General features: G+C 45.4%; 7 protein-coding genes across 15 annotated transcripts in view; 2 read left to right on the plus strand and 5 right to left on the minus strand.

Moving 5' to 3' along the window:
- Positions 1 to 4,905: 4,905 nt before the first annotated feature.
- Positions 4,906 to 20,316, minus strand: LOC121568905 (3 beta-hydroxysteroid dehydrogenase type 7). Of its 2 annotated transcripts, none has more exons than XM_045210797.1 (7): positions 20,048 to 20,316; positions 15,380 to 15,638; positions 11,702 to 11,857; positions 9,859 to 9,967; positions 7,804 to 7,903; positions 7,136 to 7,298; positions 4,906 to 6,966 (listed from the first exon to the last, which is right to left on the minus strand). In XM_045210797.1, exons 2-7 carry the CDS (start codon positions 15,537 to 15,539, stop codon positions 6,554 to 6,556), a joined length of 1,101 nt encoding a protein of 366 aa, XP_045066732.1. In that variant the 5' UTR covers positions 15,540 to 15,638; positions 20,048 to 20,316; the 3' UTR covers positions 4,906 to 6,553. The 2 variants fall into 2 exon arrangements, with proteins under 2 accessions (XP_045066732.1, XP_041735311.2); XM_041879377.2 differs by lacking the exon at positions 20,048 to 20,316 and adding an exon at positions 15,723 to 15,868.
- Positions 20,317 to 23,483: 3,167 nt separating this feature from the next.
- LOC121568624 (histone-lysine N-methyltransferase SETD1A) lies at positions 23,484 to 39,912 on the minus strand. Its single transcript, XM_045211141.1, is given in 23 exon segments — positions 23,484 to 26,104; positions 26,321 to 26,458; positions 26,648 to 26,767; positions 27,025 to 27,135; positions 29,194 to 29,375; positions 29,760 to 30,111; positions 30,512 to 31,842; positions 31,948 to 32,003; positions 32,171 to 32,360; positions 32,490 to 32,520; positions 32,832 to 32,992; positions 33,103 to 33,184; positions 33,397 to 33,570; positions 34,637 to 35,071; positions 35,074 to 35,577; positions 35,714 to 36,373; positions 36,422 to 37,418; positions 37,588 to 37,844; positions 38,011 to 38,135; positions 38,327 to 38,597; positions 38,707 to 38,805; positions 38,896 to 39,040; positions 39,250 to 39,912. Coding segments are annotated over 23 exon segments (6,684 nt in total). The 5' UTR covers positions 39,339 to 39,912; the 3' UTR covers positions 23,484 to 25,930.
- A 523-nt stretch (positions 39,913 to 40,435) lies between these two features.
- LOC121568904 (histone-lysine N-methyltransferase SETD1A-like) lies at positions 40,436 to 43,551 on the plus strand. Of its 5 annotated transcripts, none has more exons than XM_045210623.1 (4): positions 40,436 to 40,678; positions 40,830 to 40,965; positions 43,027 to 43,125; positions 43,233 to 43,551. In XM_045210623.1, exons 2-4 carry the CDS (start codon positions 40,837 to 40,839, stop codon positions 43,326 to 43,328), a joined length of 324 nt encoding a protein of 107 aa, XP_045066558.1. In that variant the 5' UTR covers positions 40,436 to 40,678; positions 40,830 to 40,836; the 3' UTR covers positions 43,329 to 43,551. The 5 variants fall into 5 exon arrangements, 2 of the variants coding, with proteins under 2 accessions (XP_045066558.1, XP_045066559.1); XM_045210624.1 differs by having other exon boundaries at positions 40,436 to 40,616; XR_006001305.2 differs by lacking the exon at positions 40,830 to 40,965.
- A 340-nt stretch (positions 43,552 to 43,891) lies between these two features.
- Positions 43,892 to 48,445, minus strand: LOC121568903 (PAT complex subunit CCDC47). 2 transcript variants are annotated; one of them, XM_045210621.1, is made up of 12 exons: positions 48,338 to 48,445; positions 47,080 to 47,381; positions 46,861 to 46,953; positions 46,384 to 46,680; positions 46,232 to 46,297; positions 45,991 to 46,092; positions 45,749 to 45,859; positions 45,477 to 45,562; positions 45,250 to 45,308; positions 45,019 to 45,128; positions 44,700 to 44,867; positions 43,892 to 44,564 (listed from the first exon to the last, which is right to left on the minus strand). In XM_045210621.1, exons 2-12 carry the CDS (start codon positions 47,371 to 47,373, stop codon positions 44,484 to 44,486), a joined length of 1,467 nt encoding a protein of 488 aa, XP_045066556.1. In that variant the 5' UTR covers positions 47,374 to 47,381; positions 48,338 to 48,445; the 3' UTR covers positions 43,892 to 44,483. The 2 variants fall into 2 exon arrangements, with proteins under 2 accessions (XP_045066556.1, XP_045066557.1); XM_045210622.1 differs by lacking the exon at positions 48,338 to 48,445 and adding an exon at positions 47,665 to 47,685.
- A 2,622-nt stretch (positions 48,446 to 51,067) lies between these two features.
- LOC121568902 (DDB1- and CUL4-associated factor 7) lies at positions 51,068 to 61,377 on the plus strand. Of its 2 annotated transcripts, none has more exons than XM_045210625.1 (8): positions 51,068 to 51,869; positions 52,174 to 52,332; positions 55,676 to 55,787; positions 56,694 to 56,812; positions 59,231 to 59,440; positions 59,551 to 59,668; positions 59,769 to 59,965; positions 60,153 to 61,377. In XM_045210625.1, the coding sequence occupies exons 1-7, from the start codon at positions 51,732 to 51,734 to the stop codon at positions 59,939 to 59,941; spliced, it is 1,029 nt and encodes a 342-aa protein (XP_045066560.1). In that variant the 5' UTR covers positions 51,068 to 51,731; the 3' UTR covers positions 59,942 to 59,965; positions 60,153 to 61,377. The 2 variants fall into 2 exon arrangements, with proteins under 2 accessions (XP_045066560.1, XP_045066561.1); XM_045210626.1 differs by having other exon boundaries at positions 59,769 to 59,962; positions 60,150 to 61,377.
- A 5,933-nt stretch (positions 61,378 to 67,310) lies between these two features.
- On the minus strand, positions 67,311 to 119,825 carry LOC121568901 (potassium voltage-gated channel subfamily H member 6). Of its 2 annotated transcripts, XM_041879373.2 has the most exons (17): positions 119,280 to 119,825; positions 116,956 to 117,186; positions 104,182 to 104,334; positions 103,877 to 103,980; positions 103,320 to 103,659; positions 103,162 to 103,212; positions 102,141 to 102,355; positions 73,838 to 74,263; positions 73,249 to 73,666; positions 72,917 to 73,116; positions 72,235 to 72,487; positions 70,990 to 71,183; positions 70,534 to 70,621; positions 70,124 to 70,408; positions 69,806 to 69,995; positions 68,933 to 69,140; positions 67,311 to 68,733 (listed from the first exon to the last, which is right to left on the minus strand). In XM_041879373.2, the coding sequence occupies exons 1-17, from the start codon at positions 119,353 to 119,355 to the stop codon at positions 68,446 to 68,448; spliced, it is 3,720 nt and encodes a 1,239-aa protein (XP_041735307.2). In that variant the 5' UTR covers positions 119,356 to 119,825; the 3' UTR covers positions 67,311 to 68,445. The 2 variants fall into 2 exon arrangements, with proteins under 2 accessions (XP_041735307.2, XP_045066733.1); XM_045210798.1 differs by lacking the exon at positions 103,162 to 103,212.
- A 9,271-nt stretch (positions 119,826 to 129,096) lies between these two features.
- The window catches only part of LOC121568900 (glial fibrillary acidic protein), a 10,695-nt gene continuing 158 nt past the window's right edge, over positions 129,097 to 139,633 (minus strand). The window contains exons 1-9 of the mRNA XM_041879372.2: positions 139,250 to 139,633; positions 132,718 to 132,778; positions 132,485 to 132,580; positions 132,182 to 132,343; positions 131,880 to 132,005; positions 131,494 to 131,714; positions 131,200 to 131,243; positions 130,937 to 131,022; positions 129,097 to 130,708 (exon numbers count right to left, since the gene is read on the minus strand). The exon at positions 139,250 to 139,633 is cut by the window's right edge and continues 158 nt beyond it. Coding sequence (XP_041735306.2) covers positions 130,658 to 130,708; positions 130,937 to 131,022; positions 131,200 to 131,243; positions 131,494 to 131,714; positions 131,880 to 132,005; positions 132,182 to 132,343; positions 132,485 to 132,580; positions 132,718 to 132,778; positions 139,250 to 139,633 — 1,231 coding nt within the window. The 3' untranslated portion in view covers positions 129,097 to 130,657. The remainder of the gene's footprint in view (positions 130,709 to 130,936; positions 131,023 to 131,199; positions 131,244 to 131,493; positions 131,715 to 131,879; positions 132,006 to 132,181; positions 132,344 to 132,484; positions 132,581 to 132,717; positions 132,779 to 139,249) is intronic.

Consider the following 139,633-nt stretch of genomic DNA (forward strand, 5'->3'; position numbering starts at 1 on the left):
TTTGGGGCTGTTTTTCTGCAAAGGGACCAGGACGACTGATCCGTGTAAAGGAAAGAATGAATGGGACCATGTATCGTGAGATTTTGAGTGAAAATCTCCTTCCATCAGCAAGGGCATTGAAGATGAAACGTGGCTGGGTCTTTCAGCATGACAATGATCCCAAACACACTGCCCGGGCAACGAAGGAGTGGCTTCGTAAGAAGCATTTCAAGGTCCTGGAGTGGCCTAGCCAGTCTCCAGATCTCAACCCCATAGAAAATCTTTGGAGGGAGTTGAAAGTCCGTGTTGCCCAGCGACAGCCCCAAAACATCACTGCTCTAGAGGAGATCTGCATGGAGGAATGGGCCAAAATACCAGCAACAGTGTATGAAAACCTTGTGAAGACTTACAGAAAACGTTTGACCTGTGTCATTGCCAACAAAGGGTATATAACAAAGTATTGAGAAACTTTTGTTATTGACCAAATACTTATTTTCCACCATAATTTTGGGTTTTCTTATTTTCGGTTCACACCTAGTGGGTGTCAAAAGGGGGAATCCTAAATTTCCCTGAAATGTCTTATTTTGGGTTCACACCCAGTGGGTGTGAAAAGGGGGATTGTGGGAAATTATTCTCTTATATTTTAGATTTGCTGTTAGCTTAATAAGAAAGCATTAATGATTAAACATAATAGGTTTGTACTGTACTGATATAGACTGTTTAATATAACAAGCTGTGATTAATGTGGGGAACTGTTAGGGGGTAGGATGAGATAAGACTTGTGTCTCACATACACACACACACTGCCTCTTTGTTAAACCGCTCAAGGACCAACTGTGTTTGGGATTGCTGACTCGAGACAAGTTGTGGAGATAACAACTAATGCCTGGCAACAGTGAAGCGCCAAGGGTCTGGGACCAGCCTGTGCGCCAACGATAGGCTGAGTAAGTCTAAACCACGCTCAGACTCTACTCTGATAGGCCAGCAGGGAGCGGGAACCATCTCTGTCAGAGTATTTAAAAAAGAACTTAGAACAATGGCTCAGTTCTCTGACTGCCCTGCATGGTTTTTCAGTGGACCCGTATATATACGAACGTCATATTTACCATTGAAGTGTTTTGCATTCATTAAAATACTAGTCTATTTTAGAAGACGTGTATTGACCTCTTTTTGTTCCTATACCAGATTTGAATTGACGCAACTTAACAATTGGTGACCACCGATGTGATCTGGTAGAGGGACTTCGCTGGGTATTGCCCGGCCCATTGGACATCTCTGTCATTGGACGGTGTGTTTCACAAAGTGTCCGGACTACTAAAAACAGGTAAGCAGACACCTATTGTTATATAACTAAAGTTCTGCACATTGGCTTTATCCAAATTAATTTTGTGAAACACCTGTCTGATGTAAGTGAACTAAATTATGAATTATTATACAAATTATTATGAGTAGATAAGCACCATATTGTGACATGCAAACCTGTGGTGAATGTGATGTTAAACCTTGGTACCATAGAGTATTGTTCCACCGACACGTACCAGAGGGCTAGGTATGGCTAGGATCGGGGAAAATACTGAAATCCCCAGGCTAGGACCACCAGGGGTGGGAACTGTGGGATATAGGGAATCATTGGTCTAAAAGTGTTGCGCTATTGACACGTATCAGAAGGCTAGATACGGCTAGGATCATAGGGACACTTACATTTTAGTCGACTCCAGGCTAGGATCACCAGTGGTGAGAACTGGAGGCGTAGGGAATTATTGGTTAAAGGTGTTACGCTACTGACACGTATCAGAAGGCTAGATACGGCTAGGATCAGAGGGACACTTACAATTTTAGATAGTGTTGCACTACTGACACGTACCAGAGGGCTAGGTACGGCTAGGATCAGAGGGACACTTTAGAGCAGGGTTCTTCAATTCCGGTCCCTGAGGGCCGAAACACTTCTGTTTTTTATTTCTACCTGGTAGTTAATTGCACTCACCTGGTGTCCCAGGTCTGAATTAGCCCCTGATTAGAAGGAGAGGATGAAAAACAGAGGTGTTTCGGCCCTCCAGGACCGGAATTGAAGAACCCTGCTTTAGAGTATAGGGTGTTGTATGCATGAGAGTGCGACTGATCCCAGTGTAATAAAAGAGTGAATGCGGGTTATTAAAATTAATAAACCTGTATACCTTGATAGAAAACTGTGGTCCTCTGTAGCTCAGCTGGTAGAGCACGGTGCTTGTAGCGCCAAGGTAGTGGGTTCGATTCCCGGGACCACCCGTAAACAAAAATGTATGCACGCATGACTGTAAGTCGCTTTGGATAAAAGCGTCTGCTAAATGGCATATTATTATTATAACTAATTAGGAGTTAAAGAAGTCTGTGGTTGCTTAAACCGTATAACCCTTTAATAATAATTGGGAACATAAAGGTAAAATAATGAATAACTAGTATGACTAAACAAACGTTTGAACTGATATAATTGAACTGTAACGTTTGATGTTTGACATAGCATAATACTGGTTTTAAATAATTATGTTGAAGCAATCATGTGATGGGGTTTGATGGGTGATCGGACCATGACTGGTGTGGTTATGGAAGTAATGTATACAGTGGGGAAAAAAAGTATTTAGTCAGCCACCAATTGTGCAAGTTCTCCCACTTAAAAAGATGAGAGAGGCCTGTAATTTTCATCATAGGTACACGTCAACTATGACAGACAAATTGAGAATTTTTTTTCCAGAAAATCACATTGTAGGATTTTTCATGAATTTATTTGCAAATTATGGTGGAAAATAAGTATTTGGTCACCTACAAACAAGCAAGATTTCTGGCTCTCACAGACCTGTAACTTCTTCTTTAAGAGGCTCCTCTGTCCTCCACTCGTTACCTGTATTAATGGCACCTGTTTGAACTTGTTATCAGTATAAAAGACACCTGTCCACAACCTCAAACAGTCACACTCCAAACTCCACTATGGCCAAGACCAAAGAGCTGTCAAAGGACACCAGAAACAAAATTGTGGACCTGCACCAGGCTGGGAAGACTGAATCTGCAATAGGTAAGCAGCTTGGTTTGAAGAAATCAACTGTGGGAGCAATTATTAGGAAATGGAAGACATACAAGACCACTGATAATCTCCCTCGATCTGGGGCTCCACGCAAGATCTGTTTTTCTGCAAAGGGACCAGGACGACTGATCCGTGTAAAGGAAAGAATGAATGGGGCCATGTATCGTGAGATTTTGAGTGAAAATCTCCTTCCATCAGCAAGGGCATTGAAGATGAAACGTGGCTGGGTCTTTCAGCATGACAATGATCCCAAACACACTGCCCGGGCAACGAAGGAGTGGCTTCGTAAGAAGCATTTCAAGGTCCTGGAGTGGCCTAGCCAGTCTCCAGATCTCAACCCCATAGAAAATCTTTGGAGGGAGTTGAAAGTCCGTGTTGCCCAGCGACAGCCCCAAAACATCACTGCTCTAGAGGAGATCTGCATGGAGGAATGGGCCAAAATACCAGCAACAGTGTATGAAAACCTTGTGAAGACTTACAGAAAACGTTTGACCTGTGTCATTGCCAACAAAGGGTATATAACAAAGTATTGAGAAACTTTTGTTATTGACCAAATACTTATTTTCCACCATAATTTTGGTTTTTTCTTATTTTGGGTTCACACCTAGTGGGTGTCAAAAGGGGGAATCCTAAATTTCCCTGAAATGTCTTATTTTGGGTTCACACCCAGTGGGTGTGAAAAGGGGGATTGTGGGAAATTATTCTCTTATATTTTAGATTTGCTGTTAGCTTAATAAGAAAGCATTAATGATTAAACATAATAGGTTTGTACTGTACTGATATAGACTGTTTAATATAACAAGCTGTGATTAATGTGGGGAACTGTTAGGGGGTAGGATGAGATAAGACTTGTGTCTCACATACACACACACACTGCCTCTTTGTTAAACCGCTCAAGGACCAACTGTGTTTGGGATTGCTGACTCGAGACAAGTTGTGGAGATAACAACTAATGCCTGGCAACAGTGAAGCGCCAAGGGTCTGGGACCAGCCTGTGCGCCAACGATAGGCTGAGTAAGTCTAAACCACGCTCAGACTCTACTCTGATAGGCCAGCAGGGAGCGGGAACCATCTCTGTCAGAGTATTTAAAAAAGAACTTAGAACAATGGCTCAGTTCTCTGACTGCCCTGCATGGTTTTTCAGTGGACCCGTATATATATACGAACGTCATATTTACCATTGAAGTGTTTTTCATTAATTAAAATACTAGTCTATTTTAGAAGACGTGTATTGACCTCTTTTTGTTCCTATACCAGATTTGAATTGACGCAACTTAACACCATAGACTGATTTCCTTACATGAACTGTTACTCAGTAAAATCGTTGACATTTTTGCATATTTCGTTTATATTTTTGTTCAGTATAGTATAGTCTGTTTGTAACTCCACTGATTACTTGTAGCTGTATAGTCCATTTGTTTGTGTTGTTGGTCTTGGCTAGCAAGCTAGCACTCACTCAAGTGGCTGCTAGCACCGTCATGAAAAGGGGCATGAGGGAATCCCTACAATATTACGTTTTTCTAAGTAGAGAGAACGCTTGGGAGCAGGCAATGTTGAAAAGTAATCTTTAGACGTTGTACCTTTTCTTAAATGTAGTTTTGTAATTTACTAAAACAAGCAGACAACAAAAAAATTGCGTTTGTTTTCCCCACAGGCGGGCAGGGGCGCTACGTTCTAATACCGACAAGGACGATGTAAAGGACGTGTAATGAATGTGTTGTTAACATGTGTTCCATATGTTTCTCGATTTAGTTTCTCTTGCAGTTTCCAAGGTCACCATGTGTTTCTGGATCTAGGCCGTTTTCAGGAAAGACCTTGTGTTGTGTCTTTGACAGTATCATATTTACCTTTAAAAAAAAAAAACATTTGAATGAATTAAAATACTTGTATTTGGAATTAAACAAATAAATACATAATACATATTCAATACAATATTCAATACAGAAAGAGTATTGTTTCCAAGTCCCGGGAGGCTGCAGAGGGGATGATGGCTCATAATAATGGCTGGAATGGCATTGAACACATGGAAACCATGTGTTTGATACCATTCCACCAATTCCGCTCCAGTCCTTACCACGAGCCCATCTTCCCCTTTGTTCCAAGTATGTCTATTGTTTTCTTAAAGGGGACTGAACTTCCTGATTGAGTCCTGGTTTCAATTCTCCTCATTAGGAAATGCAACTGGGTGTCTCGTGTATGTTCGAACGTGGGAAGCATTTGTACTTTCACGCTGCCAAAACTGTACACTGTTACAGTCACTCAACCGTTTAGATAACTGAAACAGTCTAACAAGGTCTTGTGTCTAGAAGAATCCTAGACTAGCTAGCAAGCTAGCCAACTTATTTCGCCAATTTGCATCAGCCGGCTGGTGTGCCACCGGGGCAAAATTGGTTTGACTTTGGATAGCCTATATCTGGGGCTAGTTAGGGACCGTCAATAAATTACACATGGTAAATGGGACAATATTTTCATGTTACACATCTTTTATAGTTGTCTCATGAAATGCTTTCAATATTTGTATATTCATTTCTTCAATTTATAGTTGGAGACATAGGCCACTTTCTACCAGAGAAGTTGTTTATTGCCTTCAGTTGCTCTTTAAGTTATGCTACTTCTCAAAATGAGAATATCATCAATAGGTATGGAATATATAATTAACCTTTTCTCTGTCTAAAAATCTAATTGCACTGGCAAATGTTTTTTAAATGAATTTTAAATTGTTTTTTAATTGGCAGTGGATTCAGATTATAAAATCACCTTAGTAGTAATGTATTCAAAACTCTACAACCACATAGAACATATTCAGACGTTTATAATTACAACAATATTCTCTGTGTGCATTAATGCATGTTTAATACTTATTTTCTGTACCAGCACTCTTCTCAACAAAAACAGATCAAGTCTATGTAGTGATGATGTTTTATGAAAAATGTATTGCATTTTCATGTATGTATGGCGAAATATGTACAGCAATGTTTTGCACTGTGTATTGCTGAAGATAGACTCAAAATAATTAATGAGCAGCTTTCCCATATCACATACCTTTGCCCTTTTATGACTACAATCACATTATATCTACCCCTTGGATATTGCAATGTCCGATGAAGCACCAAACTATTTATATTGAATGTCCAATGCATAATCTCTTATTAAGGGCTGGGAAGGGTCTCATGTGAATCAGAAGATCATGGGATGGATAAGTGACCCATTTCAGTGTGGAACATGCTTTGTCATCATTTTGCCTGAGGAACTACAGGCTAGCCACAAGTAGTGACAGGTAGGAGGACATAACTCAGCTGGAATAACAACATTTTTGAAGAACAAGTGCAGGAGGTCATGGTTCATGGTTTAAGAGTTCAGGGGTCAAGAGTTCGTTTGCATACATGTAATGATAATACTGCTTATGATGGAGCAAACATAGTGAGAATATAAATCAGAGAAAGTCCTATCATTCCAGGTTATGATGTGTGGTGCATTGGTTCAGCACAGACCAGGTTCCGCCCAGCAGATCAGCCCAGATCAGGATTCCTTGGGGCCTGCGAAGGGAAAGGTGTCCACCCATCTCTGTGTGCGGGCCTTGCACTGGTCCCAGTCATAGAGAGGGCGGTATTGGAAGTGGCGCTGGGCCTTGTCTGAACCCACTGTGAAGGAGGTGCTGGCCACAGCGAGTGTGTAGCGGTTGAGTAATGGTGTGTAGCTGCACACAGGTTTCAGCACCCAGCGGAGCAGGTCATTCAGGCAGGCCACGACCCACAGCACCAACAGCGGCACACGAACCTGGCGGAAGTTGAACCCAGACAGGAACTGCATGTTGAAATCCTCATAACTCTTGTAGGGTGAGTCGTCATAGCAGAAGTAAACCTCCCCTCCAAGCCTTTGGGGGCGCTCTCTCAGGGAGCGAGCAGCCAGCAGATGCATCCAAGCCACGTTGCCTGAACAAAAAATGAGAATTATGCTGAGAACATGCATACCACTAGTTAAGGTGCCATCTTGGTACATAACCAACTGCCCAGTAGAAAATCAGCTAACAAGATGACTCATGATTTCTCTTTAAAGATCTTGTAGGTGTGGCTAGGGATCAGCACGGGTTTCAGGACTCACCTGCATAGACACGACCATGTTCCGTGTCCTGTGGGACGCCTCGAATGATCCAGCCCCCTGTCCTCACACCCATCTGATAGAAGTCCCTCATCAGCTGGTGCTGCTCACCATAGATCCCTGTGGGACGGAGGGAGCATGTGTACAAGCAGGCCCCTCCATTCACCTGGCCAGAGAAAGGAGAGGAATGATGTGGTAACAGAGCATTAGAAACTGATGGGAGTGGACGGGAAAGGAAAACAGTGTTGAAACCCAGAATCCCAAATATGCTCAACATGTCAACAGAAGGGTGGAGTAGACTAACACACGAGGTCACAAGGGAACACTTAATCCGTTTTTTGGCAGAGTAACAGTAAATGTAAGTGGAAAAGAATTCTACCATTTATCAGAACTCAAAAATACAATAGTTATGCACGCTCAAGTTAGTTTTTTTTGTCTTATTTCACATCTTCAAAGTGGTAGGCATGTTGTGTAAATCAAATGATACAAACCCCCAAAAAATCAATTTTAATTCCAGGTTGTAAGGCAGCAAAATAGGAAAAATGCCAAGGGGGGTGAATACTGAATCAGTCTATTAATGATGGTACCATTAAAGGTACCATGAGTTGGTCTGTGTGTGTGTGTGTTATTACCGCATCTTTGTATGAGGTGTGATGTGTTAATACAAGTACCTTATTGCCGTTGGCCTCCAGCACCAGTTTCTCTGCCTTGGCCTTGCTCCTGGGGTAGGGCATTTCATGATAAACATTGTACACTGTGTCTTCATCACCTCTGTGCATGAGAGAGAGAGAGAGACGGGACGGGACGGGACGGGGGGGGGGTTATTATTTTGATGACCTTGGAAGATAATATCACACTCACATGTGGAATGTGGAATGATGCAGTATAATAGCCAGATGGAATTTCAAAGAACAGGGAAAACATTGGCAGTTTTCATGGTGTTGTTTCGACTCATATCCTGTTGTTTCTGTGAATATTTTAGCAAAGCCAGTCATGCCGGCAAAGACTGGCAGACATTGTTCCAGGTACTGTGGGTGCTTTAGGTGATGTGAAAAGCAAGAGAATGCCAAACACATATGCAAACCCACAGAGTGTTTTTGTGTGTGCGCGCATCTGTCTGTCTCTGTCTGCATCTGGAAAATATGTTTCCAACGCGTGACAGCTGGCAGGACGATTTCAGGCTGGTGATCAACTATTTCCCTCATCCCCCCCCCCCTCTCTTTCACTCTAATTCCTTGGTATGACTTGTGTTTTTAACTGCAGCTGAAATGTTATGAAAAAGATACTATGACTACACAAAAACATCAAAGCCTCCCAGCACCTGCCAACCTAAAGCAGGTATAACCAGACAGTGCTTTAATAGACACGTGTTTCTCTAACTCCCTTCCAGTCCACTTATTACTAAGGTGTTGTGTACCTGAGCCTATTACCTAACACAGGGCTCTACCTGTTATTATGATTGAGTTACTGTTGCCACACAGTTTTTCTGACATCGTCACACAGCATTGCAAAGTACATTGGCCTGGCTATGTTCATACCGAACTGGCAATGTGCAGCTTCAATTCAATGGTGCAGATGAATTCTATCCTGTGATGTTCATCATAGCTACTACTGACTGTCATCATCTTCATCACCTACCCACTGATCTTCTTATAGGGACCATATGTGATACATACATTCCTAAACACAGACAGAGGGCAAGTTCAAACATACATACACTGAGTTTACCAAACATTAGGAACACCTTCCTAATATTGAGTTTGCACCCCCTTTTGCCCTCAGAACATCCCCAATTCGTCGGGGCATGGACTCTACAAGGTGTTGAAAGCGTTCCACAGGGATGCTGGCCCATGTTGACTCAAATGCTTCCCACAGTTGTGTCAAGTTGGCTGGATGTCCTTTGGGTGGACCATTCTTGATACACACAGGAAACTGTTGAGCGTGAAAAACCCAGCAGCGTTGCAGTTCTTGACACAAACCGGTGCGCCTGGCACCTTCTACCTTACCCCGTTCAAAGGCACTTAAATCTTTTGTCTTGCCCATTAACCCTCTGAATGGCACACATACACAATCCATGTCTCAATTATCTCAAGGCTTAAAAATCCTTCTTTAACCTGTCTCCTCCCATTCATCTACACTGATTGAAGTAGATTTAACAAGTGACATCAATAAGGGATCATAGCTTTCACCTGGTCAGTCTGTCATGGAAAGAGCAAGTGTTCTTAATGTTTAGTATTCTCAGTGTATAGGATAACATGTCTGCCACATCAGAGAGGCTGGTCCTTTTGTCTGTGTAAGAGAGGGAGGGATGAAGGAAATGTGCCTTGGTGTGGGCTCTGCTTAATGTCCATCTACTAGACCTTAAACAACACTATGACTGGAATGCTCTCTCATTTCTCTCTAATAATAATCTTTCTATTCTCTCTACTCTCTCTATTCCTGTCTCCCATCTTTCCCCTGACCTGTCTATCTACCTCTTTATGTATCTCTCCTCGCAGTACATTTCTCTCGATGGAGAATTAGGGAGGAATAAAGACATATGAGCTCATAGAGAAATCAGAAAATAATATAAACAGTCACATGCCTGATATAATACAGATAAGGGAAATCTCTACCATATGGGCTAGACAAAAGACAGATGGAGGAAAGGTAGCGATTTAGTGGAAAGAGGAAAAAGATGCAGATGAAAGCCTAAGGAGAAACAGTTAAATTAAATAAAACTCTACCTGATAAAGGGGTCTCCTTTTACATTGGGGCCGACCACCTCCATGCTGCTGGTGTAGACCAGATACTGGATACCATTCTCCACACAGGCATTGATCACATTCACAGTTCCTGTTAGAGAGACGGAGAAAGGAAGAGAAAAATATTGAGAAACATTCTAGAGGACAATAACTAGAGATTATCATTGATTTGATTGCAGAAAGAAAGGGCCAGGGTGTGATGCGGTCAACAGGAAGTGCGTGCAGAACATCTGGTCAGAGATGTTGGCAGACGAACTAGCCCTGGATGATAAATGTGTTTTCTCAGAGCTCAACACATAAACGTCCTAGAAGGTTTTGAAACATTACATCTGATATACAGTAATTACACTAACTCATACAAACAGCTATTCCTGTGAGGAAAATGTTAGTTGTTTGTTCCAAGAGACGAAGAGCAGAAATATGGGACAGATGCCCAGATCTGGGACAGTGAGACACACCACACCCACCAGACGGGGAATACATAGAATAACCACAAACAGGAAACAAAGTGTCAGTGTGCTATTTTATTTTTATTTTGTTAGTTTAATAGAAACCAGATGACTTGCAGTGGATCACTGGAAGAGCAGCTGATTCGCTTCAGTAATGTGAGTTTGTAGGTAATTCAGTTGCATGAAAACCACCTGACAGGCTGGCACTAACCTTATCGTGAGATGTAAAACCTTTTGAGATGAGATTGAAGTGGCTGTAAAAGACTCATGACAAGCACACAAACACACAATAACTATAAACAGGCCCTCTCACGGAGACTCTGTTAGATTAATTTGGATTTTAAGAATAATGACTAAAGAATTTCACCCCAAACACAGTATAAATGTTAGAATTATCATGTAGTGTCAACCCACTAACAGAGGGGGCGGTACTAAACATTCAAGGGGGAAGGCGGGAACTGTTTAAGAAAGGTGGGAGGAGCATAGTGTCTTTGTTTGTCAAGGAGTATAAAAACAGGATATTTGTGTTTTTGAGGAGAGCTCTCCATGAATAAATTTACTGATAATTACTTGTGGATTGTGGACCTTGACTCATTGATGATTAAAACCAGAGCTTTACAACCTCTGGTAATGATTCAAGCTTAGGTCGAATTAGAGATAGAAATTCACATGACAGACTCACACACACATTTACCTACTACATACACAAATAAAGTCATTATTTCTCTATGTTTATGTTTGCTCAATATAAAACCATTGTTGTAGTTGACACCCGTTAACAGACTCAAGTGGCACTATTATAGTCAGAATGTTCAGAGGAAAACACCAGGCACTATAGGAAGGGAGAGGCGACAGGCATACAGGAAAAACGTGGGTTATGCCATGAATCACTCAAACTCATAGCCTATAATTCTCTGGGCAGGGTTAACTTTAGGGAACACTATTTCATGGGTTTTGGAACAGAGCTTTATTGAGAGTACTATTTCTCCATAACGGTTGCTGCTGTTGTATTCATTTGCAGTCAAGACAACCCATCCATCCTGTTTGTCTCCTTCTCTCATCAATCATCTCCAAGGCAACCATTTCTCCCTCTTCTTTCCCTTTTCCTTTTTCTCTACATATTTTCCATTCCCTTCTTCATAAATCCTCCTGTGTCTTAAGGCTTCCACACATCGCACTAAGTGTTGGTCTAGTGTTTGTCTGCCCACCGTTCAGCGCGCTGGGTTTTAGGGACCTCCCGCTGCAGACGTCTGACTGACAACATTTTTTTATGCGATTCTACATATAAAATCGGTGCGCACTCAGTACGCAAATTACGTTCAGAAGTGCTAAGTACTCTGGGCCAGTGAACGTTATTGCTGTGTCTGAACCCTTACCTTGAACATTCACAGCCTGGATGACCGTCTCAGGGACTCTGTGCCAGACATCCACCAGGCTGGCCGTGTGGATGACCAGGTCTGCCCCCTTGGACACCTCCAGGACACTGGAGTAATCTGTAATGTCCCCCTGCGTCACCACCACCTTTACCTGCTCTGAGGGTGGAGAGACGGGGGAGAGAGGGAGAATAGATGTTAGGCATAGTGTAAAATAGATTGTTTTCACCGGAATGAGATATCTATAAACTGATCTACATTGCACAATAATACAATTGATCCTAGATTGAGATTGTACAACAAGACATGGACATCATGTACATAATAATAGCCTATTGTAGTTAGAATGTCTAGGTACAGATGTAGTGTTTGGGGAGGGACCAAGCCTTTCTATGCATGTTTCCATGGCTATATGAATTATTCTTTGACTTTGAGTGTTAATTTGTTTCCTCTAAATCGGATCCTACATTGCCTAGCAACCTAACAAGAGCTGGGTCCACTGAGGAACTATTTCTCTCGGTCTCTGTTTCTGGAAAAAGTGTAATCTGATGTTGCTACAAAAGACCCAATCACCCCACCACAATGAAACGTATTTTCATACAAGTTCTTTATGTTTATTGTAATACCGGTAGGTGGGTCACAACAAAATCACGTTCTTCACAAATGTGTCTTTTGAGAGCAATTGTCTGTTTGTTCTGTCTTTCATTCTTGGAATGATAAGATGGAAAAGAAGCTGCCCCTATTCTCAATGTGCTGTTCCTGGCTTGGCTTATCGAGATCATGGCCTTGAAATATATCTGATGACTATGAAGCCAGGATGGGGCTGGAGTCCAAGTAACCACAGGAATGGTCTCGACTCTTAAAAAACACACTCTTGCCCTGAAGTCACACTACAGCAGCTCTCTCTTTTAGCTCTGCCTCAAAGGCTTGGTTGTGTAGCACACACTTCTTTTATGATTTCCATTGAACCAAACTAAAGCTAGGGTTTGTAATTACCCATTACAGCAACTGTAAATGAAGTAATTACAGGAAGTGAACACTTCAGTCAACCTCGTCCTCTGAAGTTCACAAGCCCCTCTCTTACTAGGCTACTGTAACTAAATTAGATTATTATTTATTTTTGTACCTTTATTTAACTAGGAAAGTCAGTTAAGAACAAATTATTATTTACAATGACGGCCTACCCCGGCCAAACCCGGACGACGCTGGGCGAATTGTGTGCCGCCCTATGGGACTCCCAACCACGGCCGGATTGTGATAAAGCCTGGAATCGAACCAGGGGGTCTGTAGTGACGCATCTAGCACTGAGATGCAGTGCCTTAGACTGTTGCGCCACTCGGGAGCCGCAGCGGTTCCCACGCTACGCAACATATACACCAATAACAAAGTTAAATTCATGGTTTGTTTTGTTTATCGTTTTAAAATCACTCATACACCTTCTGTGAAAACATGTCTATGCTTCATATCTAAAAGAGAACCTACAGCATGCAAATACTTTAGAAACATTCCAAGCAAAGGCTCAAAGTTAAGTTGCAAATCTCATTCAATCACAACATCTTGTTGATCTTTTCACTGTTACAGTGAGATTAGAACTAGACTATGAGCTCTGATTACATAAAGTGTACTATAGGTCTCCCCCTGGCTGGGCTATATGAATACTACCAGCCACCAGGCTTTGTGCATGCCTTGGAATAGCCTACGTCCCTCAAACTCAAGTCTGGACCTCAAAGCCAGCTCCACTGCATTTTTTTATTGTTCCCCTCTAATCAGGGACTGATTTAGACCTGGGACACCAGGTGGGTGAAATTATGAATCAGGTAGAGCAGAAAACCAGCAGGCTCCAGACCTTGTAGGGTAAGAGGTGAATACCCCTGGCCTACATAATGAATTGTATACAAAGAATTTGTTCCATTGAATGCAAAAGGAAACTCCTCCTCAGCCCCTACATCCGCTCAACTTGAAAAGCACATTCCCACCAGGGGAAAAATATATATGTTTAGCATTTAAGTGAAAACAAGGTGTTCTAATATTACCTGGATGTAGCCTATGGCAATAGAGGTAAGATACTAACAATGAGAGGTAAAAGCCTAACAATGTAAGCCTATATGAGCGATTTAATTTGTAATCAATGCCATGTATTTAGCTCATCAGTCAAGCCACATCTATGGACTGATATTGTATCAATGAGTTTGGAGGAAGGCTCTGTCTAAACAAACCCCTGACACTCTGTGATGAGCACAACCTTCTCCACATACCGCCCTAACAGTCACCTAACAATCACACAAGGTGACAGGGTGCAGGTGGAGATTCCTGTTATGATGACAGAGTGACATGTCACAGGTTATGGGAAATGACATAGGCCGGCTGCAGTGTTCAAGGACAGGAAATGGAATTAGGAGGGGTGTTGGCCAGCTCTGTGTCCATGACCCCATCATGTTATGACATTGTTCATGCAGGCCAATGCAGTCAAATCAAATGTAGTTATAAAGCCCTTTTTACATCAGCAGATGTCAGGAAGTGCTTATACAGAAATCCAGCCTAAAACCCCAAACAGCAAGCAATGCAGATATAGTTACCTCAGCTGAGTGTATGTGTATTTTACTATCCTAACATTTCCCTTTCAGTGACATCTGCCAACTCTCATCTCTCTGTTACACTATAGCAGGGTTCTTCAATTCCGGTCCTGGAGGGCCGAAACACTTCTGTTTTTTATTTCTACCTGGTAGTTAATTGCACTCACCTGGTGTCCCAGGTCTGAATTAGCCCCTGATTAGAAGGAGAGGATGAAAAACAGAGGTGTTTCGGCCCTCCAGGACCAGAATTGAAGAACCCTGCACTATAGTATGTATATGGCTTTCAGCTCTCCTTCTCAGTCCATCTACCTACTCTCCACCTCTATGGCTCGGTTTCTGTAGTGAAGACTGACAATGGAATAGAAGTTTGTACAAAGTTACTCAATTAAATGTAATTATGCCTGAGAATATGAGTAAGAAAGGTATAAGACAAAAATAAAGGGTGTCAGAAAAGAGTTTGGATGGAATACAGCTGATATCCAGAATATACTTGATTGGGTATGTATGTGGGTAAAGGTTTATGTGATTCTAGTCTAGGTTATTTCCGTTTCAGTCAAGCATTTCAATGTGCTAAGGTAGATAAAGACCCTAACTGTTTCACTGAAGAGTTGACACCCCACCTCTTCTCAGGGCATAAACCCCTGGACATTCAAGATTACAGGTCTTGCCCACTTGAGCCGCTACATGTCTTGCTAGGAGTAGCTTAGCCAAAGAATAATTGTCATCATGAATAAGGATTAAGAGTAGCTGAACTTTCATGTTTAAAACTTTACCAGTCCCACAACTGCAAACCAGTTGAGGTGTATGGCACAGGTGGTTGGTGGCACCTTAATTGGGGAGCAGGGGCTTGTGGTAATGACTGGAGCAGGAGTGAGTGAAATGGTAACAAATACATCAAACATGGTTTCCATGTGTTTGATGCCATTCCATTTGCTCCTTTCTGGCCATTATTATGAGCCGTTGTATCGTCAGCAGCCTCATGTGGTGTATGGTTATCTCAATGAAATATGCATAAAATATTAGACAAGGAAACTACAAACGGGGTTTGAGCATGTCAGTGAACAGCCAGACATTTACAATTTGTTTCAAGCATATATTTTAGCTTTACCTGTGCTGTGGCCATTTAAACTTGAGTCGATGTGTTTGTCAAAAAGTCGAATTTCCGTTACCGCATCCTCTTTCTCCAAAAGGACCTGTAACAGGTGTTGTCCGACGAACCCACAGCCCCCTGTGACTAGATAAACCAGACCCCGTTCTTTAGTCGACATTCTTCACTGTTGCTACTATCACCAATTGATGTTTAGTTGATTAGTTACTGAGTCGTCGTTCTTGTTGATCTTCTACAACCCTCTCCGCGATCCAATGTTCTAAAAGAGGGGAGACAAAAAAATTGTTAGGAGGCAGGGAGAGAGGTGCGTTCAGTTCTCTTAAACATACTTAACGACACATACCCCCAAAACGTTCTTGAACAGACTGAGGTATGTTTGGTAGATGTGGCTTGAAGCAATGACGTTTTTAAAGGGAAGTGGCCATGCTGACAGCGTTCCCCAACTGTTTTTTCAACTGTTCGTTCAGTACAGCACCGTCTCCGTTCAATCGAACGTTCCAGAACGTAAAAACGTATTGAACGCAGCCCTGATCGGTCTGTACACAGCGATCGTAAACTACTCCCCTTCACTGGGTTTATTTGCTGCCCTTCGACTTTGAACAAACACTATCATCAAAGAAAGGCAAATCAACTCGTACGCTAACCATAGATAGGCTATTTGCCACCATGGTTAGATTATAGTTGATTAGTCACATTGCAGGGTACAATTAAATTCTTAAACTCTGAGCTCCAACACTGCAGGTCAAAGGGAACTGAATGAAACAAAATAATTATAATATATACACTACCGGTCAATTGTGGAATTTATTTCCTTATTAATGCGTTTGAGCCAATCAGTTGTGTGGTGGTGGTGGTGGGGGACGAATAAGACTTAGTCAATATTATGGCAAGAACAGCTCAAAAAAGCAAAGAGAAACGACAGTCCATCATTACTTTAAGGTCAGTCAATATGGAAGATTTCAACAACTTTTAAAGCTTCATCAAGTGCAGTCACAAAAACCATCAAGCACTATGATGAAATTGGCTCTCATGAGGACCGCCACAGGAATGGAAGACCCAGAGTTACCTCTGCTGTAGAGGATAAGTTCATTAGAGTTACCAGCCTCAGAAATTGCAACCCAAATAAATGCTTCAGAGTTCAAGTAAAAGACTAATTGCTGCAAAAAAACCACTACTAAAGGACACCAATAAGAAGAAGAGACCTGCTTGGGCCAAGAAACATGAGTAATGGACATTAGACCGGTGGAAATGTGTCCTTTGGTCTGTAGTCCAAATTGGAGATTTTTGGTTCAAACCGCTGTGTCTTTGTGAGACGCGGTGTGGGTGAACGGATGATCTCTGCATGTGTATTTCCCACTGTTAAACATGAAGGAGGTGTTATGGTGTGGGGGTGCTTTGCTGGTGACACTGTCTGTGATTTATTTAGAATTCAAGGCACACTTAACCAGCATGGCTGCCACAGCATTCTGCAGCAATACGCCATCCCATCTAGTTTGGGCTTAGTGGGACTATCATTTGTTTTTCAACAGGACAATGAGCCAACACACCTCCAGGCTGTGTAAGGGCTATTTTACCAAGAAAAAGAGTGATGAGTGCTGCATCAGATGACCTGGCCTCCACAGTCCCCCAACCTCAACCAAATTGAGATGGTTTGGGATGAGTCGGACCGCAGAGTGAAGGAAAAGCAGCCAACAAGTGCTCTGCATATGTGGGAACTCCTTCAAGACTGTTGGAAAAGCATTTAGGTGAAGCTGGTTGAGAGAATGCCAAGAGTGTGCAAAGCTGTCATCAAGGCAAAGGGTAGCTATTTGAATGTCAGTTTGGCTTCAGACCATTCAAATAACTTCCTAAGCAAAACGTCATTTTCAGATAACCGTGTCTGTTTCTGGTCTGCTTGTGTTGATGTCCTGCAGTAACTAGCTTGCTAAATCAGCCCTTTCCTAAGCCATGCATGGAGATGGGGATTTGGACTTGTTGTTTTTACTTAATTCTCTGTACAGGCCAATGATTATGACGGCGATTCTGATCTAACCATAAATTAATATGTTGTGCCACTGGCCCGAGACGATTGAAGTTCAATGTGTAGCCTAGTAGGCTCACGGTAACTAACTAGCTAACTTAGCTGGTTCATTGTTGGCCATGCCAGGCAGTTAGGCTAGCAAGCATTTTAGCTAGGTAACCTATGACAACAAAAACTAAGTGTATGACAGAGCCATAGACCGATTTGCTGACATGAAAGAGAGGAGGATGGCATTGGCGTTCAACTAGTCTACAAGTAGGGTGAGCCAACATGTTTTGTTTTACTTGCGCACATACACACAGAGAAATCAGTACCATGGACAGCCACATGATATTTAGCAACATCGATTGGACTAAATTGTTTTCGGTATCATTAAGTTTGTTTTCAGTGTATTAAACTAAGCATATAAAGATTTGTAGATTTTATTATGTTCAAATGTTTAAGTTGAATTGGTGCTGGAATGGCGGAGGCAGTGCTCCTGTTGTCTAATTATGTGGTTCTAAATCAGTAGTTGTTTATTTAATAAACTGTTGAAAACATTAACTTGCTTGACCATGCTGCAGGTGATAACTGTTTGTTACATGCAATATGTGCTTTGTGGACTTCACACAGATGTTGCTATCCAGTTCTGTGATTAAACAAACAGTATGTGTAGTTGAATTTTTCCGCCACTGTGTAACGTTGTCTTTTTGTTGTCATGGCCTTATTGTATATCACGGTGGCGTATGAACTAATGGCTATAGAGCAAACAACGCAATTATCACAACATAGGTTGTAATATGGCTTTTTTACAGGTTTGGCTTGCTCAATGATTTTACCCACGCACCGCTACTGCCTGTCAGTCTGGGGCAATGAGGGAGACAGCCCCAGTGGTCTGAAAAAGTATTGCTTCCTTTCATTCTTTCTCTCTGACTGGACTGGATTGAATATCATATCAAATGTCAGAGGAGATTATTGTTCTCCTGTTTAAACAATATGGCCATTCATCCAACATCTCTCTGGGTCCATTCTTTGTCCTTGATCCTTCATCCAAATCGCTGTTGCAATAATGGCCTTCTTGAACAGCCCTGTAATAAGTCATGCACACAGCAACCTTTGAATGGACAACATATTGTGCTACAGATATTGTACTAGCATAGGCCTCCATGGAAAGTGACAAACACGGTATTGTACTTCCATTCCTTGCAAATTTCCGGACAGTCACATGATTCACAGACAAGTTACCTATAGTACAGACCGCAAAACATTGTCATTGCCAGGTTAAATGAAAGTATATTACTCACAGCGCTGAATCAGACAGTATTTACTGGTTAAACACCAACAGCCTCATAATACCCGTCCTGAACTTTAAGTTACCATTGATCATCTGCTAAACAGTCTCACTGATTTGGTTGAATGTGGACTATAATTGATTTTGACAATCTAGATCAACTATCAATGAAGATTACAAATTATTATTTTAAAATGCATTTGTCACAAAGTGCCCCCAAAAGAACAGGCCAAGCTTGTATTGTGTCCTAGGTAGGGAGAAACCTCAGAGATTTTGAAGGCCACTAGATGCTTCAAAACAAAGTCAAACAGATACAATTCCAGTAAATAATTTATCCATGGTGTTTGGGTTATGCTCATTCAATTAGGTCTCTCCCATGAGGCTAAATGGATTAATGATAAATATTCAATAAATAATAATTTATCACATTTCCCAGCTGAGCACTACCCACCCTAATTATGGTTTTACAACTTTGACTTCACATAGTTTTGTAAATTATTTTACATTATGCAACTGTAACAGGGTTGGTTATGTTTCCCTTGCCTCTAAAGAAATGTGTATTTAATGTTCAAGCATTCTTATTGGTTGGTTCAACTCTGATGACAATAAGGCGTGTTGTGATTGGCCCCGCTTACAGCTAGGGGGAGATCTGAACGTCAGGTCTTCCCAGTATGAAAATGTGATGCAAGGGGTAGGTCATGTTCTGAATACTGTTTTATATTTTACAATGTGTACAAGGTTGCAGTACGTTACTGATTTATACATGTGTGGGTATATGGTACCTGTTAGGGATTGAGGGGCTTTCTGGGATGTGCTTTGGCATATGATTGCTGTAGATAAGTGTGTTAGCTAGCATACACCGACGTAATGGTCACATGAGCCCACTGCTAACACAGTTGCCTTCATGTTACAGATTTTGCTATCGACAGCTATCAATATCGTTAAGCTCTGCACAACTAACGTGCTGTTTCCCATTTAACAACAGAAATAGATGATGCTCAACTGGGACCACTGGCTGATGTGATTTATTAAGAGAAAACACAACGCAAGGAGAGAGATCTTTACAGACAGACAATCATGTGGAGAAGTATGCATTTTCTGAGCTGGTTTTCAGTAAAAAAATTTAACCTCATGAATTCTGTACTTCTATAACAAGGGTGATTGAACTCATGTTAACCAATATGTACTTATGCAAACCCAGTTCCATATTAGGTCACGTCTTCCTTATTCGTGTTTCCTCCTTCTCTGACACTACATTTTGCAATCCACTTGGCTCCATTTAGAATACACCACGCGTTCTCCATCTATTTCTCTCTCGCTCGCTCTCACACACACAGGAAATATAGTTTTTCAGGTTGAATTTGACTGACAAACGTACCTTCTGTTGTCTCCTCTCTATGCACGAGGGCATTGCCGTTTCCGGCAAGCCTGCAAGTTCCTGTACGCGTTCCACTATGCACACTCACCCTGATGACATACAGTATAGTACCACACAGGATAGGAGAAGACGATATCAAAAAGACTACTATGTATTATACAATCCCTTTTGTAACAGCTACCCAGCTAGTATCAGCCGTCCGTGGTTGACGAACCTATATGGATATGCCGCTTCGGTCTGGTACCTCCCCCCTGAAAGCTAGATTGCAGATAATGACTTAGAAAATGGAAATCTAATATCCCATAACTCTTTGCGACACCCGGGACAGCGCTGGTCCAATTAATTTGTTTATTTTCGAACGCTGCCGCATGGAATGGTTACGTTGTCCTAACCTGTATATTTTCAAACTAGCCTATTTATTTTTTTATTTCACCTTTATTTAACCAGGTAAGCCAGTTGAGAACAGGTTCTCATTTACAACTGCGACCTGGCCAAGATAAAGCAAAGTAGTGCAATAAAAACAACACAGAGTTACATATGGGGTAAAAAAAACAAAGTCAGAAATACAACAGAAAATATATATACAGTGTGTGCAAATGTAGCAAGTTATGGAGGTAAGGCAATAAATAGGCTATAGTGCAGAATAATTACAATAGTATTAACACTGGAATGCTAGATGTGCAAGAGATTATGTGCAAATAGAGATACTGGGGTGCAAAAGAGCAAAATAAATAACAATATAGGGATGAGGTAGTTGGGTGGGCTAATTTCAGATGGGCTGTGTACAGGTGCAGTGATCGGTAAGGTGCTCTGACAACTGATGCTTAAAGTTATTGAGGGAGATAAGAGTCTCCAGCTTCAGAGATTTTTGCAATTCGTTCCAGTCATTGGCAGCAGAGAACTGGAAGGAATGGCGGCCAAATGAGGTGTTGGCTTTGGGAATGACCAGTGAGATATACCTGCTGGAGCGCAGACTACGGGTGGGTGCTGCTATGGTGACCAATGAGCTAAGATAAGGCGGGGATTTGCCTAGCAGTGATTTATAGATGGCCTGGAGCCAGTGGGTTTGACGACGGACATGTAGTGAGGACCAGCCAACAAGAGCGTACAGGTCACAGTGGTGGGTAGTGTATGGGGCTTTGGAGACAAAACGGATGGCACTGTGATAGACTACATCCAATTTGCTGAGTAGAGTGTTGGAGGCTATTTTGTAAATGACATCGCCGAAGTCAAGGATCGGTAGGATAGTCAGTTTTACGAGGGCATGTTTGGCAGCATGAGTGAAGGAGGCTTTGTTGCGAAATAGGAAGCCGATTCTAGATTTAACTTTGGATTGGAGATTCTTTATGTGAGTCTGGAAGTTGAGTTTACAGTCTAACCAGACACCTAGATATTTGTAGTTGTCCACATACTCTAGGTCAGACCCGTCGAGAGTGGTGATTCTAGTCGGGTGGGCGGGTGCTAGCAGCGTTCGATTGAAAAGCATGCATTTAGTTTTACTAGTGTTTAAGAGCAGTTGAAGGCTACTGAAGGATTGTTGTATGGCATTGAAGCTCGTTTGGAGGTTTGTTAACACAGTGTCCAATGAAGGGCCAGATGTATACAAAATGGTGTCGTCTGCGTAGAGGTGGATCTGAGAGTCACCAGCAGCAAGAGCGACATCATTGATATACACGGAGAAAAGTGTCGGCCCAAGAATTGAACCCTGTGGCACCCCCATAGAGACTGCCATAGGTCCAGACAACAGGCCCTCCGATTTGACACACTGAACTCTATCTGAGAAGTAGTTGGTGAACCAGGCGAGGCAGTCATTTGAGAAACCAAGGCTATTTAGTCTGCCAATAAGAATGCGGTGGTTGACAGAGTCGAAAGCCTTGGCCAGGTCGATGAAGATGGCTGCACAGTACTGTCTATTATCAATCGCGGTTATAATATCGTTTAGGACCTTGAGCGTGGCTGAAGTGCACCCGTGACCAGCTCGGAAACCGGATTGCATAGCGGAGAAGGTACGGTGGTATTCGAAATGGTCGATGATCTGTTTGTTAACTTGGCTTTCGAATACTTTCGAAAGGCAGGGCAGGATGGATATAGGTCTGTAGCAGTTTGGATCTAGAGTGTCACCCCCCTTTGAAGAGGGGGATGACCGCGGCAGCTTTCCAATCTCTGGGGATCTCAGACGTTATGAAAGAGAGGTTGAACAGACTAGTAATAGGGGGTTGCGACAATTTCGGCAGCTAGTTTTAGAAAGAAAGGGTCCAGATTGTCTAGCCCAGCTGATTTGTAGGGGTCCAGATTTTGCAGCGCTTTCAAAACATCAGCTGTCTGAATTTGTGTGAAGGAGAAGCGGGGGGGCATGGGCAAGTTGCAGCAGAGGGTGCAGAGTTGGTGGCCGGGTTAGTGGTAGCCAGATGGAAAGCATGGCCAGCTGTAGCAAAATGCTTGTTGAAATTCTCGATTATTGTAGATTTATCGGTGGTGATAGTGTTTCCTAGCCTCAGTGCAGTGGGCAGCTGGGAGGAAGTGCTCTTATTCTCCATGGACTTTACAGTGTCCCAAAACTTTTTGGAGTTAGTGCTACAGGAAGCAAATTTCTGTTTGAAAAAGTTAGCCTTTGCTTTCCTGACTGCTTGTGTATATTGGTTCCTAACTTCCCTGAAAAGTTGCATATCGCGGGGGCTATTTGATGCTAATGCTGTACGCCACAGGATGTTTTTGTGCTGGTCAAGGGCAGTCAAGTCTGAGGAGAACCAGGGGCTATATCGGTTCTTAGTTCTGTATTTTTGAATGGGGCATGTTTATTTAAGATTGAGAGGAAATTACTTTTAAGGAACAACCAGGCATCCTCTACTGACGGAATGAGATCTATATCCATCCAGGATACCTGGGCCAGGTCAATTAGGAAGGCCTCCTCGCTAAAGTGTTTTAGGGAGCGTTTGACAGTGATGAGGGGTGGTTGTTTGACCGCGGACCCGTTACGGACGCAGGCAATAAGGCAGTGATCGCTGAGATCCTGGTTGAAGACAGCTGAGGTGTATTTAGAGGGTGTGTTAGTCGGGATGATATCTATGAGGGTACCCATGTTTACGGATTTAGGGTTGTACCTGGTAGCCTAAAGCCTAAAAGTCTTTTAATATGCACTATTAGACAACCTCTGTGTTCGTAAAACCACTCTGGAGTGCCTGAGTGCGCTCTGGGCGTTCGTAAATTCAGAGTGTTGTCAGATTGTCCGTTTGTATATTCAGAGCGTTTCGATGTCCGGAGCGCGGTTGATCCGAGCGTTCTGACCTCACAACCCATGTCAAGGCCCAAGCTAACTGGCTAAAGTTGGTTAGCTTGCTAGCTAGCTACTTCCAGACTCAAATGAGAGAACCTCACTCTGACCATTTTACTCGCACTAGCAGAGCTGGGTAGGCTATTTTCACATTATCTAGATCGTTGGTGATGCTGGCAACAATTTAATAACGTTTTTTTGCCGACGTTTACTGACACATTCAACGGTTGTTGCGCTTTCGTATAAATTCCTCAATTATTCTACACTCTTGCACACTTGGACGAGAGTGCTCTGAAATCGCAGTAGATAGCCAGAGTGAATTTACCAACACACCCCTATAGACAACCCAGGGGCTAGTAGGGGAAAGTCAGACACTCAACCAAGGCATTACAAAAGAAAACTAAAACAAAGCTTTCACTTTTTTTTAAAAAATATTTTAATGCACCATTAATAAAAGGGTCCAACGCATTAATACAAGAGAAATATTGCAAATAATATTAAAATAAATCAAATTAAAAGGAAAAACTAAAAATAACTGAATGGAAGGTATGTACAGTTTTCCTCATGGGAAGTAGGAAAATAACAACATATTTACAGATTGGAACCAGTGTGTTTCTACGAGAAACAAACACCTCTACAATATGTACATTTGTCTGAACTTTTTTTTCCATATTTTATTTAAAAGTTAGAGGGTTGGTTTGTACTGAAAAGCGCCCGTTGCAACAAGAAATATAGATTACTTTTCTGCTGTGGATGGAACAGAACATGGAGGGGCCTTGTGACATTTAAAACATCGAAATCAAAGATTGAAACTTCGAACAGCGACTGCTTGAGTTGAGCGAGCATGGATAACAATGAAAAACGACCCCCCCCCCTGGTTCTGATTCGCCTACCAAACACAGATTTATCTGAAGGTTCATCTACATATTAGGCCAAGACACACAGATACTCCACAGAGATGGTCTGGGGTGTCGCTCCACGCTAACCCATAATTTCCTATGAGAGAGGGGAATTGATTATAGTGAACATCAACATGCCTAAATATATATTTCTTATTATTCATGTTAAAAATAGTCATAGGCCAATGCATTTAATAAATGCACAAATAAAGGGCTCGTCTAAACTCGAGATAGACTTAACTAGAAACTAGATTTACCATATCTGATCTACACAGATAAGTTTACCCATTAAAACCATTCAGAACACACTCAATGACAAAGTCCAACATACACAGATCTCAACGCTTGTATAGGGGTCAATGGGGCAGAGTTATGTTTGTAAACAGATTTGTCTGTAATGGTTTGCCAAATAATGGAGATTTCATAGAAACAGTTTTCCTGACAGTGTGCCTTGACCATGTCATACAAAAAGCGCAGACAACCTGACATTTGCAGGTTGTTCAAAAGCACAAAACTACAAATTGACAGTGAGAGCACATTCACACAACAGGATTAAAAACATACTCGCTCATGTAAGAATACATTCTCTTAAACACACAGATAAAGAGACACACACGGGTCAGGTCCCTTCTCTGCATCCTAACGTGAGAAGGGACAACATCACGAAGGGGCAAGGGGAACTTAAAAGGAACAAACAAAGCATTCCTAATTGCACTAAACCTGCAGACAAACTCAGCAGCCATCTTAGGCTTTAAAGACAAACTGACTTGACGCCACACAATATTTGATCTACAAATGATTTGTCCTTTTGTAGCATGGTGAAAAACAAATATTTGTAAAAGTCTATGGTCTCTCATCCAAACAAACTGGTGAGAGGGGAGAGTCACGCACCCAGGAGGAGGAGGGGGTGTACTAGAGGATAAAAGGGCTGGTGGGAGCGCTGAGAGGACGGTGGTGGGAACACTGAAGTTCACTTCACTGTAAGACACTTACAGCTCACGCAACTAAATCAGAACAAGAATAGTAATAATAAGAATATGCAATACTATAAAATGACAAAGCTCAAACAATCTTCATTTTTGGAAATCTTGCATAACTGAAGTCCCAATGGATCAGAGTGTGTAACTAAAACTGCGCCGCGACGAGTGCCTTTAAAACCCTGAATATGTTTGTAAATCCTGTGCGTCTGTGTGTGTGGGCAGAGAGGGTTGAGGTTAGTGGGAGCTTCCGGACCACTGCCTATCTGTGCGGGGGCGAACACAAGACACACAAAACCAGTGTTGATAGGTTAGGGAAAAAACCTTCTACGCTTGACCGAACGGGAACAAGTGGCCCTAAGTTACTAAATCCTGCTACAGCGTAGACTAATGCTGCATTTCAGGGGTTTTTGGTACACGAGAGGGGGCATGAATATTAATCACACCCCTGGGAGGGAGGGAGGGAGGGTCTCACAACCCCTAAGATAATAAACCATAACCCCAGGTAAATTAAAGTGTGTGAACAGTGCAAATGTTGCGTGTGTCTCTCTGTTTCCTGGATATGGTCCAGACAACTGTTTGACAGTCTGGAGGAGCAGGTTGGCTGTTGGTGGTGGGTGTGTTGGAACCATGGCTTTGTTCTTGGTTATAGTCGGGGGTTTGTGGAGGGGGGACAGGAGGGACTGAAACGGGGTACTGCCACCCCTCAGTGTGAGTGTGGTCATTACTGTGGTCTCTAGTTGAGCGTCCCACGGCAGTTCTCTGTTCCACACAGACAGGGAATCTTATTTTCCTCTAGAGGGAACTTGTAGTCGTAGGTAATCTCTTCATTCATGCCAATGGCCTGCTTGGAGTAGATCACAATCTTCTTCTGGGATTCTATGGTGATCACCTTTGCGTAGCAGTTAGGCTGGGGAAGGAAGAGGAACGAGACCAGTTATGGGAAATTCAGAGAAAACCAAACTACTTAGAGGATCTTACCAGTCAATGTTACTCTGAGCATTGTGTGTATCAGTCACTAAATATGTATGATGGAAACGTATGTATTTCTATTTAGTCGTCATGTTGCGTCACTCCATTGTTATAACCTGTATAGTTTTGCTTGTGTAGGTGTGGGCTGACTCACAGTGCAGCAGTGGTTGATGAAGCGTGCCAGGTTGCCTAACTTGGTGGCATCGATGATGGTGTCGTGGTCCACTCTGAACAGGTAGCTGCTCCCGATGCCCTGCTGGGCATAACGCTTCTCTCTGTTGTCAGCCACCATCTGGCAAAGAAATGGGCACAAACACAAACAATGATGCCAGCTGAACACCCAGGAAAGACCAACACTGATGTTTGTCATGTGTCTATTGCTAATGCTATGATACCACACTATGGATGAATGAAGTACAGACTACAATATGGCCCTACACACTACATACATACACTACTCAAGCAGTACAATGACCAGTACCTGTCTGATGTTCTGGCCCACATACTCAATGACCATCTCGTCAGCAGCAATGGGTTCCATGGTGAACAGGCCCCATTCATGGATCCTACTGCGGCCAAATCTAAGCTTCTTCTTACGGAACTGAGGAAGGAAGGAAGTAAGAATTAGTGCCATAGTGGTGCAATAATCCTTTAGTTACTCTCTAGACCAGGGTTCTGGATCAAAGTCTCATTATCAACACACTGGCATGGGTTTAAAAGGTCAAGGTCTTCATTACACAGTAGAGACGTAAGTTCTCAACATGAAACCCATGGGAAATGACATGGTGGTTGTAGACCAGCGACAACACAGCAGTTACATAATGTCAGTGGTACACATAGTTCCAGGCTGCTGTGTACCTTGAGCTGGTTGAGTTTGAGCAGGTCAGAGTCCATGACTGCAGGGATGCCTATGGCACTGAGGAGGCGGCGCTGCTCCGACCGTCTCTCTGACAGCAGCCTGTTTGAGCCCTGAGGGGGAGGGCAGAAGGACGGTTACATGGGGTCAGTGACACACACACGGTGACACACACTATCATATGGCCTTGAGCTAAATAATACTGAGCCAGAGGCACTTTGACCTACAGTGAGGGAAAAAAGTATTTGATCCCCTGCTGATTTTATACGTTTGCCCACTGACAAAGACATGATCAGTCTATAATTTTTATGGTAGGTTTATTTGAACAGTGAGAGACAGAATAACAACAACAAAATCCAGAAAAACGCATGTCAAAAATTTTATAAATTGATTTGCATTTTAATGAGGGAAATAAGTATTTGACCCCTCTGCAAAACATGACTTAGTACTTGGTGGCAAAACCCTTGTTGGCAATCACAGAGGTCAGACGTTTCTTGTAGTTGGCCACCAGATTTGCACACATCTCAGGAGGGATTTTGTTCCACTCCTCTTTGCAGATCTTCTCCAAGTCATTAAGGTTTCGAGGCTGACGTTTGGCAACTCGAACCTTCAGCTCCCTCCACAGATTTTCTATGGGATTAAGGTCTGGAGACTGGCTAGGCAACTCCAGGACCTTAATGTGCTTCTTCTTGAGCAATTCCTTTGTTGCCTTGGTCGTGTGTTTTGGGTCATTGTCATGCTGGAATACCCATCCACAACCCATTTTCAATACCCTGGCTGAGGGAAGGAGGTTCTCACCCAAGATTTGACGGTATATGGCCCCATCCATCGTCCCTTTGATGCAGTGAAGTTGTCCTGTCCCCTTAGCAGAAAAACACCCCCAAAGCATAATGTTTCCACCTCCATGTTTGACGGTGGGGATGGTGTTCTTGGGGTCATAGGCAGCATTCCTCCTCCTCCAAACACGGCGAGTTGAGTTGATGCCAAAGAGCTCGATTTTTGTCTCATCTGACCACCACACTTTCACCCAGTTCTCCTCTGAATCATTCAGATGTTCATTGGCAAACTTCAGGCGGCCCTGTATATGTGCTTTCTTGAGCAGGGGGACCTTGCGGGCGCTGCAGGATTTCAGTCCTTCACGGCGTAGTGTGTTACCAATTGTTTTCTTGGTGACTATGGTCCCAGCTGCCTTGAGATCATTGACAAGATCCTCCCGTGTAGTTCTGGGCTGATTCCTCACCATTCTCATGATCATTGCAACTCCACGAGGTGAGATCTTGCATGGAGCCCCAGGACGAGGGAGATTGACAGTTCTTTTGCGTTTCTTCCATTTGCGAATATTCGCACCAACTGTTGTCACCTTCCCACCAAGCTGCTTGGCGATGGTCTTGTAGCCCATTCCAGCCTTGTGTAGGTCTACAATCTTGTCCCTGACATCCTTGGAGAGCTCTTTGGTCTTGGCCATGGTGGAGAGTTTGGAATCTGATTGATTGATTGCTGCTGTGGACAGGTGTCTTTTATACAGGTATTCAAACTGAGATTAGGAGCACTCCCTTTAAGAGTGTGCTCCTAATCTCAGCTCGTTACCTGTATAAAAGACACCTGGGAGCCAGAAATCTTTGATTGAGAGGGGGTCAAATACTTATTTCCCTCATTAAAAATCAAATCAATTTATAACATTTTTGACATGCGTTTTTCTGGATTTTTTTGTTGTTATTCTGTCTCTCACTGTTCAAATAAACCTACCATTAAAATTATAGACTGATCATTTCTTTGTCAGTGGGCAAACATAAAAAATCACCAGGGGATCAAATACTTTTTTCCCCTCACTGTAAATGCCCAATAAAATAGTTCATCTGGGGTTGAGCGAGTTCATTTTCATTGCCACGAGCAGATGCACCAAAGCTGTTGAATACATCTGCATGACAAACTCTGCGGGACTTCCTATAGCATTGTGAAGCATATGCTAAAATAAGAAATACAATACTTGTTTTTATCAAAATGAATCACCAACTTCCCTGTATTCAATGACCAAAGGTTATTAATCTTATTGGAACAAAGGATCTGTGTTCAGAGGTTATGAAAGGCAACAACATGATACCACTGTATGAAAAGCCAGAGACCATATATAGTCTAAAAAGGAAAGAGATGGTAAAGTGAGGTGTGCGTACCGAGGCATCGTAGTCGGCAGCCTCCAGTAGGGCCTGCTCAGGCAGTTCCAGATCCAGGTAGACATCCTTCTCCTTCCTGCTGATGGCGTAGTAGCCCTCGCTCCTGGCACAGCCCGTCGCGTGCTCCCGCAGCTGCCCGTCTGCACTCTTCTTCTTACGCCGCGGGTTGGGGATGTTGGTAAGTGCAGGCCACACGTTAAGGCTAACACCAGTTACTGCTGAACACACCAGTCCATCTAAATACACATTCATCATTACACACCATTTAATCTACTTCCACCACAGGAGGTTGGTGGCACCTTAATTGTGGAGGACGGGCTCGTGGTAACAGCTGGAGCGGAATAAGTGGAATGGTATCTAATATATCAAACACATGGTTTCCATGTGTTTGATGCCATTCCATTTGCGCAGTTCCACATACAGGAAGATTACTTTATAACACAGCTCAACTGTTCATAAGAGGCCTCAACACATGGAAGATCCTAATACACAAACAGGGCTTCTAACCCTCGTTCCAAACCCCCTGCCCTGCCAGTCATCCCAGCAGTGCCAGTAGTAAAGGATATCAGTGTGGTGGACCCAGTGTGTGTCGTTGAGCCAGTCAGTGCTGTGGTCGTCCTGCAGCAGCTTCTCGTAGGTGGTCTTCAGCAGAGTCATGTCCTCCACGTCTAGACCAGAGTTCCAGATGTCGTACAGGATGGTCATCTGCTCAAACTCGCTGCGCTGGTCAAATGTGACGGCCTCCGGGGCTGGGATGGGCTTGGGCCAACGCTGCGACGACGTCAGACCGGCCTCCTGGAGGAAGAGGCGCTCGCTCTTCCTCACATCGTCCCACTCTTCCTCTTCCTCGTCCTCCGTGTTAGACAGCTCACCCGGCTCCAGCTGCTCCACGTCCACATCCTCCTCCAGGTCCACCTCCTGACAGGAACCAGGGAGAGAGGGGAGAGGGGGACAGGAAGGGGAGAGAGTGGGAGAGGGACAGGAACAAGGATAGAGTGGGAGAGGGGGAGATGTCAACACAGGAACTAAGATTATCTTGTAACAGGCACATAGGATGGGACTTTCTGGATTAGTAATTTACTAGTAACATTTTTGTTTTTTACATGACAATTTGACCATTTAACTGTCAAGCTGTGAAACTTTGTACAATTGAGGAAAGACGAAGTTGCTTTGCATGTCATTTTAAGATGACAAAGTTACAGTAAATGTCAGCTGTGGTTGAGCAATAACCTATTTTTACGTGGTTGACGCGCCATACTCAACACTTCTTAGTTGTGACACTTGACACATACACAAACCCAAAAAACATTTCACACACCTCTAGTTTCCTCTTCTTCTGTTTCTTGGTCTGATGTTCCTTCTGTTTTTTCGTTTGCTGCAACTCCAGGTTTTCCTTGTCTTTCCTCCTCCTCTTCTTGTTCTTCCCTTTGCCCATCTCCTCCAATTCGCGCCCCCTCGCTACCATTCCCTTCCTCTTGGCTGATGGGGTGAGAGGTGCCAGCACAGTGGCCTTGGCCGTGTTGCCAGCCTCACACAGCAGCCCCATGCCAGACAGATACTCAGCCTGGTGTCTGTCCCTAGAGGGCAGGGGTTCCCCTATGACCTCCTCAGGTGCCTCCAGCACCCCAGAGATGGCTTGATGGTTTAGGTCTGCAGGGAGGAGCACCCCTGGCTCCTGTTTGGAGACATTCCTCTTTTGGGCGGGGATGAGGTGGAAGGGGGCTTTGGAATAGTTGTGCTCCTGCAGGGCAGACAGGCCCTGTGGGTCCATAACCAGGGGGAGGGCTTTTGGAGAGAGGAGCATCTCCTCCTCCATCTTCTGCTCCTCTGCCTCGTCTGATGTCTCCGTCTCCTCCGAGTCTCCAGCGTCTGGGTCCAGCTTCAGGGCCACATCAGCCAGGACAGACAGGTCAGCCGTGGGGGCCGAGCCCAGCTGTATCAGGCTGGATGCTCCCAGCTGCTCCCTGAGTCTCAGCCTCTGCAGTCTCTCCTCCTCCTCATCCTCCTCTCTGAGGGTGTGGTAGGAGGGGGGAGGGGTGGGGGTCGACAGGCTGACAGTCCTGGGGCGTCCCCTGCCCCGGCCCTTTGTGACGGGGGGCGGGGCCTCCTCGAAGGCCATCTTGACCATGGAGGCGTGGTCCAGGGGGAGGTTCTGCACAGTGCGACACACCCACACTGGAGCAGGGGTGGGGGATTTGGGAGAGGCCCCCCGTTTGTTGGGGGACTTGGTGGGGGTGATTGGGGGGGACACCAGAGGGACAGGGCTCTTTTTGAAGTCTTCAGGGCATACAGGCGAGGGAACAGTGAGAACAGGGGAGGGAGAGAGGGTGTGGCCTTCGCCTGGTTTGGAGGCAAAGGGGAGGAGTGAGAGAGTCTTGGAGGGGGTGGTTCCAGGTGTGGAGACGATGAGGATGGAGTCTGGAAGGTGAGACTTGATGGGGGAGAAGAGAGGAGAGGCAGTGGAGGGAGGTGGGGACAAGGGGACCGTTGGCAGGTGGGGTTTGTAGTCGCTCTCCCCGGTAGAGAACGAGACGGTCTTCCGTCGCTTCTTGAGAGGAGGAACAATGACAATGGGGGAGGAGGGGCGGGGGGCTGGAGGACGAGCGTTTGAGCTGGGTGTTGATGAATCCTTCTTGCTGGCAGCAATTTCTGAGAGATGGGCACATATTTAAATTATAAACCAGGTGAAAAACAATGTTGGCATTTGCCATGGAAATGAACATCCATAACAGAGAAACTAAATGTGTGACTAACCTGCTTTGATCTCCGTGCTGAGCGGTGCCTTTGGAACAGCAGCTGCAGACTTTTCTCTAGAGATCACAACAAGTGGAATGGTCAGTATCAACCCACAGACACATCTGAGCAACAAAGTTGCAATAAAGATACTTCTATAGGAAATATATATCAAGCATTTTGGATACTTATATACAGGTATATGCAAGTATAATCAGAAACAAGAACGCTGTTCAAAACGTACCGGTCATCCTCCTTCTCTGTGTCCAGAACTGTGCTGTCCATCGTAGACTCATCCATGGTGTCCAGTCCACTCCCGGCCTGCTCTCCTTCCTCCTCATCCTCGTCTTCAGAGGAGGATGATGTTGAGGAGGAAGAACTCTCTGTGGATGAGGAGAGGCTCTCATCATCGCTGTCAGCACTCAAGGCCTCATCTGAAGCCAAAGAAATGAGAGATGAAGTGAGAGATGATAAGATGGCATGATGGAAAAGGTAGAGAAGACAGCCTGTGGGGGGCAGCACATTGGCCTCAATTAGGACAACATGAAGAAAGCTAGATTTACCTTCAGACTCCTTGTCACTTTCCTCATCCTCCTACAGAGAGGAACAAAAGAACACAGTTCGTGATAATAAACAACAGTGTCTCAGGTTCAACCCAAGTCAATGTAGCCAAAATACAGCAGAGTATGGAGAGGCACACAGTGAAATGCTGCCATCTAGCCAGCACTATGGGGAAATACAACAACACCACCAGTATGTATGGCTTGCGGAAATCAACTGATTAGAAGAATCATGCATTATTGTTTCTGTAGCCATATATTCCATTTTTGAGATAAGGTCAACTTTATTATGTGGAGAAACATTATTTTCATGCTAAATTATCCCTTGCACATGCAGACACACACCTTATCTGAAGAAGAACCATCAGAAGTCTCCTCTCCTTCACTGTCCAGGTCCCAAGGTTTCCGACTTCTGGTCTTCTTCTTCCTCCGCCTGCTGTCCCTCTCAGCCCTGTGGCCCTCCCCATCTGCCATTCCTACCTCTAGACCCTTCTCATGGTACGAGTCTGGGGGGAGGAGGAGAGAGATGGTGAGCCAACATAGGAAACACAAAGATGGTGGGTGACATCTCCCCAAAGGGATTCCCAAAGGAGGGGGTCATGGATCAGAAGCTCACCTTCGTCATCATCCTCTGGCGGTGTCTTGGGTCTCTTCATCTCTCCTACCTCTGCTAGCTCCTGAGGTTCTTTCCTCTTCACCTGGATACAATACACTCACAGTTAATATCATGGTAAATTATGGTGGAAAAAATCCCTAAGTGAATGGAGTAATGTCTATTCATGAACATTTATTAGTGTAATTTCTATACATGTACAGTACTAATCCATCTATTTCCTATGCACAGTACAAACATGAATGTACATGAGTAACATTTCCCGAGTTCAACTGCTGCCTCTGTGTACTTGTTTACCTTGAATGAGGGTAGTCGTAGCGCCCCTCTCAGTGAGAAGCCTTCCATTCCTCCACTCTTGGCCCAGTCCACCAGAGACATGAGGGGCTCCCGGGGCTTGCTGCTGACCTTGTTCTCCTCCTTCTTGTCCTCGTCCCTCACTGCAGCCACACCCCGAACCATGGTCTGGAACGGCTGGGGAGGGAGGACAGATGTGGATTTACAAAAGCCAACGGGCATCATGGCAAATCAAATCATGGATTTAAAAAAAACAATAACAGGAAAACCATGTATGACTTGAAAAACTTGAATGAAAAATGGAAATCAGAAACCCATTTAAATTGACCAGATGGGTATACTACGATGCAAGCTAGATTTACTCAGCGTTTTCTAAAGCTAGCCAGCTTCAGTTAGCTTCACATTCTAGCTCAGACTTCATCCGTACTACGACAGTGGATATTGCCTGCCGTTAACTCTAACAGGCTTGTAACTGCGCGTGCATGTCGCACGTGGCTAATCGAACGCCAAACTCTTCGAGATAATGCTGAAACATGAATCCATGGGCGAGTAAGTGCCACATTTTCATTTGTCCCAAAATCTAATTGAAAGAAAAGTTATCTTGCAAATTCAGCAGGCTATGGTGTTAATGCTGTCTTTGGTGTGCTTATCATTGCACAAGCACCTTTTTACCCACTCTTATAGATACACAAGTTTTACTGTGCGTCAACTTTCAAATGCATTCTGTCATTACTAAATGGGCGGCAGGTAGCTTAGTGGTTAAGAGCGTTGTGCCAGTAACCGAAAGGTCGCTGGTTCTAATCCCCGAGCCGACTAGGTGAAAAATCTGTCGATGTGCCCTTGATCAAGGCACTTAACCCTAATTGCTCCTGTAAGTCGCTCTGGATAAGAGCGTCTGCTAAATGACTAAAATGTAAATGTATTTTAACATTTATGTTTAACATACAAAAAAACATTTGATTAATAAAATGAAGGGGGTGATGATGCAATCTTTACGAGAGGGAGGGAATGTGATTTATTTGGTCACGGTAGACACTTCATTCAGGATAAATGGAGTTAGCCTGCAGGTTAGTTCTGAAGGATTCGTTGCCATAGAAATTTACCTGGCTAAAGGGTGAGCCACTTTCATGGTTCCAGTTATCCCGAGTTGACCAAAGTTACCTCACTAACTCCTCAAACCAGGTACGTAGTTTAGGGCTCTGTCTGTGCTCATGTGCTTTCTGAACATGTTCCACTCTCTTACCTTTGCTTTGGTCTCCTTGCGCTCCCACCACTCGTCGAAGGTTCCGAAGGCGATGTTCTCCACCATCTTGCGGTTGAGGTCCCTCTGCATGATGCTCTTCATCTCCTGGATGAGGGTGGCCAGCACCAGCTGCACTGTGGCCTCGTGGGGGTTCTCTGTTAGCAGGGGCATTTGGGGGTCCCCCTCCGCCCCGTACTGGGCCTCTCCCTCCACAGGAGGCATAGTCCCATAGGGCGGCGGGGTGTGGTACGTGTAGTGTTCGGGTAAGACATGCGGGGGCCAGCCGGTGTGTGGAGGGGGGATGGCGTGGTGGGGCATCTGAGAGGGGCCAGGGTAGGCGTAGGGCATGTGGGGGGGCATGTAGTGGTGGTCCTGGTCGTAGCCACCCCCCTCTTGGTCCATGTAAGGGTGGTGGGGGTGTGGGGGAGGGGGCATGGAGTGGTAGTAGTCTGAAGGGGGGCGTCACCGGGGGCAGCGGTGCCATTAGAGGAGGACATCCTCAGCTGGTGCAGCCGACTCAGCATCTGGGTCTGCATCTGAAAGGACATGGGGGCTCCGCCACTGTACTGGTTCATCAGCTCCATACTGCTGGCATAGTCATACATGTGTGGGGGCATGGGCGGAGGGTACTCAGGGTGCAGCTCCATGTGGGCCAGCGGTGGGGGGATGCAGGGGGGTGGAGGGGGCTGCAGGGAAAAGCCCGGGGGAGGGAGGTGAGTGGGGTAAGAGGGGATGGGTGGAGCAGGCATGGACGTGCCAAAGTGCTGTGTGGGGTCAGAGGGGGAGGCAGAGGGGTCTGTCTGGGAGGGCAGGGGGGCCTGGGATGAAGACGGGGAAGAGATGGAGGAAGGAGTGGCGTGGTGGGTGGTCACTGCTGTAATGGTGTGTTCCTCATCCTCGTCTGAGATCTCCATGTCCTCCCCAGAGGAATGAGGGGATGACTGCAGGAAGGAAAGAGAGAATTCACGATTTTCCCACACTTTTTCATCAACTGACAATCCCTGCTAACAAAACACCAACGTTTCAATACAATCTGATTCCTACAATATTTCCATTAACAGAGTAAGATGGTCTTACCTGACTCTGTCCGTTGTAGGGGGGTGTGTGTGCCCCTTGTCTGGTCCTTGGATCAATAGACTCAGGTTGGGATGTCTCCTCCTGCAGAGGTCCTGTTCCATGGAGACTAGTATGGTCATCTGTAGTGGGGATGCGGGGAGAGAAGGTGGCGGAGGAGGGGGTAGCTGGTGCAACTACAGTGGGACTCTTCCTCCCCTCTCCCCCTGTTCTCTGCTTCCTCCCTCTGCGGCCGTCTCTATCTCTCTCTCCTTTCCTCCTCTGCTGGCCTCCACCATCTCCTCCTTGTCTCCTCCGCCTGTCTTTCTCCCCATCCTGCTCCCTCTGCTTATTGCTCCTGCCCTCCCCTGCTGCTGCTCCTCCCTCCCCTGCTGCTGCTCCTCCCTCCCCTGCTGCTCCTCCCTCCCCTGCTGCTGCCTTCTCTCTCTGCCTTTCTTCCTTCCTGTCCTCCTCCTCATCTTCATCGGAGGCCAGGAAGGAGAACTTTGCTTTCTGCTCCTTCAAGAGCATCTCAATACGAGAGTCTAAGCTGCTGCTGTGGTAGACAAATGGCAGGCTCTCATTGGTGGAATCTGGCTCCGGGGAGGAGGAGTCTCGCTGGGGGGGTGGGGAGAGGGAGGTGGAGGAGGGGAGATGGTGAGGGAGGGAGGTGGAGGAGGGTGAAGTGGAGGAGGAAGCGATTGAGGAGTGGGGTGGAGAGGAGGGAGGGGTGGAGGGATGCTGAGGAGGGGGAGGTGGGGTGGTGGGCCGGCGTTTGGGCTTGGTCCACGTCTCCTCTCTGACTGGGCTCTCCTGGCCAAAGTCAAGGGCGCTGAGCGTCTCGGCTACAGCCGCCGCTATCACAGAGGCAGGGGGGAGGGGAGGAGGTGGAGGGGGCGGCAGAGGGGTGTGGTGGGATCGGGGGTCCTTGTTGTCAGACCCAGACCCCCTCTCCCCAGAACCAGCACCACTAGACTGGGCACGGTACACTGAGGAGGGCTCCAGGCGGGAGGAGACGTGGGGAGGGGGTTGGTCTTTGGAGGAGGAGGAGTAAGAGGGGTAGGCGGATGGAGGCGGGGACAGGCTGTTGGAGGAGGAGCGGTGGGAGTTGGCGTTGAATCTGGGGTCGGAGCTGTTTGAGTAGTCGCTGTCTCTGTCCCTCTCCCTGCTGTCTCGGTCGTGGCTGCTCCGTCGTCGGCTGCTGCTACTACTGCTGCTGTGATTGTGTGAATGGTGGTTACGGTGTCTGCCGTGTTCTCTGGAGCCCAGGCTGTCCCGTCTGTAGCCCCTCTCCCTCTCAGAGTGATGTGAGTGGTGGGAATACTTGGCCTCCTGGTAAGATGACCTTCTAGAGCCGATTCCACCGGCACCGTACCGCGCTCCTGAGTCTCTGTCCCGCTCTCTGTCCCTGTCTGCCAGAGGGGGCTGCTCGTACTGGGGTGCAGGAGGTGGGGGAGGCATCGCAGGGTGGTGTGCCATGTGCTGTCCAGCCCCTCCAGCGTTAGGGTATGTGGGGTAGAGCGGGGGCTCGTTAGGACGGAACGGGCCGGTGGGGGGGTACGTGGGGCGACACCTTTGGTAGGGGTCTTGCGGAGGTGCATGGGGGTCCTCCGGGTAGCGGGGAGCTTTGTATGCCCCGACTGAGGAGACAGCAGAGGAGGAGGAGGAGGGAAGCGTGTCCTGGGAAGGGTAGCCACTGGTCAATGGGCCAGCACTGTATCCAACTTGTCTAAGAAACAAAAGGAGAAAGATGGTGTATATATAACACAAGTTACCACATTGATTATTACTATCTTAATAAATATTTTTTTTAATACTTTTTTGGAATGACAAACAAACCTTTGGATAAATGATCAACTCTGAGCTATTATGAAGGGTGTTTGTACCCCAATACTGACCTGGCAACAGCGTAGCCCGAGTCCTGTGAGACAGAGCGAGGGGTGTAGGGCGTTCCTCCTCCCTGCGAGGAAGCGGAGGAGCCTGGGGTGTAGGGCCCGCCCATGGAGGAGGGGGTCGTGTCTAGACGCTGCTCACTGAAGCCCGTGTCCACAGAGCAGGGGGTGGTGCTCCCAGGAGTGAGAGCCGGCACCCCTGCAGCCAAGCCCACAGCCAGGCCAGCTATCTCAGAGGACAGTCTCCGCCTGATATCTGACGACTGCACAGAGAGAGAGGAACAGCAAGATGGGAGAATTAGAAAGAGAAAGTCAAAGACATCACACAGTAGAAAATTATGAAAGAGTCTCAAGAATAATGGACCATAAAGGTAAATCCTCCATGAAAATGTCAGTAGGATGGTTGTGATGAGCCCTTGGTGAGTGTACCGTGTCTGGTTGTGTGGGAGCTGGGGGCTGGAACCGCTCTGTCAGGGCCTTGCCTCCTGTGGGTACAGTCTGGGGTGTGTAGGATCCGCTCACTATCAGGTCATAATACTTCTGCCTCTGCTGGCCTGCAGATACACACAAACATACCCATAAGACAAGGATGTTGCTAATATCTTTGCAAAATACTAATGTGACAATGATCATGTCTCCATAAAACATCTCTATGTTTCAATAATAATTGCAATAGAAGTTATTTGTATACAAAATAGATTTTTTATATAAAATCAAATCCCACAGACATAAAGCCATGTCATACCTTTGATGTCCAGCTGAGCGTGAATGATGTTGCCCATGACGGAGGTGTTGTGCAGGTGTTTGACCGTGTCCTTGGCCCCCCTGGTGCTGGTGAAGAGCACGCGGGCCAGGCCCAGGTGCTTACGGGTCTTGGGGTGAAACAATATCTCCATCTCCTCCACCTCTCCAAACTTGGCGCACATCTCGGCCAGGAAGGGTTCCTTGATGTTGTCATTGAGGCGAGCGAAGGTCACCTCCTTGAGGGGAATGGGGCCCACGTAGAACTCATCTAGCTTTGGGAACAAGAGAAGGAAATTAGAGATGGCATGCTACAGAGCAGCGTTTAGAGAGTGAGGCTGGTGTGAGTGTATGATGAGTCAGCAAGTTAGTTAGGGTTCTAACCTTGAACTTAGGCACTGGCAGGGCCATCTCTGTGTGCCTGGACCAGATCCTACGAGGTCGAGGGTCCCGCAAATCTCCCACTGGGGGGAACCCCGAGTCCTGGAGAAATGACAAGTTAAAGTTACAATACAGGACATGTACAACAACCCTACTCCGACATAACAAAAGTAATGTAAAAACAATACCAACCGGCACACTGAAATGTACCCCATCATATCGATATATTTTGTTGTTAACCCTCCGGATGGCTGGGTCTTGGACGAGCTTATAGCTCTTCCATTGCAAACTGAGAGCTCGTTGTGTATCCGGCTCACTGTCTGGATCCATGCTATAACTGGAAGAGTGAAGTGGGAGATGTAACTGAATTAAGTGTTGTCAGTAACGTTACCATCATTTTTTCCGGTCATAACAGGCACAAGTATACATGATGCTAGCTACATAGTCGTATTTGATTAAAAAACATAACCATGTTTTAGCAAACCTTTGATAAAACAGATCACATCAACGTAGCGTCAAACGTCAATTCTTGTCATGCTAACCTACCTCTGGCATACTGTAAACTCGCTCCAGCCTGGTGCTGCTGTCAAAACAATGACAACGTCACACGCTAGATAGTTGTGTTTAGATAGCATTCCACTATTTTCAATCCGCTAGTTATGATTTAGATAACTACGGTAACTTATTGTAACGTTAGATAGGTAGATACTTCGGATCACCTTGACTAACTAGCTATATCTAAACTAGGTTAGCATGTGTAACTAGCGTTAGCTGCTACCGTACTCAGTTCAATTTAACAAGTTAGCTAGCTATTCAAACCCCAACTCGCCGGGCGGCTAGCTAGTTAAGTTTCGTAAATATGATAGTGGTTATTCAAAACATTCTTTCTGTACAACGATCGACCTAAGTTAGCTTGCTAAACGTCCTTCACTCGCCTAACCGAACCCGCCTCTTTCAAACCGATTGCCCGCTTCATCCGAAACTACCAACCCGCCGCTCAAGTGAAGCTAGTAGGCCTAGGACGAACGAGGAAAAACACTGAGTACCAAACTGAAAAGGTAACTCCGTTTTTGCCCGTGGGCACAATAGCTCAGTTATAACGACGTCGATACATTCCCGGTGCTATGTAGTTTCCATACAAAGCGTAATATTTCACGAAATCTTTGTTTATGCCCTAAAACCAAATAATGTTAAACGAGCGGCCATCGCGTAACAAACCTGAAAGCCTCGCCTGCACTCCATCAGTCTTTGCGAATACATCTCGTCATTCGAAGTCAGCACTTTCTTCACAATCCATCCAGATCCACGAAAATCAATGACAAGGGAACAGTCAACTCAGTCAAAATACAATCGTCACCGACTAAAAATATATTAACTATTTTTTTTCCTGTTACATACAGGTAGCTATATGATTTTAAAATCTATTCGAATGTGCCTTCTCTTGTTAATGACTACTTGTGGCGAATCTGCTGATCAATTTATCAGCCGTGGGCTTAGAGATACCCATTCCACATAATATAATTTACAGGATGACACAGAAAATGTAATTATTTAATGTTCCTCATGCCTCCATTTTTGAACTTCTTTACTTAGTTATCTCATGCATACGGAGTACCAAAGAGGTTTCAAAATAACTACTGCGCAAGGAAACGATTAAGTGACAACACTGCCATCATGTGGCCAAACATGGCACCGCGGTGAAACCAGAAACTTACACATGATTACACACGTCACACTTGTTATGTACATAGCCGCGCGAAGTAGGGTTGCTGCAGAACCCCCTGAAAAAAACATATTACTCCTGTGTGAGCGGACAGAAAATACTCCTCAGCAAAACACAACTAGCTAGTGTGTGACGTGACCATTGTTTTGACAGCAGCACCAGGCGGGGGCAAATTTACAGTATGCCAGAGGTAGGCTAGCATGATAAGAACGGACGTTTGAAGCTACATTGATGTGCTCTGTTTTATCAAAGGTTTGCTAAAACATGGTTGTTTTCTTAATCAAATATGAGTATGTAGCTAGCATCATGTATACTTGTGCCTGCTATGACGATATATATATATTTTTTTTACATTACTGACAAAACACTTAATTAAGTTGCATCTCCCACTTCACTCTTACAGTTATAGCATGGATCCAGACAGTGAGCCTGATACACAACGAGCATTCAGTTTGCAATGGAAGAGTTATAAGCTCATCCAAGACCCAGCCATCCGGAGGGTTAACAACAAAATATACATGATACAGTGCATTCAGAAAGTATTCAGAACCCTTTACTTTTTCCACATTTTGTTACGTTACAGACTTATTCTAAAATGGATTAAATTGTTTCCCCCCCTTCAATCTACACACAATACCCCATAATGACAAAGCAAAAACAGGTTTAGAATTTTTTGTTAATGTATTCCAAATAAAAACTGAAATATCAAATTTACATAAGTATTCAGACCCTTTACTCAGTACTTTGTTGAAGCACCTTTGGTAGCGATTACAGTCTGGAGTCTTCTAGGGTATGACGCTACAAGCTTGGCACACCTGTATTTGGGGAGTTTCTCCCATTCTTCTCTGCAGATCCTCTCAAGCTCTGTCAGGTTGGATTGGGAGCTTCGCTGCACAGCTATTTTCAGGTCTCTCCAGAGATGTTCGATTGGGTTCAAGTCCAGGCTCTGGCTGGGCCTCTCAAGGACATTCAGAGACTTGTCCCGAAGCCACTCCTGCGTTGTCTTGGCTGTGTGCTTAGGATCGTTGTCCTGTTGGAAGGTGAACCTTCGCCCCGGCCTGAGGTCCTGAGCACTCAGGAGCAGGTTTTCATCAAGGAGCTCTGTACTTTGCTTCGTTCATATTTCCCTCGATCATGACTAGTTGCCCAGTCCATGCCGCTGAAAAACATCCCCACAGCACTGTAGGGATGGTGCCAGATTTCCTCCAAATGTGACGCTTGGCATTCAGGCCAAATAGTTCAATCTTGGTTTCATCAGACCAGAGAATCTTGTTTCTCATGGTCTGAGAGTCCTTTAGGTGCCTTTTGGAAAACTCCAAGTGGGCTGTCATGTGCCTTTTACTGAGGAGTGGCTTCCGTCTGGCCACTATCATAAAGGCCTGATTGGTGGAGTGCTGCAGAGATGGTTGTCCTTCTAGAACGTTCCCCCATCTCCACAGAGGAACTCTGGAGCTCTGTCAGAGTGACCATCGGGTTCTCGGGACCTCCCTGACCAAGACCCTTCTCCCCCGATTGCTCAGTTTGGCCGGGTGGCTTGCTCTAGGAAGAGTCTTGGTGGTTCCAAACTTTTTCCATTTAAGAATGATGGAGGCCACTGTGTTCTTGGGGACCTTCAATGCTGCAGAGGTTTTTTGGTACCCTTGCCCAGACATGTGCCTCGATACAATCCTGTCTCGGAGTTCTACGGACAATTCCTTGACTTCATGGCTTGGTTTTTGCTCTGACATGTCAACTGTGGGACCTTATATAGACAGGTGTGTGCCTTTCCAAATAATGTCTAATCAATTGCATTTACCACAGGTGGACTCCAATCAAGTTGTAGGAACATCTCAAGGATGATCAATGGAAACAGGATGCACCTGAGCTAAATTTCGAGTCTCATAGCAAAGGGTCTGAATACTTCTAAGGTATGTGATGGACATCTTTATGTTTGTGCTTTTCTAATTACCAATTTCTGGGTTCTATTCATGTGCTTTTCTAATAACCAATATCTGTGTTCATGCAAGTGACTGATTGAACGAATCCTCACTATCAGTATCTGCAATTTGGCAGTACGCCCAGAACCTTGTTTTGAGAAAGGGATATCTCAGTTTCAAGGTCTCAGCTTAGAGAGAAGAAGCCTCGTGAAGTATTGGTCTGTCACATGCATGACCCAGTATTGGTCGGTCACATGAAGGAAGCAAATGTTAATAATTAATTAATTATGAATGATGAATAAGTTAAATCATGCAAATATAACTTGTCTGTATATAAGAGAACTAACGGGACTGCCCCGGGTGGAGCTCCTGATCAACATGTGTACTTGGTGCATTGAGTTGGTTCGAACCTCTCCAGCATGCTGGTAATAAACAATGATTCATTTTAGATTGACTTTGAGTGTCCCTGTGTAGGATTTCCACAACATGTATTTCTGTTTTTATTTTAATTACATTTGCAAACATTTCTTAAAACCTGTTTTCGCTTTGTCATTATTGGGTATTGTGTGTAGATTGATTGATTTCAGTGTGCCGGTTGGTATTGTTTTTACATTACTTTTGTTATGTCGGAGTAGGATTGTTGTACATGTCCTGTATTGTAACTTTTACTTGTCATTTCTCCAGGACTCGGGGTTCCCCCCAGTGGGAGATTTGCGGGACCCTCGACCTCGTAGGATCATGCCCAGGCACACAGAGATGGCCCTGCCAGTGCCTAAGTTCAAGGTTAGAACCCTAACTAACTTGCTGACTCATCACACTCACACCAGCCTCACTCTCTAAAAGCCGCTCTGTAGCATGCCATCTCTAATTTCTGTCTCTTGTTCCCAAAGCTAGATGAGTTCTACGTGGGCCCCATTCCCCTCAAGGAAGTGACCTTCGCTCACCTCAATGACAACATCAAGGAACCCTTCCTGGCCAAGATGTAGTACAGTACATTATCAGTTGGCATCAGATGCTGCCATTCAGCTCTCTGCATTGGTAACATACTGTCCAATGCTGACCATCCTTATCTGGGTGTGATAAATAACTAGCTTTTTTGCTAAAAATAAACAAGAGCGGGCAGGAAGACCTGGAAAATAGTGTTTGTATTACTGCACAGATGTTTTTTTTCAGTGACAAGCGTCCTTAATTAAATTGTCCTCAACATGACTTCCTAGGTGGGCATTTGTTAAACTACAGTACTAGGTCATAAAAATTACCCAATACTTACTCCCCAATAACAATCAACATGCTGGCAGAAACTGTGGTTTCCAAAAAAGGCTACTGTAGAATATAGGAGACAAGGGACTTGACATTTTGAACCCACCAGGACAGTTTAGTTTGAACCCAGCAGCCTAGACAATCTCTCTCTGCCGTAACTCAATCTCCTCCAGCAGCTCCCATAGACTGCAGACTCAATCTTTGGGTGAAATTTAGAGCTAGTCTTACCGTCCCATTGGTCCATTTATAACCACAAGACACAACTCTTCTAAAGAAGACAGAAATTAGAGATTGTTCAATAGCTTCCAGTGCATTTTATTATGTTTGCTTAGAAATTCACCAGAGACAGACATAGCTTGTAAGGACTGTCACTTAGATATAAATTAAAATGGGATACTTTGCATCTCGTCTTGCAGCATCCAGTGTTAACTTAATAACTCATGAAACAAGCCTCACATTCCTTCATGCCTTTTAAAATATGAGCATTTTATTTACCACCGAGAGGTGCACCCCCAAATCCCTGTCGATTGGATTAAAAAGCTCATTGAGCCGACTTGCTTTGAAAAGAGCAATGAAGACCTAGGCAGAAGAAAAAGTCAAAACAGAAAAAAAACTGGCACGGGTCTTCGTGGCGACAGACTTGATATGCAAAACTCCTCTGTCCCTCTCGCTTGTCACTAGCAGCTCACTCACAGCCAAGGAAAACCCCACTGATTGAACAAAGTGTTTCCATGAGAACAGAAACAGCTAAGCTTGACACCCATGGAGATGGGAATCTGTGTGAGCCTGTGAGCCAGAACTGGGCGTTGAAGTGAGAGAGATGGATGGAAGCAGTGGAAACCGTCTGAGCTGTGTGATTGAATCCCTGTAGCTGTCTATCCTCACATGGCTTTGACTTTGATCTGCTTCATCTTCATCTGCTTCTTCTCAATCTTCTTCTGATCACGACGTTGAGCAGCCTCCTGTAAAAGGGGGAAAGACCATAGAGGCAGTTAGAGCAAGAGGTACAAAGAAGGCCAAGATGAACAGTGTGCTGTGTTCCTGTGTGTAGTGTTCCATTGGGTGTTATTCTGCTGGGGTGCTGTGGTGGAGCTGACCTCCAGGCGGCGCTGTCTCTCAGGATCCTCCTCGCTCATGATCCTCTCCTTCTCAGCCCTTTTCTTCTCCTCCCGCCGGGTCTGAGCAGCCTCCTGGCGCTGATTGTGGGTCTGCTTCAGGAAGTTCTCCTCCACACGGGCACGGTTCTTATCTGCCTTCTGTTTTCCCTGGAGGACAGACACAGGGAGAGATAGAGGGTGAGAAAGGAGATGCAGTGATGGATGAAAGGAAGACTGTAGATAAAAGTAAATAAAACATCTGCCAATAGGCCAGATTGAGGGTGTAGTAGGAGTAGTCTAATTATCCTGCCATTCTCACCTCTCTGTTGAGGCGGAGCTTCTTGACCTTGTCGATGCTGTAGATGACCATGTTCATCAGGGGTAGCAGAGTGTCCATGTCTTTAGGAGACGTGTTGCCCATGCCAGGCACTACATGCACAAACACAATAAAATATTTGTTAACATTTAATTCAGTCACTATGTATGAAATATGGCGAATCGGCTGCATGCCAGTGTTGGAAAGCATTTCAAGCGGAGACAATTGGCTCACCATTAAATGTAAACAGCAGCGTCTTCTTGGTCTCAGGCAGCTTTAAGGGCTGTCCATCTCTGAAACACAACAGGGTTGAGAAGGCAGCTTCAGGTAACAGAAACGGCTGTAGATCATTTCATAACAGAGGCTTTAATACAAGACCAGGGATAGGAGTGGAGTAAAGACATTTGTGTGATATAGTTAAGATGTTGTGGAAAAACTGTCTTGCTTGCAGGCGCACTTACTCTTGCACAACTTTTGGACCAGAAAATTGGTCAGAGAAATGGATGGACTCTATCTTGTCAGCATGGTTGGTGATATAATGAACCATCTGAAAGACAAAGACAGTGGAAGGGTGAAGGAAAGAAAAACAAGGGGTCTATCAAATTGTAGCACACCGTACTCAATGTGTCATATTCTCCCACTACAAACAGTGAGAGAACACTCTGCAATAGCCTAGTGACAAAGTCCCCACTGTATTGAGTAGGCCACAATAGAAGTCCCCTCCCCTGCTCACTTTGCTGTCCATCACACCGTCCGTGACCTCACCCATCTCTGTCAGGATGGCCAGGAGCTCAGGAAGGCCGTACTTGGCCCCTGACTTGGGCTTGTCACTGCAGAACTCACTCTGGGGACAGACAGATACACAAACAAAGACGGGTCAATACATACACCCACACAGCCTGAGGCTCATAGATGGTTAATAGTGTCTGGATGGCTGAATGAATGAGAGTATAGTGATGTTGGCCCGCCCCTCACCAAGTCCTGCATCTCCTTCTGCATCCGGGCCATGGCCTTTTTGGTGCCCACAGCAAACACAAACGTATCCATGTCCTCATCATTCAGAGTAACTTTGATTTGCTACAAAGAAAAAGAGACAGAAATATATAACAAGTCAGACAACAGAAAAGGTCTACCTTTAGGAAAGTATTTGTAAGCGCTTAGGTTATTGACAATGTGACTGGTGATGTACATGTATGCAGGCATCATATGTACCCACCACTTGATCACAGACTGGCCTCATCATCCTGGCCAGTACATTCAGCAGGTCCTGCCTCTTCACAAACTGGAACAGACCAGAGAAAACATTGAAACAGCAGCTAGTTCTCACACAAACACTTTCTCTCTCTTACTCACACACACTGTAAATACCTTAAGCTGGATGAGCATGCCCTCACAGCACACTCGACCTGAGCACCACAGGTTGTAGATGTGCTCATTCTCCTGGTTCAGCTTCCCGGTGCTCACTGCATCCTTACTGGTGCCATCGTCACCCACCAGGGCAAAGTTGCTCTCCAGCAGCTCTCTGTGGGAGTTGAACCAGGCTGTGGCCAGACGGCTGTTCTTGTTCTTGCCGATGATGTAGTTCATGATATAGGCCAGCAGGCCCGTCACCATTAGAATTTCCATGTAGTAGCTCTCCCAGCTGTTCTGAAGGTGGGCCGGCACCTGGAAGGGGGAGACGGACAGACTTCATCACCATGACAACCACAACATTAAAGATGTTTCATCTTGGCACTCACATTTAAGAGGGATGTGCTTCTTGATTGTCAGAGTACAGTTTAAGAAATAGGTCTGGAATCAATGGCTTCTTAATGGTCACTGGTCTGGTGTTAACAGTGAACTTACTGTGTGGATGATCAGGGGGTCTTTGAGGGACTGGCTGGGCTTCTCCATGCCATCAAACTCGTCTGGATCGTACTTGCTGTACATGTCTTGATCCTACAGCAATACAAAATGAAATATGGATTAGTTCTGGCACAAACCAAAAATACAGCGCATGGGATAGTGTGCCAACCAAGTTGTCCCTGGTCATATGCAAGCTACCAGGCCACTGCAGCCCCTAACCTGTGTATCGGAGTCCTCAAAGCCGTCCTCCTGTCCGTCTTCCTCCAGCTCCACTGTGGCCTCGTCCTCATCTTCCTCAGCAGGCTGAGCAGGGGGGGCCGCACGGGTTGGAGGGGCCGTCTCTGGCTCGGCCGCAGTGTCCTCACTCACATCCTCAAACTCAGCAAAGTCATTGTCGTCTGCAAAGTCTGCCAGGTCTTCCCCATCGTCAAAGTCATCGTTGTAGCGTCCCCTGGAGACGGGCAGTGCCAGGAGAAGCAGCAGCGCGGGCAGCAGGAGGTACACACTCCTCATGGTTGAAGCTGCGCCAGCACAGGCCGGTAGAGGAGAGGAGGAGGAGACGAGCAGGAGGAAGATAAGGAGGGAAAGGTAAATTCAGGTCAAACCAGGTAGGTTTGAAGGTGACAGAAGGTCAAACCAGCACTAGACAGAATGCCTCAGTCAGTCTCACACAGCTGGTTGTCACACGTTTCCAACAAACATCTGCATTACAGTGAGTTGATTTAGCTACATGCCCAGGATAGTAACTTGTTTGTTTACAACACATAACTACCACTTCATGTCTCAGCAAAACCTGTCTCTTACTTCCACTCCCACTGAAAAGGTCAACATCCAAGAGAGTGGTAGCTAGCTCTGGACACTGTCAAATGGCCTAAATCAAAAATGTGTCAGTCTAAACGCCATAGATTCTGCCCATCAATCTGACTGGACTGTGGTTTTTGGTAATGACCCAGTGACCCTAATCATTCACAAGTCATTCATATTCTAAAAATAGATGGCTCACGTTACTTTCTTTATAGACATCATCATTCTCGACACCGTAGTCCGATTATGTTAGTTAACTACCAGTTTAACAAACCACGGCTACAAATATTTTGCTTAGCATTCAGCTGAGCTAGCTAGCTGTCTTCTGCTAGCCAAATCCACTCTCTGACTCTGGTTAGCTAGCTAGCTTGGAGTGGCTATCTGAAATCATAGAACATTTCAAATGGCTAAGATTACAATGAGCTAGCAAATATGCACCCACAATTGACGATTTCTGGTTAACAAACTAACTAATGTTAACAGTCTAACTAGCTAACTAGATCACTGACTGATTAGCCAACGTGACCCATCCCCCCATCTCTTCCCATTCTAACCGAGCAAGTTCCTGCCACGCTACATCTAATAAGTAGTTGACAACATAACAATAGCCTGATTTATCAAGTTGAATCAAACTAAAACAAAACTTCACATGTAACGTTAAGAGTATGAATACCTATGGAGTGTTAAAATATGTTCCTCTGGAAAACGCTAAGGGCCGTCGTTAGCTTTACTGTTCCCCACAGTCCCGTTGACAGTACTTCTTCTTCAGTGGGGTTTATCGGCGGTTGGCATCCAACGTAATGGTGCATTACCGCCACCTACTGTACTGGAGGGTGGGCCAGAGACAGGGAAAAACGAAATCCTACCTGCCAGCCACGTTGCTCTTAAAAAAGATAACAAAATATTTGAGACTATATCTAATGACGTTCTACTCAATATACTATTTAAACTAATGTCCTGTATCCCCTTCTCCCTCATACTAGATCTCATCCTCTCTCTTTCCCTCTGATACTGCCCACACTGTAGCAATACATGCTCCACTGTCTCTGTTTCCTGACAATAATCACACTTTCCTGTTGGATGCTTTCCTATCACATTTAATGTCTTATTCAACTGGCTGTGTCCCACCCGTAATCTTGTAAAAATAGCCTCCTCTCTTCTGTCCCTTCCTGCCGTCCTCCCCTCCCCGACTTTCCTCTGTACTTGAAATAAATGCCTTCCCTTATTATCTATATTCCACTGCTCCTGCCATCTCTGCACCATCATTGTAAATATCAGTATTTTTGCCTCTGCCTTGCTCATTGAAACTTCAATATCCCCACTACTAAGTGCTTGTTTAGCCTGTTCATCTACTACCTCGTTCCCTTCCACCCCCACATGGGCTGGGACCCAAGTAAATCTTATCTGAATATCCATCTGTTTAATCCTGCCATGGGTTTGTAGCACCTCATAAAGCAGGTCTTGTCTGCTACGTGAGCTAAAGAACTGGAGACTGTCGTAGTAAATATATAATGTTATAGCTTGGTCTGACTAAAATCTTGTGCATGACCCATTTTGTGTTGGGCCTTTGTATTCAATACAATGGACAAAAGAGTCCTATCTTGTCAGCCTTGTCAGCAGGTGGCTAAGGACAACACCCACGCCATAGGTCTCTCAGTTCTTCCAACTCACGAGTTCTTGCTCTGAGGACACACACACACACACACACACACACACACACACACACACACACACACACACACACACACACACACACACACACACACACATCATCACTGATAAAAACACACACACACACACACACACACACACACACACACACATCATCACTGATAACACACACACACACACACACACACACACATCATCACTGTTAAACACACACACACACACACACACACACACACAAAAATCCCCTTCTCTTAGGCTGAACATCTGAAGACAGAGAACCCGACTCAGAGCCAATGCAACAGTGATACTAACCTGGAGGGGACCTCGCCCAACTCATCAGGACCAATCAGAAGATCAGAACTACTAGATTCAACCTACTTCATTTTATTGTATAAAATGTCAGCACACAATGTTTCGGGGCTCTCTCAGATATCTCCCTACGAGATTGACGAACGGGTCCGTGCACGCGATTCCAGATATCTTTACCTCTGAATAAACTGCCTTTATTATACCATATCCACCCTGTCCAAAGTCTCTACTTGGTCTCAGTTCTCCAGTAAACTTGTTTTATCAACAAGACTCATTAACACTGCACATAAATCAGAGCAAATAACTACTCTGTCTTGTTTGACTTCCTCCATCCACTGCAAGGCCAACATGGCCATCAGCTCCGCCGTATATACCCCCGTTGACAGTAGATTCTACCACAGAGTTTCTAAACCCAGAGGCGCAACATCGCAAGATTTCCGGGACCGCTTGCGAAACAGACCAAACAGACCAGGCCGGGGTTTGAGAAGTCAATGAGAGAAGTGAAATATTCTTCCTTGTTGTTAGTTTTCTCGAAATCTAAAGGCACAAACTACATTCTAACCAATGTCTTAAGTGTAATAAACATGTTATTACTCCAACCTCGTGAAAGTGACATACTGACACTTTTTAATTTTCGTAAAAAAAATACTTTATAGCGAAGGAGTCCCTTTTATTTATAAGCACATGCGCAGTTCGGCGCGAGAATACGGTTAGACCCTTTGACGTTTTTCTACGCATGAGCTTAGCTAGCCTACCAACATCGCCTACAAGTGTGATTGTGGGTTTCTATTGGAGAATACGTTTTATGGTGCTTTCAAGACCACTGGGAACACAGAAAAAAACGAGGTCAAATAATGACATCAGTGATCTTCGGGTCGGAAAGTCGGAGCTCTAGAAATATGCCAGAGTTTCAGACTTGGAATTCCGAGTTGAATAACGCTTCAAAACTATTTTGCCCAGATGGTGCTCGTTTTTTTCGAGTTCCCAGTTGTTATGAACGCGGCATTAGCCTTTATTCATACTGTACCACCGACTGTACTGTCTTTGATTCTACCCAGAAATATTTTGTTACCTACGTTTTGTAACCTGGTAGTGAGAGGAAGCACAGTGGCCGGCAGTGGGAGAAGATGGAACGAGATAGATTTTGCCAACATTATGCACATTTTCTCATCGATGAAACATTTGATCTCAATACAGTTTTCTGTTCTTAAAACTATAGTCAGTTATGAACAGAGTGGACTAAGTTTTGTAGACTTTCCGCGTTGTTTAGAAGGAGTGCAAAGGCGAATTTAGGTATTGCACACGCGCATTGCACAGAGTAGGCGTTCCCGAAACGAAACATGCAAATATTTGCCACAACACGCCAATAGGATCTCGCTTGCTTGTGCTTGGCTCTGCCCACTATAACTCATTTGTTCCCGTTGGAAACGACAGGCTGTTGTCTTTCTTGGGTTAGTTATAAAAAATCTTCGGTTACACTGTTAAAATAGTAAAACATTATTTTAGCATATTTTCAGAATGGTGTGGTTGGTATGATGATTTCCACCTTTTAATGGAGTGATTGTAGACTAATCGGGTGCACCACACTACCTTGCTATGAGCTAGCTAGCGTCACACCGCCGACATTTTCTTCGATGAGAGGAGATTCGAGGAGAGTGATCCCCCTACCCCTCTTTGTGGTTACGGCAGTAGTGTTGTTGAAGTCGGAGTCGGGTCAAAGCTAGCAGGGGACCCAATTCGAAAAGCAGGCTCACTCATCCGGATCTTCAAAATCAAACGAATAGCAAATGCAGACTTTAGTGCCTCGAAGCTTAAGCTTCGTTGTCCGACAGAGATAGATATCACGCTGTACAACGCGCTACTAGCTAGCTAGCTAATGACGTTAGCTGGGCAGGTGTAGCATCCATAACTAACGACAGTTAGCTAGCTAGCTGTCGTTTGACAGCCTTTGTCATTTGAACTGTTCAAATCTTCAATTCGGAAAGTCTTTAACGAGCCTTGGGGTATATTTTGTTCCAAGGAAACATTTGTTTATATATATATTTTTTATAGCTAAGGATTTTATATAAGATCTCGTTTATTGAGCTATGTCGCTCCACGGTAAGCGAAAAGAGATCTACAAATACGAAGCGCCATGGACGGTGTATGCAATGAACTGGAGCGTTCGTCCCGACAAGCGCTTTCGCCTGGCCCTTGGAAGTTTCGTTGAAGAATATAACAATAAGGTGAGTGAGAAGATGAACTGTACATTTTTGTTAACGAGTCCTAGTGCAGGACCATAACGAATTAGTTGGGACCACCGTGAATCCCACAATGCTGTGATGTGGGCCACCCAGAACAGATCTTGGGTATGAACAGAACCCAGAACAGATCTTCGCTTCTATGTTGTAAGATCTCACCCACAGAGAATGAACATTACCAAAAAGTGACTAAAAACAGTATGAAGTGTGTTTAAGCTCTGAGTAATTTGTTACTTATTAAATAGTATATCAAGCGGTTTCTGATTTAATGATTGTTGTTTGTCTTCAGGTGCAGATTGTGGGTCTGGAGGAGGAGAGTTCAGAGTTCATCTGCAGGAACACCTTTGACCACCCCTACCCCACCACCAAGATCATGTGGATCCCGGACAGCAAGGGTGTTTATCCAGACCTGCTTGCCACTAGCGGGGACTACCTGCGCATCTGGAGGGTATGCATGCACCCACAGCCTCCTTGATACTAAATCATACGTAAACATCAAATCAAATCAAATTTTATTGGCCACATGCGCCGAATACAACAGGTGCAGACATTACAGTGAAATGCTTACTTACAGACCTTTTTAATAAAAAAGTAAAATAAAACAACAACAAAAAAGTGTTGAGAAAAAAAGAGCAGAAGTAAAATAAAATAACAGTAGGGAGGCTATATATACAGGGGGGTACCGGTGCAGAGTCAATGTGCGGGGGCACCGGCTAGTTGAGGTAGTTGAAGTAATATGTACATGTGGGTAGAGTTAAAGTGACTATGCATAAATAATTAACAGAGTAGCAGCAGCGTAAAAAGATGGGGTGGGGGGGGGGCAGTGCAAATAGTTCGGGTAGCCATGATTAGCTGTTCAGGAGTCTTATGGCTTGAGGGTAGAAGCTGTTGAGAAGTCTTTTGGACCTAGACTTGGCACTCCGGTACCACTTGCCGTGTGGTAGCAGAGAGAACAGTCTATGACTAGGGTGGCTGGAGTCTTTGACAATTTTGAGGGCCTTCCTCTGACACCGCCTGGTATAGAGGTCCTGGATGGCAGGAAGCTTGGCCCCAGTGATGTACTGGGCCGTACACACTACCCTCTGTAGTGCCTTGCGGTCGGAGGCCAAGCAGTTGCCATACCAGGCGGTGATGCAACCAGTCAGGATGCTCTCGATGGTGCAGCTGTATAATTTTTTGAGGATCTGAGGACCCATGCCAAATCTTTTCAGTCTCCTGAGGGGGAATAGGCTTTGTCGTGCCCTCTTCACGACTGTCTTGGTGTGTTTGGACCATGATAGTTCGTTGATGTGGACACCAAGGAACTTGAAGCTCTCAACCTGTTCCACTACAGCCCCGTCGATGAGAATGGGGGCGTGCTCAGGCCTCTTTTTTTCCCTGTAGTCCACAATCATCTCCTTTGTCTTGGTCACGTTGAGGGAGAGGTTGTTGTGTCCTCCCTATAGGCTGTCTCATCGTTGTCGGTGATCAGGCCTACCACTGTTGTGTCGTCGGCAAACTTAATGATGGTGTTGGAGTCGTGCCTGGCCATGCAGTCATGGGTGAACAGGGAGTACAGGAGGGGACTGAGCACGCACCCCTGAGGGGCCCCCGTGTTGAGGATCAGTGTGGCAGATGTGTTGTTACCTACCCTTACCACCTGGGGGTGGCCCGTCAGGATGTCCAGGATCCAGTTGCAGAGGGAGGTGTTTAGTCCCAGGATCCTTAGCTTAGTGATGAGCTTTGAGGGCACTATGGTGTTGAATGCTGAGCTGTAGTCAATGAATAGCATTCTCACGTAGGTGTTCCTCTTGTCCAGGTGGGAAAGGGCAGTGTGGAGTGCAATAGAGATTGCATCATCTGTGGATCTGTTGGGGCGGTATGCAAATTGGAGTGGGTCTAGGGTTTCTGGGATAATGGTGTTGATGTGAGCCATGAGCAGCCTTTCAAAGCACTTCTTGGCTACAGACGTCAGTGCTACGGGTCAGTAGTCATTTAGGCAGGTTATCTTAGTGTCCTTGGGCACGGGGACTATGGTGGTCTGCTTGAAACATGTTGGTATTACAGACTCAGTCAGGGACATGTTGAAAATGTCAGTGAAGACACTTGCCAGTTGGTCAGCACATGCTCGGAGTACACGTCCTGGTAATCCGTCTGGCCCTGCGGCCTTGTGAATGTTGACCTGCTTAAAAGTCTTACTCACATCGGCTACGGAGAGCGTGATCACATAGTCATCCGGAACAGCTGGTGCTCTCATGCATGCTTCAGTGTTGCTTGCCTCGACGCGAGCATAGAAGTGGTTTAGCTCGTCTGGTAGGCTTGTGTCACTGGGAAGCTCGCGGCTGTGCTTCCCTTTGTAGTCTGTAATAGTTTAAGCCCTGCCACATCCGACGAGCGTCAGAGCCGCTGTAGTGCGATTCAATCTTAGTTCTGTATTGACTCTTTGCCTGTTTGATGGTTCGTCGGAGGGCATAGCGGGATTTCTTATAAGCGCCCGGGTTAGAGTCCCGCTCCTTGAAAGCGGAAGCTCTACCCTTTAGCTCAGTGCGGATGTTTCCTGTAATCCATGGCTTCTGGTTGGGGTATGTACGTACGGTCACTGTGGGGACGACATCATCGATGCACTTATTGATGAAGCCAGTGACTGATGTGGTGTACTCCTCAATGCTATCTGAAGAATCCCGGAACATGTTCCAGTCTGTGCTAGCAAAACAGTCCTGTAGCTTAGCATTTGCGTCATCTGACCACTTTTTTATTAACCGAGTCACTGGTGCTTCCTGCTTTAGTTTTTTATTATAAGCAGGAATCAGGAGGATAGAGTTATGGTCAGATTTGCCAAATGGAGGGCAAGGGAGAGCTTTGTATGCATCTCTGTGTGTGGAGTAAAGGTGGTCAAGAGTTTTTTTTTTCCCCCTCTGGTTGCACATTTAACATGCTGGTAGAAATTAGGTAGAACAGATTTAAGTTTCCCTGCATTAAAGTCCCCGGCCACTAGGAGCGCTGCCTCTGGATGAGCGTTTTCCTGTTGACTTATGGCCTTATACAGCTCATTCAGTGCAATCTTAATGCCAGCATTGGTTTGTGGTGGTAAATGGACAGCTATGAAAAATATAGACACAAACTCTCTTGGTAAATAGTGTGGTCTACAGCTTATCATAAGTTACTCTACCTCAGGCGAGCAAAACCTCGAGACTTCCTTAGTATTTGATTTTGTGCACCAGCTGTTGTTTACAAATATACACAGACCGCCACCCCTTGTCTTACCGGAGTCAGCCGTTCTATCCTGCCGATGTAGCGTATTGCCCGCTAGCTGTATGTTATCCATGTCGTCGTTCAGCCACGACTCGGTGAAACATAAGATATTACCGTTTTTAATGTCCCGTTGGTAGGATAACCGTAATCTTAGGTCATCCAATTTATTTTCCAATGATTGAAGATTGGCTAATAGGATTGATGGGAGCGGCAGTTTACTCGCTCGTCGTCGGCTCCTTACAAGGCACCCCGACCTAAGTCCACGATATCTCCGTCTCTTCCTCATGCAAATGACGGGGATTTGGGCCTTGTCTGGTGTCTGTAGGATATCCTTTGCGGCCGCCTCGTTGAAGAAAAATTATTCGTCCAATACGAGGTGATAATAAATGTCATATGTTGGGCGCTGCCTGGCCTGCGCCCTATTCTAACTATTGTATCCCTCCTCCCTCTTGCTGCATCTGGAGTTGCACTCTAGCTCAGTTACTTGCCCAGGGGGGACTCTTCTTTTCTAAGTAGTTGTATAGCATCTCATGCATGGCTTGTTAAATCTTACCCCTTAGGTCAGTGACACAGAGACGCGTCTGGAATGTTTGCTGAATAACAACAAGAACTCTGACTTCTGTGCCCCACTCACCTCGTTTGACTGGAATGAAGTGGATCCTAATCTACTGGGTAAGAGATGGGGCATATGCATATAGTAGAGCTGGGACGATAAACCGAAAATAATCGACACCGACCACTTATCGTGGACATTTTGCTTTTCTTTTCATTACAGTAAATAACCTATAGGGTCCTAGTAGAGAAATGTGAAGTTTCAAATTAAATAAGTTTGCTAATATGGGTGATTGTTAATTCGACAATTGATAGCTACAACATTCAAAGTAGTAGTTTTAAGGGTAAGATAAACAAAATAACTGTGGTGCACATTAATGTTATAAACTTGTCGTTCACGTTATCGTGATCATTTAGTCAATTTATTGTGACATTGATTTTTGTGTTTATCGCCCAGCTCTAGCATATAGCCTATTGGTTTGTCAGAGTAAAACAATTAAATGCAATCTCAAATAGCTGCCTGTCCCTTTTAATAGTCTGCTAAATGACTTAAATGTTAAGCCGGTCATTGGCAAATATTTCAGCAAATAAACGCCTGTTTCAAATAAATGCTGAGTCTAAATGAATTGTTTACAAGGTTACCATGGACACAGCTCTGATATTCCCACAGTCTTCCATTAAAAACGTTTTATTTATTTATTCTGTCATCGTTGCTAGCCATGGCATCAAATTCATGGGGCTAAAGCGTGAAATGGGGGTTATATGATAGGCAGCCTTTGCAAGTCTGATCTGCAATGGATTTGTTATTATAATGTTTATACTGGTAGTATTTTCAACATTTTATTGAGCTGTCTGCATAAAGGAAATAGATGCCTGGGTATAAAATAAGCTTGTCTCTAATAAGCGCCGGCTGTGTTCAGTGATTTAAAGCAAATAAACACCCAGGCTATTAATTGAAGTTTTACTGTATGTCTTGTTTGGTGAGTGTCAGTGTTTTTAATACTGCTTCTGATCTGTCCACTACAGGCACCTCCAGCATTGACACCACCTGTACTATCTGGGGGTTGGAGACTGGCCAGGTGCTGGGCAGAGTCAACCTCGTATCAGGCCATGTCAAGACCCAGCTCATTGCTCATGACAAAGAGGTGTGTGAGGGCTGAGGGGGAATATAAGCCTTGCCTTGAAGTTTAGTTTGCTTGTATGAATGTGCATGTTTGAGACTGTATGAATGAGTAAGTAAAGGCTAGTTGTTGTGAGCAGGGGTTAGAACCGGTTCAAGGAGCAGAACCGAAAACCGAAAAAAATGGGGGGAAATGTAGGAACGTAAACAGACCTGGGAAAGAAAGTGATCTCTAGTGTTCCGTAATAGAATCCTTATTTCCAAATCTTGAGAACCGGTTAATAATGTTATTTTTTGTTCCAAAAATATTCCTAATGTCTAATATTTAATTATGTAATTCAGTGAAGTTATGATTCTTGCAGGATTCTAGTAATAGCCTAATCACATCCCAATTCACATCATGATGTTTAGCGCTTCAAGCCAAGCCCGCTCTCTCCCCACCCATGAAATTGTCTTATCTCGTGGCTGCACTTACAGTGGGGGAAAAAAGTATTTAGTCAGAAACCAATTGTGCAAGTTCTCCCACTTAAAAAGATGAGAGAGGCCTGTAATTTACATCATAGGTACACGTCAACTATGACAGACAAATTGAGAAAAAAAATCCAGAAAATCACATTGTAGGATTTTTAATGAATTTATTTGCAAATTATGGTGGAAAATAAGTATTTGGTCACCTACAAACAAGCAAGATTTCTGGCTCTCTCAGACCTGTAACTTCTTCTTTAAGAGGCTCCTCTGTCCTCCACTCGTTACCTGTATTAATGGCACTTGTTTGAACTTGTTATCAGTATAAAAGACACCTGTCCACAACCTCAAACAGTCACACTCCAAACTCCACTATGGCCAAGACCAAAGAGCTGTCAAAGGACACCAGAAACAAAATTGTAGACCTGCACCAGGCTGGGAAGACTGAATCTGCAATAGGTAAGCAGCTTGGTTTGAAGAAATCAACTGTGGGAGCAATTATTAGGAAATGGAAGACATACAAGACCACTGATAATCTCCCCCGATCTGGGGCTCCACGCAAGATCTCACCCCGTGGGGTCAAATTGATCACAAGAACGGTGAGCAAAAATCCCAGAACCACACGGGGGGACCTAGTGAATGACCTGCAGAGAGCTGGGACCAAAGTAACAAAGCCTACCATCAGTAACACACTACGCCGCCAGGGACTCAAATCCTGCAGTGCAAGACGTGTCCCCCTGCTTAAGCCAGTACATGTCCAGGCCCGTCTGAAGTTTGCTAGAGTGCATTTTGGATGATCCAGAAGAGGATTGGGAGAATGTCATATGGTCAGATGAAACCAAAATATAACTTTTTGGTAAAAACTCAAATCGTCGTGTTTGGAGGACAAAGAATGCTGAGTTGCATCCAAAGAACACCATACCTACTGTGAAGCATGGGGGTGGAAACATCATGCTTTGGGGCTGTTTTTCTGCAAAGGGACCAGGACGACTGATCCGTGTAAAGGAAAGAATGAATGGGGCCATGTATCGTGAGATTTTGAGTGAAAACCTCCTTCCATCAGCAAGGGCATTGAAGATGAAACGTGGCTGGGTCTTTCAGCATGACAATGATCCCAAACACACCGCCCGGGCAACGAAGGAGTGGCTTCGTAAGAAGCATTTCAAGGTCCTGGAGTGGCCTAGCCAGTCTCCAGATCTCAACCCCATAGAAAATCTTTGGAGGGAGTTGAAAGTCCGTGTTGCCCAGCGACAGCCCCAAAACATCACTGCTCTAGAGGAGATCTGCATGGAGGAATGGGCCAAAATACCAGCAACAGTGTGTGAAAACCTTGTGAAGACTTACAGAAAACGTTTGACCTGTGTCATTGCCAACAAAGGGTATATAACAAAGTATTGACAAAACTTTTGTTATTGACCAAATACTTATTTTCCACCATAATTTGCAAATAAATTCATTAAAAATCCTATAATGTGATTTTCTGGATTTTTTTTTCTCATTTTGTCTTTCATAGTTGACGTGTACCTATGATGAAAATTACAGGCCTCTCTCATCTTTTTAAGTGGGAGAACTTGCACAATTGGTGGCTGACTAAATACTTTTTTGCCCCACTGTAAATGACCAATTAAACATGTAAACAACTAGCTTGCGCATACACAGCAAGCTGCTCCATCTGCACTAATAGGTGAAACAAATTAATGAGCTTAATGTAAAAACGTTATTTTACGGCTTAGACATTTTACGAAAAGGAGATATATGAACCATACCTTTTTTGGGGGTTCGAACCAGTTCAGAACTTTATTATGCTAGTCGGACCACTGGAATGGAACAAAATAAATAGGGGTTCTGTTCGGAACGGAACGATTGGAAAATCATTTCCGTTCCAACCCCTGGTCCTGAGGTCATTGAAGTCTGAATGTGTGTCCGTGGGTGTACCAGTTTAATAACTCTGTATGTTGGTGTTGTTCTCTGTATCTAGGTGTATGACATCGCGTTCAGCCGCGCAGGCGGTGGTCGGGACATGTTTGCGTCGGTCGGAGCAGACGGCTCAGTACGCATGTTTGACCTGCGGCACCTGGAGCACAGCACCATTATCTATGAAGACCCCCAGCACCACCCCCTACTGCGCCTCTGCTGGAACAAACAGGACCCCAACTACCTGGCCACCATGGCTATGGACGGCATGGAGGTCAGTCTATTTTACTCTCCTTTCTCATTCCTCTTTCAGTTTGGTATTGTCCATTCCCTCTCCTTATCTCTATTTAATGTGTTGTCTCTCTCCTGTGCTGTGTGCCTCAGGTTGTGATTCTGGACGTGCGTGTTCCCTGCACGCCGGTGGCCCGCCTCAACAACCACCGGGCCTGTGTCAACGGCATCGCCTGGGCTCCCCACTCCTCCTGTCACATCTGCACTGCAGGTAAGGCACAAACAGCTCCTTTACCAGCTCACCTTTCCTCAGTCCTCATTCTCCCTTACGTCAGTGTAATAATAATGTATTGTCTTTCCTCCGTCCTCAGCCGACGACCACCAGGCGCTGATATGGGACATCCAGCAAATGCCCAGGGCCATCGAGGACCCTATTCTGGCCTACACGGCCGAAGGAGAGATCAACAACGTCCAGTGGGCCTCCACCCAGCCTGACTGGATCGCCATCGGCTACAACAACTGCCTGGAGATCCTGCGGGTCTAAAGCCAACCTTCACCTGAGGAGTTGGGCGGCAGGTAGCTTAGTAGTTAAGAGCGTTGTGCCAGTAACCGAAAAGTCGCTGGTTCTAATCCCTGAGCCGACTAGGTGAAAAATCTGTCGATGTGCCCTTGAGCAAGGCACTTAACCCTAATTGCTCCTGTAAGTCGCTCTGGATAAGAGCGTCTGCTAAATGACCAATTATTTATTTATTTTGATGTGGAGGATGAGGACAATGTGTGTATTCGGAACTTGGACTTGTTTTTTTGAGTGGAAGTAAATCTTGCAGGACTGCCTCAACCCACTGCTCTCTCCTGGCTGATTGATGTGCGTATGGGAGACGGTGTGAACTCTTTGACTCTTGGAGTGTCCTTTGTTCCACTCCATAATGTCCTGGTTTACTCTGTTTTTGATATTACTAATCCCTGTGTCAAAAGGAGTATGTTGTCCTCTATTTATTTATCGTTTTGGTAGTCATCAGTGTCTGTACAGCGCCAAAATGCATCAGTGCTTTCAGTAGGTTCAACAATTCTAGATGGTCAATTCATTATGGAGTGCAGTTCCAACTGAACACTGCCTCTTGAGTGTGTTTAACCTGTTGTTTTATCCAGCCAGCTATGAGATTAATATGAAGATGTTTTGGAGTGACATATAACAACATATTTAGGGTCAGGAAAGTGGATTTAAAATGACACTCACTGTCAGAAAATGTAATTTAGGGTAATCTGGGTGTCTTTCTGAACTGGTTTAAATCCAGTTGTAGACTTCTGAATTTGAAACCATAAGGCTAATTTTAAGGCCTAATAATTGTTTTAATGAGACAAGTATTTTAAAAATGGTTTGCTGGTACCAGATCACTTCCATGATTATACTGTGATAATCTGACATGTAGTGAAGTGACTGAAGTGTTATATTGATTCAACACCACAGGAGGTTGGTGCCACCTTAATTGGGGAGGATGGGCTCGTTCTAATGCCTGGAGTGGAATCAGCGGAATGGTATCAAACACATGGTTTCCATGTGTTTGATGCCATTCCATGTGCTCTGTTCCGGCAGCCTCCTGTGTTCAACACAATGAATGTCTCACAGTTCGGATACTTTGCCAGCAGCCCCTTTGGGCAAGACCATAACGTTTTCTTCATTTTGAGTTGAGTTGCTTGGAACAACTGCAGTTCCTATTCAAGAATGTGTGAAACAAATAAGTTTAGCCTAGTACTGAAGGAGAGTGAAACCTTTTTTCCCCCTCTTCTTGTGTCTCACTATCTTTTTATTGTTCTCTGTACTCGAAGGTCAACCCCCTTTTAGCATGTTTGTACAAGGGGAAATGTACATACTTATAAATATATGAACCAAGATATTGATAAGGCAAATCTACATGTAGCTTTTTTCATAAAAGTTTATATTACCAAATTTGCTCTAACTAATAAATATTCCTTCACGTCTTTCGTAGTTGTCAGTGTCATTATTTGCATCACTGAACACACTGATAGGTCAGGATGTCATTATTTATTTAGGTGGCACAATGTCACTAAAATGTGCAGATGGAGCAGGTATGGTTCTCTGTCAGCTCCTAACATTACATTTCTCTGCAGTGTTCTTAAAGGTCCAATACAGCTGTTTTGATCTCAATATTAAATCATTTCTGGGTAACAATTACAGTGAGGGGAAAAAGTATTTGATCCCCTGTTGATTTTGTACGTTTGCCCACTGACAAAGACATGATCCGTCTATAATTTTAATGGTAGGTTTATTTGAACAGTGAGAGACAGAATAACGTCAAAAATGTTATACATTGATTTGCATTTTAATGAGGGAAATAAGTCCCTCTGCAAAACATGACTTACTACTTGGTGGCAAAACCCTTGTTGGCAATCACAGAGGTCAGATGTTTCTTGTAGTTGGCCACCAGGTTTGCACACATCTCAGGAGGGATTTTGTTCCACTCCTCTTTGCAGATCTTCTCCAAGTCATTAAGGTTTCGAGGCAGACGTTTGGCAACTCGAACCTTCAGCTCCCTCCACAGATTTGCTATGGGATTAAGGTCTGGAGACTGGCTAGGCCACTCCAGGACCTTAATGTGCTTCTTCTTGAGCCACTCCTTTGTTGCCTTGGCTGTGTGTTTTGGGTCATTGTCATGCTGGAATACCCATCCACAACCCATTTTCAATACCCTGGCTGAGGGAAGGAGGTTCTCACCCAAGATTTGACGGTACATGGCCCTGTCCATCGTCCCTTTGATGCGGTGAAGTTGTCCTGTCCCCTTAACAGAAAAACACCCCCAAAGCATAATGTTTCCACCTCCATGTTTGACGGTGGGGATGGTGTTCTTGGGGTCATAGGCAGCATTCCTCCTCCTCCAAACACGGCAAGTTGAGTTGATGCCAAAGAGTTCGATTTGTGTCTCATCTGACCACAACACTTTCACCCAGTTCTCCTCTGAATCATTCAGATGTTCATTGGCAAACTTCAGGCGGGCCTGTATATGTGCTTTCTTGAGCAGGGGGACCTTGCGGGCGCTGCAGGATTTCAGTCCTTCACAGCGTAGTGTGTTACCAATTGTTTTCTTGGTGATTATGGTCTCAGCTGCCTTGAGATCATTGACAAGATCCTCCCGTGTAGTTCTGGGCTGATTCCTCACCGTTCTCATGATCATTGCAACTCCACGAGGTGAGATCTTGCATGGAGCCCCAGGCCGAGGGAGATTGACAGTTCTTTTGTGTTTCTTCCATTTGCGAATAATCGCACCAACTGTTGTCACCTTCTCACCAAGCCGCTTGGCGATGGTCTTGTAGCCCATTCCAGCCTTGTGTAGGTCTACAATCTTGTCCCTGACATCCTTGGAGAGCTCTTTGGTCCTGGCCATGGTGGAGAGTTTGGAATCTGATTGATTGATTGCTTCTGTGGACAGGTGTCTTTTATACAGGTATTCAAACTGAGATTAGGAGCACTCCCTTTAAGAGTGTGCTCCTAATCTCAGCTCGTTACCTGTATAAAAGACACCTGGGAGCCAGAAATCTTTCTGACTGAGAGGGGGTCAAATACTTATTTCCCTCATTAAAATGCAAATCAATTTTTAAAAAATTTGACATGTGTTTTTCTGGATTTTGTTGTTGTTATTCTGTCTCTCACTGTTCAAATAAACCTACCATTAAAATTATAGACTGATCATTTCTTTGTCAGTGGGCAAACGTACAAAATCAGCAGGGGATCAAATACTTTTTTCCCTCACTGTAAGTACCTTACTGTGATTGTTTTCAATTAAAATGGTCAAAAAGAAACAAAAATAGCTTCTTAGCAAAGAGCAATTTCTGTCTTGGATGGGAAAACTGAAAACTGTCAGGTTGGCATTTATTGTCATAAATATTGGCCTGGGACAGCTATACAGAGTGGTCACTAGCTCTGACACAACCACAAAGTCATAACATCTGATTTTAAACCTAACCTTAACCACATTGCTAACCCTAATGCCTAACCTTAAATTAAGACCAAAAAGCTAATTTAGTTTTCAGGGATTTGTACGATATAGCCAATTTTGACTTTGCAACTGGCCCATCTAGCAGAAATCGCTCAGTTCTGCCTTCAGTGCAAGATTCATGAGAAATGTCAACCTGCTGAAAACTAGCTGTTATTGGAAGAGAGGTTTGGAACTCTCATATTGGTCTATTAACTAATTTAATGCCTGGTGATGTCGCCAGGCAAACCAAAACTCCATCCCACCAACATTTCTTACACTAAAAGGGCACTATCATAATGTTCACAATTTCAGTATTAGTGGATTCTGCTATTTCAGCCACACCGTTATTGACAGGTGTATAAAATCAAGAACACAGCCATGCAATCTCCATAGACAAACATTGGCAGTAGAATGGCCTTACTGAAGAGCTCAGTGACTTTCTACATGGCACCGTCATAGGATGCCACCTTTCCAACAAGTCAGTTCGGCAAATTTCTGCCCTGGTCAACTGTAAGTGCTGTTATTGTGAAGTGGAAACGTCTAGGAGCAACAACGGCTCAGCCTCGACGTGGTAGGCCACACAAGCTCACAGATCAGGACCGCCGAGTGCTGAAGTGCGTAGCGCGTGAAGACTCCTCTGTCCTCGGTTGTAACACTCAATACCGAGTTCCAAACTGCCTCTGGAAGCAACGTCAGCACAATAACTGTTAGTTGGGAGCTTCATGAAATGGGTTTCCGTGGTCGAGCAGCCACACACAAGCCTAAGTTCATCGTGCGCAATGCCAAGCGTCAACAGGAGTGGTGTAAAGTTTGCCACCATTGGACTCTGGAGCAGTGGAAACACGTTCTCTGGAGTGATGAATCACGCTTCACCATCTGTTAGTCCGACGGACGAGTCTGGGTTTGGCGGATGCCAGGAGAACAGTACCTGCCCCAATGCATAGTGTCAACTGGGGCTGTTTTTCATGGTTCGGGCTAGGCCCCTTAGTTCCAGTGAAGGGAAATCTTAACTCTACAGCATTCAATGACATTCTAGACGATTCTGTGCTTACAACAGTTTGGGGAAGGCCCTTTCCTGTTTCAGAATGACAATGCCCCCATGCACAAAGCGAGGTCCATACAGAAATGGTTTGTCGAGAACGGTGTGGAAGAACTTGACTGGCCTGCACAGAACCCTGACCTCAACCCCATCAAACACCTTTGGGATGAATTTGAACACCGACTGCGAGCCAGGCCTAATCGCCCAACATCAGTGCCCGACCTCACTAATGCTCTTGTGGCTGAATGGAAGCAAGTCCCCGCAGCAATGTTCCAACATCTAGTGGAAAGCCTTCCCAGAAGAATGGAGGCTGTTATAGCAGCAAAGGGAGGACCAACTCCACATTAATGCCCATGATTTTGGAATAAGATGTTCGACTTGCAGGTGTCCACATAATTTTGGTCATGTAGGGTATATATAAAATGCAGGAAAATCATGTTTTTGACTGCACTGGGCCTTTAACATGGCCCAACTGAATGAACTCCTGGTTTTAAAATGTGGTTTATAAGTTGATGTCTATTAATTCCTGAAGAATAGAAAATGGTGCAAACCACCCAAGTCCAAGCCCTCACCCCAAAATAAACAACTCGTCAGTAGTTGAAGTTTATGTATTATTTGTTATAAATAATATTTAATCTAAAAAAGATAAATAAGAATTATGATTTTGTGCTTCAAGAAACCTTTACAGACCAAGAAAGGCTTAAAAAACGGAGTTACATTCACCTGAAACTGTCAAAAACATCCTGACACTGGGATTCTGGGGAAAATGACACTATCCCAGTGACATCACTTGATTGGCAGATTCCATCCACATCACTTCCTCCCAGGTGGGCATCAAACATCTACTAACTTTGGAACCTTGAATCATTACACACATTTGGGCCAGGATTCAATCTGATTGCGGATTTGGACAATGCACCATTTGAACGTAATTTCCGATTGAGCCGACATATGCAGCATTAACCATTAATGTGGTTTCTGCAAAAGCTGGAACATTGCCTTGTAGATGTGCATTGGAGGACAAAGCACGATCAGATTGAATCCCAGCCTTAAGTACATTTTCAAAAGGGTAATGTTAAATATGTGACCATGTCACTTACTCAAACATAGTCAACAAATATTGCGCGCACACACACACACACACACACACACACACACACACACACCACACACACACACCTGAAAAAGAGATGATGCATCCTTGGTGTAACAACAGTCCTGTGAAACAGAACAGATACAGTGGGGGAAAAAAGTATTTAGTCAGCCACCAATTGTGCAAGTTCTCCCACTTAAAAAGATGAGAGAGGCCTGTAATTTTCATCATAGGTACACGTCAACTATGACAGACAAAATGAGAAAAAAAATCCAGAAAATCACATTGTAGGATTTTTAATGAATTTATTTGCAAATTATGGTGGAAAATAAGTATTTGGTCAATAACAAAAGTTTCTCAATACTTTGTTATATACCCTTTGTTGGCAATGACACAGGTCAAACGTTTTCTGTAAGTCTTCACAAGGTTTTCACACACTGTTGCTGGTATTTTGGCCCATTCCTCCATGCAGATCTCCTCTAGAGCAGTGATGTTTTGGGGCTGTCGCTGGGCAACACAGACTTTCAACTCCCTCCAAAGATTTTCTATGGGGTTGAGATCTGGAGACTGGCTAGGCCACTCCAGGACCTTGAAATGCTTCTTACGAAGCCACTCCTTCGTTGCCCGGGCGGTGTGTTTGTGATCATTGTCATGCTGAAAGACACAGCCACGTTTCATCTTCAATGCCCTTGCTGATGGAAGGAGGTTTTCACTCAAAATCTCACGATACATGGCCCCATTCATTCTTTCCTTTACACGGATCAGTCGTCCTGGTCCCTTTGCAGAAAAACAGCCCCAAAGCATGATGTTTCCACCCCCATGCTTCACAGTAGGTATGGTGTTCTTTGGATGCAACTCAGCATTCTTTGTCCTCCAAACACGACGAGTTGAGTTTTTACCAAAAAGTTAAATTTTGGTTTCATCTGACCATATGACATTCTCCCAATCCTCTTCTGGATCATCCAAATGCACTCTAGCAAACTTCAGACGGGCCTGGACATGTACTGGCTTAAGCAGGGGGACACGTCTGGCACTGCAGGATTTGAGTCCCTGGCGGCGTAGTGTGTTACTGATGGTAGGCTTTGTTACTTTGGTCCCAGCTCTCTGCAGGTAATTCGCTAGGTCCCCCCGTGTGGTTCTGGGATTTTTGCTCACCGTTCTTGTGATCATTTTGACCCCACGGGGTGAGATCTTGCGTGGAGCCCCAGATCGAGGGAGATTATCAGTGGTCTTGTCTGTCTTCCATTTCCTAATAATTGCTCCCACAGTTGATTTCTTCAAACCAAGCTGCTTACCTATTGCAGATTCAGTCTTCCCAGACTGGTGCAGGTCTACAATTTTGTTTCTGGTGTCCTTTGACAGCTCTTTGGTCTTGGCCATAGTGGAGTTTGGAGTGTGACTGTTTGAGGTTGTGGACAGGTGTCTTTTATACTGATAACAAGTTCAAACAGGTGCCATTAATACAGGTAACGAGCGGAGGACAGAGGAGCCTCTTAAAGAAGAAGTTACAGGTCTGTGAGAGCCAGAAATGTTGCTTGTTTGTAGGTGACCAAATACTTATTTTCCACCATAATTTGCAAATAAATTCATTAAAAATCCTACAATGTGATCTTCTGGATTTTTCTTTCTCAATTTGTCTGTCATAGTTGACGTGTACCTATGATGAAAATTACAGGCCTCTCTCATCTTTTTAAGGTGGAGAACTTGCACAATTGGTGGCTGACTAAATACTTTTTTCCCCCACTGTATATAGACATACACAAACATGATGAACCAAGCAAAGCAGTAATGGCTGTATAAATGAAAGGTGTTTATGATGCTTCACAAGTCCTACATAACTACAGCATAAAGGAGATGAGAAAACTCTGTTTTGCTTGTTTCCCATGTCAATTAGCTGTTCTCATGACCCTTGACAATGTTCAAACAATAATGAGACATGTCACTTCATGTTAACAAATATTGCTTACCATTAAGTCATGATTGGTAGAACATGATAATGTAATTACTGTATACAAAAATGGCCACTTTTGAGTCATTCCTACCATACAGATATAAACAGTATTTAGATGGCATTTATACCATCTCTTTATATTATCTGTTGATAATATGTTACACCAACACAGCAATAGTGCGAAATAAATATATTTGGGCATTCATAACTATTAGATTTTCCAGATTCACGGTAAGATCCTCATGATCATTACATTTTCTCATTTTGATTGAATACTATAAAAATACGTTTCAGTTCAACTTATAAAAAGTACTGAGCCTGAATGTGCAGTTCTTCTACAGTGTAAACATACAGTATACACACAGTTATATGTATTTTTGGCCAAATTCTTATCTCCCAACAAAAAAGGACCATGGCATAGAAAGCCATGCGTGTCACTGTCATCATACCTGATCACTTAACAAAAGCAAAACCAGAGAGGAATGCAGATACTACAGCTTTGAGATCCAGGGAAAAGAGGGTTTGGGGTTATTGTGAGTGTCCGTGTGACGTGTGTGTGTGTGCTTCTAGTCAGCCCAGTTTCATATCAGTTCTCCATAGGCAGTGCCAGGCCCCCAGGCTTTGTGGGGTCTGGGTTGCAGAAATCCTAAACCCCCTCTCAATAATGCCCTAGGCCCTGAGAGAGAGAGGAGAGGTTGGTTGTCGCACAGGACCAGTGGTGCCTCAGCCCCGGGCCCTGTGAGTCAGTGAGAGGGGGCCCTCAATAAAACCTCCCCATAGCTACGTGGAAGGCAACCCACGTGGATCAGCAGCATCTTAAAGGTTAGGGGGTTGGGTGGGGATTGGAGAGGAGGAGTGAGAGGGGGGAGGATTAGAGAAGTGACTCTGCCAACATTTGACTGTCCTCCTGTGGTGGTGCAGGGGGTGCTGGGAGTGAGGGATGATCAGGTTTAAGGTTAAAGGTCAGAGGGTTTTAGCTGCCTGGCAGGATGGGGTCAGAAACGTGCCTCTGAATCTTCTGCCCCTCTGTGGAGGTCTCCAGGTTGTCAGGGAGGGAGGGGAAACGCAGGCTGCCACACAGCAGTCCAGAGGGTCCCATGGTGGGGCAGGAGACCTGGGGGGGGCTGAGGCCCATGGAGGGCCCTGGAAGGGGCTCTGTCTCAGGGGACATGGACATGGACATGGTGTCATCAGAGGCCACCGTGAGGTGGATCCCACTGGACAGGGAGTCCTTGGACTTGTGCTTGTCTGAGTCCTGGCTCTGCAAAGAAAAAAAAGGGGGGTAAAGCGATTCAGTAACTCTGTATACAGTACAACTTTCAATACCAATACCTCGCTCTCACTCATTTCATCAGCCCACTGTTTCACAATATCACATAGCTTTTGGAGGACAGAGCATTGTAGCAAGCAAGCAAAAACTGATATATACTGTACTATCTGTGCACCATACCAGTACCCACCTGCAGCGGCGAAGGCATGCTGTCAATCTTGATTGGGGGCATGGAGGGGACAGTGTGGATGACGGGGGCTGCTGTGCCGTACAGGGTGGTGGGGTGAGCAGGGTGAGGGCTGGGCAACACAGCGCTGTAGGCCGGGGGCACTGGGGCCATCTGCCTCTGGAGCAGCTGCAGGATCACGTGGATGTCTGCAGTCATCCGAGTCTCCAGTCTGGGCAGGGCCAAGGATGGAGGCAGGATGGGAGAGGAAAGACCATAGATAAATAAAGTCAATCATTTCTTCCTCTGTGATCTCTCTCAATCCTTTCTTGGTCTTCCTTCATTATTAATTTTTGCTTCTTCTCCAATTATTATCTTCCTTTACCTGTCTGGAAATCCTCTCCTCTCCTCACAATTCCTGTCTAAAGATCCCTTTTGCTGTGCTCTCCTCACTTTTCCTCTTCTCTCCTCTCATCATTTTCCTCCTCCTCTCCTCACTTTTCCCCTCCTCTTCTCTCCTCTCCTCACTTTTCCCCTCCTCTTCTCTCCTCACTTTTCCCCTCTTCTCTCCTCACTTTTCCCCTCTTCTCTCCTCACTTTTCCCTTCCTCTTCTCTCCTCACTTTTCCCTTCCTCTTCTCTCCTCACTTTTCCTCTCCTCTTCTCTCCCCACTTTTCCCCTCCTATTCTCTTCTCTCCTCTCCTCACTTTCCCCCTCCTCTTCTCTCCTCTCCTCACTTTTCCTCTCCTCTTCTCTCCTCACTTTTACCCTCTTCTCTCCTCACTTTCCCCCTCCTCTTCTCTCCTCTACTCACTTTTCCCCTCCTCTTCTCTCCTCTCCTCACTTTTCCCCTCCTCTTCTCTCCTCTCCTCACTTTTCTTCTCCTCTTCTCTATACCTGTGGAGCTGGGACTGTAGCAGCTCCACTCTGGACTCCAGTTCACTGGGCCTGTCCTCTGCACAGGGAGGAGGGTGGTAGGTGCCCCTCACTGAGGAGCAGCGCTGCTGGGGATCTGACAACTGACTGGTCCTCCGGTCAGGCCAATACCCATACACCCCTGGGCCTGGCATGTTGATGGGGGCTGAGGCTGGGATGTAGAGAAAGAGCAGAGATGCCTGTGTGAATGCTTTGAGGCAGGTTATAACATAGTCCAGTCCACTGATCTTAGTTAGTTCATGCGTAATACTGTGTATCTATATCTCAGTCTCTCTCTACCTGTGTATTGGTGACTTCCTCGGTCCAGGGGCGGCCCCATGCCAGCTGAGGGTCCGCTGGGGGGCAGCAGGCTGACCACAGCAGGGGGGTAGTCATCGGTGTCATCCCCGGAGGGGTACAGCTCTGCTTTGCTATGTCCCAGAGGCATCATCTCATCGTCACTGGACTGGGAGCAGGCGCTGGCGCTGCTACACATGCCCTCCCAGTGGGAGCTTGTGTCAGGGCCGTTGTGGTTCCCCAAAGGACACGACTGGTCTGGAAACGAGTCCTCACGGTCCATGCCGTCTACACACAGCCAGGACAGGTACAATGACCACCACAACTTTATACATATCATTGATAGTAACACTACTTTTAACAATGTATAAGAAACCCATGATGACATAATGAGCAGATCCACACACACTCACCAGGCCGGTTTCTCCTGCGTCGTGGCCGCGGCCGTCGATATCCACATTCAGAGTCCTCACTGGGAGTTGCCTGGTTTATTCTATCTACCTAATACACATCAGCTTCAGTAATTCAACAAAAAACCACTCACACTTTACAACACATTACACATACATCATAAAATCATCAGATTTATACACACTAAATATTCAAGAAGTAATGTTTTTGCATACAGTTTTGCCTAACTAAAACTCATTGACCTTGTGTTAAGATCTCTTTATGACTAAGGGCTGGTTTCCCGGACACAGATTAAGACTAGTCCTGGGCTAAAAAGCACTTTCAAAGTAGATTCTCCATTGAGCATGCTTTTTAGTCCAAGACTACACAATCCATGTCCAGGAAACCGGCTCAACATAAACAGTATCTATTTGTGGTTTGAGAGAGTGCTCTCTGTCCCCCTCTCATGGTAGACTCACATCTTGGAGGTTGAAGGTGATCTCCAGGTTGGTCCAGAAGCAGTCGGAGAAGTCTGGGTACATGTCCAGCACCTCCAGCAGGTCGTCCCTCAGGATCCTATGGAGGTCACAGTAGGTTAAAGCCCTGACGTCCGCACTGGACTTCCCTGGACGCCCAAAAAGATAGATGGGCTCCCCGAAGATATCATTCTTACCTACAGAGAGCGAGAGAATGGAGAGATGAGAGGTTGAAAGGTGTGACACAGGTGAAGAGGAAAATGAGGTGAATAGAGTGACAATGGAGAAAGCAATGATTGAACACAAAGATCATTGGACAACATAAGCATTAAAAACATTCATAAGCTCACTCGCATACACTGCCTTTCTATACAAGACTAACCTGATAGATATTTTCTTCTGGATTATTTCTGGATTTTTCAGAGATAGAGTAGAACAACAACACTAATGCTCTACATTATTCCAGTTAGGCCTGACTTTGTGTCCACTTAAATGCAGAGGGGAGACAAATCAAAATGAGACAGGCTAGCATAGAGAGTGTGGGTCTGAGCAATCGGGCGATCGGTAATCAATGACACTGTGAAATGGAAGTGGAGCCATGCCCAAACACCTCTGGCTAAACAGCACACCAGAACACAGCAGTGTGTGTGTGAGAGAGTGAGTGAGTGAATGAGTGAGTGAAAGAGAGAGAGAGAGACAGAGAGACAGAGAGACAGACAGACAGACAGACAGACAGACAGACAGAGAATGTACCAAACCACAAGCTTGAATGGGAAGAACGAGGGGAAGACTTAAGAAAGAAGGAGAGGCTACCCAGTAACTACCATCACCCTTCAGCCTAACCAGTATCCACCATCACTCTTCAGCCTAACCAGTAACCACCATCACCCTTCAGCCTAATCAGTATCCACCATCACTCTTCAGCCTAACCAGTAACCACCATCACTCTTCAGCCTAACCAGTAACCACCATCACCCTTCAGCCTACCCAGTAACCACCATCACCCTTCAGCCTACCCAGTAACCACCATCACCCTTCAGCCTACCTAGTATGCACCATCACCCTTCAGCCTACCCAGTAACCACCATCACCCTTCAGCCTACCCAGTAACCACTATTACCCTTCAGCCTACCCAGTAACCACTATTACCCTTCAGCCTACCCAGTAACCACCATCACCCTTCAGCCTACCCAGTAACCACCATTACCCTTCAGCCTACCCAGTAACCACTATCACCCTTCAGCCTACCCAGTATGGCCACCACCACGTCATCTCTCAGAATCTCTATGGACCCTCTGGAGATGAAGTAGAGAGCTGAGAGGATATCTCCCATGTGGACCAGGGTGTCGCCTGGAGGGGCATGGGTGGTCTTAAACCTCATGGCCAGCGCCCGCAGACAGCCCTTACTGGCCCCCTTGAAGGCCCTGCAGTTCTGGAGCAGGCAGCGGTTCAGGTGGAGACAGATATCAGCCTGCAGACACTCAGGGAAACCCTTCAGCACCTAGAGAGAGGAAGGGAGAAATGGGAGAGGGAGAAAGAGAGAGAGAGAAAGTGGGGGGAGAGATGTTTCAGTTGATGCTCACTATTGACTGAGGGGACACATGCACAGACACAGACACACAGTGTGTCTATGTGATTGTTCAGATTGAATTGACAGGCGTGCTCTCTGCTACGTCATGTTCCTGTGGTGTTAGAGGCCCAATGCTTTTCTCTTCTCTGCAAGCAGCAGGACACACTATCTATCTACTAACACATAGGATATGACGCACATCATTTCCACTGTTAGGTCTCCCTGTCTGAGCACCTAATGGCGGCAAAACTCAGGTGGTAAGTAGGGCCTATGTGCTTTTCGTGTGGGTATGGATGTGTGTGTGTGTGTGTGTGTGTGTGTGTTTGGCTGTATATGAATGTGTGTTAGAGAGTTACTCACAGCGTTCATGTCGATGCCATTGGTATAGGACCAGGCATGTTGGAAGTATTCCTCCAGTCTCTGGCGTAGTCCCTCTGGGATCTGGTGGAAGCGGATGAACTCTTTGACACGCAGCATCTGGGTGTGGTAACGGGCCGTGCCGGAGTACAGCCTCTGGATGATAGCCGATACGTTACCAAAGATACTGGCATACATCAGCGCTACAGGAGATGACACAGAGACATGTCAGAGACATCCACCTAAAATGATAGGTGATACTACATTTAAAGCAATGCATATGAACACTCTCGACACACAGGCACGTCACAGACACACACTGGTGACGTACTCACAGCCGATAAGCATGATGCAGATGGAGAAGATCTTCTCAGGGTTGGTGTTGGGGGAAACGTTGCCGAAGCCCACGCTGGTCAAGCTGCTGAAGGTAAAGTAAAGCGCTGTGACGTATTTATCCTTGGTGGAAGGGCCAGAGGCAGGGTCTGTGTCGTTGTATGGTTTACCAATCTGTTCAGCCAGGTTGTCCAGCCAGCCGATCTTCATGCCTCCGATGCGGGCCGAGTTGGTGCGCTCCGCGTTGCCGATGGCGTACCAGATACAGGCCAGCCAATGGGCGATGAGGGCAAAGGTGCACATGAGGAGGAAGAGAACGGCGGCGCCGTACTCCGAGTAGCGGTCCAGCTTTCGCGCCACGCGTACCAATCGCAGCAGCCGAGCAGTCTTCAGCAAGCCAATCAGAGTGGTCGTCTGGGGCTGAGAGGAGAGATATTCAATGAAGTTAATATACAAACAAAGTAATTAATATAAAATAACAAGAAGGTTTTGAGAGACTTTGTTGAATTTATACACAGACCAACGCTGCAAAAAAAGGACCAATACTACACATAGATTAAAATGATCCCCCTTCTCCTCCCTCCATCTCACCTCATCGGAGGCAGAGCGGAATATGAGCAGGTCAAAGGGGATGGCCGCCACTATATCAATGAGGAACCAGCCTTTGAAATAGTGCTGGGCAATGCGGCCCGGGTGGCTGACCACCTCGTCATTGTGATTGACATATGTGGTCCGGAAGTTGATGAGAATGTCCACGATAAACATGACGTCCACCACCAGGTCCACCACGTTGAGGGGGTTGCAGGTGTAGCCACAGGAGCGCCGGAGCTCGTCCTCCACCTCGTTGAGCAGGAAGGCAGCAGAGTAGGGGGTGAAGACGGCCGTGTAGATGACCAGCAGGAGGATGACCCAGTCCCACACCGCCTTGAAGGGACTGTAGTGGAGGATGGTCCACTTGTGGATGCGAGGCGCCTGGAGCTTGTACTCTGGCAGGACGTCAGCCCCCAGGGACAGTACCTAGAAGGGGAGAGGACAGAGAGGGTCAGAGAGTCCTGCTGAATCTAGATTAATCATGGACAGTAAAAGTGAATCAGAATTTAACCTGAATATCTTCACAATGGCCCCTCACCACCCTGCTGAAAAGGCCTTGATTAGAACCCCAATAATATCACATGATAAGCCAAACAGCCTTTGCAAAATGGAAAGCTGTATAAGAAATGGGAAAGAAAGTGGGAAAGAGAGTGAGTCATATCAGAAAATTGTGCAGAGAAACCAGAGGGATGGGGGTTCAGGCAACCAGAGCAGAAGACAGTTTCAGAAGAGAGGAACAGAACAGGACCTGATATTGTCTTTGTTGTGCCCTTTGGGGGAAGAAAGGGGAGGAACTGTGTTGTGTTTACCTACGGTGTCTGACACCGCGGGCCTCCAACCACCTCAGCACAACTAGAACAGCAGCAAAAAAACACAAAAAAAACTCCATTAGCTGTTCAAGCACTGTCACAAATCAATCAGAGTTAATGTGTAGTCCAGAGTGAGACACAAAGAGGGAGAAGTAGTGTGTGTGTGTGTGTGTGTGTGTGTGTGTAATACAATGCAATGAGTGTAAATGTTCACACAAACATCCCTCAGTCTCACAGCAAACCATCATGTTGTCATGAAGACTATACTGTGCTGGAGTATTAGCAATATCTGTCCCAAAGGACACTGTAGAAGCCAATGTCACAGCTTTTCACAAGACAAATATCTACATGGTTGACGGTGGGTCTGATTTCTGAGTGTTCCACACAGTTCAACACTGTCAGTACAGCCAAATAGGAACCAAATATAATGACCATGTAATAACCAGTATGTAAATCATAGATGCAAATTCAAATACAGGGAGGACCTTAGTGGTTGTGTTGTCATAGCAACAGCACAGACCATAATATTACTTAAAAATGGATATGATCCTCACACCATCATCGAAACCACAGTATCTGAATTGACAACAATAACCCAAGAGATCACACTCACATAGACCACTTCAATCAGTCTGACCCTACTGCTCCTACTAACCGGTACAACGATGAGAGCCTCCATTCCCAGGAGCTCCAGTCTATCTTGGTCCCGACCACAGCAGCAGCAGGAGGAGGAGGAGGAGGAGCACGACACCCTGGTCCCCCTCAAAGTCCCCAGCAGCCCACCCTGTCTCCCCTGGAACAGATATGTTCTCCCCTGCTCCATCCTAGCCCGCTATGTCCACACAATGCCCCAGACCAGCTACCCAGTGTCCCAGTGCCTATGTGACCAGCTCTAACGGACCCTCTCTGGCTGCCTGGCTGTCAGTGCCCATCTCCCCCGCCCCACCCCGCTCACTGGCCTTTTAAAAGACCCTGCTGCAGCTCACCTGCCACACCATGTGACCCCCTTCACTGTCCCTCGGCCAATGGAAGAGCAGGGTAAATGCCCTAATTTACACGCAAATCGACAGGGATTGTTGCAGAGAGCTGGGTGATTTTGGTTCATTTTCACTAACACCTTTTGTGAGTGCGTGCGTAGGAGGGCATTATTGGTCAAAACTGTCTGTGTGCTTGACGTAGTGGTCAGAGTTAGTCTGAAAGTGCTCTTCTGACACTAAGGAGCATGTGCTTGTGATCCACCACTCTGACATATGTAGGCAGTGGTAGAAAAAGTACCCAATTCTCATACATGAGTAAAAGTAAAGATACCTTAATAGAAAATGACTAAAGTAAAAGTGAAAGTTACCCAGTAAAATAGTACTTGAGTAAAAGTCTAAAAGTATTTGGTTTTAAATATACTTAAGTATCAAAAGTAAATGTAATTGCTAAAATATACTTAAGTATCAAAAGTACAAGTAAAATTATACATCTTTTCAAATTCCTTATACAAAGCAAACCAGGCGGCACCATTGTCTTGTTTTTTAAATTTACGAATAGCCAGGGGCATGCTCCAACACTCAGACATCATTTACAAACGAAGCAAGTGTTTAGTGAGCCCGCCAGATCAGAGGCAGTAGGGATGACCAGGGATGTTCTCTAGATAAGTGTGTGAATTAGAAAATGTTCCTTTTCCTGCTAACCATTCAAAATGTAATGAGTACTTTCAGGTGTCAGAGAAAATGTACATAATTTCCTTTAGGAATGTAGTTTAGTAAAAGTAAAAGTAGTCAAAAATATAAATATTAAAGTGATGTACAGAGAACATTTCAGGTCTGCTGAGCGCAAACTTGAACATTGTGAAACTGCTGTGCAAATTCCAGCACTCGTTTCCAGTGAACACTGAGGCTGTACCCGCTTTAAGTTAGTTTTAACAGTGGTCAAGTAGGCTACTGTGGCTATTTGATCATAATGTAGGCCTACCAGAGTGGCCTACCATCAAAAACAATGGAGAAAATGCATCCCATAACATTTTAACATGGAATTAGCTGTTCTATCGTTCAGCCTACAGTAGCAGCCAATGTGTGGTGTTCATTGTAAACCTACATTCCATGAGACTTTTGAAAAACATGCAGGACTTGACATTAACCTGTTTATCCACTTGTCCTTCAGACAAGGAGGTGACTGAAAATGTTGTTGTGTTGTTTGATGCAAGAAACCACTTTACAAAATAAAATGCATGATTATTCCCGTACCATTATTACAGAGAATCAGACAAATTATGCTACCCTCTGCCTATTGGCTACCAGGCTTATGCAAGCCTGTCTCAAAATACAACACTACCCCTTTAAGACGAAAAAAAAGCTCTTTACCTGACTCGCTTTCCAAAGATGTCTAGAAATGTACTCGTTTTGTGCTCTTGTAGGAAGCAATCCCTCCCCTATTGCTGAGTACAAATGATCTATAACTGGGCTAATAACTCACTAACTAGCAAAGGATATGAACAAATGTGCACACGTGGCAACATGCAGCTCTCGCTTTGATCTCAAAACAAGCGCATCTACTCACGACCGCTCATGCTGTAAACACAGTCCAGTTCAAAGTAAATGGCACAGATCCATATATGGCAATGGTCTATTTGCATATAGGCCTACTGCAGCTCTGATTGTTTATGCCGCACCGGTCTGTGTAGAGTACGGGCTGAGTAGTGCGTGTCAATGCAATAGAATCCTACTCCGATGTGTTCTGCCTACAACAAAATACCTTGCATTGTTAGTTTTGTTTCGGTATGTTGCATTGAAAGTTGCTAATATTGCATTGATTCGATCACAGTAAAGGGAAACGTTGATAGTGGCAACCGGGAAAACTCTAGAACAGTGGCCACCAACCTTTTCTGAGTCAAGTTCACTTTTGAGTCAAAATGCAAGCCGAGATCTACCGCTCAGAGTTTATTTTAACATGACTTATAAAATGTACAGTGGGGAAAAAAAGTATTTAGTCAGCCACCAATTGTGCAAGTTCTCCCACTTAAAAAGAAGAGAGAGGCCTGTAATTTTCATCATAGGTACACGTCAACTATGACAGACAAAATGAGGGAAAAAAATCCAGAAAATCACATTGTAGGATTTTTTATGAATTTATTTACAAATTATGGTGGAAAATAAGTATTTGGTCAATAACAAAAGTTTCTCAATACTTTCTTATATACCCTTTGTTGGCAATGACTCAGGTCAAACATTTTCTGTAAGTCTTCACAAGGTTTTCACACACTGTTGCTGGTATTTTGGCCCATTCCTCCATGCAGATCTCCTCTAGAGCAGTGATGTTTTGGGGCTGTCGCTGGGCAACACGGACTTTCAACTCCCTCCAAAGATTTTCTATGGGGTTGAGATCTGGAGACTGGCTAGGCCACTCCAGGACCTTGAAATGCTTCTTACGAAGCCACTCCTTCGTTGCCCGGGCGGTGTGTTTGGGATCATTGTCATGCTGAAAGACCCAGCCACGTTTCATCTTCAATGCCCTTGCTGATGGAAGGAGGTTTTCATTCAAATCTCACGATACATGGCCCCATTCATTCTTTCCTTTACACGGATCAGTCGTCCTGGTCCCTTTGCAGAAAAACAGCCCCAAAGCATGATGTTTCCACCCCCATGCTTCACAGTAGGTATGGTGTTCTTTGGATGCAACTCAGCATTCTTTGTCCTCCAAACACGACAAGTTCTATTTTGGTTTCATCTGACCTTATGACATATGACATTCTCCCAATCCTCTTCTGGATCATCCAAATGCACTCTAGCAAACTTCAGACGGGCCTGGACATGTACTGGTTTAAGCAGGGGGACACTTCTAGCACTGCAGGATTTGAGTCCCTGGCGGCGTAGTGTGTTACTGATGGTAGGCTTTGTTACTTTGGTCCCAGCTCTCTGCAGGTCATTCACTAGGTCCCCCCGTGTGGTTCTGGGATTTTTGCTCACCATTCTTGTGATCATTTTGACCCCACGGGGTGAGATCTTGCGTGGAGCCCCAGATCGAGGGAGATTATCAGTGGTCTTGTATGTCTTCCATTTCCTAATAATTGCTCCCACAGTTGATTTCTTCAAACCAAGGTGCTTACCTATTGCAGATGCAGTCTTCCCAGCCTGGCGCAGGTCTACAATTTTGTTTCTGGTGTCCTTTGACAGCTCTTTGGTCTTGGCCATAGTGGAGTTTGGAGTGTGACTGTTTGAGGTTGTGGACAGGTGTTTTTTATACTGATAATAAGTTCAAACAGGTGCCATTAATACAGGTAACAAGTGGAGGACAGAGGAGCCTCTTAAAGAAGAAGTTACAGGTCTGTGAGAGCCAAAGATCTTGCTTGTTTGTAGGTGACCAAATACTTATTTTCCACCATAATTTGCAAATAAATTCATTAAAAATCCTACAATGTGATTTTCTTGATTTTTATTTCTCAATTTGTCTGTCATAGTTGACGTGTACCTATGATGAAAATTACAGGCCTCTCTCATCTTTTTAAGTGGGAGAACTTGCACAATTGGTGGCTGACTAAATACTTTTTTTCCCCACTGTAAGTCTATGCAACATTAACCAATTAAAAACAGTACTGTAGCAATGAGGTTTGTGCAGTAAGCTATAGGCCCAATATATTACCACCGCTTTGATTGAATTGCCCTGCCAATGCATTGTTGTTCGGGCCATTTTTTAAATTATATTTAAAAATTTGAGGTAGGCTATATGATCACACCAGTAATATATATGTTGTTGTATTACTTGTGAAGCACAGCTGAGTGAGCATACATTTAAATAATTTGCTTTTTATTTTTATTTTACTGGGCTGATGGGTGCCTGCATCTGATGGTCAGTCTCAGTGAAGGGAGAGAGCAGCAGACTGAGGGTCCGCCTCTCAACAGCCCTCCGCTCTCCCTTTCCTCCACTGACACTGACCAAAAAGGGACACTGTCTTCCAGGTGATAGCGAAACTCGAGTCGCACCGCATTATTTCTGCCTCATGCACAAATTCATGTTGTTACTCCTATGAACAGAGAAAGTGAAATATTCCTCGATATTAAAAAAGACCCAAGCCGCTAATAATAACGCAAGCCTATAGATACACTTTCCTACTCATTCATTACTGCTGCAGTGCTTGTTGTAGCGCTAAGTGGAAATAGGAAGAAGGCACATTTTATGGTTTTAAAAATGTTGAATACAAAGTGCTGAGTAAGAACTTAAACATGAACTCACTCATAAAAACAGCATCTCTTTGTGCTATTCGTTGACAGTCTCTCTCTAGTCATGGTTTTAAACGTTTTGAAATCTCACAGTATCAACTTTGCTGCAGACACGGTCATCCGAGCCATCCGATTGGCCAGAGGTAGGCCTACAGTTCGCCTGAATCGGGTGCACTTACTGCCAACAGCCCGAGACAAATTCTTAAACAAGTTTTTTTAATTTATTTTTTAAAACAGAAATAGGAATGCCTTGAAAGTCTAGAAAGTTGAGTGAAGTTAAATATCGTGCTTCTCTCTTTGGGCTGATATTTCTACACTGGCTCATCCTGCTTTGCATGTATAGTTTGCATAACTATGAACATAGCCATGGTGACAAAATAATCTGTAATAACACACAGCGTTACCATAGTGCCCTTGCTGCCAATCCTCTCCAATGTCCCTACTTACAGGTACATTAAATGTGGCATGTTCAGTGCTACAAGGTTTTTGCCCTACTAAATAACCTGAAAGTACAAGATGAAAGCTTCCTATGACAACTTCCATCTCTTTCCAGAACATCTGACCTCTCTCAACCCACAGCTTTGATGCTTAAATGGAAACGATTTTCAGACTCAAAGGAAGAGAACAAACCTGTTGGGATAAACTCCCCTCATACAATCAGTCCTAGAGGTGATAAAATGACACCACATGGTTTGCCATCTATCTATTCCCATTCAGACTACATACTGCCCACTTACTGCTCTATGACCCAACTCTCAACCAGTACAGGGGGTGCTGCTCCAGTAGTCAGTAAACTAATCTAATACAGGGAATAGTAGGCCTGAGCTTTAATTAAATGGATTGTTCAGTTAACAATTGGAAATGACAAACCAAAACGATTGACTGAAGACCGAGGATGTCAAAATGCACTGCAGAACCTCTCATAGCAGAGCATTTGAAGTACTGTACAGATGTAGGATCTTAATTTGAGCCAGTTTGCTACAGCAGGAAAATAATTCTGCAGCAACAGGAAATGTGAATTATTATGTGGATTATAATTCATGGACATTTTTGTAGGGGTTGATACATTGTTCGTAAAGAAAATCAAGTCTGACATTTCAAAGTGGAAACTACAAACTTCAGAAGCCTTTTTAAACCTCAAATACACAACAAGTTTTACATTTCCTGCAACAGGGTGATCAAATGAAGATCCTACACTTGGAGTACTGTTTGCTACATACCGTATGAAAGGAGACCTGACTGCTGGGGGCTGCTTCTACGTAGGGGACTACATAGGGCTCAGGACCTTGGGCCTCTTTACTCTGCGACCAATGTTTGTTGCTAAATGAGGGTTGTTATTCCACTTGTCACTGTGCTCTCTTTCTCTGACAGATGTGCTCTCGGACCAACGATCAGGATTCTCCCCCTTAGGGCTGAATTTAACATCTAACATGATGAACCTGTGGGAGCCAGTTGAGGGAGGGGCAGTGTGTGTGTTACCCAGATTCACTCATCTGGGTAATTTCAGATTATTGACATCATTTCCAGTCCTGTTTCATAATGACTGAATAAGATCCAAGCCATCTGCACTGCAATGTTTTACCCAAACCACACAGGGCTTATAACAGCTAATAGTCCTTATTGGAAAATACAATGACATCTGATATAGAATACAACAAATACCTTTTTAAAGATGAAAAACAAACGCTAGCTATTTGTAAAGAACATTTAACTACGTTAATATTTCAGTAACAATCCTGTCTGAAATTAAAAAAGTTGTTTTGTTTCATAGACCAAATCAAACACTTCTAAGGTACTGCGAACTGTTCTCTTTTAAATCTAAATGAAATTTGATTCATACTAATCAAATGAACATGAATGTGAGTGAACAAATTCCAGAAACAAGTACCCTGGAGCCCACAGAACATCAACATAATTATCACCTATGTATGGAAAAAAGTGGGCGACAAGTGACACAAGACAAATTATGATGACAACAAGATGACATCAGCACTAACAACGACCGTCACAGCCCCTGCCTCACTGTCAATACGGAGGATGTTGCTAGCTAGCCTGCTATGAACCACCAGATGACCATGAGGGTAAGAGGAGAGGCAGAAAAGGACAGGAGTGAAACAGAAGAAAGAGAAAGAGAAAATCGGGAGCGAGAGAGTAGAGTTGGAGTACTCACTGGTTGGAGTTTCTGTCTGAGGCTCATGTTGAGGAGTGTGGCTGGAAGAGAGGGCGGGAGAGAACTGAGAGAGGGGAACGTTTGTAAACACTGCCCTCCCTCTTACTCTCCCTCTGCAGCCGGCAGCCCAGCCCTCAAAGCTGGAGCCCCGCGGCAACACTGCTGCTAATACAGCATGCCAACACATTCACACACACTCAGACACACACATACATACACTACCAGTCAAAAGTTTGGACACACCTGCTCATTCCAGGGTTTTTCTTATTTTAAACTATTTTTTACATAGTAGAATAATAGTGAAGATATCAAAACTATGAAATAACACATATGGAATCATGTAGTAACCAGCTTTGCACACTCTTGGCATTCTCTCAACCAGCTTCATGAGCTAGTCACCTGGAATGCATTTCAATTAACAGGTGTGCTTTCTCAAAAGTTAATTTGTGGAATTTCATTCCTTCTTAATGCGTTTGAGCCAATCAGTTGTGTTGTGACAAGGTAGCGGGTACAGATGATAGCCCTATTGGGTAAAAGACCAAGTCCATATTATGGCAAGAACAGCTCAAATAAGCAAAGAGAAACGCCAGTCCATCATTACTTTAAGACATGAAGGTCAGTCAAAATGGAACATTTCAAGAACTTTGAAAGTGCAGTCGCAAAAGCCATCAAGCGCTATGATGAAACTGGCTCTCACGAGGACCGCCACAGGAAAGGAAGAACCAGTCACCTCTGCTGCAGAGGATAAGTTCATTAGAGTTACCAGCCTCAGAAATTGCAGCCCAAATAAATGATTCACAGAGTTCAAGTAACAGACACATCTCAACATCAACTGTTAAGAGGGGACTGTGTGAATCAGGCCTTCATGGTCGAATTTCTGCAAAGAAACCACTACTAAAGGACACCAATAAGAAGAAGAGACTTGCTTGGGCCAAGAAACACGAGCAATGGACATTAGACCGGTGGAAATTTGTCCTTTGGTCTGGAGTCCAAATTGGAGATTTTTGGTTCCAACCACCGTGTTTTTGTGAGACGCGTGTGGGTGAATGGATGATCTCCGCATGTGTATTTCCCACCGTAAAGCATGGAGGAGGAGGTGTTATGGTGTGGGGGTGCTTTGCTGGTGACACCGTCTGTGATTTATTTAGAATTCAAGGCACACTTAACCAGCATGGCTACCACAGCATTCTACAGCGATACGCCATCCCATCTGGTTTGGGCTTAGTGGGACTGTAATTTGTTTTTCAACAGGCCAATGACCCAACACACCTCCAGGCTGTGTAAGGGCTATTTTACCAAGAAGGAGAGTGATGGAGTGTTGCATCAGATGACCTGGCCTCCACAATCCCCCGACCTCAACCAAATTGAGATGGTTTGGAATGAGTCGGACCGTAGAGTGAAGGAAAAGCAGCCAACAAGTGCTCAGCATATGTGGGAACTCCTTCAAGACTGATGGAAAAGCATTCCAGGTGAAGCTGGTTGAGAGAATGCCAAGAGTGTGCAAAGCTGTCATCAAGGCAAAGGGTGGCTACTTTGAAGAATCTCAAATATAAAATATATTTTGATTTGTTTAACAATTGTTTGGTTACTACATGATTCCACATGTGTTATTTCATAGTTTTGATGTCTTCACTATTATTCTACAATGTAGAAAATAGTAAAAATAAAGAAAAACCCTTGAATGAGTAGGAGTTCTAAAACTTTTGACCGGTAGTGTACATACATACACTCAGACACACACTGAGACACACATGCACACAAACCTATAGCTAACACAAACAAATATACGCAGAATCATGAAGCATGTTTTAATTTAGAAAAACATAAACAATATCCGTAGGTAACGTCTGGAGTTATTTTAGTAAGAATTGTTCTACCCTACAGACTTATTTCAGAGACAGGGGGCACAGTAGGGGGAGATGTAGGGTCTGTCTCTCTCACTGACTGTCACTCACCATCTGTCACTCTTCTACGGACCACTGATTGTACAGTCAATCACTTAATGTGCTTCATCTTATGCAGACTAATCAATACCAGCAAAGATCAATGACAGTGATTATTTCCCTCTTTCTGTAAGGCGCCAATCGAAATTCAATTATAAAAGAGGGGATTACCAAGAAGCTCAGTTGTGTAACGAGACATAACCCTGACAAAAGCATACCTTATCTATTATGAGTACAGAATGCATGTAACTGCCATGATGACTGCTTTTTCAGACCATTTATTTTGACCAATGGACACTTGTTTAGTAGTTACCCACCGTAACGTCCTCTTGCAGTGACAACAATCTGTTTGACCTGAAAACGGACCTTGTGTCCTCAACTCTGCCCCATTATGCCATGGCGGAGATTTCCCTTGTTTAGAACATTCTAGCTCTTCAAACGATACAGGGATACGGTAAGAACAACATGTAGAGAGAATGGGCTGGAGGTGGAGAGAAGGAGAAAGGGAAGGGGAGAACCAGAGAGAGAGGAGAGAAGATGGAAGAGAATGACTGATACCTTGTAGACACCAACAGACATAAAGGAGGTAGTGGAGGACCGACAGACAGACAGACAGAGAGAGAGAGAGACAATCAGAGAGCGTGTCTAAGCCTCTGCTGCCCTCTACTTCCATTAGTACCAGAGGCCAAGGTCATCGTCAGTGTCAGGCCGCGTAGAGGGCCGCTCGATACCCCCCTGCCGCCCAACGCCTCCCCTTCCAGCATCACCAGAGCATAGGGCTGTTACGGTGACCGTATTACCACCACACCGGCAGTCACGAGTCATATGACCGCAGTCAAATTCCACGTGACCGTTTAGTCACGGTAACTAGGCTTCTCCAAGCTCTACTGCTGATGGTCATTAGTAGCCTGCCAAACTTGCTAACTGCCTGGTACTCAGCACTCTATTGTCCCTCTAATCACTCTGACATCGATGCAAATGTTATCGAAAATCAAATCAAACACTTCATGAGAGCCCATGAGCTCATGTTGCGCAACATTTCTATATGCTATGCAATTGCGTGAGAAAGCAGTTTTGATGGCCTCTATTAAAAAGAGGATCCAATCAGGTTTCTATAGGCTAGGCCTACTATATTTATTTATCAACTTTCCTAATATTAAGCACACTGCTTCGCTTTACAACAGGAGTATAGCCTACCTGGCTGGCATGAAAAGGAACCACGGGAAAAGCGTTTTCCATTCGTTATTTAAGTGCATCGATTACATGTCTTTTTTTCCCCCTGCCCCTGTTTCGAGACAGGTGCATGATAATGGTCCATTCTAAACCAAAACAGATTTCACACATACGTTATTTAGTATATGTAAAGACAAGATTAAATCAAGAATAGTCTGATGGGTGACAATATTAGCCTATCACTTGTGAATTAAATATTATGACTTGTGAATGATGCCCAGCTTGTAAGGCAAGAAACAGTGCATGACTTTTTTTTGCGACTTTTTAAAATCATAGTCGCACACCTCATGTAGCCTAACCCATAGGCCTATATGTTTTGATAAGGTTTGTATCACAACTAAAGTGGCCAATTAACTTCTTAAAATTAAGCACATTAATCCGCTTTATAACCGTGTAGAGCCTAACTGGCATGCATACATAGGCGGCGTGTGAGTTTGGGGAAGACAATTTTCACCATAAAATAAAGCATTACATGCATAATCGCATTTCTTGTCATTTTCGAAGAACAGTGTTTTCCCGCTAATTGATTGCATTTTGGAACATTTGCACTTATAGCCTACTGCCGTGTGCGCATCGCTGCGCTTATAATGTGAAGAAATAGCAGAATAGTTTATGTCACGCCCTGGCTCTGGGGACTCTTATATGTTGAGCCAGGGTGTTAGTTTATATGTGTAGTGTCTATGTTTTGTTTTCTATGTGTTCTTTTCTAGATCGTGTGTTTCTGTGTTGGCCGGGGTGGTTCCCAATCGGAGGCAGCTGTGTCTTGTTGTCTCTGATTGGGAACCATACTTAGGCAGCCTGTTGTGCACTTGTCATTTGTGGGATCTTGTTCCATGTAGGTTTGTGTTTATGACCGAGGACTTCACGTTTCGTTTTGTTGTTTTGTTATTGTTAATAGTACTAAATAAAAGATGTACGCATTTCACGCTGCGCCTTGGTCCACTCATTACGACGTTCGTGACGGAAGATCCCACCATAACAGGACCAAGCAGTGTGTCCAGGAGCAGACAGCCTGGACTTGGGAGGAAATCCAGGCCGGAATGGATCGCCGTCCGTGGGAGGAGACGGTGGAGGCGCGCCATAGAGATGTGGTGCGCGTCGCCAGCCCGGCCCGGCTTGTTCCTGCCCCTCGCACCAAGCCTGTGGTGCGCGTCGCCAGCCTGGCCCGGCCTGTCCCTGCTCCCCGCTCCAAGCCTGTGGTACGCGTCGCCAGCCCGGCCCGGCCTGTTCCTGCCCCTCGCACCAAGCCTGTGGTGCGCGTCGCCAGCCCGGCCCGGCCTGTTCCTGCCCCTCGCACCAAGCCTGTGGTGCGCGTCGCCAGCCCGGCCCGGCCTGTTCCTGCTCCCCGCACCAAGCCTGTGGTGCGTGTCGTCAGCCCAGTCCGGCCCGTTCCTGCTCCCCGCACCAAGCCAGTGGTGCGCGTCGTCAGCCCGGTCCGGCCCGTTCCTGCTCCCCGCACCAAGCCTGTGGTACGCGTCGCCAGCCCGGCCCGGCCTGTTCCTGCCCCTCGCACCAAGCCTGTGGTGCGCGTCGCCAGCCCGGCCCGGCCTGTTCCTGCCCCTCGCACCAAGCCTGTGGTGCGCGTCGCCAGCCCGGCCCGGCCTGTTCCTGCTCCCCGCACCAAGCCTGTGGTGCGCGTCGCCAGCCCGGCCCGGCCTGTTCCTGCCCCTCGCACCAAGCCTGTGGTGCGCGTCGCCAGCCCGGCCCGGCCTGTTCCTGCTCCCCGCACCAAGCCTGTGGTGCGTGTCGTCAGCCCGGCCCGGCCTGTTCCTGCTCCCCGCACCAAGCCTGTGGTGCGCGTCGTCAGCCCGGTCCGGCCTGTTCCTGCTCCCCGCACCAAGCCAGTGGTGCGCGTCGTCAGCCCGGTCCGGCCCGTTCCTGCTCCCCGCACCAAGCCAGTGGTGCGCGTCGTCAGCCCGGTCCGGCCCGTTCCTGCTCCCCGCACCAAGCCAGTGGTGCGCGTCGTCAGTCCGGCACAGCCCGTGCCTGTTTCACCAGTGCCTGGTCAGGTACCGGTCAGCTGCTCCACACCGGAGCCTAAGCAATCCGCTCCACCGATGTCCAGTCCAGCTCCAGCCAGCGGGGCCAGACCAGGGGCGCTACGGGGGGGTAGTTAGAGGGTGGTGGTCACGCCCGGAGCCGGATCTGCCTCCGAGGCGGAATGCCCACCCGGCCCCTCCCCTGTTGGGTTTAGTTGGCGCGGTCGCAGTCCGCGCCTTTGGGGGGGGGTACTGTCACACCCTGGCTCTGGGGACTCTTATATGTTGAGCCAGGGTGTTAGTTTATATGTGTAGTGTCTATGTTTTGTTTTCTATGTGTTCTTTTCTAGATCGTGTGTTTCTGTGTTGGCCGGGGTGGTTCCCAATCGGAGGAAGCTGTGTCTTGTTGTCTCTGATTGGGAACCATACTTAGGCAGCCTGTTGTGCACTTGTCATTTGTGGGATCTTGTTCCGTGTAAGTTTGTGTTTATGACCGAGGACTTCACGTTTCGTTTTGTTGTTTTGTTATTGTTAATAGTACTAAATAAAAGATGTACGCATTTCACGCTGCGCCATGGTCCACTCATTACGACGTTCGTGACAGTTTATCAACATTTTTAGCTAAACGTTCTGATTTGTTGCATCAGCCTCATTGCTTTTAAAATGTTTTTTGATGCGAGTTGTTGTATTAATTTGGGATCTATCGCATCCGACAACTGTCCCAGAGTATGTTAGTAATATTTATTTATTGCACAGAAGGACAAATTGACCAATAGAATAGGTACACCTTTGTACTATGGGGGATAGTAGATTGACATAGGCTAGTGCTTTTGCTGTTCGTTAGGCCTACTCATCTTGTTGGTTGACGAAAAGTAGGCTAAATGTGGACAGTTCTAACATCTTCAATATGCGCTTCGGAATTTGATAAGAGGGACGCACACAGTTGCGTCCCCGATGTGTCTTCACTTGTAGCCTACTTCTTAGACAAAATGCCTGTGAGAAGGACCCAATCACATGACGAGCATTGGCTAATAAGAATTGAAATATCTGAGAGAGCCATGTTAGTGAGAGGTGTTTGCGGAGCACGGCAGCCGGGAATTATAATTATTATATTCAGCCGAAGGGCACAACGGCCACTTTGGCCGCAAAAGGCATGGATTCTTTAGGGGGCATTACGGCCACACAAGGGGGATGCCGCTGGGAAATTTGAGGCCTGCTTAGAATATTATCAAGTGCTTGTCAAGTCGTGAATGAGAAACTGTGTAAGGTTCTGTATTTATTTTCTTAGTTCACCTTGTGTTCTTGAACGTAGCCCTGTTTCTTTGTGTTCTTGAACGTAGCCCTGTCTTTCATTTTTGTTCATTGATTTCTCCTGTGTTAGTTACTCACCTGGTCTCATCAGCTCCTTATTTAGTTCAGTTCTTTCTGTTTGTGCCTTGTGAGGTATTGTTCGTTTTGACTCTACTAAGCCTTTTCCTAGCTCTTTTGTGAGAACCAGTTTTAGCCTTCAGTCCTAGTTTTATTTCACCTGCCTGTTTGCCTACCTGTGTATGACCATTGCCTGCCTGTGACCACGAATCCTGCCTTCGGCGCGTGAATCTACACCTTTTTCTCCCTGAGTATTCATTACAGAATACCTCACCTAAAACTGAATGAATTCAGCGGAGCTACAGTTGCGCCTAACCCAGCAAGAGGAGCGTATGGAGGTAATCGGCCATCTTCTCTGCCAGCCTATCTCTACTCCTCCGATGCCAGGTATCGTAACCCATAGCCCTCCTTCATTCATATCCATGCTTGGAAAATATGACGGTTCACCTGGGAAATGTCAGAATTTCTGATGCAATGCAGCAAATACATTGAGCACAACCCCACTAACTTCGGCACCGACAAGAGCAGGATGGATTTTGTTGTGTCTCTACTCACAAGCAAAGCCCTGGATTGGGCCACCGCCATATGGACTGCCAACAGCACAGAACTCGGATCCGAGACCCATTTCCACACCCTCTTCAAAGAGGTATTCGATCACTCTACTTCCGGTCGTCCTATAGGGGACCTCCTCATAGACCTTCAACAAGGACGCAATTCAGCTGCCGATTATGGCGTAATAAACACCTGCCGTGCTCTGCGCGTGAATCTACACCTTTTTCTCCCTGAGTATTCATTACAGACTGATTAAGTGTGTGCAGCCTGCACAAGAAACAAATCAGAGCTCATGCTTTTCATGCAACTTTTTTCAAATCATCATTAGAGTCCCATCATGCAGCCTTAGAATGTATAAAAAATCTAAACATACTGTATAGCCCAACATTTGTATCACAACTAAAGTTGCATAAATAACTCTAAACTAAGCATTTAGGAGGACCAGTTTCTTTGTTAACCGCTCAACACAGAATAGCTGCATGTGAGCACTCCCTCATCGTTTGGAGAAAATATCCTTTCTATTTTATTAAGCTATGTTCAATTGCATTCTTCATACTATAAAATAATTACAAATAATGTCATGGAATTCTAAGCAAATCTTGTCTACTAACTAGTGTAGCCCACAGCCATATGGCATAGCCATATCAGGGCCTAACATAAGGACAACTCAGAGTATGCTATTATGTTCTTCTGAAATAGACTACATTTTCTTCATATCATGTTTCTTTAGACCTGTTTAATATAAATAATGGATTTATTGTGATAGTGTAGGCTATATTAAATGGATTTATTAGACTTTTTTAAATGTAGATGTTCCAAAGGTCTGCATCAGTGGCTTGTAGGCTATGTGTGGAAGCCAGGAGATGCTAAATGTGTTTATGTTAATTAACGGTCAATTACCGTGAGACCGGCAGTTATTTGCTTGACTGCCACATCCCTACCAGAGCTCCACGTTTCATAACCACCCGCGGTGACCCCTCCCACCCCTGCCAGCAACACACAGACACAAGACCACCAGAGGGCATAGAACAGCTGGAATAATGCTATTACTCACATATAGTCACTGATGAAAGTGGGAAATAATAGTTGGAACGGGAAGTAGAGGGATTGAGTATGTACTGCATGTCTTTACAATAGGGCTCAAGCCCCATACTGTATATCGTGCTCTGACAAATAATAATAATAATAATAAAATATATATATATATACACACAGTGAGGGAGAAAAGTATTTTATCCACTGCTGATTTTGTACGTTTGCCCACTGACAAAGAAATTATCAGTCTATAATTTTAATGGTAGGTTTATTTGAACAGTGAGAGACAGAATAACAACAAAAAAATACAGAAAAACGCATGTCAAAAATGTTATAAATTGATTTGCATTTTAATGAGGGAAATAAGTATTTGACCCCCTCTCAATCAGAAAGATTTCTGGCTCCCAGGTGTCTTTTATACAGGTAACGAGCTGAGATGAGGAGCACACTCTTAAAGGGAGTGCTCCTAATCTCAGCTTGTTACCTGTATAAAATACACCTGTCCACAGAAGCAATCAATCAATCAGATTCCAAACTCTCCACCATGGCCAAGACCAAAGAGCTCTCCAAGGATGTCAGGGACAAGATTGTAGACCTACACAAGGCTGGAATGGGCTACAAGACCATCGCCAAGCAGCTTGGTGAGGTGACAACAGTTGGTGCGATTATTCACAAATGGAAGAAACATAAAAGAACTGTCAATCTCCCTCGGCCTGGGGCTCCATGGAGTTGCAATGATCATGAGAACGGTGAGGAATCAGCCCAGAACTACACGGGAGGATCTTGTCAATGATCTCAAGGCAGCTGTGACCATAGTCACCAAGAAAACAATTGGTAACACTACGCCGTGAAGGACTGAAATCCTGCAGCGCCCGCAAGGTCCCCCTGCTCAAGAAAGCACATATACAGGCCCGTCTGAAGTTTGCCAATGAACATCTGAATGATTCAGAGGAGAACTGGGTGAAAGTGTTGTGGTCAGATGAGACCAAAATCGAGCTCTTTGGCATCAACTCAACTCGCCGTGTTTGGAGGAGGAGGAATGCTGCCTATGACCCCAAGAACACCATCCCCACTGTCAAACATGGAGGTGGAAACATTATGCTTTGGGGGTGTTTTTCTGCTAAGGGGACAGGACAACTTCAGCGCATCAAAGGGACGATGGACGGGGCCATGTACCGTCAAATCTTGGGTGAGAACCATTGAAAATGGGTCGTGGATGGGTATTCCAGCATGACAATGACCCAAAACACACGGCCAAGGCAACAAAGGAGTGGCTCAAGAAGAAGCACATTAAGGTCCTGGTGTGGCCTAGCCAGTCTCCAGACCTTAATCCCATAGAAAATCTGTGGAGGGAGCTGAAGGTTCGAGTTGCCAAATGTCAGCCTCGAAACCTTAATGACTTGGAGAAGATCTGCAAAGAGGAGTGGGACAAAATCCCTCTTGAGATGTGTGCAAACCTGGTGGCCAACTACAAGAAACATCTGACCTCTGTGATTGCCAACAAGGGTTTGGCCACCAAGTACTAAGTCATGTTTGCAGAGGGGTCGAATACTTATTTCCCTCATTAAAATGCAAATCAATTTATAACATTTTGACATGCGTTTCTCTGGATTTTTTTGTTGTTATTCTGTCTTTCACTTTTCAAATAAACCTACCATTAAAATTATAGACTGATCATGTCTTTGTCAGTGGGCAAATGTACAAAATCAGCAGGGGATCAAATACTTTTTTCCCCTCACTACACACACACATTGGCTTGCGAAAGTATTCACCCCCGTTGGCATTTTTCCTATTTTGTTGCCTTTTAAAATGTACAGCAATCTTTAAGTCATACCTCAGATTCTCAATTGGATTGAGGTCTGGGCTTTGACTAGGCCATTCCAAGACATTTAAATGTTTCCCCTTAAACCACTCGAGTGTTGCTTTAGCAGTATGCTTAGGGTCATTGTCCTGCTGGAAGGTGAACCTCTGTCCCAGTCTCAAACCTCTGGAAGACTGAAACAGGTTTCCCTCAAGAATTTCCCTGTATTTAGCGCCATCCATCATTCCTTCAATTCTGAACAGTTTCCCAGTCCCTGCCGAAGAAAAACATCCCCACAGCATGATGCTGCCACCACCATGCTTCACTGTGGGGATGGTGTTCTCGGGGTGATGAGAGGTGTTGGGTTTGCGCCAGACATAGCGTTTTCCTTGATGGCCAAAAAGCTCAATTTTAGTCTCATCTGACCAGAGTACCTTCTTCCATGTTTGGGGAGCCTCCCACATGCCTTTTGGCGAACACCAAACGTGTTTGCTTATTTTTTTCTTTAAGCAATGGCTTTTTTTCTGGCCACTCTTCCGTAAAGCCCAGCTCTGTGGAGTGTACGTCTTAAAGTGGTCCTATGGACAGATACTCCAATCTCCGCTGTGGAGCTTTGCAGCTCCTTCAGGGTTATCTTTGGTGTCTTTGTTGCCTCTCTGATTAATGCCCTCCTTGCCTGGTCCGTGTGTTTTGGTGGGCGGCCCTCTCTTGGCAGGTTTGTTGTGGTGCCATATTCTTTCCATTTTAAAATAATGGATTTAATGGTGCTCCGTGGGATGTTCAACGTTTCAGATACTTTTATATAACCCAACCCTGATCTGTACTTCTCCACAACTTTGTCCCTGAACTGTTTGGAGAGCTCCTTGGTCTTCATGGTGCCGCTTGCTTGGTGGTGCCCCTTGCTTAGTGGTGTTGCAGACTCTGGGGCCTTTCAGAACAGGTGTGTATATATACTGAGATCATGTGACAGATCATGTGACACTTAAATAAATCCACCTGTGCGCAATCTAATTATGTGACTTCTGAAGGTAATTGGTTGCACCAGATCTTATTTAGGGGCTTCACAGCATATGCACGCACCACTATTCCTTTATTTATTTTTTTGAATGTTTTGAAACAAGTAATTTTTTTCATTTCACTTCACCAATTTGGACTATTTTGTGTATGTCCATTACATGAAATCCAAATAAAAATCCATTTAAATTACAAGTTGTAATGCAACAAAATAGGAAAAACGCCAAGGGGGATGAATACTTTTGCAAGGCACTATATATATATATATTAGTTTCTAAACTGAACAAAAATATAAACGCAACATGCAACAATTTTAAAAGATTTTACTGAGTTACAGTTCATATGAGGAAATCAGTCAATTTAAATAAATTCATTAGGCCCTAATCTATGGATTTCACATAACTGGGAATACAGATATGCAACTGTTGGTCACAGATACCTTTAAAAAAAAGTGGGCCTCACAATGCTCTCAGGATCTCATCACTGTATTTTTGTGCATTCAAATTGGCATCGATAAAATGCAATTGTGTTTGTTGTCCGTAGCTTACGCCTGCTCATACCATAACCCCACCGCCACCATGGGGCACTCTGTTCACAACGTTGACATCAGCAAACCGCTCACCCACATGGACGCCATACACATGGTCTGCGGTTGTGAGGCCAGTTGGATGTATTGACAAATTCTCTAAAACGACGTTGGAGGTGGCTTATGGTAGAGAAATGAACATTCAATTCTCTGGCAACAGGTCTGGTGGACATTCCTGAAGTCAGCATGCCAATTGCACGCTCCCTCAAAATTTTAGACATCTGTGGCATTGTGTTGTGTGACAAAACTGCACATCTTAGAGTGGCGTTTTATTGTCCCCAGCACAAGCTTCTTGATATGCCACACCTGTCAGGTGGATAGGTTATCTTTGAACAGGAGAAATGCTCACTAACAGGGATGCAAACAAATTTGTGCACAACATTTTAGAGAAATAAGCTTTTTGTGCGTATGGAATATTTCTGGTATCTTTTATTTCAGCTCATGAAACATGGGACCAACACTTCACATGCTGCGTTTATACTTTTGTTTAGTGTAACATTATCTTATCGAAGTCTAATTATTGACTCTAAAACACTTACTTTTTAGAAAGAAATTGTTGAAATTGCAGAATTTCAATTGGAAAGGTACAAGGTTGGGGTAAATTCCATTTCCAATTCCAGTCAATTCAGGAATTCACTGAAATTCCAATTCTCTTCTATGCTTTTCAATGAGGACAATTTGGAATTGAAATTTGGTTTACTTACTGAATTTACTGGAATTTAAATGGAATTGACCCCAACCCTGGGAAGGCAACATAATTAGCCTGGAGAAATCCAGTCTGTTTGTGCTAACATTCCACTCCTTGCCACTCCATGTCATGCCAAACGTGATGATTTCGCCAGGCTAATTATCTTATAGACGTGTGAACTTGTTGGTGAGGGTGATTAAAAATCAAACATCGTAGCTCACACACTTACTGTATAATTTGAGAGTACATGTGTGTGTATTCATAGTGATCAGCAGCTGAGGGCTCTACCAGGAGCAGGCTTGGAGGAAGTGGAGAGGGGGGGATCTATTAGCCCGATCGATTCTTCCATTGGTAGTAACTGGAGGCACGCCACATTGCCTCCCATGTGCACCCAGCGAGCAAGGCAGGGGGCATCAACACGACAACCTCAAGAGCTCTCCTCTCACTCAGAGCAATGCTAACATTAGCATTAGCAACAAGTCAAACTGCCCATTCACAAGCTATCAAGTAAATTCTGATGATATAAACATCCGTTATAACACTCAAATGTACTGTCATAAGACATGTATGTTCACTTGACACACACACACATCTAGTAATACCACACAAATCCTTAATATTGAGTCATATTGCTCCACTTGTAGTGGACAAGTGAAGTCAGAGCACCCAGGGTTAGTATGTGGGTTCATCTGGCCATTGGCCACTGACTGTCCCACCACAGACATGTGGGTCAGTGTGCTACGCAGTGGTGTTGTGGGGCCATCTCACTGTGTTAGTGTTTCCATGACATTACAGGTTATGATGATGTACTCAAACTTAGTGTGATGACAGGTGGGTGTGAGAAGTTCTTCTCCTGGCACAGATGTCACACTATGGAAGGTGAGATCTTTCAATCACACATACAAACTGTCTTTTCCCCATTCTCCCTCTCACATACATGCAGAGAGACAAGAGCATATAGTACAGTAGTGATGCTAAATAACATCTCCATCCATGTAGCCAACAACATGGTTTCTACAGGAGATAATATCCTCTTATACACTACATGACCAAAAGTATGTGGACACCTGCTCGTCGAACATCTCATTCCAAAATTATGTGCATCAATATGGAGTTGGTCCCCCCTTTGCTGCTATAACAGCCTCCACTCTTCTGGGAAGGTTTTCCACTAGTGTTGGAACATTGCTGCGGGGTCTTGCTTCCATTCAGTCACAAGAGCTTTAGTGAGGTCGGGCACTGATGTTGGGCGATTAGGCCTGGCTTGCAGTCGGCGTTCCAGTTCATCCTAAAGGTGTTCGATGGGGTTTAGGTCAGGGCTCTGTGCAGACCAGTCAAGTTTTTTCACACCGTTCTTGACAAACCATTTCTATATGGACCTCGCTTTGTGCACGGAGGCACAGTCATGCTGAAAGAGGAAAGGGCATTCCCCAAACTGTTGCCACAAAGTTGGAAGCACAGAATTGTCTAGAATGTCATTGTATGCTGTAGCGTTACGATTTCCCTTCAGTGGAACTAAGGGGCCTAGACTGAACCATGAAAAACAGCCCCAGACCATTATTCCTCCTCCACCAAACTTTGCAGTTGGCACTATGCATTGGGGCAGGTAGCGTTCTACCGGCATTCCGCCAAACCCAGATTCGTCGGACTGCCAGATGGTGAAGCGTGATTCATCACTCCAGAAAACGCGTTTCCACTGCTCCAGAGTCCAATGGCGGCGAGCTTTACACCACTCCAGCCGACGCTTGGCATTGCGCATGATGATCTTAGGCTTGTGTGCATTGGCCAGTACAGTACTGTAATACTGTAATATATGCCATTTACATAGCAGATGCTTTTATCCAAAGTGACAACAGTGAGTGTTTATATTTTGGTATGTGACCCCAGTGGAAATCGAACCCACAACTCTGGTGTTGCTAGTGCCATGCTCTTACGAACTGAGCCACATACAAGACCACTACAATACATAAGTACAATACAGATGTATTACAGTACACCTATGTTGTAATTATATCTGAACAATACATATTAAAAATTTTACATTGATTGTGAAAGATTACACGTGATAGAAATTATCGAAATTTGATGTTCAGTCAATTTTAATAGGTAGTGCAAGTGTATTTATTGTCTAATGTGAAAACAGTACTGTAATTGACAGTACTGTAGCATATTATATTCAAAGGGACATTTTGAAACTATTTTGCTCTTGGATTAACTAGTTGTTAAAATAACTACATTGAGAAGACATTATTATTGTCACAATAGCTGATGTGGATGCGGTGTAGGAGTCAGGCGCAGGACACAGAGGCTCAGTCAAAACGACTTTACTCAGACTGAATAGAGAACAAAATCAAACGGCCTCGAAAACACAGGAGGCAAAACGATTACGCAACACAGTGCGTAAAATACTCGTTCCACAATAAGAACGTACAGAGACACCAACGGACAGGCAGACAATCACACACAACTGCAAACAAAACTAAAGGAAACTTATAGGTGACCTAATCAATACATAACATGAAACAGGTGCACTAACAAGACAAGACCAAACAAACATCGAGACATCAAGCGGTAGTAGCTAGTACTCCAGGGACGACGAACGCCGAAGCCTGCCCGAACAAGGAGGAGGAGCAGTCTCGGCGGAATTCGTGACAGTACCCCCCCCTTGACGCGCGGCTCCAGCCGTGCGCTGACCCCGGGCTCGGGGACGACCAGGAGGATGCGGAGCCGGGCGCATGGGATGACTACGGTGGAACTCAGTCAGGAGAGATGGATCTAAAATGTCCCTCCTAGGCACCCAGCACCGTTCCTCCGGACCGTACCCCTCCCACTCCACGAGATATTGTAGACCCCCCATCCGACGTCTCGAATCCACGATGGACCGGACTGAGTAAGCCGGAGCCCCCTCGATGTCCAGTGGGGGTGGAGGGGTCTCTCTTATCTCACTGTCCTGGAGTGGACCAGCTACCACCGGCCTGAGGAGAGACACATGGAACGAGGGGTTAATGTGATAGTCATTAGGCAGTTGCAACTTGTAACACACCTCGTTCAATCTCCTCAGGACTTTAAATGGCCCCACAAACCGCCGGCCAAGCTTCCGGCAGGGCAGGCGAAGGGGCAGGTTTCGAGTCGAGAGCCAGACTCGATCTCCAGGGGCGTATACTGGACCCTCACTGCGGTGGAGATCGGCGCTCGCCTTCTGCCTGCGGATGGCCCGCTGCAGATGTACGTGTGCAGCGTTCCACGTCTCCTCCGAGCGCCGAAACCACTCATCCACCGCAGGAGCCTCGATCTGGCTCTGATGCCATGGTGCCAGAACCGGCTGATACCCTAACACGCACTGGAAAGGGGTCAGGTTAGTTGAGGAGTGGCGAAGAGAGTTCTGAGCCATCTCTGCCCAGGGGATATACCCTGATCACTCCTCCTGCCGGCCCTGGCAATATGATCTCAGAAACCTACCCACATCCTGGTTCACTCTCTCCACCTGCCCATTACTCTCAGGGTGGAAACCCGAGGTAAGGCTAACCGAGACCCCCAAGCGTTCCATGAACGCCCTCCAGACTCTAGAGGTGAATTGGGGACCCCGATCAGACACTATATCCTCGGGAACCCCGTAGTGCCGGAAGACGTGGGTGAACAAAGCCTCAGCGGTCTGTAGGGCAGTAGGGAGACCCGGCATTGGAATGAGACGACAGGCCTTAGAGAACCGATCCACAACGACCAGAATAGTGGTATTCCCCTGAGAGGGGGAAGGTCCGTGACAAAGTCCACCGAGAGGTGAGACCACGGCCGTTGTGGAACGGGCAGGGGTTGTAACTTTCCCCTGGGCAGGTGTCTAGGCGCCTTACACTGAGCGCACACCGAGCAGGAGGAGACATAAACCCTCACGTCCCTAGCCAATGTTGGCCACCAGTACTTAACACTAAGGCAGTGCACTGTCCGGCCAATACCTGGATGTCCAGAGGAGGGTGACGTATGAGCCCAATAAATGAGACGATCACGGACCTCGAGCGGCACGTACGTCCGACCCACTGGACACTCTGGGGGAGTAGGGTCGGTGCGTAACGCCCACTCAATTTCCGCATCGACCTCCCATACCACCGGTGCCACCAGACAAGACTCCGGCAGTATGGGAGTGGGCTCAATGGACCTCTCCTCTGTGTCATACCGCCGGGACAGGGCGTCTGCCTTACCGTTCTGGGACCCTGGGATGTAAGTGATCTTAAAAACGAACCGGGTCAGAAACAATGTTCCACCTAGCCTGACGAGGGTTCATTCTCCTAGCTGCCCGGATGTACTCCAGGTTACGATGGTCAGTCAGAATGAGAAAAGGGTGTTGAGCCCCCTCAAGCCAATGCCTCCACACCTTTAGGGCTTGAACCACGGCTAACAGCTCCCTGTCCCCTACGTCATAATTACGTTCCGCCGGGCTGAGCTTTTTAGAATAAAAGGCGCAGGGACGGAGCTTAGGAGGCGTGCCGGAGCTTTGCGACAGTACTGCCCCAATACCGGCCTCTGACGCGTCCACCTCTACCTGGAACGCTAAAGCGGGGTCCGGGTGCGCCAGTATCGGAGTCGAAGTGAACAGGTCCTTCAGTTTACAAAACGCCCTGTCCGCTTCAGCCGACCACTGCAAACGCACCGGGCCCCCCTTCAGCAGGGAAGTAATGGGAGCTGCTACCTGTCCAAAACCCCAAATAAACCTCCGGTAGTAATTGGCAAAACCCAAAAACTGCTGCACCTCTTTAACAGTGGTTGGGGTTTGCCAGTTACGCACGGCTGACACATGGTCAATCTCCATCTTCACCCCTGACGCGGACAACCGATGACCCAAGAAGGAGATGGACTCCTGGAAAAACAGACATTTCTCTGCCTTGACATACAAGTCATGCTCCAACAGCCTACCTAACACTCGGCACACCAGGGCTACATGCTTGGCTCGTGTAGCAGAGTACACTAGGATGTCGTCAATGTACACTACCACTCCCTGCCCATGCAGGTCCCGGAAGATCTCGTCCACAAATGATTGGAAGACTGAAGGAGCATTCATTAACCCGTATGGCATGACGAGATACTCATAATGACCTGAGGTGGTACTAAATGCCGTCTTCCATTCATCTCCCTCCCTAATGCGCACCAAGTTATAGGCGCTCCTGAGATCCAGTTTTGTGAAGAAACGCGCTCTGCGTAATGATTCAGTCATACTCGCAATCAGAGGAAGAGGGTAACTGTATTTCACAGTGATCTGATTGAGACTACGGTAATCAATACACAGGCGCAACCCTCCATCCTTCTTCTTCACAAAAAAGAAACTCAAGGACGCAGGGGAAGTGGAGGGCCGTATGTATCCTTGTCTCAGGGACTCAGCTATGTATGTCTCCATAGCCGCCGTCTCCTCTTGAGACAGAGGATACACATGGCTCCGCGGGAGTGCCGCACCTGTCTGGAGGTTTATCGCACAATCTCCCTGTCTATGAGGTGGCAATCGCGTCGCCCTCGTCTTGCTGAACACGAGTGCCAAATCCTCATACTCAGGGGGAATGTGCATTGCGGGCACTTGGTTCGGACTCTCCACCGTGGTCGCCCCAACGGAAACACCTAAACATCGCCCAACACACTGGTCAGACCATTCCTTGAGAGCCCTCTGTTGCCACAAAATGGTGGGGTCATGGGTGATTAACCAAGGAAGACCCAGTACCACGGGATACGCAGGAGAGTCAATCAGGTACAACTGAATAATCTCCTCATGACCCCCCTGCGTCTTCATTTTTGGTGGCGCTGTGACCTCCCTAATCAACCCAGATCCCAACGGGCGGCTATCTAGGCCATGGACAGGAAAGGGTGCATCAACGGGCAGGAGGGGAATCCCTAACTTAGTACAACATTTCCGATCAATGAAATTCCCAGCTGCGCCTGAATCGACTAGCGCCTTATGCTGGGAATGAGATGCAACCTGAGGAAATACCACAGGTATACACAAGTGAACAACAGAGAGCTCTGGGTGAGTGGGGCGCCTACTCACCTGAAATGACTCCCCAGTGCGTGACCTGTTGCCCCGATTCCCTGGAGACCCTCCCCAGCACCTAGCCGCAGTGTGTCCTCCACGGCCACAGCTGGTGCAGGGGACGGCCCCCCTCGGGTTCTCGCTCCTTCTCTCTCTAGCGCCAGCACCCCCGAGCTCCATAGGGCTCGGCTCGGAGGTGCTGGGGGATGGAATGGACGGCCCCAACTCGGGACGTCCGCGGGTGGCCAGCAGGGTATCCAGACGGATGGACATGTCCACTAGCTGGTCGAAGGACAGATTGGTGTCCCTGCAGGCCAGCTCTCGACGAACGTCCTCACGCAGGCTACACCGATAGTGGTCGATGAGGGCCCTCTCATTCCACCCCGCATCCGCCGCTAGAGTCCGGAAATCCAGGGCGAACTCCTGTGCGCTCCTCTTCCCCTGTCGGAGGTGGAACAGACGCTCCCCCGCCGCTTTACCCTCAGGAGGGTGATCGAAAACAGCCCTGAAGCGGCGGGAGAACTCCGCGTAGCTGATGGTGGCGGCGTCTATTCCCCTCCATTCGGCGTTGGCCCACTCCAACGCCTTGCCGGAGAGACAGGAGATGAGGGCGGAAACGCTCTCGTATTCCGAGGGCACCGGGTGTATGGTGGCCAGGTAGAGTTCCACCTGAAGGAGGAACCCATGACACCCGGCTGCGGTGCCATCATACGCCCTCGGGAGCGAGAGCCGAATCCCACTGGATTCCGGAGCTGGTCTGGTGGGGCTGGCCGATGGTGATGGTAATGTAGGAGGAGGTGTGGGCACGCCTCCCCGTTCCCATCGGCGCAGGGTGTTCATCACCTCCTGCATGGCGGAGCCGAGTTGCTGGATCCTGGCGTCCTGGCAGCTGACCCGATCCTCCAGCGACTCGGTCACCGCCGCTGCTCCTGCTGACTCCATGGTATTGGTGTGTGATTCTGTCACAATAGCTGATGTGGATGCGGTGTAGGAGTCAGGCGCAGGACACAGAGGCTCAGTCAAAACGACTTTACTCAGACTGAATAGAGAACAAAATCAAACGGCCTCGAAAACACAGGAGGCAAAACGATTACGCAACACAGTGAGTAAAATACTCGTTCCACAATAAGAACGTAGAGACACCAACGGACAGGCGGACAATCACACACAACTGCAAACAAAACTAAAGGAAACTTATAGGTGACCTAATCAATACATAACATGAAACAGGTGCACTAACAAGACAAGACCAAACAAACATCGAGACATCAAGCGGTAGTAGCTAGTACTCCGGGGACGACGAACGCCGAAGCCTGCCCGAACAAGGAGGAGGAGCAGTCTCGGCGGAATTCGTGACAATTATGGTGTTTTTTGATGATTCAACCAATGTTTACGTGGTATTTCACAGTACATTTATATTTTGGATTAATGGTTGTGTCGTGAAAAAATGTCTTCAAACTAAATAAATTCACAATAAAATGTTTTATGAGACTTGCCGTGTTACCATTTTGGAGTTTTGTATTAAGAGTTTAGAAAATTCACCACATACTTTTGACATTAGCACCAAAGCGAATGAAGAAAACTGTATTATTATCATTATATATATCATCTTCCTGTTTGTGTGTGTGTGTGTGTGTGTGTGTGTGTGTGTGTGTGTGTGTGTGTGTGTGAATGCGTGTGGAAACTCTTGAGTGACATGCAGCTGCATCCTCAGCAGAAAGCTTGCAACACAGGGAGCCAGACCGAAAATATGTAATCTACCATTTCTCAATAACCCAACGTTCCTTTCACACAACATCCTGTGTACACAATATCTCACATGCCGTTCTGAAAAAGCTCACTTTCAAAATCCCATAATATATAAGCAGAATACAGGTTGACTGGTTGTGTGATATGAGTGCGAGTGAGGACCATGTGTCTCACCTGTGTGACATGTGTGACCTTCTCTGTGACGTCTCGGTGGCGGTCCTTTACTTTGCTGGGAGCAATGATCTCAATCTCAGTGGGCGAGGGCGGTCGCAAGAGGTCGGAGGCGAAGCTGAGTGTGAGGGGGTTACGAGTGCTGGTCCTGCAAGTGCTGGTCCTGCGTCGCATCAGGTCTGAGTCTGAGGTGGAGCTCAGAGTACCGGCCTTCAGGTCTGCACACAACAACACTCATCTCTCATTACTGTGTATCTATCTATTTTTAACGACAAGTTCACATATTATATTACCGCTCAAATCCTTTATTTAAACTGCAAGTAACACATTCAGAACTAAAAATTTAATGTGTTATAATGCAATTCCCATTCCTCTAGGTGAGAAACATATTGGTTTAAACTCAGCAAAGCATCTGAGTGAGAAAGATACAGAGGGAGTTTGTTATCTATTTCACTTGCTTTGGAAATGTAAACATATGTTTCCCATGCCAATAAAGGCCCTTAAATTGAATTGAGAGAGATAGAGTAATGAAGTGAGAGGGAGTGTCTTATTTCCCTGGGATAGATGGGAAGCCCACAGCCCCACACTCCATAGTATTAGCTGTGTGATGAGTAAAGGATGGCCTCTGCGTGACTGGGACTCCTATAGAACACACACACACAGCTATGTCTTACTATACTTGTGAGGACTTTTTGGGACCAACAATTGATTCCCATTAAAAATCCTATTTTCCCTAACCTTAACCCTTAACCATAATTTTAAACCTAATCCCTTAGACTAAAATAGCCTTTTTACAAGTGAGGACCGGCTAAATGTCCTGACTTCTCTGAATTTTTGTTGGTTTACTATTCTTGTGAGGACTTCTGGTACTCACAAGTATGGTACAACATGTACACACACACACACACACACACACACACACACACACTATAGGGTAGAGGCATTGATTAGTGACCCTGCTGCTGCACATGCTCAGTGTTTGGGGAATGGGGGTGAGGATTCTCCTTTCTACAGAGCAGAATACCTCCAACAGGCCCAGGTATCTTTGGCTTGGTTTGTTTTGATTCAGATGGAACTGTAAGAGGAGACAACCACATTTCTTCCCGTCAGAGGGGGTACAACAATGGAAACAGACTACACGTTTTACTGGGTACACACACACATATACACACACGCACTCACTGCTGTTGGAGTGTGGGTCTCCTGTTCGGCCCGACTCGGCCCTCATGCTGTCGAGGTCATCCAGGGAGGAAGCTCTGCGGAGGCTGCCGACAGTCTCTCTGGAGCGGCTCCGGGGCAGGACCGTCCTGGGGAAGGCTGCACTAGAGAATGGGCCGCTGGGGAGGAAGGGAACGCTGGGGTCCAGCCGCTCCGACAATAGGGACAGACGTTTGGGGGAGCAGTAGCTTGCAGGCTGGGGGGACTCGTAGTCCTGCTCTATCAGCGCCTCTGTCTCAGACTGCATGCAGCTCTCCTTGGATGGGATACGGAACTCCTTCAGAGGGACCTCTTCACTGTTGGGCTGAATTAGGGAAGGAGGGAGAGGACACTCATAGGATAAATACTGTACTAGATTTCTACTTACTGCTAAATGTATGTGATGACTGAAGCTTTCTTCATTACAAAATATAAGAGATACAGGAACTGAGATAATCAAGATATATTTTATGTAAGGTCATATTTAGACGAGTACTGTGTGTATAGGCCTATGTGTGTATGGGAGTCTCTGGCCACCTTACCTGTAGGTAGTCCACCACCACCCCCTCAAACTGGTCTTTGGCGAGGGAAGGCTGACGCATTGCACGCACTGATGGCAGTCTCAACTTCAGCCTGCGACTCTGCCCTGAGAAACCAGAGAGTGCTTATACATACACTTTACATAAAAACACAAGCACACCTACCAGGATGTAGTCACATTCTGTATGTTATAACACAGCTACATTCAACGTAGAGCAATGGAATAAACAGGTTAATGCAGACAGACAGACAGACAGACAGACAGATAGATAGACATTATCATCGCACACACATTTTCCACACTGACCTGCCCCTACCCAGCCCTGGGCCATCCTCTGTCTCAGCCCTGGTTTCTTGAGGGAGGGGTCAATGATTTCCTGGAAGTTGAGGATGAACATGATGACCTGTCCCTCTGCGTTCTTCACAGGGACCACATCAATCAGACAGGGCCTGCAGGTCCCTGCAGGGGGGAGAGAGAGAACATTATAAAGCTGCTAATGGCCATACTCATCTGAGCTCAAAAGGTAACTAAGTAGACTTCAGGACAGCTCAAGTAACTGTAAATATTGTTTAATCTTATCTGACTGTGCTCTCTTTAACACTCAACACATTTAGGCTCAGATTCTCAGGTTCCATTGTTGGTGGGCTGTTACTGCCATCTCATTTCAGTTGTGGAGATGCCTTTCAAACACCAGTAAAGTCTTGTAGTTACTTTCCATGACTGGATGTTTTCCCAGGGCATTTATTAGACCCTCCTTTCTGTTTAGAGAATAAGACCAATTGAAATGTAGACAGACTGTAGGAAGAGGGGAGAAGGCAAGCGAGAGGGAGAGATAGAGAAAGAGAGAGAGGAAGGAAGAGAGCGAGAGAACTACAGAAGAGAGGGGAATAGAGTGGTATATCAACCGTAGTACTGAGCGATTAGTGCTTTTTGAGGTCAGTTTGTTTTCGGATCGATTATCAAAAAATAATCACGGTTTTCGATTTTGGTTTCGATATATTTAAAAAAAAACATTAAATGCACTATGCATTATGTGGGTTGAATGCTGTAACAACACAGAATAAAACAATGAATAAAAGTCTCATGATGGTAGTGACTGCCCATTACTGCTTATCACTTATTAACAGTAATTTATTCACATGACTTTACTTTAATAAAATATTTCCGTTGGGTGTCTATATTCCATTTGTTTTATTTGATGAATTTATTATTTCATTCCAAGTCATCATCTCATCTCTACAGAGCTGATGCCTATGCTGTCTGACAAAATCACTATTTTGTAGTTCTTCAAAGTAAAAGACAGTTCTGCCAAGTTGTTCTGCCAAGTTAGTCGAGGGAGGCCCCGCTCTCTCACTTCCCCAGATGTTTAGTTAATTTCATTCTGATTTATTTTGCATTATTGTAGCCTTTTCTGTAGCCTGTCAACTATGTGTCTGTCTATCCCTGTTCTCTCCTCTCTGCACAGGCCATACAAACGCTTCACACTGCGTGGCTGCTACCACTCCAATCTGGTGGTCCCTGCACGCACGACCCACGTGGAGTTCCAGGTCTCCGGCAGCCTCTGGAACTGCCGTTCTGCGGCCAACAAGGCAGAGTTCATCTCAGCCTATGCTACCCTCCAGTCTCTCGACTTCTTGGCGCTGACGGAAACATGGATTACCACAGAAAACACTGCTATTCCTACTGCTCTTTCCTCGTCTGATCATGTGTTCTCGCATACCCCGAGAGCATCTAGTCAACGTGGCGGTGGCACAGGAATCCTCATCTCTCCCAAGTGGACATTCTCTCTTTTCCCCCTGACCCATCTGTCTATCTCCTCATTTGAATTCCATGCTGTCACAGTCACTAGCCCATTCAAGCTTAACATCCTTGTCATTTATTGCCCTCCAGGTTCCCTTGGAAAGTTAATCAATGAGCTTGACGCCTTGATAAGTTCCTTTCCTGAGGATGGCTCACCCCTCACAGTTCTGGGTGACTTTAACCTGCCGATGTCTGCCTTCGACTCATTTCTCTCTGCCTCCTTCTTTCCACTCCTTTCCTCTTTTGACCTCACCCTCTCACCGTCCCCCCCTACGCACAAGGCAGGCAATACGCTTGACCTCATCTTTACTAGATGCTGTTCTTCTACTAATCTCACTGCAACTCCCCTCCAAGTCTCCGACCACTACTTTGTATCCTTTTCTCTCTCGCTCTCCTCCAACACTACTCACTCTGCCCCTACTCAGAGGGTAATGCGCCGTCGCAACCTTCGCTCTCTCTCTCCCGCTACTCTCTCCTCTTCCATCCTATCATCTCTTCCCTCTGCTAAATCCTTCTCCCTCCGGTCTCCTGATTCTGCCTCCTCAACCCTCCTCTCCTCCCTTTCTGCATCTTTTGACTCTCTATGTCCCCTATCCTCCCGGCCGGCTCTGTCCTCCCCTCCTGCTCCGTGGCTTGACTACTCATTGAGAGCTCACAGAACAGGGCTCCGGGCAGCCGAGCGGAAATGGAGGAAAACTAGACTCCCTGCGGACCTGTCATCTTTTCACTCCCTCCTCTCTACTTTTTCTTCCTCTGTTTCTGCTGCTAAAGTCACTTTCTACCACTAAATTTCAAGCCTCTGCCTCTAACCCTAGGAAGTTCTTTGCCACCTTCCCCTCCCTGCTGAATCCTCCTCCTCCTCCCCCTCCCTCCTCCCTCTCTGTGGATGACTTCGTCAACCATTTTGAAAAGAAGGTTGACGACATCCGATCCTCATTTATTAAGTCAAATGACACCGCTGGTCCTGCTCACACTGCCCTACCCTATGCTTTGACTTCTTTCTCCCCTCTCTCTCCAGATGAAATCTTGCGACTGCCCAACAACCTGCCCGCTTGACCCTATCCCCGCCTCTCTTCTCCAGACCATTGCCGGAGACCTTCTCCTTTACCTCACCTCGCTCATCAACTCATCCTTGACCGCTGGCTATGTCCCTTCCGTCTTTAAGAGGGCGAGAGTTGCACCCCTCCTCAAAAAACCTACACTCGATCCCTCCGATGTCAACAACTACAGACCAGTATCCCTTCTTTCTTTTCTCTCCAAAACTCTTGAGCGTGCCGTCTCTAGCCAACGCTCCTGCTATCTCTCTCAGAATTACCTTCTTGATCCTAACCAGTCAGGTTTCAAGACTGGTCATTCAACTGAGACTACTCTTCTCTGTGTCACGGAGGCTCTCCGCACTGCCAAAGCTAACTCTCTCTCCTCTGCTCTTATCCTTCTTGACCTATCTGCTGCCTTTGATACTGTGAACCATCAGATCCTCCTCTCCACCCTCTCCGAGTTGGGCATCTCCGGCGCTGCTCACTCTTGGATTGCGTCCTACCTGACAGGTCGCTCCTACCAGGTGGCGTGGCGAGAATCTGTCTCCGCACCACGTGCTCTCACCACTGGTGTCCCCCAGGGCTCAGTTCTAGGCCCTCTCCTATTCTCTCTATACACCAAGTCACTTGGCTCTGTCATATCCTCACATGGTCTCTCCTATCATTGCTACTCAGACGACACACAATTAATTTTCTCCTTTCCCCCTTCTGATAACCAGGTGGCGAATCGCATCTCTGCATGTCTGGCAGACATATCAGTGTGGATGTCGGATCACCACCTCAAGCTGAACCTCGGCAAGACGGAGCTGCTCTTCCTCCCGGGGAAGGACTGCCCGCTCCATGATCTCGCCATCACGGTTGACAACTCCATTGTGTCCTCCTCCCAGAGTGCAAAGAGCCTTGGCGTGACCCTGGACAACACCCTGTTGTTCTCTGCTAACATCAAAGCGGTGACCCGCTCCTGCAGGTTCATGCTCTACAACATTCGGAGAGTACGACCCTGCCTTACACAGGAAGCGGCACAGGTCCTAATCCAGGCACTTGTCATCTCCCGTCTGGATTACTGCAACTCGCTGTTGGCTGGGCTCCCTGCCTGTGCCATTAAACCCCTGCAACTTATCCAGAACGCTGCAGCCCGTTTGGTGTTCAACCTTCCCAAGTTCTCTCACGTCACCCGCTCCTCCGCACACTCCACTGGCTTCCAGTTGAAGCTTGCATCTACTACAAAACCATGGTGCTTGCCTACGGAGCTGTGAGGGGAACGGCACCTCCTTACCTTCACCTCTGGCCTGCTAGCCCCCCTACCTCTACGGAAGCACAGTTCCCGCTCAGCCCAGTCAAAGCTATTCACTGCTCTGGCACCCCAATGGTGGAACAAGCTCCCCCACGACGCCAGGACAGCGGAGTCACTGACCACTGATTAAGGAATACCCTGGAATAGTATAATAGTAATCCTTCTACCCCCCCTTTACTACCACTGTCTTTTATCTAAACTAACACCTGACTTATTTCACCTGCTAGCACTCACTTGTTTAAAGAAATGTACTTATTGTGATCGAGATGTAGTTGTCCCTGATTGCACTGACTTTGCTCACAGCTGCTTGTTTGAAGAAGTGTACTTACTGTGATCAAGATGTGGTTGTCCCACTGGCTATCCTAAGTTGAATGCACCAATTTGTAAGTCGCTCTGGATAAGAGCGTCTGCTAAATTACTTAAATGTAAATGTAAATAAGGCATACTTTTATGACTGCTGAATATCAACTATCAAACACTTAGTTCATGTATTTTTAGGTAGAGATACCTTGCGAAGCAACAGCTTCTCTCTATATCACCTTCACGATCGTGCATACTTCTGTCTCCTCTGTAGAAGGCGTAAAAGAAACACAGACCAGACAAGTAGATGCGCAATGGATTATGGTCATTGTAGTTGATTACCATGTTTTATGCACTAAATTATGTAGAATATTGGCTTGTTCGAAACTACAACTCCCTACTACATCGCACAGTTCCGGCTGGATCTGATTAAACTGTGCTATGTGCGCATTGAGCTCACAGAAAAAAATATGAACTAAATGGAATTCAGATTATTTAACTGACATCGGTCAATTAGTTGTTTAAAAAACAAAAAATAATTGAAATTTCGGTTAATTGCTCAGCACTAATCAACCAGTCCTCCCACAGGTCTGACTTCACTCTGCTATCAATGTGGTCTAAAAATAGAGACGGGGAGGGTCACACACACACGTTTGTTTTACTATCCTTGTGGGGACCAAACAATTGATTCATAGGGTTGGGCGGTGTCCAGATTTTCATATCTTCATACCATCCTTCTCTCATCCCGGGATTTACTGTAATACCGGCTTAGTACACAAGGGGGCGCCAAAAATGCTAAAAACAACAGTATTGGGCGTCTATTACCCGAATGCTAACAAAATTAACAGAAGTAATAGTGAATTTCCATGGAGACTGCTAGCCAAATATGCTAACGAGCGCAAACGAAAATAAACAAATTGCAAAGACAGGCAATCCAGCTCATAGAGTTATACATATATAGGTAGAAGCTACTGAATGTCATTTTTGGTGAGTTTGGACATTTACAAGCGAATGTGAATGAGAGACATTGTGCATATGAACAAAGTTTTGACGCATGCTTGTCTGGAGCAGCATGTGTACACGCTGTGTCTGTGTGGATTCTGAAGTCGCTAGGGCAACGGACCTGCCTGCTCTTCTCGGAGAAGATGGAGGAGGAGACGGGCCGAGAACAGAGAGGAGAAAAAACGCAAGGAAATCAAAAGATACCAGTGGCAGCTGTCCAGATAACTCATCCAAAGGGCTTTGACTTCTCAAACATGGCAGAAAGCTAACACAATATGATGCCCCGTCACCTTATTAATTCAGCACTTACTTAGATACAGTGCATTCGGAAAGTATTCAGACCCTTTCACTTTTTCCACATTTTGTTACGTTACAGCCTTATTCTAAAATGGATTAAATAGTTTTTTTCCCCTCGTCAATCTACACACAATACCCCAGAATGACAAAGCAAAAACTTTTAGCAAATTTATTAACAATAAAAAACGGAAATATCAAATTTACATAAGTATTCAGACCCTTTACTCAGTACTTTGTTTGAAGTACCTTTGGCACTGTTGACTTTTAATATAAAATGCAACCCTTGTCAAAATCCTATTTTCCCTAACCCCTAACCCTTAACCAAACCCTAACTCCAACTCTTAACCCCCAACCCTAATTGTAACCCTAACCCCTAAGCCTAAAACAGCCATTTTCCTTGTGGCGACTGGCGAAATGTCCCAGGCGAAATGTCCCTGTTTTACACTCACACACACACATTAACCAACAAACACATTCATTCAGTTTTAGGATCAATTAATTAACTATAAGTACAGCAACATAATGCATTTTTAATGGGTATGATGAATTGTACCCATTTACAATTCATACATGCTTGGGTGCGCACCTGCGTTCATGACTGTATGCATTAGTGGGATACAAAATAAATAGATGTTCAGTGTATTTGAGCTGGCACGCTGACAATATTTCCATGACAACAAGCTCTCCGACACGGCACTTCTCATGCCCAAATGACCAAGGTATTGTGTCTATAGCCTCACTAGCCAGGTCTGTTTGCTTGTCCCTCTGTCCTTTGCAGCGGTTGGAACCAAACTGACAAATTATGACATTTTTAAGGAACAGAAACAGAACCGGGAACGAAAGTGATCTATACTGTCCCACAAAAACGGAACAAAGTGCCTATGCAAAGCTCTCCCTCTGTCAATCATTAACTTCTTCCAGTGTCTGCCTGCCAGCTGAAATTTTTTGCCAGTTTGTGCGCATGTAGGCTACCTGCCCTTCTCTCTCCGAAGCATAGCTGTAGCCTACTGACGTTACAAACATGATTCAGAAGATAGGGAGAGAGATTATTATGAAACATGTATGCACTCACTAACTGTAAGTCGCTCTGGATAAGAGCGTCTGCTAAATGACTAAAATGTAAAATGTAAATTAACTTTTCAATGCTAGTTAGGGATACTATAGTTATCACATTTCACATTGGATTTATTAACTATAAAAAGGTAAGATGTGTTTTTAATTCAGGTACACAAGCTTGTTAGCTAGCCAGCTACTCTGGTCCAACGTTAAGCCAACACTGAAGTTCAAAGACATTCAAAATTCCTCCATAGAAGCCGCTCCTCCGTAGGTATAATTCTGTGGGCCTAATTCAGATAATGCATGTCATCACAAAATTCCCAGCGCTTCAAGCCAAGCCTCCTTCTCCTCCACCCTCTCTCGCTGTCTCCCCACTCGCAAAATTTCAGTTGCATCTCACGCCCTACACTTGTCTTTCCATAACGCATATAAATAACTCACTGAGCTATAGCTTGCCTGCTCCATTGCAAGCTGCTCTATCCATACTGCATAACTGGTGATGTAATTTACTGTCAAGCTAAATGTAAAATAAATAAAAAGGAACAGGAAAAGGATCAGAAAGGAACTGTCACGACTGTCTGTGAGATGCGGTAAACGAAGTCAGGCGCAGGACACAGAACTCTCGGATACGTACTTTTAATACGAAAAGGATCCAAAAGGACACAGAAAATAACTCCACGCAGGGAGGAAATAACCCGCTCACAAAATAGACAACCGTGAAGGGGAAAACAATCACACACACAGTACAGATGAGAGACAGGGGTAATTATAAGGGAAACAATTAACATAATGACGAACAGGTGTAAACAATACAGACAAAACTAAACAAACACCGATAACATCGAACGGCAGTAGCTAGTACTCCGGGGACGACGAACGCCGAAGCCTGCCTGAGCAAGGAGGAGGAGCAGCCTCGGCAGAATCCGTGACAGTACCCCCCCTTGACGCGCGGCTCCAGCAGTGCGCCGACCCCGGCCTCGGGGACGGCCAGGAGGACGTGGAGCAGGGCGAGTTGGCTGACTCCGGTGGAACTCTGTCAACAGGGAGGGATCTAGGATGTCCCTCCTAGGCACCCAGCACCGTTCCTCCGGACCATACCCCTCCCACTCCACGAGATACTGCAGACCCCCCATCCGATGCCTCAAATCCACGATGGAACGGACTGAGTACGCCGGAGCCCCTTCGGTGTCAAGTGGGGGCGGAGGGGCCTCTCGTACCTCATTCTCCTGGAGTGGACCAGCTACCACCGGCCTGAGGAGAGACACATGAAACGAGGGGTTAATGCGATAATTAACAGGCAGCTGTAACCTATAACATACCTCGTTCAATCTCCTCAGGACTTTAAATGGCCCCACAAACCGCCGGCCCAGCTTCCGGCAGGGCAGGTGAAGGGGCAGGTTTCTGGTCGAGAGGCAGACCCTATCTCCCGGTGCATAAACTGGACCCTCACTGCGGTGGCGATCGGCGCTTGCCTTTTGCCGTCTGATGGCCCGCTGCAGATGGACGTGCGCAGCGTTCCATGTCTCCTCCGAGCGCCGAAACCATTCATCCACCGCAGGAGCCTCGATCTGGCTCTGATGCCAGGGTGCCAGAACCGGCTGATAGCCCAACACACACTGGAAAGGAGTGAGATTAGTGGAGGAGTGGCGGAGTGAGTTTTGGGCTATCTCTGCCCAGGGAATATACCCCGACCACTCCTCCTGCCGGTCCTGGCAGTAGGACCTCAGAAACCTACCCACATCTTGGTTTACTCTCTCCACCTGCCCATTACTCTCAGGGTGAAAACCCGAGGTAAGGCTGATCGAGACCCCCAAACGTTCCATGAACGCCCTCCACACTCTAGAGGTGAACTGGGGACCCCGATCAGACACTATATCCTCAGGCACCCCGTAGTGCCGGAAAACGTGAGTAAACAGGGCTTCGGCCGTTTGTAGGGCTGTAGGAAGACCTGGCATAGGGATGAGACGGCAGGCCTTAGAAAACCAATCCACAACGACCAAGATCGTGGTATTCCCCTGGGAGGGGGGAAGGTCCGTGACAAAATCCACCGACAGGTGAGACCACGGCCGTTGTGGAACGGGGAGAGGTTGCAACTTCCCCCTGGGTAGGTGTCTAGGCGCCTTACACTGGGCGCACACCGAGCAGGAAGAAACGTAAACTCTCACGTCCTTAGCTAAGGTGGGCCACCAGTACTTCCCGCTAAGACAGTGCACCGTCCTACCAATACCAGGATGACCAGAGGAGGGTGACGTGTGAGCCCAATAAATCAGTCGGTCACGGACCTCGAGCGGCACGTACCTCCGTCCCTCTGGACACTCTGGGGGAGAAGGGTCTGTACGTAACGCCCGCTCGATTTCGTGTCGACCTCCCACACCACCGGTGCCACGAGACAAGACTCCGGTAGTATGGGAGTGGGCTCAATGGACCTCTCCTCTGTGTCATATCGTCGGGACAGGGCGTCTGCCTTAACGTTCTGTGACCCGGGGATATACGTGATCTTAAAGACAAACCGGGCCAGAAACATGGCCCACCTAGCCTGACGAGGGTTCAGTCTCTTCGCTGCCCGGATGTACTCCAGGGTACGATGGTCAGTCAGAATGAGAAAAGGGTGGTTAGCCCCCTCAAGCCAATGTCTCCACACCTTCAGGGCCTGGACCACAGCTAGCAGCTCCCTGTCCCCCACGTCATAATTGCGCTCCGCTGGACTGAGCTTCTTAGAATAGAAAGCACAGGGGCAGAGTTTTGGAGGCGTGCCCGAGCGCTGAGACAGTATAGCACCGATCCCCGCCTCGGACGCATCCACCTCGACTTGGAATGCCAAAGAGGGATCCGGATGTGCCAGCACCGGAGCTGAGGTGAACAGGTCCTTCAAATGACTAAACGCCCTGTCCGCCTCAGCCGACCACTGCAAACGCACCGGGCCCCCCTTTAGCAGGGAGGTAATGGGAGCCGCTACCTGTCCAAAACCCCGGATAAACCTCCGGTAGTAATTGGCAAAACCCAAAAACCGCTGCACCTCCTTTACTGTAGTTGGAGTCTGCCAATTACGCACGGCTGAAACGCGGTCAATCTCCATCTCCACCCCTGACGCAGACAACCGGTGTCCCAGGAAGGAGATGGACTCCTGGAAAAACAGACATTTCTCTGCCTTCACATACAGATCATGCTCCAACAGTCTACCCAGCACCCGACGTACCAGGGACACATGCTCGGTACGTGTAGCGGAGTATATCAGAATGTCATCAATATACACCACTACCCCTGTCCATGCAAATCCCGGAAAATCTCGTCTACAAATGATTGGAAGACTGAAGGAGCATTCATTAGACCGTATGGCATGACGAGGTACTCATAGTGACCCGAGGTGGTACTGAAGGCTGTTTTCCACTCATCTCCCTCCCGAATGCGCACCAGGTTGTAAGCGCTCCTGAGATCCAATTTTGTGAAGAAGCGCGCCCTGTGTAATGACTCCGTCATACTAGCAATCAGAGGGAGAGGATAGCTGTATTTAATAGTGATCTGATTGAGACCACGGTAATCAATACACGGGCGTAAACCCCCATCCTTCTTCTTCACAAAAAAAAAACTTGAGGACGCAGGAGAAGTGGAAGGCCGTATGTATCCCTGTCTCAAGGATTCGGCGACGTATGTCTCCATAGCAGCCGTCTCCTCCTGAGACAGAGGATACACATGGCTGCGAGGGAGCGCCGCGCCAACCTGGAGGTCTATCGCACAATCCCCCTGTCGATGAGGTGGTAATTGAGTCGCCTTCTTCTTACAGAAGGCGCTTGCCAAATCGGCATACTCAGGAGGAATGTGCATTGGGGGCATTTGGTTCGGACTCTCCACCGTCGTTGCCCCTACGGAAACACCTACACACCGCCCCACACACTGATCAGACCATCCCTTGAGAGCCCTCTGTTGCCATGAAATGTTGGGGTCATGAGATATTAACCAGGGAAGTCCCAACACCACTGGAAACGCAGGAGTCAATTAAATACAACTGTATAGTCTCCTCATGACCCTTCTGTGTTTTCATCTTCAGTGGCGCTGTGACCTCCCTAATCAATCCCGACCCCAAAGGCCGGCTATCTAGGGCATGGATAGGGAAGGGCACATCGACTGGTAATATAGGGATCCCTAACTTGTATGAGAAATGGCGATCGATAAAATTCCCAGCTGCGCCTGAATCGACTAGCGCCTTATGCTGGGAGTAAGAAGAAACTTCTGGAAACATCACTTGGATACACATATGAACAACAGAGAGCTCTGGGTGAGTTGGGACCTTACTAACCGGGAATGACTCATCAGTGCGCTGCCTGCTGCCTCGAATCCGAGGAGACCCTCCCCAGCACCAAACCGCCGTGTGTCCTCGGCGGCCACAGTTGGTGCAGGGGACAGCCTCCTTCCTGGCCTCCCTACTACCAGCACCCCCGAGCTCCATAGGGCTCAGCTCGGAGGTGCTGGGGGATGGAATGGACGGCCCCAGCGCTGGACGTCCGCGGGTAGCCAACAGGGTATCCAAGCGAATCGACATATCCACCAGCTGATCGAAGCTTAGGTTGGTGTCCCTGCAGGCCAGCTCTCGACAAACGTCCTCCCTCAGGCTGCATCTGTAGTGGTCGATGAGGGCCCTCTCATTCCATCCCGAATTGGCAGCCAGAGTTCGGAAGTCCAGTGCGAATTCCTGCGCGCTCCTCCTCCCCTGTCTGAGGTGGAATAGACGCTCACCCGCCGCCTTCCCCTCCGGGGGATGATCGAACACTGCCCTGAAGCGGCGGATGAACTCCGCATAGTTCACAGTAGCGGCGTCTATCCCTCCCCACTCGGCGTTGGCCCACTCCAGTGCCTTGCCGGACAGACAGGAGATGAGGGCGGATACCCTCTCGTATCCCGAGGGTGCCGGGTGAATGGTTTCCAGATAAAGTTCCACCTGGAGCAGGAAACCCTGACACCCGGCTGCGGTGCCATCATAAGCCCTCGGGAGCGAGATCCGAATCCCACTGGACTCCGGATGTGAGACGATAGGAGTAGCCGATGGTGGTGGTATCGTTGGAGGAGGTGTGGGCAAACCTCCTCTCTCCCATCGTCCCAAAGTGTTCATAACGTTATCCATAGCGGCACCAAGATTTTGGAGCATCGCTGCCTGTTGTAGGACGCGCTCCTCGAGTGATCCAGTCGGTGCCGTCGCTCCTGCTGACTCCATGGTAAGGTGTGTGATTCTGTCACGACTGTCTGTGAGATGCGGTAAACGAAGTCAGGCGCAGGACACAGAACTCTCGGATACGTACTTTTAATACGAAAAGGATCCAAAAGGACACAGAAAATAACTCCAAGCAGGGAGGAAATAACCCGCTCACAAAATAGACAAACGTGAAGGGGAAAACAATCACACACAAAGTACAGATGAGAGACAGGGGTAATTATAAGGGAAACAATTAACATAATGACGAACAGGTGTAAACAATACAGACAAAACTAAACAAACACCGATAACATCGAACGGCAGTAGCTAGTACTCCGGGGACGACGAACGCCGAAGCCTGCCCGAGCAAGGAGGAGCAGCCTCGGCAGAATCCGTGACAGGAACAATATAAACTGTACTTTTTGGGGGTTTGAACCAGTTGCAAACTTTATTTTGCTGGTCGGAACAGTGGAACGAAAAAAATAATATATGGTTCTGTTCAGAACGAAACGATCGGAAAATAATTTTGTTTCCAACCCCTGGTCCTGTGTACCAGAGACAAAACACAGGAGCATAGCCGTGAGAAAAGTTTTTAAAATGTATTTTTTATTTTAAAAATCACAAAAGTAGTGCACTGTGCCTTTACTTGTCCTGTATTAGCAGACCTATGTAGCCGTCTGTAGGGCAGAAAAAAATTGATAATCTGCATCCCCCCATCCCCCTGCAGCACCCCACCCCCAAACTACTTCCTGCAGCTATGCACAGGAGGATAATGGGGAGTGGGGATGAATAAACATGTTACAGGTGAGGTGAGCAGGCCAAGACAGCTCCACCATGTCCACTCCCCAGACAAGTAAATTAGTAGATGAGAGTTCACCGAGTCTGCAGCAACTGACTCAACATACTGTAACACTGCATCATTCAGTAGCATTATATATAAAAGTGAGAGGGAGACAGCCATGACACTTGGAGGGACCAAAATATTCTGTATGTGACCTTTACAGCACTCCCCACTATAACGAAGGGGAGTAATGTTGTCACTTTGACTCCCTTGCTCTTTCCATCTCTTTCTCTCTGAATCTCAATCTACCCCTCCACCTTCTCCTTACCTTCTTTGTTGTAGTACAGGATCTCCACCTTGCGCTCCTCTGACCCTAGCAGGGCCTGTGCCAGCTGTGTCAGGGCAGTCTTCATGGTGCCAGGACCCACCAGGAACTGGCAGGTGCAGGGCTGCTGCATGATCTCTGCCCGCGAGAAGCCAAACATCTGGCAGAAGCCCTCGTTACTGTAGATAATGCCACAGTCCTTCATCTGGGCGTTGGCTATCAGGAACTTACGATCTGGTAGGAAACCAAGGGGAGAGGTAGAGGTCAGAGCAGATATGAAAATGGACGAATATGGTGGGAATGTGGGAAATTACATTAAAATTATAATTGAAGGCTTATTACAGCAAATGCAATATGCAAAGTCGGACATTCAAAGTTTATCCAACTTCAGAAACATTCAGTTATCATATTCAGGTAATGATCATTTCAAGGAGAGGTCTCTCTCAATCAGATCCGATTCAAGTCTGGACTGTGTTAACTTCAGTATCCCACTCAACTAACCACATTCACCTCAACATCAAGTTGAAATTGGAGTAATCAAGCCTGTCTCTCTGTAGCACAAATCATATCAGTGCAATGATTCAAGATGGCCCCAGAGGGACTAATACGGAGCAGCTGGACTCAGCAATGACAGTTCCTCTGAGGCTCCATCTCTGTCTACCTCAGTCCACTCCCCTGGTCTGCAATCAAGATCAAAATATACTACAATAGGTTTCAGCCTTCCTTACCTAGGTTCATGAGTGTGGCTATTGTCTCCAGCGCTAATGACAATTGCCTTCGAAGTCCCATCAGCTACACTGATATTGTTGTACAGCATGATATTCAATCAGTACAGTTTATGTTGAAATGCTGCTCAAAAGTATGTGCCTCTGACTGTCTCCACTCCTCTTATTATCCCCTGGTGAAACTGAGTTACACAACTCTCATTCTTCCCCATTGAAACAAATGAGAGGAGAGCGATTTAGTGCTTCGCCCAGAAAAAGCAGAACCCCTTCCCACTCCTTGTTCCTCTGTGTAGAGTAAATAGGTGAGGTCGTTTGGTGGAAAGCACATCTTATCCAAAGTCATTATCAATGCCTCAGAACACAGACACCCAGATTCAGATTGTTGCTAAGCAGCAGTGGTTTGGCACACGCATCACCAGGCAGGCACACTCGCGTGCTATGCTTACGCACGCACACACAGATAAGGAAGACATCAGTTTGATGGGACTTATCGGTCTCTGAGGACACCTCTACAGAGAGCTTTGAAAATCCCAGAGTAACACAATTAATTCCGAACTGTCACCTGCCAGCCCAGCAAATTAAACAAGCTGAAATCCTTCAACATGAAATGGAGGTGAAAAGTGGAACATTGCATCTTCTCCCTTTAATGTGGAGCAGCGGGTGGAGGGTTATTTTGAGCAGTACCTCTGTGGTCAACAGACTGTCTTCACACTGTGACTAGAGAACACTGACAGTGACAGGCACAGTCGGACTTACAGTAGCATAGAGATAGGCCACTTCTGAGCTAGGTTATAGGCCTCTACTGTAATTGCAATTCAGTGCTAATCAGAGCCATTACTCTTTTTTAAAACAACTGGATTTCTTCTTTGCTGAATAAATCAGTTATGTTTTGTTTGAGTGAGTTGCAAAGAAATTCTGGTGCGGTTTCTGTGTGAGCAATAGTCAACTACGATACCATTTAATTCAAGACAAAAGCATGAAAACAGAGGCACTGTAAAGTGTAAAGTGTGCTGCATAAGGCCCTGTTCAAGAAGGATATCACTCAGTTATATGCACTAACAGAGTGTGTTTTAGTGGTCAGTGGTCACATGCAAACTCTGTAAAGCAAAGACAGAATGTACTCTTTCTATCAGGATCCAGTGGTGTGACCAGTGTAGGGACAGAGAACATGTCAACTCATGCAATATAATCTAATGCAGCATGTGAATTCATGCAACATGCGGAAAACATAGGCAGGTGCAAAGACATATTAAACACACACACGCACACGTATAGTATTAAACATGACCATTTGGTATATTCAGTACATGCATATGGACATAACCTAAGTTTGAACTGTAAATCAAAATGTAGAGATAGAAGGAGAGCGGCTTACAGGGTAATGCAGTAACACCTGTGCAATGCAAGGGACCACTAGAAAAATGCATTTGTCTTTACATTTATTACACTTTGCATGATTGAATGGCTACATGGAAAAGGCACACATTTTAATTTCCAACCAGTCTAATTGTTTGTTTTTGGGATGATACAGTTATGACAGCTTGCTCATAGTCACATTATGTTATTACTTTTTCAGTCATAATGCAAAGTGTGTCCACTTACTTTGTCCATCGAATTTCCGGATAATGGTATCCAGATAAGTGTTCTGGAAGGCTACATGACCGCGTCTCACAGGCATTTTGACTCAGCAAGATTAGACTTCTCCGACGCATGAACCTCCAGAGTTTTAAATAAATCAAATAAAAGACGTTGGGAAATACCCTATGCAAAAATGGCCCCGCGTACAGGCGGGTGCAAAAAGGCGAATTCAATATGCGATGGCTGATGAGCAAAGCGACAAGAAAATGTCACAAGGCAGCAGCCACTAGTACCAGTTGCCAGGGCGATAAAAAAAAAGGCGCTCGCTCCACAGGAGAGAGGACTGGAAGCCGGTTTTTGCGCGCCGTACACAGGCAAGTGTAAAAACTGTATTCATTAGTCATAAAACGTTTCACTTTGCCAACAAAATAATAAACAGGCTCTATAATTAGTCTAGCTCTGCCAGTCGTTATCATCATTAATGAAAAGGAGAAAAACCAACACCGCCCTCCCCATCAACAAGATCATAGAGAAGTGAAAGAAAAGGGGTAAATCGAAGTCTTAACCACTACGTTTCATCCCGACAGTAGAAGAAGCTACTATTTGTCGAATCTCGGATGCACACACCCCTAGCGCCCTCCCCATTTGACAGGTTTTACCAAGCACTGCGCGGGGGAAGGGGGAGTCATCATCAAACCAGAGGCGCCTGCCACTTTTTGACAGTGAGCAAGACACCCTCATCAACGGCTTCACTGCACATCACAAGTCTCCACTCTAAAAATAGTCCCTCTCTCTCTCTTTGGCCTCTGTAGCGCTCCTCTTCACTTCTTTAATATCAATACTTGACTGGTTGAAGGGTGTCAGTCCAGTGTGTTTGTGCGTGATCCGTAAATGTTTAATTGTCCTTCTTTCTTGGTGAATTCATGCTATAAGTGACCACACAGTTAAAGGTCCAATGCAGCAGTTTTTATCTCAATATCAAATCATTTCTGGGTAACAATTAAGTACCTTACTGTGATTGTTTTAAATGAAAATGATCAAAAAGAAACAAAAGTAGCTTCTTAGCAAAGAGCAATTTCTCAAGACAGAATTTTGCTAGGACTGTCTTTTCAAACATCTCTTATACTAAAAGGGCATTATCATCATTTTCACAATTTCACAGTATTATTCCAAACTCATAGTGTGGAAATATATATACAACACAGGAAAATCACGCTTTTGACTACACTGGGCCTTTAATAATACAAAAAAAAGACAAACAAGATCACAATTCTGGGAATTGGCATCCCCCCTCCTCATAAACACCCACTGAACCAACTTAGTGAATGACAGCCCATTTATATGTCATGTGACAAGAGGCAGATAAGAAAAGATACACCAATAAAAAGTGTAAAATAAAATACAGCTCTTATGTCAGACAGGAAACAACAGCAGTCTAGTGTATAATCTTGTTTCAAGATAAAGGTGAGAAAACATAACAATGGCTGGAAGGTGTCATCAACACATGTCAATTAGAATGCCTTATGCATGCCTCATGTCATCCTGTCAAACCATTGGTAGGAATTCTCCATTCTCATGTCTCAAAGCTCCTTCACCCTGCTGCTCCCTGAGCCAGTCACTGATAACACTGGCGACGGCTGAGAAGATTGGAGAAGATTCACATAAAATTATGTAACAGCGAGGGCACTTTGACTTAACAAGAGGCACAGTCTGGGTATGTTTTGATGACAGTGTATAGCAGGGCCTCAACCTAACCATTAAACTAAATGCTAATTAACAATATGGCAAGGGCCTGGACCTGAAGAGGCTGGTGGGAGGAGCTATAGGAGGACGGGCTCATTGTAATGGCTGGAATGGAATAAATGGAACGGTATCAAACACATCGAACACATGGAAACCACATTTGACTCCATTAATTCCATTCCAGGCTTTACAACGAGCCTGCCCTCCTATAGCTCCTCCCACCAGCCTCCTCTGGCCTGGACGTACACTTGCACACACCCACACAGACACACACATGCACAAACACTAGTTTTTTTTTATGATGACAGTGTGGCAGCAGGTGCAGGTGTAGATTATTGAAGGGACACAGGAGAGGGCCCAAGTGCCAACATGGGATATGTGCCAGAGAAGAGACAGGCACTAATGACCAACTGGGGTGTGTGTTCCGAACAACACTTGTCTCAGTTTCTAATGAGAATAGATGCTTTTCCATATAAGTATGTACCTGTCCATCGGTCTATTGTAAATATATCCCTTTTTTTATGAATAATATGAATCATCCCAACATTGATTGACCTAAAGTTCCTTATTGTATGACCCCTTGATTACGACCTCTTGATAACGATTAGTGGAGTCGTCAGTAACCATCAACAAAGACAGTTCACAGTTTTAGTGTTTGATTGGTTGATTACACATATTTTGCTGATGTTATCACAGGTGCAGTGAAATGCTTATGTTTCTATCTTAAACAGTGCAGTAATACCTAACAATACAAAACAATACATACAAATCCCCAAAATAAAATAAAATAAAGAAAGAAATATCAGAACGAGCAATGTCAGAGTCCATTATGTACATTAGGTGTGAATAGACAGTATGGACAGTATATGAATAGAAAAGGTGTGTAAATTTTTTACATTTACATTTTAGTCATTTAGCAGACGCTCTTATCCAGAGCGACTTACAGTTTAGTGAGTGCATACATTTTTCAGCATTAGTTATATAGGATAATCCTTTACTAGAATACAGTAAATACAGTTGAAGTCGGAAGTTTACATACACTGTAAAACTGACTATCCTACCGATCCTTGACTTTGGCGATGTCATTTACAAAATAGCCTCCAACACTCTACTCAGCAAATTGGATGTAGTCTATCACAGTGCCATCCGTTTTGTCTCCAAAGCCCCATACACTACCCACCACTGTGACCTGTACGCTCTTGTTGGCTGGTCCTCACTACATGTTCGTCGTCAAACCCACTGGCTCCAGGCCATCTATAAATCACTACTAGGCAAATCCCCGCCTTATCTTAGCTCATTGGTCACCATAGCAGCACCCACCGTAGTCTGCGCTCCAGCAGGTATATCTCACTGGTCATTCCCAAAGCCAACACCTCCTTTGGCCGCCATTCCTTCCAGTTCTCTGCTGCCAATGACTGGAACGAATTGCAAAAATCTCTGAAGCTGGAGACTCTTATCTCCCTCACTAACTTTAAGCATCAGTTGTCAGAGCACCTTACCGATCACTGCACCTGTACACAGCCCATCTGAAATTAGCCCACCCAACTACCTCATCCCTATATTGTTATTTATTTAGCTCTTTTGCACCCCAGTATCTCTATTTGAACATAATCTCTTGCACATCTAGCATTCCAGTGTTAATACTAATTGTAATTATTTTGCACTATAGCCTATTTATTGCCTTACCTCCATAACTTGCTACATTTGCACACACTGTATATATATTTTCTGTTGTATTTCTTTGACTTTATGTTTTTTTACCCCATATGTAACTCTGTGTGGTTGTTTTTATCGCACTGCTATGCTTTATCTTGGCCAGGTCGCAGTTGTAAATGAGAACTTGTTCTCAACTGTCTTACCTGGTTAAATAAAGGTGAAATAAAATAAAAAAATAAAAAAACATAGGTTGGAGTCATTAAAACTTGTTTTTCAACCACTCCACAAATTTCTTGTTAACAAACTATAGTTTTGGCAAGTCGGTTAGGACATCTACTTTGTGCATGACACAAGTCATTTTTCAAACAATTGTTTACAGACTGATTATTTCACTTATAATTCACTGTATCACAATTCCAGTGGGTCAGAAGTTTACATACACTAAATTGACTGTGCCTTTAAACAGCTTGGAAAATTCCAGGAAATTATGTCATGGCTTTAGAAGTTTCTGATAGGCTAATTGACATAATTTGAGTAAATTGGAGGTGGACCTGTGGATGTATTTCAAGGCCTACCTTCAAACTCACTGCCTCTTTGCTTGACATCATGGGAAAATCTAAAATAAATTAGCCAAGACCTCAGAAAAATAATGTTTGACCTCCACAAGTCTAGTTCATCCTTGGGAGCAATTTCCAAACGCCTGAAGGTACCACGTTCATCTGTACAAACAATAGTACAACAGTATGAACACCATGGGACCACGCAGCCGTCATACAGCTCAGGAAGGAGATGCGTTCTGTCTCCTAGAGATGAACGTACTTTGGTGCGAAAAGTGCAAATCAATCCCAGAACAACAGCAAAGGACCTTGTGAAGATGCTGGAGGAAACAGGTACAAAAGTATCTATATCCACAGTAAAACGAGTCCTATATCGACATAACCTGAAAGGCCTCTCAGCAAGGAAGAAGCCACTGCTCAAAAACCGCCATAAAAAAGCCAGACTACGGTTTGCAACTGCACATGGGGACAAAGATCGTACTTTTTGGAGAAATGTCCTCTGGTCTGATTAAACAAAAATAGAACTGTTTGGCCATAATAACCATCGTTATGTTTGGAGGAAAAAGGGGAACGCTTGCAAGCCAAAGAACACCATCCCAACCGTGAAGCACGGGGGTGGCAGCATCATGCTGTGGGTGTGCTTTGCTGCAGGAGGGACTGGTGCACTTCATAAAATAGATGGCATCATGAGGAAGGAAAATGATGTGGATATATTGAAGCAACATCTCAAGACATCAGTCAGGAAGTTAAACCTTGGTTGCAAATGGGTCTTCCAAATGGACAATGACCCCAAGCATACTTCCAAAGTTGTGGCAAAATGGCTTAAGGATAACAAAGTCAAGGTATTGGAGTGGCCATCACAAAGCCCTGACCTCAATCCTATAGAAGATTTGTGGGCAGAACAGAAAAGGCGTGTGCGAGCAAGGAGGCCTACAAACCTGACTCAATTACACCAGCTCCGTCAGGAGGAATGGGCCAAAATTCACCCAATTTATTGTGGAAAGCTTGTGGAAGGCTACCCAAAACGTTTGACCAAAGTTAAACAATTTAAAGGCAATGCTACCAAATACTAATTGAGTGTATGTAGTCTTCTGACCCACTGGGAATGTGATGAAAGAAATAAAAGCTGAAATAAATCATTCTCTCTAATATTATTCTGACATTTCACATTCTTAAAATACAGTGGTGATCCTAACTGACCTAAGACAGGGAATTTTTACTAGGATTAAATGTCAGGAATTGTGAAAAACTGAGTTTAAATGTATTTGGCTAAGGTGTATGTAAACTTCCGACTTCAACTGTATATATGAAGTGGGTTCAATGACTATGTGCATTGGTCAGCAGTCTCTAAGGTGCAGGGTAGAGTACCAGATGGTAGCCGGCTAGTAACGGTGATTAAGGTAAAGGGCAGGGTACTGGGTGGAGGCCGGATAGTGGTGACTATTTAACAGTCTGATGGCCTGGAGTTAGATGTGTTAATGGAATTGGTGTGCGTGTGTGTGTGTTTATGTCTGTGTCCGTGTCTGTGTGTGTGGCTGTGGGGTGCCTGTGTGTCGAGAGTGTTCATATGCATTGCTGCATTGCTTTAAATGTAGTACCACCTATCATTTTAGCTGGATGTCTCTGACATGTCTCTCTTCCATCTCCTGTAGCTCTGATGTATGCCAGTATCTTTGGTAACGTGTGTGTGTGTGTGTGTGTGTGTGTGTGTGTGTGGCTGCATTTACACAGGCAGCCCAATTCTGATCTTCTTTTCACTAATTGGTCTTTTGACCAATCAGATCAGCTCTGAAAAACCTCTGACGTGAAAAGATCTGATGTGATTGCTCAAAAGAGTAATTAGTGGAAAAAATATCAGAATTGGGCTAACTATGTACAGTGGGGGAAAAAAGTATTTAGTCAGCCACCAATTGTGCAAGTTCTCCCACTTAAAAAGATGAGAGAGGCCTGTAATTTTCATCATAGGTACACGTCAACTATGACAGACAAATTGAGCATTTTTTTTCCAGAAAATCACATTGTAGGATTTTTTATGAATTTCGTTGCAAATTATGGTGGAAAATAAGTATTTGGTCACCTACAAACAAGCAAGATTTCTGGCTCTCACAGACCTGTAACTTCTTATTTAAGAGGCTCCTCTGTCCTCCACTCATTACCTGTATTAATGGCACCTGTTTGAACTTGTTATCAGTATAAAAGACACCTGTCCACAACCTCAAACAGTCACACTCCAAACTCCACTATGGCCAAGACCAAAGAGCTGTCAAAGGACACCAGAAACAAAATTGTAGACCTGCACCAGGCTGGGAAGACTGAATCTGCAATAGGTAAGCAGCTTGGTTTTAAGAAATCAACTGTGGGAGCAATTATTAGGAAATGGAAGACATACAAGACCACTGATAATTTCCCTCGATCTGGGGCTCCACGCAAGATCTCACCCCGTGGGGTCAAAATGATCACAAGAACGGTGAGCAAAAATCCCAGAACCACACGGGGGGGACCTAGTGAATGACCTGCAGAGAGCTGGGACCAAAGTAACAAAGCCTACCATCAGTAACACACTACGCCGCCAGGGACTCAAATCCTGCAGTGCCAGACGTGTCCCCCTGCTTAAGCCAGTACATGTCCAGGCCCGTCTGAAGTTTGCTAGAGTGCATTTGGATGATCCAGAAGAGGATTGGGAGAATGTCATATGGTCAGATGAAACCAAAATAGAACTTTTTGGTAAAAACTCAACTCGTCGTGTTTGGAGGAGAAAGAATGCTGAGTTGCATCCAAAGAACACCATACCTACTGTGAAGCATGGGGGTGGAAACATCATGCTTTGGGGCTGTTTTTTCTGCAAAGGGACCAGGACGACTGATCCCGTGTAAAGGAAAGAATGAATGGGGCCATGTATCGTGAGATTTTGAGTGAAAACCTCCTTCCATCAGCAAGGGCATTGAAGATGAAACGTGGCTGGGTCTTTCACCATGACAATGATCCCAAACACACCGCCCGGGCAACGAAGGAGTGGCTTTGTAAGAAGCATTTCAAGGTCCTGGAGTGGCCTAGCCAGTCTCCAGATCTCAACCCCATAGAAAATCTTTGGAGGGAGTTGAAAGTCCGTGTTGCCCAGCGACAGCCCCAAAACATCACTGCTCTAGAGGAGATCTACATGGAGGAATGGGCCAAAATACCAGCAACAGTGTGTGAAAACCTTGTGAAGACTTACAGAAAACGTTTGACCTGTGTCATTGCCAACAAAGGGTATATAACAAAGTATTAAGAAACTTTTGTTATTGACCAAATACTTATGTGTATACAATGTGATTTTCGGGATATTTTTTTCTCATTTTGTCTGTCATAGTTGACGTGTACCTATGATGAAAATTACAGGCCTCTCTCATCTTTTTAAGTGGGAGAACTTGCACAATTGGTGGCTGACTAAATACTTTTTTCCCCCACTGTAAATGTAGCCTTAGTGTGTCAAAAGTCACTGCAGTTGTTTATGGAGTCTGCTAGAGAATCAAAGAGACAGAGAGAGTTGCTTTAGGGTGGTGGTGTTTGGTGGAGGGGTTGACGTGGTTGTTCTGTGTTGTGTCTCAATGGGCTTGATGAAATGAGGGCTAAAATTAACCAACAAGCACACATGCCTTCCCATGACCCTTTGGTGAGAGGGCCGAGTAGGGCAGGAATGTGTAGTGAAGAGGGGAGAGGACAAGGGGGCTGAGAGGAGAAGGGTGCTGGCTGCAACAAAGAGATAGGGCATGTGTGTGATGCTCACACATCTAGCATCTTATTACCAGCATTAGTTCTCTGTGTACCTTTACATAATAAGAGCTGAGTGCTGGAGTAGTGATTGATGAGGAAGAGTGCTTGATGTTCTGCGCTGGTACAATCAAATGCATTAGGGGAGCTCATTATGGATTCTGTTAGCGTAGAGAGATGACAAACAAACACACACTGGTTTCAAAAAGTGTCGGGAAAAGAAGACGGCAGCATACTCATTATCCTCATTATAATGATTGTTAGAGTACAAATGATGGGTCATTTTAGTCATCCTCTCTCATGGAGTGAAGAGGTCTGTATTGCCAGGAGCCCTGTGAGTGCATAAGCCGTGGGTGGTGTGTACAGGGTTGTGTGATGTTTGGGGTCAATAAACCGTGGGTGGGGTGTACAAGGTTGTGTGATGTTTGGGGTCAATAAGCTGTGGGTGGGGTGTACAGGGTTGTGTGATGTTTGGGGTCAATAAGCTGTGGGTGGGGTGTACAGGATTGTGTGATGTTTGGGGTCAACAAGGGAACTGATGAAGTGTAGGGGATTTTGAGAAGTACACTCCTGAGATAACTTCATTGTGACCCCTTTCTCACCGTAGTTCTACAGTACGTATAGATGCTGAGGAGAAAAAGCCCTTTAATAGTAACCGGTCCTTACCCCCACCTCTGAAAGATTGGCTGGAAAAGTTGCAGTGGGCCAGACGTCAGGGCCCACACCCTGGTGGAGTGAGTGTTTTATCTAGCCAGAATTCCTTCAGCTCGAGGCCACCTCCATCCCAGACCTGAGACAAGCCAGTCCACTGATAAGAGCCAGGCTAAACAGACACATACAGTACTGCACACACACACACACACACACACACACACACACACACACACACACACACACACACACACACACACACACACGCACACACACAAACACACATACACACGCCTACACACACACACATCTGCACATGCACACCAGTAGTGGCTGGTGGGAGGAGCTATAGGAGGACGGACTCATTGTAATGCTGGAACGGAATAAATAGGACGGTATCAAACACATAAAACATATGGAAACCACGTTTGACACGTTTCATTAATTCCATTCCAGCCATTACAATGAACCTGTCCTCCTATAGCTCCTCCCACCAGCCTCCACTGATACACACACACACACACACACACACACAGAAATACATTAGCTGTGCGATGAGTAAAGGATGGCCTCTGCGTGACTGGGACTCCTATAGACCTGCCCCCCACATACATACACACATATGCATGTTTCCTCCTTGAACTCCTGTCTGGCTGTTTGTCAGAAGGGCCCCAGAGAATAGTGTAGAAGGTGAGGTTGTGTGTGTGGGGCCACTGAGAGCACTTATATAATCTCTCTTTGAGTCATTCTCCTTACAGGAAGACTCATAGATTCTGGGCAGGGAGTGAAGTGATAGGTCCTTGAGGGCTGAAAGTGTGGATAGGTTGTTTGATCATCCAAAACAGTGTTACAGTCTGACCCCGTCTGTGAGAGAATATACTGTCTAAGTGCTTCTGTAGGGGCCTGGGCAGAGCACTGACAATGACACTGACAAGTGACGATGGCAGTAAATCTAGGCCTTGGTGCCGAACCCTCCCACCTCAATTCCCCTCGCCACTGGACAACAACCAACGTAGTGATGATGATGAACATTGACCACTCCTGTCAATCTCAGCGGTCTGCCATGCCAGTCATCATCTCTCCCACATACCTCTAATGACCGATAGGAGCTTACATATGGATGGATGATTATCATTATGATAAATGACACATGTTGATTATGACTATGTGGGTTCCATTGATTATGACCAATCAACAAGTTTCCAACTGTCCTCCTGAAGTCTGGCGGCCCACACAACCAGTTTCTAACATAGTGTACGCACATCAACATCTTGCAGGTGCTGGGTATATAAAATAATCTCATGAAAAAAGGTAAATACCCTGGGTAGCATTCATCAGTGAGCAGGTACTGTATCTATCTTTATTTAATGAGCCCACACAATCATACAACAGTACACATTCAATCCAAGCAACAGCTTGTGTTGGACAAAACAAAGCAAATAAAAACTCAACTGTCATTCACAAAAGACTCATTCAGACACAAATACTAATCAAACAACATGGTTTTATTGTTGTTAATGGGTTGTCATAATGTTGGTCAAAACTAAGGTTATGTTCACATCTTTTAGTTTTTTCTTCGACCTACTGCAGTGTGGTTCAGCTGTGGCTACTGTAAGATGCAGACAAGAAGATAATAAATAGTATCTAGAGCTGACAGGTGAAAACATGAAGGCAAAGCAGAGGGAAGGGAGATGTGAAAGAAAGGCAGGCACATTGGAAGACAGTTACGGTTTGTCTTTAGTACAGATAGAATGAAAAGCAGTCTGTAAAGGCACCATCTGTACTGAATGGTAGGTGGCAGCTTGTTTATGTCAGCAGGGGTTCTACGCGGATGGAGAGAGCTGGGCTAAACAGTTAGTGTTGTGACAGCCACCCTCCAACCCTCCTCTTCTCCTCCACCCTCCAAAGAACAACAACAGGGCTTCTTGGAGAGGGCTGTCGTCAGGGAGACACCATGTAACACCACCCGCTCCACCACCACCATGCTATCTCAGCAACACCCTCTTTTGTGGCTCTCTACAATCACTGACACTCCAGAGATGGGGCTGGGGGAGGAACAGGGGGTTTCAGAGGTAAGGGTCTCGTCAATACTTCCCTGAACTCCCTGTCTCACCTCCATCCTGTCCCTCTCACCCCTGGTGCGTAAGTGGATGTGCCCAGACACTGTTCTAGTGTTAAAATATGATGTTGCAATGAAACACTGGAACTAGAGCCACTGCATCCAGAGAGGAGCAGAGACTGGGCAGAGACTGAGTGACAGAGAGAACAAAGGAGAGTGATGGAGAGATGGAGATGGAACACTGATGGGGGGTATGATGGAGGGATGAAATAGATATGGTGTTTGGCCCTGGAGGAGGGTTAAATCAGCTTATTTTCACCAACAGTTCTGCCAAAAGCACTGTCGAACACACGTCATCTTCCTTGTCTGAGACCCATCCTGTCCACTGCTAACCCCAGCAACTGTACTTTCCTCTTGACTTCTCACATCCACTCAAACCACACAACTTCAGCATGACCCCTGCCACCAGCTGAATAACAGTCACTACATTTCAAGGCCTCCTCTCTGGCTACTATCCAAACACAATGAGAACATTTCCCACTCTGATCTGTCACTATTATGAGCTGAACAAAAAATACATTTCCCAGCATGAAGTCTGTTAATCACCAAGGGTAGTAGTCCAAGACCCTTCCTTCTAAGGTGCAAGGCCAAACGTCCTAGCACTAAAGCCTATCTACAAGCACACTCAAGCTACAGTTACAGTAATAGAAAAATAATACTTTTTGGCAAAAGTGCTAACAAAGATGCAATGAGGGATTTATTTTGAGTTTCAACAAAACTCCTAAGTATTTAATGATGTAACATGGTCTGGGGGTGATTATGATGAAGAGGGGAGGAAGGGGATGGTGAGGTGGTAGCAACTGACTTTGAGGTTTGGAGAAGAGGGAGGTGCCTTGTCAGGAAAGGGTATCATTATCATGCAAGGCCTCCAAGCGTTACTGTGGAGTGGGGACAGTGTGACAGACATAGCTAGCACCATGTGTCCTTTAAGGACTGTCAGGAATCTCCTTCCTCTCAGCCGTAGACTCCTTAATGATCTGAAACACAGAGAACAGGGAACAGGGCATGTTAGGTTGTAGATGCAACAGTAGGGAGGGACTGTCTGTAAGTGATCTGAAAGCTTGTGAAATTGCATGTATTGAATAATACAATGTAGCATGCTGCCCTCTGGAGGAGCTAAGCAGGAAATACAAGCACATTCACGCATCTGATATGGCAATTAATCCCCCATGGGTTCATTCAATGATCTATGATGTTCTACATACCTCCCCGTCTCTAGTCTCCACAGTCCGCACTATGATGCTCCTCTTGACATGGGCCTCTGGAGAGAATTTAGTGTCCATACTGGTCTCTATACTCAGGGAGAGGGTGAGAGAGACCTTTAGCTTTCAGATGCCCATGAATCCAGTCAGAGCCGAATGCTAACTTGAGATTTATGCATCAGCACATCATTCATATGGTTTGGGTAAATTATTCAATGCCATGATAGAGTAAGCTAATATGGCTGGGTCGGGATACCCTTACTCACCTCTGAACTGCAGGTTAGAGAAGCTCTGCATTGGAACAGTGATCCTGAGGAAGAGGAAGAGAGAGTATCAGTAACTACCAGCCACCGTCTATTTTCTTTCCTTTCTTCATCACACTGTCTCCTCCTGACCCAGCTCATTGGATCCACTTTGTTTTCTCCACTTTGTTCCCTCCAACACCCTCTCTCGCCTTCCCTCCTCCCTCCTCTCTTCCTACACCTCCACCCTCCTCTCCTCTCCTCTCCACCCTCTTCTCCCTCCACCACCCTCCTTCCTCTCCACCCTAATCTCCTCACCTGCTCTCCTCTCCCTCCAGCAGCTTCCTGTAGGTGGCAATCTCTATGTCCAGGGCCAGTTTGACGTTGAGCAGGTCCTGGTACTCCTGCAGGTGTCTGGCCATCCCCTCCTTCAGGGTCTGGATCTCCTCCTCCAGATGACCCACCGTATCCTGGTAACCAGCCGTCTCCACGGAGAAACGGTCCTCCATCTCACGCAGCTGCTGCTCCAGAGACTCGTTCTGCAGGAGAGGAGGAAGCGAGGGAGAAGGAAAGGAAGGGGGAAGAGGTTTAGAAAGAGATGAAAGAGGAGAGATGGTTCAGTTGGAGAGGGGAGTCATGGGACTCATGGTCTTCTCATGTCTCATTGTTGATACAGCACACTCTGCTCTGATTGGACGACTCACTGTTCCACGGAGTGCCTCCATGTCACAGGTCATGGCCTGGAGTTGCCGGCGGTACTCGTTGCCCTCCTGTTTGGCCAATCGCAAGGCGTCTGCATTCCGAGTGGCTGCGTCGGTCAAGTCGGCAAACTGTGCATAACAACAAAAGAAGAGACAGGATAATTTAAAAGTATCTTATAGTGTGTTGTCAATGTGTGCATTGTGCAACACCTGGCTGTATGCATGTTTATCTGTATGGTAGTGTGTCTGCCTGTGCAGTAATGTTTGTACATGTATGTGCAATAGCCCAAGCTTTCTGATATGACCTTGGAGCGGTACCACTCTTCTGTCTCCTGAATGTTAGAGGAGGCCACAGACTCATACTGGACCCGAATGTCCCTCAGAGCAGCGGTCAGGTCTGGCTTGGACACGTCCAGATCCACATGGACCTGCTGGGCCATCAGCTGCTCCTGCAGCTCACGCAGCTCCTATAGAGAACCAACCACAGTCTTAAAGGTTAAAGGTCACCTCTTTCATTCTCTGAATATTCACTATTTACTTTAGAGATGGAAACAGAGGTCAGTAAGGACTAGAGATTGCCATAGAGACGAGGGGAAGCTGAAGCTCACCTCCTCGTGGATCTTCTTGAGGAAGGCGATTTCATCCTGCAGCGCGTCTATCTTCCTCTCCAACTGGACACGGTTCAGAGATGCCTCATCCACGTCCTACACACAGAGAATCCTTAGGTCAATGTGACGTGTATATTCCTCATATAAAAAGACGGGCTGTGAAGATCACATACAAAGAGGAACATGGTCAATAATAGTGAAATTGATACGAATTATGAGAGAAAGGACCTCACCTGTCTAAAGGTGTTCAAGTTGCTCTCTGCATCCTGTCTAAGAACCATCTCATCTTGCAGTCTGATTGAAAGAGAAAGAGAAAACAGACAGATAAAAGGTGAGGCAGGGTTAGGGTGCACACTAAGTCCACTCACTGGTCACCCAGAGGATCCATGCACCTCAGATAAAACATAGTTTCAGCCTATTCTCTATTGATACAAAGTCAATTAATCCCAGCCATGGGTGGGCCTGGGAGGGCATAGGCCCACCCACTGGGGAGCCAGGCCCAGCCAATCAGAATTAGCTTTTCCCACAGAAGGGTTTTATTACAGACAGAAATAGTCCTCAGTTTCATCAGCTGTCAGAGTGGCAGGTCTCAGACGATCCCGCAGGTTACACGTGGTCTGCGGTTGTGAGGCCGGTTGGACCGACATACTGCCAAATGTTCTAAAATGACGTTGGAGGTAGCTTATGGTAGAGAAATGAACATTCAATTATCTGGCAACAGCTCTGGTGGACATTCCTGCAGTCAGCATGCCAATTGGAAGCTCCCTCAAAACTTGAGACATCTGTGGCATTGTGTTGTGTGACAAATTTGCACATTTTAGAGTGGCCTTTTATTGTCCCCAGCACAAGGTGCACCTGTGTAATGATTATGCTGTTTAATCAGCTTCTTGATATGCCACACCTGTCAGGTGGATAGATTATCTTGGCAAAGGAGAAATGCTCATTAACAGCGATGTAAACAAATTTGTGCACAACATTTGAGAGAAATAAGCTTTTTGTGTGTATGGAACATTTCTGGGATCTTTTATTTCCGCTCATGAAACATGGGACCAACACTTCACATGTTGCGTTTATATTTTTGTTCTGTATAATATAATAATAAATGTCTTGGTAGTCCAAAAAATATTACTATCAGATTGTAAATCACAGCTGGCCTGGTACATTGTTTGCTGCCTCCACCCATTCCGGATGCACTGTTTCAGTTTTAATGACTCAATATTTCGAACAAAAAGGGACGAGTGTAGGCTGGGACTGTCAATACAATCAAACTAGCACGGGCAATGATCAGAAGTCAGTCATAATGTGGCTAATAGGCTAGCGCACATGTATCAAACAAAAGGCCTGCGGGCCGCATAGTACACACAAGCAAGTATAAATGAGTCAACAGTTGAGTCATCTATTTTATTACATTATAGCATGATGTGCTCGCATCAGTGAATTCAACTTCAATTCCGCTGCTTTCGTGTGTCATGTTTACAGCTGGCAGATGAGAGAAAGTATACAGACACATGCCACAGTCCTAGCTAGGCTATTAAAAGGTTGCAGTCTGGCTTCGATTTTTAAAGCTTGACAATAACCAAAGAACTAAACCTGCAATGAAACACCATGCAAAGGAGAAACATGTAGGCCCATTACAGCAACATTTGAGCAGTAGCCTAGGCTGGCTACTCAACTACAATACATTTTGAGTGCACCATACAGCAATGCTGCATTCAACCTCACGGGTGATCCATGCCGTGCAAAAAAATGAAAAACATGTTTTGAGTTTGAATGTTACAACAACCTAACGTTTTTGTTATTTGAAGTTATTAAATACTTTTTGATTAGCGTCGCAGCAACATCTGCGAACATAGCAGCAAAGGCTGGACAAATATGATTTATCTCTAATTTTGTTTTAATATGTTAAAATACTATATACCGCATCCTTAGTGGATATTATAAAGGGCCATATTTTAAAAACAATGGCCTGTTTGGGTCACAGTTGCACGATTTTTTGTAAAAACAAATAGGCCATGTCTGGCCCGCAAATTTGTTGTGTTTTTTCAATATGTCCCATGCACTGATTGAGTTTGACACCCTGGGAAAGCGTATCTATTAATGTAGCTAGCTATTTATTTAGCAAGCTAAAAACACGGAGCCTAACGTTAGCTAGCTAGCTGCTGGGAGGATGTCATGTCATTGGAGTGGCTGAGTGACCAACTTTTTACCCTCATTTTGTTAGCTAGCAAGAAATGTGAATCGCTTTGCTAGCTAGCTAGCTATGCTAAACTTGAACAACTGTTATCCACAGTTAGCATATATCTTAGTTGTCAATCAAATGTATTTGACAAATTCCCATTTAAGTGTCAAAACGTGGGTTGGGACAAGCATGCATTGGCAGGCAAGCTGCATAAGGGCGAGCAGACTACTATTCCCCATCGTTTATTAGTGCAATTTTGATGACCAACTAGCTGAAAAAGTTTGAGAGGGTTTATCTAATGTGCCCTCATTAGATTTTAGCTCATCTCGCTCTGGCTAGCATTAGTTGTTGATGTGCATAGGCAACTAATGGAGAGAGCTTACCTTTTCATGGTTGTTTGAACAATAGGACTCCTGTGGTATTTACATATTTGCAGAAATCCATTCAGGTGTTATTTGTGGCTTTTGGCTAATGCGTTCTAATGGTCTAAAGTGGTGCTGTTGCTACTGCCTGTAAACACACAGTCCAGTTCAAAGGGAATGATGGCAGGCCCATGTGGCAAATTACTTATTTTCATATAGGCCTACTGTAACTCTGATTGGCTATGGCGCACCAGTCTGCATAGACTCCTGTCCTGGACGAGACAGATGTTTTTATTAAGTTTTATTTACTGCAGTGTCTATTAATTGTCCAATCACACTGCTGCTTTCCCACTCTATATTGCTATAGAATTTTCACAAATGCCTTACTATATGTCATTCCCAAACATTCTATTAATTTATGTGAAAATGACCATATCTAAGAGCTCGCTTTTTTATGTGTCATATTCTTCCTGGGGGTGTATATGAATAGATTTTAATAAGATTTCATGTTGCTAAAATAATGTCAGTTCCACTTTAAGGCAGAACAGGTCTATGCAAAGTATAGTGCCATTGTTTTCCCATGGTGAGAGGAGGGACAGGAGGCAGACTAAGGCAAAGAGCAGTCTACGCAAACAGTGAATCTGAGAAACATGGCTATAAAGTATTTGTTTTGCTCTACAGCCAAATATGTTGTGATAATGCACTGATATATTATTTTATTATTAAGTCATTTTTTATGCATATAACCATGAACACTTATCTGACCTATGACCCCTAAAATGATGATACTGTACTCTGCCTTTGTCTGACCTTAAACAACTATATGGGTAATGCAAAAGCAAAGTGCAGTATCTACAATCTAAATGTGTTTATCCAACTTTTGACTGTCTCATGATGTGTGTGAGGGTATGTCATGATCGGGATGGCCTGAACTCGGAGCCCGATAGAATACCAAGGCAAACCGCAGTAACTTCACTTAGTAACTTCACTTACTGCTGTTTGCGTTGGTTTTTACTTGGATAGTGTAGTTACTGCAAATTTGAAACTCAATTTTCTTTGAAACTGAAGATAATTGAACCAGGAGACTAGAAAGCCTGATTTCAGTCTTAATTCAATTTGACCAAAGGTGTAGTTACTGCTGGTTTCAATTGTATGGCAGAGAACATCTATGATCTTGTCAATATCAGATTATAAATGTTTTACTGTGAAGTAAAATCATAATAGTCAAATCAAAGTGTATTGGTGGCGTACACAGATTTGCAGATGTTATCGCAGGTACTAGTACTGGTACTGGTACCCCATGTACAGTGGGGAGAACAAGTATTTGATACACTGCCGATTTTGCAGGTTTTCCTACTTACAAAGCATGTAGAGGTCTGTCATTTTTATCATAGGTACACTTCAACCAGAAAATCACATTTTATGATTTTTAAGTAATTCAGTTGCATTTTATTGCATGACATAAGTATTTGATCACCTACCAACCAGTAAGAATTCTGTCTCTCACAGACCTGTTAGTTTTTCTTTAAGAAGCCCTCCTGTTCTCCACTCATTACCTGTATTAACTGCACCTGTTTGAACTCATTACCTGTATAAAAGACACCTGTCCACACACTCAATCAAACAGACTCCAACCTCTCCACAACGGCCAAGACCAGAGAGCTGTGTAAGGACATCAGGGATAAAATTGTAAACCTGCACAAGGCTGGGATGGGCTACAGGACAATAGGCAAGCAGCTTGGTGAGAAGGCAACAACTGTTGGCGCAATTATTAGAAAATGGAAGAAGTTCAAGATGACGGTCAATCACCCTCGGTCTGGGGCTCCATGCAAGATCTCACCTCGTGGGGCATCAATGATCATGAGGAAGGTGAAGGATCAGCCCAGAACTACACGGCAGGACCTGGTCAATGACCTGAAGAGAGCTGGGACCACAGTCTCAAAGAAAACCATTAGTAACACACTACGCCGTCATGGATTAAAATCCTGCAGCGCACGCAAGGTCCCCCTGCTCAAGCCAGCGCATGTCCAGGCCCGTCTGAAGTTTGCCAATGACCATCTGGATGATCCAGAGGAGGAATGGGAGAAGGTAATGTGGTCTGATGAGACAAAAATATAGCTTTTTGGTCTAAACTCCACTCGCCGTGTTTGGAGGAAGAAGAAGGATGAGTACAACCCCAAGAACACCATCCCAACCGTGAAGCATGGAGGTGGAAACATCATTCTTTGGGGATGCTTTTCTGCAAAGGGGACAGGACGACTGCACCGTATTGAGGGGAGGATGGATGGGGCCATGTACCGCGAGATCTTGGCCAACAACCTCCTTCCCTCAGTAAGAGTATTGAAGATAGGTCGTGGCTGGGTCTTCCAGCATGACAACGACCCAAAACATACAGCCAGGGCAACTAAGGAGTGGCTCCGTAAGAAGCATCTCAAGGTCCTGGAGTGGCCTAGCCAGTCTCCAGACCTGAACCCAATATAAAATATTTGGAGGGAGCTGAAAGTCTGTATTGCCCAGTGACAGCCCCGAAACCTGAAGGATCTGGAGAAGGTCTGTATGGAGGAGTGGGCCAAAATCCCTGTTGCAGTGTGTGCAAACCTGGTCAAGACCTACAGGAAACGTATGATCTCTGTAATTGCAAACAAAGGTTTCTGTACCAAATATTAAGTTCTGCTTTTCTGATGTATCAAATACTTATGTCATGCAATAAAATGCTAATGAATTACTTAAAAATCATACAATGTGATTTTCTGGATTTTTGTTTTAGATTCCGTCTCTCACAGTTGAAGTGTACCTATGATAAAAATTACAGACCTCTACATGCTTTGTAAGGAGGAAAACCTGCAAAATCGGCAGTGTATCAAATACTTGTTCTCCCCACTGTATATAGCCAAGTTATCTTCCTCATAGTGCCACTTCACTCTTTCTCTCTGCATTGTAGGGAAGGGCCCGTAAGCATTTCACTGTTAATCTACACCTGTTGTTGTCAAAACAATTTGATTTGATTTGATTTGTGCAGTGAAATGCTTATAAAATGCTTATAAATGCTTCATCATCATAATAGTACATTACAGTATATATCATACTTTATATGTTTATACTTTACAAACATACATTTTCATTATGTAGTTCTCTAAAACTGTAGTAGAAAAAACGGTAAAAAATCTATAGGTTTACCAAACGGTTAAGTGATTAACAATTAAGAGCAGTCGGATTAAGTAATAGTAAGATTTATTTTAACAAATGAGAAGACAATCAAAAGTAAAGTGAGCATTGCATTGTGAAAAGCAATTACTTTATATGAACATGTATTACATTGTGAATGTGAAACATGTATTTACAGATGAAACACTGATTAAGTTTGGTGAAAAAGTGACTATGATTTTATGTTGTACTTAGTTAATTGAAAATGTGCTTAGAGTTTTGAAATAACTGCCTTTTTGATGATCTGTTTTGAGTTTTGTACTAAGTGTTGTGAAAATATATCACATACTGCACCAAAGCAATTGAAAAGAACTGTAATCAGAGAGCAGTGACTCTCACACATGTCTCTGGTCCATAGTATACACAGGCTCTGAAAACATTACACACTTAGATGTTCCCTTTGCCCTTTGCATCAACAAAAAAACACCCTGTGAAAACATAAACTATAACCTCATAACTATAAACTATGCCACTTAAGCAATAAACCAATAAACAGCATTAATAAGCATGTATTTTATGAATGAGTATAAAGGGGGAGCAGGCAACAACAGAACATCTGCCTGGCTCCCTGGTCTCTTTGTGGAAATCAGCACTATTTTGTTTCCTCCATTCCACCACACTCATTGACTGGCTGTAGGGGTCTGGTCTGGATCAAGTTTATAAAGAGGGACACCCATGAGTAGAGCCTTCTCAGACCACAGTGTTTTCAATAACTAACAAACCAAAGCATCTACTGAGCAATTTTATCATGTAACAGGATATTCAGGTATACTGAATTGTGTTATGGCAACTATCCACTTGTTGCTTTTAGACTGTAGCAAAGATTCCAATTCAAAATTAACAAGCCACATGCCATACACTAGGATTCCACAAAATCAAATTACGAATAAACAGTTAAGTGGACAGACTGCTGAAGCAATTAGAACACCACAATATCAATTAGAACACCAAAATACTAAAACAAAGTAGACTGATCAGTGCCAAAGTCTAGTGATGGAAATGAGACTGCCTCATTCTCACCTCTGTTTGAGCGTGGCCACGTCAGCAGCCATGTTGTCCCTCTCTATCTCCAGCCGGGCCTTCCCAGCGCTGAGTCCGTCCACCTGCCTGCGCAGCTCCCTCAGTTCCTCCTGGAAGATGTCCCCGAGACGGCTGGGCTCCTTCCCCCTAAGTTGGTTCAGCTCCGTCACCAGCACCGTGTTTTGCTGCTCCAGGAAGCGCACCTTCTCTATAAAGCTGGCGAAGCGGTCGTTCAGACCCATCATCTCCACCTTCTCGTTGGTGCGTGTCTCCCGATACTGGGCCTTGAGGAGTGAGTCAGCCGAGAAGTCCAGCCGGTTCCCAGGGGTCCCCAGGAGCAGGGCCCCTCCAGCTGACCCCAGGGAGAGGCGGGAAATGGTGCTG

The sequence above is a fragment of the Coregonus clupeaformis genome, chromosome 35 (genome assembly GCF_020615455.1).
Source record: "Coregonus clupeaformis isolate EN_2021a chromosome 35, ASM2061545v1, whole genome shotgun sequence".
In the NCBI taxonomy this organism is placed as follows: Eukaryota; Metazoa; Chordata; class Actinopteri; order Salmoniformes; family Salmonidae; genus Coregonus; species Coregonus clupeaformis.

Excerpts from the sequence above, each read along its gene's own strand:
- LOC121568904 (XM_045210623.1), top strand. The coding sequence starts at position 40,837 with ATGGATCCAGACAGTGAGCCTGATACACAACGAGCATTCAGTTTGCAA. Across the intron at positions 40,966-43,026 it reads TGATACAGTGCATTCAGAAA|GACTCGGGGTTCCCCCCAGT; the intron begins GTATTCAGAACC and ends TCATTTCTCCAG. Across the intron at positions 43,126-43,232 it reads TGCCAGTGCCTAAGTTCAAG|CTAGATGAGTTCTACGTGGG; the intron begins GTTAGAACCCTA and ends TTGTTCCCAAAG.
- LOC121568903 (XM_045210621.1), bottom strand. The coding sequence starts at position 47,373 with ATGAGGAGTGTGTACCTCCTGCTGCCCGCGCTGCTGCTTCTCCTGGCA. Across the intron at positions 46,298-46,383 it reads GCATGCTCATCCAGCTTAAG|TTTGTGAAGAGGCAGGACCT; the intron begins GTATTTACAGTG and ends GGTCTGTTCCAG. Across the intron at positions 45,860-45,990 it reads AGAAGGAGATGCAGGACTTG|AGTGAGTTCTGCAGTGACAA; the intron begins GTGAGGGGCGGG and ends GTCTGTCCCCAG.
- LOC121568901 (XM_041879373.2), bottom strand. The coding sequence starts at position 119,355 with ATGCCTGTGAGACGCGGTCATGTAGCCTTCCAGAACACTTATCTGGAT. Across the intron at positions 103,660-103,876 it reads TGGTGGTGGACTACCTACAG|CCCAACAGTGAAGAGGTCCC; the intron begins GTAAGGTGGCCA and ends TCCCTAATTCAG. Across the intron at positions 71,184-72,234 it reads CGTGGTGGTGGCCATACTGG|GTAAGAATGATATCTTCGGG; the intron begins GTAGGCTGAAGG and ends CGCTCTCTGTAG.
- LOC121568902 (XM_045210625.1), top strand. The coding sequence starts at position 51,732 with ATGTCGCTCCACGGTAAGCGAAAAGAGATCTACAAATACGAAGCGCCA. Across the intron at positions 51,870-52,173 it reads TTGAAGAATATAACAATAAG|GTGCAGATTGTGGGTCTGGA; the intron begins GTGAGTGAGAAG and ends GTTTGTCTTCAG. Across the intron at positions 52,333-55,675 it reads ACTACCTGCGCATCTGGAGG|GTCAGTGACACAGAGACGCG; the intron begins GTATGCATGCAC and ends CTTACCCCTTAG.
- LOC121568905 (XM_045210797.1), bottom strand. The coding sequence starts at position 15,539 with ATGTCGACTAAAGAACGGGGTCTGGTTTATCTAGTCACAGGGGGCTGT. Across the intron at positions 9,968-11,701 it reads CCAGGCTGTGAATGTTCAAG|GAACTGTGAATGTGATCAAT; the intron begins GTAAGGGTTCAG and ends TCTCTCTAACAG. Across the intron at positions 7,904-9,858 it reads AAAGGAGACCCCTTTATCAG|AGGTGATGAAGACACAGTGT; the intron begins GTAGAGTTTTAT and ends TCTCATGCACAG.